Source organism: Panthera onca, chromosome Y (genome assembly GCF_046562875.1).
Source record: "Panthera onca isolate mPanOnc1 chromosome Y, mPanOnc1 haplotype 2, whole genome shotgun sequence".
NCBI lineage: Eukaryota > Metazoa > Chordata > Mammalia > Carnivora > Felidae > Panthera > Panthera onca.
The window spans coordinates 28,858,949-28,991,874 of NC_138358.1; the positions used below are offsets into that span (position 1 = coordinate 28,858,949).

The window sequence follows — 132,926 nt, forward strand, 5'->3', positions numbered from 1 at the left end:
ATTCCATTATATTATATTATATTATATTATATTATATTATATTATATTATATTTGGATTAGTCAAATCACTCATTCAGTCCAAAGTTTCTTTCTTTCTCTTTAACTTTTTTTGAAACCCTAGGTTATATTATACTATAATATATTATACTATATAGTATATATGTATTATATAATACTATATATTATCATATATAATAATATATATAATATAGTATGTATTATAGTATAGTATACTCCATTATATTATACTATATTATGTTATACTATGCTATACTGTACTATACTAAACTATATTATACTATTCTATACTCTGTGATATTATACTATATTATGTTATACTATATATACTATTTGAAATATAACACATTGTATTATATTATACTATTCTATATTGCATTGTACTATATTATATTATACTGTTATATTATACTATACTATATTGAATTGTATTGTATTATATTATACTATATTATATTATATTATACTCCGTTATGTTATACTATATTATGTTATACTATGCTATACTGTACTATACTAAACTATATTATACTATTCTATACTCTGTGATATTATACTATATTATGTTATACTATATATACTATTTGAAATATAACACACTGTATTATATTATACTATTCTATATTGCATTGTACTATATTATATTATACTGTTATATTATACTATACTATATTGAATTGTATTGTATTATATTATACTATATTATATTATATTATACTCTGTTATGTTATACTATATTATGTTATACTATGCTATACTGTACTATACTAAACTATATTATACTATTCTATACTCTGTGATATTATACTATATTATGTTATACTATATATACTATTTGAAATATAACACATTGTATTATATTATACTATTCTATATTGCATTGTACTATATTATATTATACTGTTATATTATACTATACTATATTGAATTGTATTGTATTATATTATACTATATTATATTATATTATACTCCGTTATGTTATACTATATTATGTTATACTATACTATACAATGTTATATTATACTATACTATATTATAGTATATTGTATTGTATATTATACTACACTATTATATAATATTTTATTATAACATAATAAATGTAATGTAAATTATATGTTTTATATATAGTAATATTACAATATCTTATATATAAATTATATGTAATTATAAAATACATGTTTATAACATTTATACACTTGCATATATAAAATTTATATATTTATATATAAATTATTATTTAAAATAAATTATACATATTATGTATAATATCTACAATAAATGTTTACATTTTATATATGAACTTATACATATTTATATATAAAATATAATATAATATATTATATTATTTTGTAGATATTATATAATATATTATTTTGTAAACATTTATTATTACTGTATTATATTTATTTATTACTTATTATTTATTTATTCTATGTGTTCTCAAAAGTGGATGTCACAACCGGACCTCAAAATACATGGACTTTGAAAAGCCTAAGCATCGGGTTCACATTTTTATTTTCCTACGAATTAGATGTCTGAAACATGAAACGTTGTCTTTGGGGGCAAAATGGATTTTCATGACAAAAACATGTAACTTAAATCATCATTCAATTTTTTTTTAATTTTTTAATGTTTATTTTATTTTTGAGAGAGATAGTGTGAGTGGTGGAGGGGCAGAGAGAGAGGGAGACACAGAATTCGAAGCAGGCTCCGGGCTCCGAGCTGCCAGCACAGAGCCCGACCCGGGGCTCGAACTCACAAACCCGGAGATCATGACCTGAGCTGAAGTTGGATGCTTAACCGACTGAGCCACCAGGCGCCCCATAATTTGTTTTTTTTTTTAATGAAAAAAAATTTCTCTTAAGTATGGGACCTGACACAGAGCTCAACCTCATGACCCTGATCACAATCTGAGCTGAGATCAAGGGTCACAATCTGAGCTGAGATCAAGGGTCACGACCTGAGCTGAGATCAAGTGTCAATCTCCTTAGCACATTGAGTCACCCAGGTGCCCGATGTTATTGCTTAATCGTAAGCGAGTATGAACTGATCTGTGCTGGCAAGATGCTGAACCAAATCACAGATCCTCCAAGGACCCAGCCCATACCCCCGAGCCCGCTTCGAGCAGAGACTTTGCTTCTTGAAAAACCTTAGGAAGCAGTCAGCAGTGTTAGAAATTTAATTTTAAGGGCGCCTGGGTGGCTCAGCCAGTTAAGCGTCCAGCTTCAGCTCAGGTCATGGTCTCCGGGTTTCATGAGTTTGAGCCCCACATGGGCTCTGCACTGACAGCAAGGAGCCCCTTGGGATTGTCTCTCTCTCCCCCTCTCCACCCCTCCCCTGCTTGCGCTGTCTCTGTTTCCCTCAAAATAAATAAACTAATTAAAAAAAAAACTTTTTCATAAAATAGAAATCATTTGTAACTCTTTTGTCTGGTAGAGAAGTATGATATAATAACCACCAGAAGAATTTCAAGCTAAAAACAGTAAAATGGTGTGGAGGTGCTATACTGGTAAACGGAAAAAAAGATTTCACAGAGAAGAAGCCGTTTAGACTTTCTGACTAGTGAATAGAAGCTTTTTCCTATTTGTACCTTTTTTTAAGAAAACACGGGCAAGATTGGATCTCGAATGAACAGTGACTGGTTGCGGAGGAAAGGATTAAAACGTGAGTATAACAGTGTTATCTTTAAACATCAGTATTCATAGAGCACTAGGATGGCCACTGACCTCTCCCGCGGGCACAGGGATAAAGCCGACAAAAGACCTGGGAAGACCCACACTGGCTTTGCCCCTGTGGCTTTAGAACATCCGTGTCGGTTCAGGGAAATCCTTACACGCCGTGAAACTCATTGTCCCCGGGTGGAAATGGAGGTCACGTGGCGCATTCAAAAACACCCTAATCTGTGCTACACGAGCTGAGCCGTCATGGTGGACCACTTCCCTCCAGATTTGGGGAACCCAGTCTCCTCTGTTCCCAGAAACCAGAAAGCTGGCCAAAGCCCTCAAAGCTCCCATTTACAGCCCCAAAGTTCTTTCTAGTCCTTGAGAATTAGTGTTCCGTCACTTGCTTTGCATATGCGCATATGAACCTACAAGAACAGAACACTGCCCCCCTCCTCCCAAAAAAGGCTCTTTTTGTGTCATTTTGTCATGGAAAAATACGCTCAAGAAAAAGCACAACTTCCAAGTGTGGCTTGATGGCGTTTCTGCTAGGTGAAAGGAACAGTGACACCACCCTCCAGTGCATCTAAATTGTGAAATATATCATATTGGCTTTTCCATTTCTCTTCCAATATTTGTAGGATTTCGAGTTTCGCTTCTTCTTTGACCCTCATATTGGAGGATCCTCTTTGACCTCCTTTCTGTCTCTGTCTCTTGGTGGGCAATCTACTTAGGAGTTTCAAGATGAAATGTGTTTCTCAGAGGGACAAACACCACTCTGTGGTGAAAACGAGGACAGAAATAGATCCGAGGAAAACAAAGAACTATGTGCATTTCAGTGTCGTAAAGAGGAGCTTGTTCAGAGGTATTTGTTACATGGTCAAGGATGAGTGGCAAAACCTAAGGTATTTAGACTGAATTAAATGCACGTTAAAGATGCATCGGTTTTATTTTTTTTCTAATTGATTTATTGGGGGGGGCACATAAGCGGGAGAGCGGCAGAGAGAGAGGGAAAGAGGGAATCCCAAGCAGGCTCCACACTGTCAGTACACAGCCTGTTCAGGGTCTCAAACCCAGGAACCATGAAATGATGACCTGAGCCGAAATCAAGAGTGAGACGCTTAACTGACTCAGCCACCCAGGTGCCCCTACACAGGTTTTATTTTTAAAACTTATGGGTCAAGGGCGCCTGGGTGGCTCAGTTGGTTGAGCGACTGACTTCGGCTCAGGTCACGATCTCACTGTTTGTGAGTTTGAGCCCCGCGTTGGGCTCTGTGCTGACAGGTCACAGCCTGAAGCCTGCTTTGGATTCTGTGTCTCCGTCTCTCTCTGTCCCTCCCCTGCTCATGCTCTGTCTCTGTCTCAGAAATATTAAAAAAAAAATAATAAAAAAAATTTTAAAAAAGTTATGGGTCAATTCATAAATATTTTAGAAGGAACAGTTTTAAATTATCAACATTATTGTGTAATAATTTACACAATATAAAATGGATGCAGGTTAATTAAATGTCAAGACCAATGACATGTGACAAGGAAAAAAATGTTGTTAATGTTAATGTTAATGGATTTTGCTTTCTGCAACGTTACATTACATTGCCGTTTTCTACAGTTTCACATAAATAGAAGATACTATACTACTGTACATACTCTTTTGGTGCTTTATTCCTTAATTCGAGGATACTGCGCTTGAAATTCATCTATGGGAGTTATACATCTGTGTTCTCTTCTTGTTCACTGTTGAGTACTATTCCATCCTAGGCAATTTGTTTATCTGTTCTTCTATCAATGAAAGATAGGATTTCTGTTACTCTCTCAATGGAATGGAAGTAGTTAATGGCTGTTACAAATACAATGTTTACCAGAAAGCCTAATGACCAAAGTTCAGAAGATAGAAAAAAAAACTCTGATAAAAATATGGAAAGGACTCAGTTCCATAAGAAGACAAACAAATCGATGCTGACGACATGAACACAGCATCCAACAAAGCTTGGGTCAGAAGATGTGTAATTCTACTCCTGTCTTTCACCACAATCTGTTCCCATCTGGCTAGTTAAAAGTGTTGCCCCACGCATGTTGAGGATCCCAACCCATGTGTTAAACTGTCTCCCGCTCTAGACTATCACACACACAAGCTGTGAGGAATCCAGTAATTTGGAAACTTTGGGACATAGAGTTTACAACTCTATGCTGTTCCTTAGATGTCAGACAAGCCTCACTGTCACTGATGTGACCGTGATGTGCAAGCATGATACCCATTTTATACATGAGTGGTTGTGTTTACAAGAAAGTTCAGACAACGTAGTCGTTGATTCATCTTTATTTTTCGTTTTGAAAATTATTTCATTTAGGATTTTCCTACGGTCGTAAGAGCACATCATGTAGATCTATCCTGTTGAGTTTTTACCTGCACTAAATAATACTGTTAACTACAGACACGATGTTACAGAATTTATTTATCTTGAAAACCTGAATGTTTATACGTGTTGAACAGCACCTCCCTATGCGTTTCTCCCCAAGCCTCTGGCAACTTCCATTATACTTCCGTGTTTCTACAAGTCTGACTAATTTAGATGCCTCATGGAGGCGGAACATTGCAGCCTTTGAATCTACCCTGTATTTAACCACTGAATGTGTGTCTGGCCCCAGAAAATCACCACGGGGCTACAGAAGAAAAAGATACCTTCCTAATTACTGGGGACATGGAGATAATTCTATGATAAAGAAACAATTATGTATTCTTCCCTAAAACACAGTGATGATTCTAAGTAACTCTGTGAGTCCAAGAGGTAAAATCCCATACTCGATGAATGCGAAATTCCTGTGGTCACTTTAATGGTAATAGTAGTTGTGTGAGATTTACATCATAAATCAATTCATGATGCCTATTATTAACCTTTAGTGAGGAGGGATGATTACCTAAATTTTTTGGTGAGATTACAAGGATGCCAGCAGGTGACTGTCCTCAGAGATGGGATGAGTTTGGCCTTGGGGCTCAGTTTACTCAGTAAGGTTTGTGAACTCACTTCTCTTAAGCAAGAAATAATACTCTTGTTCCACTTGTGCAAATATCCTTAGGAGAAAGAACCTATGTACTCTTATTAGCTCATAGACACTTAAAATATCCAGGATTCACCCATGAAACTGAGTCACAAAAGCATAATCGTGTCCCTGAAGATGGTTGAACTGAATTATTGCAATGTCTGATCCCCAAAACCATTGACTCAAAACCATTGCTCTGACTTCTACGTCAAGAACGCATGAACTAGCTCCTGACAGACCTGTCTTCCCAGAGATCACAGCTATAATCTCTATTCTAAATGCAAAAAAAACCACACCAAAACCCAACACATTAAGTAGTGAAGGATCTGGAGAGTGAACACAACAAGGCAGGTTCAGGATGAGAGTCAACATGTGGAAGGAGGGACCATCAAAAGGTGAGGTTTCCCAGGTTTCAAAACTTCTAATCTGAGAGTACCAGGGGCAGCTAAAGCTCGGGTAGGATTGGAGGGTAGAGCCCAAAATATCCAAAATGCATGTAAAGGAAGGTGAACATGACAGAAAGAAAAGAAAGGGCTTGAATGGGATCTCCGTAAACACTGCATATGAGTGCTGCCCAGATCTGTGTCTGATGTCAGAACCACACACATCCAGAGCAAACACAAAATGCCCAGTTAAAGAGAAAACATGGGGAAAAGACTGGCAGCTGAGCCGTTACCTAGTAGCCCGAGCTCTTGATTTGAGTCCAAACACGTTAATTCCCTGAGAAAACAAAAACATCAACACTCTTTCGATGAATATAAGAGACACCAGAATCCTCACTTTACCACTCACAATGTCCAAGATAGAATCCCGAATCACTCAGTCTACCTACAGTCAGGAGGACGTGAGCCACTCCCAAGAATAAAAGAAACAAAAATATCAACAGAAATCAACCCCAAGTTGGTTAAAACCATCTTGGTTTTTTGTTTTTTTTTTTTAATTTTTTTTTAATGTTTTTTATTCATTTTTGAGACAGAGAGAGACAGAGCGTGAGCAGGGGAGGGGCAGAGAGAGAGGGAGACACAGAATCTGAAGCAGGTTCTAGGCTCTGGGCTGTCAGCACAGAGCCCAACGCGGGGCTCGAACTCACAAACTGCGAGATCATGACCTGAGCCGAAGTCAGACGTTCAACCGACTGAGCCACCCAGGTGCCCCAAAACCATCTTGGTTTTAAAGATGGATGGTTTAAAGATGGTTGGTTTAAAACCATCCATCTTGGTTTTAAAGTCCTTGGTTTTAAAGGCCTTAAAGCAACTGTTATCTTTATGCCTAATGACGTAACGAAAAATACGTTCATAACAAAAACAAGGTTGGTAAGTCTAAATGTAATGAACTAAATGTAAACTCTAGAATCAAGCTATACAACTTCTATACTGAAAATGCCTAAAAACTAAATAGAGCACAAGGGGGAGACAGTCAATAATTTGAAAACATATCAGCAGAAATTATCCAATTTTCAGATCAGAAAGAAAAAACTGTAAAGGAAGTCTTACAGAACAATCTCAAAAAAGTCTAATTTGGAGTCACCAGAGAGAAGGAGAGAGAAAAAGGTGGAAGCATTATTTGAATAAATTAGAAAATACTCAAAATGTTTTGAAAGACAAACAATTTACAGATTCAGGAAGCTCAGGAGAACTGACATAGGATAAATATGAAGAAAAACATGTCTAGGCACATCATAAACAAAATGCTAAAAGCCAAATGTAGAAGGAAAATCTTGAAAGCAGCCTGAGAAAAATGATACATGAGATCCAAAGGAACATCAATTCAAATGACTGTCACATGCTTGTGAAAAAAAGGAGACATGGGGATTGATGTATTTAAAGGGCTAAAATAAAATAAAAATCAACAGATAAATCTGGAACCTGTGAAAATACCTGTCAAAAATCAAAATGAAATAACAGTTTTAGATGGACCTTAAGGAAAAAGTTAAAGCTAAGAGAACCCAACATCTAAAGACCTACACTACAAAAAAAAAAATACTAAAAAAATATCTTTAGTATGAAGGGTAATGATGCCTAATGAAAACACAAGTCCCCAGAAAGAGACAAAGAACATGAGAAATAGTCAATATTGAGCTAAGCAAAGAAGACTACTTTTTTCTCTTGATTTCTTTAAAATATACGTTGGGTTTAAAGCAAATAATTACACTACTGGGGGCTACATCATACACATAGTTGTAATACAACACCCAGAGCATAAAGAATGATGGAGTGCTGGCAAATAGATATATGGAGTAGCAAAGTTTCTCCATTTTATGGGAAGTGATGAGATTAACTCTCATTAGACCATAAGCTCAACACATATATTAGAATTTCTAGATCCTTCACTAAAAAATGCAAAAGAGGAATATAAGAAAGACCAAAGATAAAAGAATATTCTAATTTTTTAATGTTTCTTTATTTTTGAGAGAGAGAGAGAGAGCAGGGGAGGGGCAGAGAGAGAGGAAGACACAGATTCCGAAGCAGGCTCCAGGCTTTGAGCTGTCAGCACAGCTCACCGAGCTCAAACTCACGAACTGTGAGATCATGACCTGAGCCAAAGTTGGATGCTCAACCAACTGAGCCACCCAGGCACCTCAAAAGAATATTCTAAAAGAAAATAAAATAATCGAGTAACCCAAAAAAGACAGAAGTGTAGCAACAGATGGCACAAACAGAATTGGAAGATGCAAACCCAAGCATATCAATAATTACACTAAATGTTAATGGACAAAACATTCCAATTAATACCAGAGATTATCAAAATGGATTTAAAAAAAAAGCAAGACCCAATTATATGATGTCTAAAAGAGAGGCACTTTATTTTCTTAATTAATTTTTTTTATTTGGGATTAGTTGACACACAATGAGAAGCACTTTATTTTTAGTTTTTAATTTTTTTAATGTTTATTTTATTTTTTGAGAGAGAGAGAGAGAGAGAGAGAGAGAGACAGAGACAGAGCATGAGCAGGGGAGGGGCAGAGAGAGAGGGAGACACAGAATCTGAAGCAGGCTCCGGGCTCCGAGCTGTCAGCACAGAGCCCGACATGGTGCTCAAACTCACACACCGTGAGATCATGACCTGAGCTGAAGTAAGACACCTAACTGACTGAGGCACCCAGGCGCCCCGAGAAGCACTTTAAATATAAAGCCACACATTGGTTAAACTGATGAGGAAAAGTACATCACTTAAATACTAAACAATTTTTAATGTAATTAAGTTTTAACATTAAAGCTATGTTTATTTCAGCTTAACTGGACTTCAAGATACAGAGCATTACCAGATGTGAGGAGGTAATTTGCCTATTGATCAAAGATTTGATTAATCAGGAAAACAATTGTTTTTAAAGGCTTCTAGTACCAGAGAGCTTCAAAATACAGGAAAACCGAGTTAAATAAAGGGATAAAAAAATCCAAAATATTGGCTGTTGGTGTTTTAAAACTTTCAGCATCATTTTCAAATAATAGTTTGAGGAGATTATTCTGTTCTCTTATAGCTTCCCTTGGGGCCATTAGCAAATCTAGTTTTGTTTGAATACTTTGTATTTTACAGGAAATCTGATTGATTTACAGATCTTTTCTTGGTCCTTTGTAATCTGCAGTTTTCTCATGATTCTTCAAGGTGTGAATTTATTTTTGTTTATCCTGTTTAGAATTGTTCTCTGCATGTGATGCCTGAATACCTTTCATCAATTAAAAACTTTTCCATCCATTTTTTTTTTCCATTTTACATATGGCCTCTTCTCTACTCTTCCTATTCTGTACTTTAGGGAACATGATGAATTGCAATTGACAACAATTACAACATTCATAACAATAACACCGATTTAGTGCTCACTGTACAGAAGGTGATTTCAGGTGAATTAATGCATGCGATGTTCACAGCCACTCCATGCGATAGACACTGGTTTCCCCCCAATTCACACAGGAACACACCAAGACACAACACATCCTCTGTAATCAAAAGTTGCCAGGAATCAGAACCAACACCTGTAGGCGGGCATTTATTTTGTAAGCGGGAAGAGAAGAAGAAAAGACCGGAAGTCAAGAATTGAAAAGTAGTGTGGGACCACTTCCACTATCATGAACACCATCTGCTTCAGGCTGAAACGAAATGACTGATTGCAAAAATAAGTCATCTGGACTTAAGATCCCCAAGTAGAAGTTTCTACCACAACTACGTAAAAAGGATGCCATCCGTCCTACCATTTCTCACCATCTCCTAAGCGCCACGGATCCATAAGAATCTGCAGAAGGTTTCCTAGCTCTACCTTTCTGCTTGAACAATGACACAATTATATAAAGATATGACACAAGTTCTCTACTCCGGGGGCGCTGGTGTCCAGATCCATTTTTGCTTCGTCGAGCTCCCGGATGTGACTTGAAGAAAGAACTGAAGTCTGAGGGTTAAAAAAAATGGCGGAGGGCATAATTATTCATCCCACAAGGAAGGGAGGAATCAGCTGAGAGCTGCTTCCATGAAGTCTGTAACAGTGTGTTGGTGGTTGGTAACAAGTGGCCCCTTGCTGCTCACCAAGCCGTAGAGAGGATGTCATCTTCTTTGTCACAGCCACAAAAAGGGAAAGTCCCACAGCAGGGCTGCAGCCACGGTTTCCAAATGGTGTTGAACACAGAGAACTGCTGTGGGACAGGTGTGAGAGTCCGGCGATGCTCTTTTATGGCCGCCTCGATTTTCTTGACCACTGAGCCAAATAAGGCTTCATTGTCAGGGCTAAGAGGCCGGGCCTCAGAAGGGTCTCTTGAGATGTCAAAGAGCAGTGGAGGATCATGGTAGGTGACCTCTCCAGAACATGAACATATTCCACTTCCATAGCAGGCATCAGCTCCGTCCGGGGAGAATTTGGGAGTCACGTAATGGACCTTCCACACCGTTGCACCTGGAAAACAGAGTTCCGTTGAAAGTGCCATAGTTGTTATCATTTTAGGACTCGTTCCATGGAAACCTATTTCTCAAATGCTTTCGCCAACAATCAATCATCCTGTGCACAGAGTTACTTAGCAATTGTAGCATTTCCTCAACTGTGAGAACAACACATAACTTTGCTGCAAGTTTGAAAACTTTTTACCTTATCACAAGGGCATGTGGAAATAACAGTTATTACCTGGATGGCTGCTATAATTCCAGAAGTTGTGAGTCTGATCACTACTTTGCTCTGACTTGCCATAGGCAAAATGGAGTTTCCTTTTCTTTTGTCTTGTCTTGTCTTGTCTTGTCTTGTCTTGTCTTTCCTTTCCTCTTGTCTTGTCTTGTCTTTTCTTTTCTTTTATTCTTGTCTTTTTTTACTTAAAAAATTTGTTTAACATTTATTCAGTTTTGAGAGTGAGAGAGACAGAGCGTGAGCAGGGGAGGAGCAGAGAGAGAGGGAGACACAGAATCTGAAGCAGGATCCAGTATCTGAGCTATCAGCACAGAACCTGATGCAGGGCTCGAAATCATGGACCACGAGATCATGACCTGAGCAGAAGTTGGATGCTTAATTGACTGAACAACCCAGGTACCTCTCTTTTCTTGTCTTGTCTTGTCTTGTCTTGTCTTGTCTTGTCTTGTGTTGTCTGGTCTTGTCTTTCCTCTTGTCTTGTCTTTTCTTTTATTCTTGTCTTTTTTTATTTAAAAAATTTGTTTAACATTTATTCAGTTTTGAGAGTGAGAGAGACAGAGCGTGAGCAGGGGAGGAGCAGAGAGAGAGGGAGACACAGAATCCGAAGCAGGATCCAGTATCTGAGCTATCAGCACAGAGCCTGATGCGGGGCTTGAACTCATGGACCACAAGATCATGACCTGAGAGGAAGTTGGATGCTTAATTGACTGAACAACCCAGGTACCTCTCTTTTCTTTTCTTTTCTTTTCTTTTCTTTTCTTTTCTTTTCTTTTCTTTTCTTTTCTCTTTTCTTATCTTTTCTTTTCTCTTCTCTTCTCTTTTCTTTTCTTTTCTCTTTTCTCTTCTTTTCTCTTTTCTTTCCTTTTCTTTTCTTTTCTTTTCTTTCTCCTCTTTTTATTTGAGAAAGAGCGAGAACATGAGTGGGGGGAGGGGTAGAGGGAGAGAGGAAATCTCAAACAGGCTCCATGCTCAGTGCAGAGCCTGATGTGGGGCTCGATCCCACAACCCAGAGATCATGACCTGTGCCAAAATCAAGAGCTGGACTCTCAACCAACTGTTCTGAAATTGACAAAGGTCATCTGGCAAAGTCAATCATTCCTTGTTCTATTCCTTCTCCATCTGTCTGTCTTTCTTTCTTTTATCTTTCATTCTTTCCTTTCTTTCTTCCTGTATCAGTGGTTGGCAGTTCTATTTCCAGAGATCGATTTTAGACAGAAAACATCATAAGCATTTCTCAGCGTCCAGTCAATGAAACTTTCATAGAAGTCTGTGAGTGAGGTTTTACAGAAAAGATATGCTTTCCTAATCAATCACCTGACTTTACCCTTCCCCCAGATGGTGTTGAACATTGTACCACCTCTGTGCTTCCAACTTCTGAAATCTTGATTATGAAAATATAAGTAAAATTCTATTTGTTTAACCCTCCATCATTAAGTTTAGGAAGTTTTGCTGTTGGCGGGGAGGGGCTGTTTTTCTTTCGTTACTCACCATTGAACGTGTCCCTAAGTATAGAGAAGCTAGAAGAGAGAGGTTTTTGTCAGTTTGTTCTTGTTTTATGTGTGCGATTAGTCCACACTGACATGAAGAATGGATCACACCACAAGTGATGGGTCTCGTGGGAGAAAATTTTTATCTTTTCTGCAGATTAAGTTAATTCCCATCACGTAAGGATTCTGGAACTTTATCCAACTGCCTTTGATAGAGCTTTTCCTACAGATGTAAGGAAATGAGTATCTTTTGTTAATTTACATTTGTTTTCATGAATCATCTAGCATGAATGTAAGGCAGAGACAGTTCATTGGAGGGGGACAGGACAGTCGTGTGGCTTACACTGCAGAGCTTACTCCTTGTTGCTAATTACTTCACTGTCCTTAGTTGTGAGCATTCATATTCTCTCTCTGTCTCTGGCATATTCGTGCACATGAGTTTACATACACCTGTAAAATCCTACCGCAGTACAATGGCCGCTTATAATTAACTTCCCCAAGGAAAAAGAACCTCAAACAGCTGGGTGCTGTTTGTACATGGTACAACTTCCCCCAAGAGGGAAAGGAAACGGGGCTGTGTTCTTATTGTGTCCCCACACTCCTGCCATCTCCATACTTACAGTCCTTCTGATGCCACCTGGCTGTGTGCAGGTAGACCCCACAGTAGTGGAAGAGGAACTCATGGTCCGAGTGGGATACCCTGCCTTCCAGCAAGGGCATTAGATTCCGGCCATCAATCACTCTTTGGAGAGAAGGAGAAATGCAGAATGCGGTGAGAGGGGCACGGTTTCATCACACATCTTAAGACAAGAGGAAGAGAAGGGGAAGGGGAAGGGGGAGGACAAGGAGAAGAAGGAGAAGGAGAGGAAGGGAAGGAGGAGGGGGAGGACAAAGATGAAGAGAAAGACGAAGAAGAAGAAGGAGAAGGTGGAGGAGGAGAAGAAGGAGATGGAGAAGAAGAAGAAGAAGAAGAAGAAGAAGAAGAAGAAGAAAGGACTTTAAGCTTCACTACACATCTTCACCCATTATATACCAGTAACAACAACAACCACAAAAGAAAAAGGAGGAAATGTCACACAGTTTCCAAGACAGTGGGAGAGGTGAGTGGCTGGAGATACTATTCTTATACTTGGGAGACAGTAGGAATGAGCATCATGGATCAGAAAATTGAGCTCCTGACACTCATTTGATTCAAGAGCATCCCCCCCTCAGATGAGCAGATACCAGTCCCCACACACGGAATTAAACCACTAGAGCATGGACCACGTCTCTTCATCTTAAAGCCCATAGATAAGTACAGCCTCATTCATACGTTGACACAAATGCACTTGTATTCAGTCATTCACCTAATAAATATCTGCTTAATGGTCTGGACGATGTGGTGGATATAAAAGTGAATGAGAGTCCACCCCACCCATGAGGACAGCCAAGCCTGTGTCTGCATACGTGTAGGAGAGACAAAGTAGAACGTGTCCTAATCGGGAAACATCCATCCACCCACCACCCACTAAGGGGAGAAAGATGTCTGCCCATCTTAACGGAATATTGAAAATTAAGTGATATACCACACATGCACATAGAACATTTTCTAACACATCCAAGTGCCTGTCAAATATATCTGCCAAGGTTAGGCGCAAATACCGTTTCCATACCTGTCCTGGGGCAATATCCCTCCACCTACATAAGACAGTGTCGGATAAATGTCCATTAGGCTTGTTGGTTCGTCAATCACTTTCCCAGCCTCCAGGACCGTCGGCCACCGGAATATTCCTGGGACACGAATGCCCCCCTCCCATCCGCCCATTCCTTTGCCACCTAAAACCAAAGATGAAAGCCAAGGGTGAATTCAAGTCAATCATATTTCTCCACTCAGTTGGAAATTACGTCTAGATGGAATGTTTTCTGTCACTTGCCAAGTTCTTGTTTCCAAGCAGTTGAAACTCCACTTGTGAAGCAAGTGCTGTCCTAATACAGTGCTATTATTTTGTGATGACAATGATTGCCATGGAGTTTCAATACGATGAGAAAAGAGAACATTCTGTAAGCTTTAAAAGAAAAAAAAATGAGGTTCTCTGGGCTGGGTGAAAGGAAATTCTTCCAAAGTAGAACAAACATGAAACATTCATGGAACACCTTTTCCATGTATGTTACTCTGATGGTACAAATTACAAAGAAAACACAAGACAGTGTCTCTCTATGTAGAAGTGGGGAAAACATTAAATGGGAAAACATTTAGGGTCCAAGATACTGGTCTTGTCAGTGTTCAAAGCCCCCACCCCCACCCCCAGTCTACAGCACCATTCTTTATGGAAAACTTAACCAGCTCTCTGAACTGAATTTATGTTTGTTTTATATATGGATAAACAATGAACAAAAAAAGCAAACATAAACCCACCTTGACACATACATGGTCGTATTTAATGGCCGGCAACTGTGTAAGGCAGCTACAACAAAATTAATTGTCTGCCCAAGACACCCAAATTTGTGTGCCAAATGGACTCAGCCCCTCCTGGTGAGCCGGACACTGGTTCCGAAGGTAAAACTGCTCGACAACAATTCAGCCATGTCTCTTTCAGAGGTATCAGAAGGTACTTTTCAGAGTGATGGTCTTGTGCACACACAACCCCCCCCCCCCCACACACACACACACACAAGCAATGTGAATATAATTTAATAGTGACATCTCACTTGATGGCACATATAGAGTGACTTACTTTTACTACATAACTTTTTCCCTAGGATTGTCACCAATTTAGTCTATGCTAATTAACAGTATGCCTACAGCAAGTTAACATGACCTGCCAGAAAAGGTGGATACTTTTAGGAGGTCACTTGTTGTCAGTTACAATGTATAATGTATCTGTCCTATCTATCTTCTATCTAATATCTATCAATCAACCGACTGATCAATCTATTGATCTGTCAATGTATCATCTACCCATATATCTTGTCTATCTATCTATCTATCTATCTATCTATCTATCCATGCATCCAACCATCAATCCATCCAACCATCCATCCATCCATCCAACATCTATCTATCTATCTATCTATCTATCTATCTACCCATGCATCCAATCATCCATCCATCCATCCATCCATCCATCCATCATATCTGTCTGTCTGTCTATCCATCCATTCATCCATCCATCTATCCATCCATCCATCCATCCATCCATCGATCCAACATCTATCTATCCATGCATACAACCATCCATCCAACCAACCATCTATCTATCTATCTATCTATCTATCCAACCATCAATCCATCCAACCATCCATTCATCCATCCATCCATCCATCCATCCATCCATCCATCCATCATATCTGTCTGTCTGTCTATCCATCCATTCATCCATCCATCTATCCATCCATCCATCTATCCATCCATCCATCGATCCAACATCTATGTATCCATCCATCCATCCATCAATCCAACATCTATCTATCCATCCATCCATCCATCCATCCATCCATGTATCTCTCCATATATCTATCTATCAATCATCTACCTATCTATCCTAAATTGTTTCATAAAGTACAAGGAAATCCTAAAGCTATGATTTTTGTAATGATGACAACTTGGACACGCTTTCACTTTGTTTTGATTGGGGTTCGGAGTGGTAGGAGAGGAGTAGCAAACACCAAGACTCTTCTTTTTGTTGGCCCCGCTTTGCAGATCTGTAAGGGCAGGCTCAGGAGAGCTACTGAATAACCCAGCATGGCACACATCAAAGACAGGCAAAAGAACTCCCTCAATGAGGAGGAAGGCCCCCGTGCTAGATCATTAATTCCTTTCCTCTTTGTTTCACAGTGTTTGAAGCCTACTGATAACATGATCAATTTTATCTCATTAAGACCTGAATTTAGGTACTCAAGTGAGTATTATTCTAGAGTAAGTCATTCTCAGCTAGAGAGGACTTTGGCCCTGGGGGACACTGGGTAATGTCTGGAGACGTGTTTGGTTGTCACTATTTTGCTGGGGAGATGAGTGTTAAGGGTCCCTGGCATGTGCTGGGTGGGAACTAGAGACACTATTGAATGCCCTACAGGGTCCAGGACGCCCCATCCACAGTCATCAAGCTCCAAATGCCTAGACCGCAAGCCTGAGAGACCAGCTTTCGATGGTCACAGAGGCCCTGTGCATTTCCACTCAAGAGGCTTTCGTTACTTCAGGCACTTCTGTCTTAAATTCCCAGAAATAGCCCCCAAACTTGCATCTTTTCCCATCTAGTTTCACATGAGAGTGTAACTCACACAAAGATCTCCAAACCGAGTTCGCAAATGAACACGCATGCATGCAAAGTTAAGTAGACGCTACTCGGGCATTAAACTAAAACATGCGGATTCTCCGCACATCACCTTTGTAGACGCCGTTGGAGCCGCCCAGCTGGGCCCCGCCTTCCTGCACCTCCAGGCGACCCCCGTTGTCCGACGTGAAGTACACCAGCGTGTGATTGGACAGGCGCTCCCGGTCCAGGGCCTCCAGGATCCTACCTGGTGCAGGTGCGGACAGGAAGCTCTCAACTTTCAGTGTGACCACGGTCATCTCCATGAGGTGCTTATTATCAGGCACTTGTTAGCGTAACAGTGTAACTAAGGGTTATTTTATTGTATAGGTTGTAATAATATATAATAAATCACTGTTATATACTCTAGTACATGGGTAGTATATGTAAGGATACTAAGAGTGGATACATAAATATATGCTATATAGCATAGAATATATATGCTAAGTAGCATATAACACAAAATTGGGCTTTATATATTTATAATTACTTATTACATATACTTGACATTATATGTAATATGTTATATATGTATATAAATATATATTCCATATAAATATATAATAAATAGTAAATTTATAATAGGAATAAGTTATTATATAATAATAACTTATTATATGTATTATATATATTATAATATATATATTATATAATAACTTATAATATAATAATAAATATATTTAATAAATATAAAAGATGCTTCAAATATCATAATATTTTAAATTATAATAAATTGTAATCCACAATATATACTATACGATAAACATATTATCTGTATGTAAATATATGAAAATACAATTTATCTATTATAATCCTATATGCTTTTTATATTATAAAGTTCATACAATGGTATATAATATATATGTAAATATGAGGAAATATGTATAACTATAAAAGTTATGATTTAAAATATATTAAAATGTTATATTAAGCATATAATATTTTATATAATGATATAGTATATTAGTAACATATACAATGTATATAATATATAATGTACATAACATATATATTAAAATATTGTATAATGTTTTATAACTATATATTATATGATAGTATTATATATTAGTTATTTATGTAATATTGATGGATAATGTTTTCTGTACTGTGCAATTTTATATACATTTAATATATCATTTAGTACACAATAAATGATTTTATATAACATATATTAAGTATAATATATGATATATCAAATAAAACATGTAATATAAGAAGTATGCTATATAATACCTTAAGAAATATATGTAATATATAATCTACAGGAAAATGTATTTATTTTAGAAATTATGTAATGATATGCACACACATTATATTCTATAAATACGTTACGTATACACATAGAGTGTATGAGAACATATGAATACTATCATCGCTCAAGGATCAAACAGCCAAGACAAAAGTTTTAATAGGCAGTAAATATGAAGTCTGGCAGTTAGAAGAGCCTTACAATCACTAATACAAAAGAGATAACAGATGAAACACTGACATTTGCAGGAATAAATAAGCAAAGTCGTACCCTTGTGCCAGAGAGCAGCACTGTCCCCCCACCCCCCACCGGGATGTACTGTCCCCACCGCTCTCTGAAGGTGGCACCCGACCCGCAGGTCCTAAGCCTCCGACAATAATTAACATCTTCCCAGACTCAGCAAACATTGTGTGTTAAGTGTGGACACTCTCTTAAGAAGACAAACGAGTGTTTGAAACAAACAGATGGAAAGCCACACTCCACACGATGTTGACTTAATTTGTGATCCCAGCTGGACATCAGCCCTGGGCTTCTGTAGGTCACACCGCGGTCCTGCCGTCCAGCAGGAGCCCCTTCCCCGGCCACACTCCTGTTCTACTCAAACATGTAAAGACAACGTGGCTAACTGCAAAGAAAACTCCTTGAAGCATAAACTCGTTAAACTTTCTGTTTCGTTGTTGAAAAGCGGTTTGTTTCTGAAGCCACATGGGCCTTTTTTTTTATAGAAACCTTGTAGCTAGAAATCAATATATTTGAAAGCCCTGATTTTGTTTATTGTTTTTAATTTTTTTTTAACGTTTATTTATTTTTGAGACAGAGAGAGACAGAGCATGAACGGGGGAGGGTCACAGAGAGGGAGACACAGAATCTGAAACAGGCTCCGGGCTCTGAGCTGTCAGCACAGAGCCCGACGCGGGGCTTGAACTCACGGACCGCGAGATCGTGACCTGAGCCGAAGTCGGACACTTAACCGACTGAGCCACCCAGGCAACCCTGAAAGCCCTGCAGCTGGCTCTCGTGTTTAGCATCAAAGTAAATGACACCGATGCGAATGCTGCTATTTTTTTGGAACTGTATCCATGTAAGCCTATGTGTATGCAAGGTGTAAAACGTAGAGATGTCTGTGTCCATATGTATGTGCAAATAGCAACAGCATAATCATAAATATAAGAGAAGATATGAGGAAAGACTGCAAAAATACACTGTCTGAAATATTTTTTTAAGGTCAAGTTTGCTTGAACACAGAGTCTAAAATGTTCCCGAACCCTGGACATTTTCGGACATTCACTCTCTATGTCACTCTGTAACATTGTTATGGCTTCTTGAGAAAGTTAATAACTTACGAAATGATCTTAAGTTGTATCATCATATTGCCAACTAGACACACACACACACACACACACACACACACACACACAAGACGCCTCTCTGGTTTTTGACCTGCCTCTGTTTTTGGTGCGCTTTTCAAAAGCTTTGAAGGGAGGGGTGCTTGGGTGGCTCCCTCGGTGAAGCATCCAACTTCGGCTCAGGTCATGATCTCACCGTGCATGGGTTTGAGCCCCACATAGGGGTCTGACAGCTCAGAGCCTGGAGCCTGCTTCCCATTCTGTGTCTCCCTCTCTCTCGGCCCCTCCCCCGCTCACACTCCCTCCGTCTCTCTCAAAAATAAACATTAAAAAAAAAAATCTGTTTTAATCCCTGAAGGGAAAAATACAGCAATGTATTTGGCAGGTGTCCTGCAGGGAAATGCTTACTCGGCATTTCTCCCACATACATCGGATGAGCCCCGGAACTAAATGCAATTAATAACGTTTACAAGGAACCTGTAACGCGGAGTTAACATAGACAGCAGAAGAAACTTAATTATCTGTTAGTGGCAAACTCTGCCCCTTCGGGTAAAACTGGTCTTGGACTTAAGATAGAAGTGCCTTGTTTGCAAAGGAGATTATCCTGAAGGATAAAACACTTCAAGGAAATAAATCACAATGTTGCAATGACACTAAGTTATCAGCCTACAGCTTGGCTTTACTTGTAGCAACTTTCAATAAGTTTCAGTGTTTGTGTACATCTGCCAGGAAATTTAAAATATATATATATTGTATTATGCACAGAGACATATATAAATCATGTATCCATACATATATGCACATTAATATTTGACTTGCATGGATAGATTTATATTAACATAATGATACACTGTTGATTCATAGATATTAAATACATCAAATGTATTAATATTGATAGATATTAAATAGATATTAAATAAATAGATATTCATAAATAATGACTATTAAATAGATATTAGATATTGAACACTTAAGTTAATTGCATAGTTGATTTAATATTCATAGGTACTAAATAAATAGATATTAATAGATATTAATAAATTAATAGATATTAATATTAATAAATATCGATAGAAATTAATATTAATAAATATTAATAGATATTAAATCAATAGATATTAAATAGATATTAATCTTAACAGCTATTAAAGAGTAACAGATATTAATAGATATTAAATAAATATTAATGGATATATTATATATTAATAGATATATATTATATATTTAATAGATATTAAATATATAATTTAATATTAATAGATATGAAATAGATATTAAATACATTAAGTATAAAATTAATAGATATTAAATATAAATTGAATAGATACTAAATTAATGAATACTAAGTTAAATCAATATTAAGTTAAATAGATATGAAATAGGTATTAAATATAAATAGATATGGAATAAATATTAAATAGAAATTAATATTAAATGTTAATAGATATTAAATGAATATATACATATTCTATATGTAAGACTAACATTTTTGTATTTAAGGAACTTTGAATATATTTTAAAACACATTTCAAACTCTGTGAATATCAGTGTAGGCAGTCTGCACAGAATAGATTTCAAGCTTCAAGGAGAGGGGGAGAAAATTGTACTGTGTTTCAAAAGTACAATACCCTAGGGGCGCCAGCGTGGCTCAGGTGGTTAAGCATCCAACTTTGGCTCAGATCATGATCTCAAGGTTCATGAGTTCGGGCCCCGTGTCAGGCTCTGTGCTGACAGCTCAGAGCCTGGAGCCTGCTTCCGATTCTGGCTCTCCCTCTCTCTCTCCGCCCTTCCCCTGCTCACACCCTGTCTCTCTCTGTGTCTCAAAAATAAAATAAATACATAAATAAATGCAAAAAAAAAATCAAAATACCCTCCTTGTCATTCATTCCATTTGTCTTATTCTGTGTATTGATCGTATAGCTTTGAATGGAATGGCTTGGGTTTCGAATTCCCTCCTACATTTCTAAGCACTTCTCGTAAAACGAACCAGTAAGAATTAGTTTATAACTAATAAGAATAACAGGTTATAAATAACGGGGAAGGACAGTATCCTTTAGTAACTTTACTAATTTCGTCTCTGTTTTCAAGACAGAAAACCTCATATTCGTCATCGTGACCGCTTTCTTGGGGGAATACTCACTGATTCTGCTGCACCTACGGCCAGATTTGAATTCGGTTCACGGGAGCAAACACTTCTCGGCGGCCCCAAGACATGCAAGGGCCCGCCCGTTCCCAGAAACCCCGTCTTCGTCAATACTCACCCACCATCCAGTCCATTTCTTCGACGTTGTCTCCATAGAGCCCGTATTTACTGTGCCCCACAAACTTCTCTTTGGTGATCAGTGGGGTGTGCACGTGCAGAAAGGACATGAAGAGGAGGAAGGGGCCGCGTTTATACCTAACGGGTGGAACATTAACTGAGTTATCGGCACGGACAAAGGCGTTTGCTTCACTTGGCTATGACGCTGCACAGGTGGAAAGGTCTTGCAACAGTGGATACAGGTTGTGCAAGTGAGTATTCTGACAGTTCTTCACTCCCTCCTCGTCCTCCTCCTCTTTCTCCCCAGTTGCTGTCTGGAACATAGGCGTGATGGCTGGAGCTTTGGCATTAACTTTGAGCCATGAGGCTGCTGGCACAGAATCACAGGTCGCAAGAGAGGATGCCAGTCCATGTTGTTTATTGTGTTCTGCATTTTAACGTCACATGTAGCCATTTCAAATTGCCCCTTCACATACTCTTACAAGCGGGCATTATACAGGGTGAAGTGCATAGACACGGGGTGCGTTCTCCCCAGTACAGCCCTGGGGCTGAGTGAAAGCTGGGCTGAGTGACTACGTTCTGACCGCTGTGTTACGGCAAAGAACGAACGTGGGGGTCATGCAGGCATAGGAGTGAAGGAGGCTCCGTTGTCAGGGGTTAATCTCGTCTCCCATCTAGACTCCCATTCCCCATCTAGGAGGGAGCTTGTACTGAACATATAAAACCTGAGACGACGTATCTAGAAATTGAATCACGGCCCCATCTTTCACGGACAGGGAGGCATTTCCAGGCTGTTTCTGAGAAGAAGCAAATTCAGAAGCCGTCCCAAAGCTCGAATCCATTTAGACACCAATCCGTATCGAAGCAGTTTTGCATGAACAAGAGCGAGCGAAATATAGCTCTTGGCCATTTCGGTGTTTGAACTTGGCAGGAAATTTAACTCTCAATTTTATTATTATTATTTTTTTAATTTTTAAAGTTTAGTTTCAGAGAGAGAGAGAGAGAGCAGGGGAGGAGCAGAGAGAGAGAGAGAGAGAGAGAGAGAGAGAATCCCAAGCAGGCTCTGTGCTCTCAGTACAGAACCAGATGTGGGGCACAAACCCATCGACTGTGAGATCATGACCTGAGCCAAAGGCGGGGGGGCTCCCGCGACTGAGCCGCCCGGGCGCCCCTCAATCTTATTCTAAGGAGAGAGTCTGGTCCGTTGCAAACGTCACAGACACACATGCGCACACGCACAGGCCCGCGTCCCCAAGACAAAGCCAACGTCTCTGCCGTGCAAACCAGAGCCCCAAGCAGGAAGTCCGGCCGGCAGGGGCCCCGTACCTGTCGATAAAGGCGAGGGCCTCCTTGAGCAGGAGGGAGGTTACCCGCCCCTCGCGCAAGGGCTGCTGGACGATGTCATGATTTCTCATCAGGATACAGTTCCACCGTCTCGTGAACCCGTAGCTGGAGTACCAGGCCAGGAAGAAGAGGAAGGCCAGCAGGCCCAGGGCCAGGAGGACCTTCCAGGGCACGGGGAACCAGCGGGCGTATTTGGGGACGAGCAGCAGGACGGGCACGAGGCCGAGGACCGCCGTGGACATCCACAGCTTTATACGCAGCCAGCGGTGCAGCTCGGGGGTCCTGGACGCCTGGCAGTCACTGAGCAACCCAAAGGGCAGCCCGTAGAAGTAGTCGAAGCCGTGGTTGAGCGGGTGGTAACAGTGGTCGTTCCGAGAGGCGCAGCTCAGGCCCTGGTGCCATTTGCCTGCAGGGGACACACCGCGTCACCGGGGCGCCAGGAACACCCGTCCGTCTGCAGAACGCATGGGTTCCCGTATTTCTCACCAACTCCGCAGCGGTCCCTACCACCCGCCCCTTGCGCACGAAAACAGGGCCACAGAAAACCGTCCCCGTGCTGCAGGGACGGGAGTCCCTGCTGGGGGCAGAGGCAATAATTAGTGGGCAGAGCACAGCCACCTTCTCCATCAGACCCTTCCCAGGGGTCTGGAAGGAGCTGGAAAGCCAGATCGCATGTGCTGGGTGTTTTCTGCCCTCCTCCGAGCTGCTCGTTGTAGGGTTGCCCCCAGATGCTGTTATCTGACTCCTTTGTTCCATGCCCCCGAAAGGGAACCAGAATTCTACACAAAGATCTGGTCCAAGAGCCCTGAGTAAGGATCATAAGGGAGCCACGAGGAAAAGGACTCAGGTGATGGTCCCCGTTCCTTTTATTGAGCACCTACTACATGGCTCACATATGCTCATTCATTTACGCACGTGATTATACTTAACCCACTCCAGACCCCTTACTGCCAGGGAGACATTCACCCTCGTATTAACAGGCCTCAGGTCATGTTAATTAAAAACGACAGAGCTGAATGGGAACTCAGGTTTGGCCGTGCCCTAGAATATTCCTGAAAGATCGCGTACAAGATCTCCATCCACATGGTGCCCATTGGGGTTCATTGAGGGATGGTTGCGCTACAGGTCACATACGGGGGAACCAGGGTCATTCTTTTTTTTTATTTGACTGCTTCAAGTGAGGGCAGCCGAGATCCTCGAAGAAGCCTGAAGAGACTGGGTACAGGGAGCAGGCGGCATCTTGTTGGCTCATCTCTTGGTGGGGGAAAAATGCACTGGATGGAAATTCCACGGAAAAAAAACTAGGTGGGATGCTCTCACAGCGTCATGGGTCTCCCCAAAAGGGCGTAAGATATCAAACAACCCGTATAAACACATTTCCTAGCCCCAATTTCTTGTCTTTACCTTACTTTGTTGTAAGAGTACAGTATATACTTTGTTGTAAGAGTACAGTATACACTTTGTTGTAAGAGTACAATATACACTTTGTTGTAAGAGTACAGTATATACTTTGTTGTAAGAGTACAATATACACTTTGTTGTAAGAGTACAATATACATTATCTACAACTTGCAAATATCTTCTCTTTAGCTTACTCTGTTGTAAGAACACAATATATACTATATATAACTTACAAATATGTGTTCATCAATTGCTTGTGTTATCGGTAAGGCTTCCGGTCAATAGCAACCTATTAGTAGTTACGTTTGGTGCGGGGGGTTGGCGGGGGGGTAGTTAGAAGCTGTATGTGGATTATCAGCTGTGAGGGGGGTTGGTGCCCGTAAGAGCCTCATCGTTCAAAGGTCAAACGTAGTAACTTGGTCAACATTCGTGCTTTTGGTTGAACAGGACATATTTAAAAATGCACTCACTCGGGCGCCTGGGTGGCCCAGTGGGCTAAGCATCGGACTCCTGCCTTCGGCTCAGGTCATGATCTCACAGTTTGTGAGTTCGAGCCCTGTGTTGCACCCGGTGCGGACAGCGTGGAACCTGCTTGGGAATCTCTCTCTCTTTGTGTGTTCCTCCCCCCCCCCCCCCCCCGCAACTCTCTCTCTCTCTCAAAATAAATAAATAACCTTTCAAATAAAAAAATAAATAAGAGTGCACTCACTTCCCGGCTACTAATGATGTCATAAAACTAGCATCTCCCCCCCAACACACACACAGAATATCCCATCTTAGGGATAGGAATCTACAAGCTGTCGTTCCTGCCGCTGACTCCCCCAATCCCCTGCTCTGGACTCGGGAAAGGTCCTGAGTAATCGTGCATCCGACTCCTTCCCCGCGTGTCTCCTGCCACCCAGAAGGCAGCTGGCGTGCACCCAGAGGACGTCCCCCGGGAGGGCTGAGCCCCACTGCCAGGGGACGTGCGTCCCCACGTGTCCACAGCCCGTACCTATTAGTCCCGTGCGATAGCCCCGATGTTGTAGCAGCTTGGCGAACGTGGTTTCGTTGGTGGGCAGACCGCCCGAGCCTCCAAGCCAGGTAAGGACGCGGTTCAGGTTGAAGGGAGACGCCATCCCTAAACTCATACAAGCAGAGAGCAGCTGACGTACACAGGCCGCGTGGTGACACGAGAAACCCCAGGGCTCGTAGTCCTTTCCTTCAAGCGTCTCCCCAACGCTGTTCTTTCCCCAAGTGTACGTGCTTTCTTTGCGTCTACTTAGCTAACCCTCACATTTCTCACATGCACCTGCTCTCTTGTCATCAGGATCCCCAGCTCCAGAAAGCATGCCCGGTCACAATGGAATCTCATATTAACCGTGCAGGACTGTTCAGTACAGACACGTGCCCCGAACATTGCACGGGGCGTATCCGTGCTGAAAATTTATTCACGGATTGTTCGAGGTTCAAATGTAACTGTGCATGTGACTCTGGTGACGTCTCTCTCTGACCCTCCTGCTCTCTCTCTCTTTCAAAATCAATAAATAAACTTTAAAAAAAAGGCTTTAAAAAAAAACGAGAGCCTTGATTTCTGCCAATCTGAGTGGTGAAAACATCTCATGAAGGTCCCCACTATTACTCTTATGAAGACGGGTGGACACTACATCCCTTTGTTCAAAATCTCGGTCTTGGCTTTATTTTCAGCCTGGCACCTTCCCTAAACTATTTTGCTGAAAGTTAGGGGTAAGAAACATTGGGAACTTCTCCATCATAAAAGGTGGGCTATGTTCTTGCTGAGTCCAAAACTTGGACAAGGAGCTGGGACACTGCTCGCCAAACCCGGCCACTGGATGCGCACAGTGGGGCAGCCTGGGAGGCACTTGTCAAGACACTCGGCTGTGTAAACTCTGCAGGTATAAAAACATGACCCCCATTTGCACTGAGATTCTTAATCCCATAAATGACCGATCTCGAGAATCCTTACGAGGAGGAACGAACAATAAATAAGAAGGAAGCACGAGAGAAAGACAAGACTGTTGAGTTCCTGCACCTGATCTGACGGGGTACCGGCCGGTCAGGAAGGCAGTCCTACTCGGGGTGCACACGGACGCAGCCGCCAGGTGCTGGGTGAGCCGCACGCCCTCACTCGCCAGGCGGTCGATATTCGGTGTGCTGCGGGCAGACAGACAGACGGATGATTCAGCACCTGTGTTTCGCATTCTCAGCAAAGCACGGGACATTCGAAGCCATCCACTCTGGCGTGAGTCCCACTGACTCTGTTCCCACCAAAACTTATAAAACACACACTCTTTAACCTTCTATCCATCCACCTGCTGGGACGCATCGATGCCCAGAAGGGACACGAAAACAGAGTTTACAAGAATATGTCTCCAGGCACAAGTGCGCGTACAATTTAACTATTACCTCCCAGGGCGCATTGGCCTGTCCATGCAAAACTTAGCCCGTTTGGTTATATTATATTCCCAAAATGAAGGGGTAACTTGGATCACATTAAATTTTACTGTAATTCTTCTAGGAAAAGGTGACTTAAAAAAAATAACCGAATTGTGACATTTTGGATGGTCCCTTGTTGCCCGCTTTGGTCGTCTGATGTTTTAAGGTCTCCAAAATCTTTCGGGAGAACAGTAGACTATAGGCTCTCCCATGACGAAAGCACGTCCCCAGTCTTGATGACGTACTACTGACACAACCGCACAGCGGTGTGATCGGGGAGGGTCTCAGATACGCCCAAAGAGCCTCAGCGTCGGTGTTGGGGATGGTCTGTGTGTACCTCCCAGTACTTTGTGTGGAGAGAGTCATCGCCTGGTTGACAGTCACAAGAATCCCGGACAGTATCTGCCGTCGTAACCACGACTGGAGGAGGTGACTAGAGAACAGTGCTCGTGTGGCCCCAAATTGCCCTTAAGAAGACCGAAACCATGCTTAAAATACAGGACTGGTCCATGACCCACGTTGCAAGGACAAATAATATCAACGCGTGCTGTTGACGGCCACACGGGATGTGCTGTCTGTTATGGTGGCCCTGGGACGGGATGCGGTATCCGTTATACCGCGGTCATATGTGGTAAGGACAGTCATGGGTGATAGGACTCCACGGATGTGAACTTTCCAGAAGAAACAGAAAGCAGATGGGCAACTAGCAGTCGAGGGACCAGGGCGTCACCATCTGGGGACGGGCGGCCTCCTTACCTCACTGTGTTATTGCCGTAGCAACAGACATCTCCCACCCCAAGGTCATCCGCCATCAGGAGCACAATATTGGGCCTCGAATTCCTCGTCATCAACGCTGAGCTCAGGCCCCCAAACAGGCACCAGAGGTGAACGGACAGCCAGCAGGTCCTGGAGGCGTTTGGGGACGTGACAAACAGAGGACTGTCAACCACGTCTGCCCATCGGGCAACTGAAACTATGAAACACCGTGATTCCTCACCCATTCCAACTACATCAAGGACCTGAGTGGGCTTGCTCAGAGGCCACAAGTTTTGTGTTTTAAAGTCATGTGGGTTTTTTTTTAAACATTTATTTATTTTTGAGACAGAGAGAGAGACACAGGGTGAGTGGGGGAGGGACAGAGAGAGAGGGAGACACAGAATCCGAAGCAGGCTCCAGGCTCCGAGCAGTCAGCACAGAGCCCCACGCGGGGCTCGAACTCACGAACCGCGAGATCGTGACCTGGGCCGAAGTCGGACGCTCAACTACAGAGCCACCCAAGCATCCTAAGACTCATGTTTTGTGTTAACATACTCCCACGTTCAAATTAGTTTTATATGTCTGGTGATATTTAAATTCTTATCATGTTACACAGGGTTTTGTGATAGGAAACCCTCAAAGAAGACCAACAGTGCAGGGGCAGGGGGGTGGCTCCGTCTGTTGGGATCCCAGGGTCACGATCCCAGGGTCACAGGATCGAGCCCCACGTTGTGCTCAGTGCTGACAGTATGGAGCCTGCTTCAGATTCTCTCTCTGCCCCTCTCCCCCACACTCACTCATGCTCTCTCTCTCTCTCTCAAAATAAATAAACAAAACTTAAAAAAAAAAGACTTAATAGCGATTAACCATGAGTGCAAGGCCTAATAGTTTGATTGATTTAAATAAAAACTCAAAATGGAAAATCAGAGGCTAGCCACCAGCTAGTCAAGCCTTTTGCTTTTTTTTCTCAACGTTGACCTGTCCTTTTTAAAATATTAAAATATATATTTAAAATAGCATCGGGAATCCTTTTGATACCCGAAAGGGGAAATGTAGCCTACTTCTATATCCTACTGAGCGTTAGGCTGTAGAATCACCCATTTGTCACTGCTGAATGGTACCCTATGGGCAGAAAAGCACAAACAGCCTTTGACCAAAATCCCCACAAGCTGAGATGAGGACCATTCTCCGGTGCAAGAAGCTGGTTCCCCAACCCCGGAGTTTCCATCTGACCCATTTTACCTTCTGTTAGTTCCACCTCAAAAAAGAATATCTTAAATCCACTGGCCTCCATCCATTTTCAGAGCAATCATGGCACGCCAATCATGGTGTCTCTCACTCAGATATCCGAAGACTCTCCTGAATGGCCTGCCTGGCCCTTCCCGGTTTTGCCACTTGGGCTGCACCAAAATGCAGCCAAGCACAGCGACCCTATCAATATACAAAGCTGGTTGCTATGCTCCCTAGAGAATTCCAACGGCCTCCCATTGCGCCATGATTGACAAGCCTCAGCAAATGGTGCTCTGCTACTCTGTCATGGCTTCCTCTCTCTGCCCACCCCCCACCCCTCACTCCTCCATGGACGTCCTTAAAATCCCTACAACAATCTGTGACTTTGGCCCTTCTACAACCCCCAGCTCCGTGCTGTCATCCTTAAGGTAGGCATTCCTCAGAAAAGCCACCCTGTAGGATGCCGTCAACCCATAGCCCCTGGCACACCCCTCATGACCCTCATCACGTGTCAAGCAGATGAAGCAGAGCTAACATCAGCCAGGGTGAACAACACTGGGACATCGAACCCTTCTGTCTGGATACAAAGGACAGTGACAGTTGGCGAGGTCGCATACTTACCACTTATGGAATGGCCACATCATGGCTGCAACAGCGATATCTCTCTCATGGGCAGACGAGTCCACCCGTGAACGCGATCACCCCCTCGATTCTTTATACCTAATTGCAAACAAGTCGCGTTTGACCAGAGAGAATGTGAGAAACACCATGCGTGACCCAGTCATTCCTGGACACTTGTCATGGCAGACTCCCGACAAACGATGATCTGGCCACAAAAACCCTTCATTCCAGAGTCAGTAGAACAAATAAGTCATCAACCCACTGACTGACATTTTTCAGGGCACCTCAGGGGCTCAGTCGGTTGAGTGTCCAGCTTCAGCTCAGCTCGTGATCTCACCATTTGTGAGTTTGAGCCCCGTGTAGGGTTCACTGCGGTTAGCACAGAGCCTGCTTCCGATCCTCTGTCTCCCTCTCTCTTTGCCCCTCTCCCCACTCGCACTCTCTCAAAAATAAATACACATTTTTTTTAAAAAAAAGGAAAGAACATTTTTCTGCCCAAGGTGCCTAATCAATGCCTACCTTAAAAAGCACAGTGATCAACACCGTGAACCCGTGGCCGCATTGGCCAAACTCATTGAGGTCAAGAAGGCACGTTTAGCCGCTGTAATTATGATGATTTTATAAGAGTCCAAAGACTGGAAGAGTCCTGTGTCCCCCCCCCCGCCAAAGACCCTCAGATGGCTCCAGGTGGGTGAGGTTTTGTAGGCTGATGGGCCACCCCCAAGGAAAATGATATATAATCATGGTTAATGACCCCACCATAGAGTTTACAGGGTTTCCTCATCCCCAAGGCATTTCCACACACATGTTCCCATTGGCTCCTTAAAATATTTCACCCTGCTTGCCTTGAAGGGTTAATGACACTTTTGTTTTATGGGAGAAGGAGCTGCGGTGAGAGAGTTTTGAACACTTTCACGAAGGCCAGTGAATTGGAGAGGTCCCATTTGGATGGTCTCTGCCTCTCCATCGCGCGCGCGCGTGTGTGTGTGTGTGTGTGTGTGTGTGTGTGTGCAGTTCTCACCTTCTCATCTTAGACCTCCAGTGGCGATCTCAAGTGACACAGTTCTAGAAGCTGACTCTCCTGGGGCATTTGGTGAGGCTCACACCCCACCTTTCAGCCGTGGCCCGTTTTCTGTGACCCATGGTACCCAATCAATACCTTACTGAGAGAGAGGTTATCAGGTACTGATAAGGATGAACCTTCGGGTGGGGCTTTATATGGGAATAGGGTCTTTGCAGATGGGAGTAAGGGAAGGATCTGAGATGAGCTCATCCTGGAGCAGGGTGGTCCTAAATCCAAGGGCAGGTGTCCTTGTAAGAGACAAGAGGAGACAGACACAGAAGAGAAGCCATGTGAAGGCTGAGGCAGAGACGGGAGGGAGGCGGCCACAAGTCCAGGGACGCCTGGAGCCCCAGAAGCTGGAAGAGGCAGGAAGGACCCTCCCCTGGAGCCTCTGGAGGAAGCACAGCCCTGCCTGGATCTCAGTGATCCTTCCCTGCCTGGGTCTCAGCAGCCCTGCCCTTAGTTTGTGACCATTTGTTACACCAGCCCGAGGAGAGAAATAGAAGTAATTGTAGGGGAGTGGGGGGGGGGGGGACCAGAAAACTTCCCTGTGCCAAGATACACCATCAGCAAAGCAAAACTGGCATGTTCAGAGAAGGAGAAAACACTTGCAATATTTTCTATAAATAGATCAGACAAGGGATAAAGGTACCGTAAAAATCAGACATAGGTTGTCCACAGGCAACTCACAGCACACAGACACGATTAACGAGCACATCGCTGTAGGCTTAGCCTCTTTGGCGACCGGAACAGGTACGTTTTAAGCATCACCAGGCCGTATAGCTATCAAACCTCCAGTAATTTCTCCAGGGTCAACAGCGGGCACTTGTGCTGCCAGTGGAAGCTTCTGTGGGGGTACGTGGCCATTAAATAGTAGATTAAAAAAATATTGTGATTTCTAACTCTGGACAAATGCTCGGCCAGCGCGCAACACGCAGGAGTGAGGGTGTTCAGGGCAACACTGCTTTTATTTATTTATTTATTTATTTTTAATTTTTTTAACGTTTGTTTATTTTTGAGACAGAGAGAGACAGAGCATGAATGGGGGAGGGGCAGAGAGAGAGAGGGAGACACAGAATCGGAAGCAGGCTCCAGGCTCTGAGCCATCAGCACAGAGCCTGACGCAGGGCTCGAACTCACGCGAGATCACGCGAGATCACGCGAGATCGTGACCTTAGCCGAAGTCAGACGCTCAACCGACTGAGCCACCCAGGCGCCCCCTAAGATTTTATTTTAATGTGTATTTGTTTTTGAGGGAAACAGAGACCGAGCACGAGCAGGGGAGGGGCAGAGAGAGAGGGAGAGCGAGACACAGAATCCGAAACAGGCTCCAGGCTCTGAGCTGTCAGCCCAGAGCCCCACGGGGGGCTCGAACTCACGCGAGATCACGCGAGATCACGCGAGATCACGCGAGATCACGCGAGATCACGCGAGATCACGCGAGATCACGTGAGATCGTGACCTGAGCGGAAGTCGGACGCTTAACCTGAGCCACCCAAGCGCCCCATCACACTGCTTTCAAATATGCCATGCTGAAGCCGGCTGAAATCGTGCTGCGGTGACATCGCTAATCAACCCGCCATACACTCTTAGTGCGGAATTCTGTGCTCTTTTCCTTAAAATAGAGAGGATGTACACGTCGATCCTTTAGGGTTTTTTGATGGTAAAGCTGGAGCATCCTGCGAGGCATTCGTCAACCCCAGCTGACATCAAAACACTAATTACTTTGACGGGACCTTTCATCCAGGGGCACACAGATGCCACCTGGGTGTCATGGCCTCACGCTTTGGAGGACGGGGATAATCATATGATTTGTGCCACTCTTCCGCGGATACAGTGGGCTCCAGGAGTGGGGCTGTAGCTTAGGGTCAACCAATAAAGTCAACTGCAGCCTAATTAAAACACTCTCTCTAATTAAGACCCACTAGCCAAGACCTTCCAGGCATCGGAGCCAGTCCTTTCTTTGCCCTGTGCTCAGAGCCAAGCCCTGCAGCGGAGAGAGTCGAGGCAGGCGACGCAGAGATGCATAAAGAAGTCCCCACGGATCACGATCTCTCAGTGTCAGCACTGAGAGCATCATCGGGGGCTGGGTGGCTCTCGCGTGGAGGGGAGGAGCGGTGTCTCTGGTCTCCACCGGCCACCTGCTATGAGAACCCCCACTCCACACATGACGACTGAAGTTACTCCCAGACATCGCCCAGTGTCCCCCAGGGGCATGACTCGGTCCTGTCTCCGTGGCAGGCTGCACTGAAGCAGCCTGATCGGAGATCATTCTCGGATGGTATCGAAAGCTATTGATTCATCCTGCAAGAGGCCGATTTTCTCATCCAGAGCTGTGGATTGAGACTAGACCATCTGTGATTCTCTTCTATGTTTTCCCTAGTTTATATATGAGACTGAAAACTGAAGTCGACGGTTTTGTGAGGGCTTTGTTTTACTGAGTCCTTCTGGAAAGAATTGAACACGTGGAGTATGGCTTTATCACCTTGGGTCTCCTCACGCATCCGAGAGACTTCTAAAAACATTCGCATCAATCCCCAAACTTCCTCCAACCTGCCTGATCTTCAGTGACTCTGGCAACGTCATTATGATAAAATATAACAAGGAATACGCAACAGTAAGAAAAAAATTTAAATATGTCTGTTATTTTTTCCCCACTAACAATTCATACAAAAAAACCATGTTTTTCACAGGATGAGAAAAACTCATTACTTGCTTTCAGCTAAGAAAAATTCCACTAATAAAACATTCAATGACACCATTATGAAGTAAATTCAGAGACCAGAAGCCTGGTTTCTAAATTGGCAAAACTCTTATGGTATGGGTCCACCTGTGGTTTTCAATATTTTAGTGTTTGTTCATTCACTGCAATGGTACATTATCCCATTCAAGGAGGATAACAGATAGTTGAAAGAGAGAAAGAAAGAAACAAGGAAAGAAAGAAACAAGGAAAGAAGAGAAAGAAAGAAAGAAAGAAAGAAAGAAAGAAAGAAAGAGAAAGAAAAAAGAGGGAAGGAGGAAGGAAGGGAGAGAGTGAAGGAGGGAAGGAGTGAAGGAAGGAAGGAGAAAGAAAGAAAGAAAGAAAGAAAGAAAGAAAGAAAGAAAGAAAAGGGAGGAAGGAAGGAAGGAAGGAAGGAAGAGATTGGGAAGGAGGGGGGAGGGGGTAAGAAACAAAAGGAAAGAAAGAAAGAAAGAAAGAAAGAAAGAAAGAAAGAAAGAAAGAGCAAAATTTAAAGTTTACAAACTTACTCGTAGAGATTTTACCATTTTACTACCAAGCAAAGGTCACCCACCTCCAAGACCTCTGATTACACTCCCTACTTGTCTTCCTGGAAACACCATAAATACTCTTAAACACTTAACATCCACTCCAGAAAATACAATTTTATACAGATATCCCCTCACAGGTGAGTGGGTAAATCAATTCTGGGATATCTAGAATCCTATAGAATACCATCCGGCCACCATAAGGAGCAAACTGTCAATAACACAGGCAACACCAGGGAGGGATCTCCAAGTGATTAGGCTGAGTAAAAAAAAAAGCCACAAAAAAGAATATATAATATTTCACACTCCCGGTTATATAAAATCCTAGAAAACATAAAAAACAGAGAGAGAGAGACAGAGAGAGATGATTTAATACAACTAACACTCAACCCTTCATGCTCAACCTTGTTGACCGTTAAAAATTTCAGCACACCAAACTGGAATTAGTTTAACTTAACATCTTTTACATTAATTATATGAACTTAACATATTTTACTTACTTGAAACAAGGGGTTTCTCCAATTCCTACATTTGTGGACACAGGTCCTGTGCATCCAGCCTCCTGCCACGGTTCCAAGAGACTGCGCTCGTTATTATAATCAAACGTTTATTAAGTACCAAGGTTGTGCCCTGCTCAAGTCTGTCAATTATCTTTATATTTAAATATAACCTACCTGGCAGCTGTTACATACTTATTTACCAAAGGAATATTTCATCTCAGCTTTCAACTGCCACCAAATACTCATGTATAATTAAGGAGACTTAATTAAGTAGAATACGTTTTCTGCCAGGATAATTTAAAAAACCAAAATCTCCACCAAGGATTCCAGTTAGACTTTCAAAATAGCGACGAGAGGGTAGATGTACAAGAATTTCACCATCTTCAGTTCTGACGCCAACTTTCAAGAGTAGCTTCTGTCTTGTGGTCTACATGTGTCTTACAAACACTGCATCATGTGTGGCCGCAACTCGCACCTCTGAGGAAGGTGAGGGTCATTAGCTGTGTTGATACCTGGAGACATAATGGCACTGAGACAGCATGCAATATTCAGTTAGACACTCCAAGAACAATAGATGATAGAAGAAATGCTTCGAGGGAAGATAGAGATAGGTAGATACAGGGATGAATAGATACATAGATATACAGATGGATGGATGGATAGATAGATAGATAGATAGATGATAGATAATAGATGCATGGATAGGTAGGTGATAGATAATAGATGAAGAGATACATGGATAGATAGATACATAGATGGGACAGATGATAGATAGATAGATAGATAGATAGATAGATAGATAGATATTAGATGGATTTATAGGTGGATGGATAGGGGATAGATAATAGATGGATAGATACATGCATAGATAGATACACAAGTAGATACATAGATAGATACATACACTGGATGGATGCATGATAGATAGATAGATAGGGACAGAAACAGACATAATAGATAGATATAGATGATGGATGGATAGATGGATGGATAGATACATAGATAGACAGATAATAGATAGATATAGATGATGGATGGATGGATGATTAATAGATGATAGATAGATAGATAGATACATAGACACATAGATACACGGATATAGATATGATGGATGGATGGATGAATGGATGGATGGATGAATGGAGATAGATAGATAGATATGATGGAAGGATAGATGGATAGATGTATGGATGGCAGGATATATGGATGGATGGATACATAGATAATGATTGATGGATAGATAAATGATAGATGGATAGATAGAGATTACATAGATAGAAAGTAGATAGACACATAGATAGATAGATAGATAGATAGATAGATAGATAATAGATGGATGGATGGATATATAGATGATTGATGGACAGATAGATAGATGATGGATGGATAGATAGATAGGTACAATTGCTTCTATCGCAAGATTTTTTTTCTCATTTGATTGTACCCTGTTTTACAGTCTTATTATGTCTGTGAAAATGGGGTACGGGAGCCAGACAAGCAGTGATGTTCACGCGAGCATTACCGTGGGCAAGACAGGCACATCATCCCTGGGAAGGGATCTTCAGCCAGAGCTCCTTAATTTCTGGAGACACAACCAAGGAGCCAGCGTTGCAAGGAGGTCATACTTCAAAGACATTCCAGTCCTGGGATCCTGCACGCCGTCCCCTCCCCCTCTCCCCCGCAGCGCCCTCTCTGCCCACAGACCTTCTCCCAGGGCAGCGCGTCTCGCCTGTAACCGACGCCTGGGCCGTTGGGGAAGAGAACACAATACAGCTCACTCCAGTTCCCTGCAGCATCAATGCAAATACAACGGAGGAAGCCCGAGGGCCCGGAGGGCAGGGGGTACAGTCCCCATCAGAAGGGATCCTGGTAGGAATTTGGGAACACTCTGTGACCACACAGTGACACGTCACCTCAGAGCCCCAAAAGACTCCAGACCAAAAACACGCAAGGATCCCGTTCCGGGGCGTGCACTGGAAAAAGTAGCCAAGGGGAGAAACGGGGAGAGGCTGTAAGTCCGGGTTGACAGCTTCAGTGTGCGACCTGCCCAGCAGGACTGTGACAGGGCAGCGGAAGGTCAGTAGCGCCAGGAAGCCTTCTGCAAAGTGCTGGATCCCTGGGGGGTCCTCAGCAAGAGCCATCTTGGTCCCAGGCCACATTCAGCAACGTCTGCAGGCGTTTGGGGCGGTCACAACCTGGGCAGCGGGAGGTGTTACTGGCCTCTGGTCTTACCCCTCAACGGGGAGCGAGGTGGGGTGCACCACAGGTCACGTGGAAATTCCAAGATGTGTCTCCTCTTAGTCGGGTTAAAAAAACTAAAGTAAAGCAAACAGTCCACAAAACACAAGGAGTCCCGCTGCCCTCCTCCATCACCCGCATCCCCGGGGGGCGGAACCTTGTTCCTGTCCTTTGTTAAGTTCACAAAGAATGTTGGATGCCTGGAGCCATTAAGACTGCTGTTATCTGCCAGGAGGGAGCCCCCAGTGGAAAGTCTGCAAGGCTCAGGCCCCCGGGTGGGGTGGGGGTGGGGGTGAACACACACAAGGGGCTTTGAGGGGGGACGTGTTGATGGGACGGCATGCCTGGGAATGCGCAGCAAGGTCTGGTTCAGGAAAGCCTTTGAAAGGAAGTCTTTGGTGTGACGGCTGTGCCTCCGGCAGGAGGAAGCCGGCTCCCCGGTGAGTAGAAAAGAACAGACACAAACAAGAGCAATGGCCTCAAACCCCAGAGCAGCTCCCCGGCGCGGGCATCCGCCTCGGCGGCTGCGAGGTTCCTGGCCTGTGATGCTGCTGGCCCGCAAGGCACACCTATTTTCTGTTCCCCCTTTTCCTTGCGGAGGCAGACGCAGGCTGCAGGGGAAGGGGCGCGGGCTGCGAGCAGCTGGGGAGAGGCATTTTCAAGGCAACCGGTTGGCCGCTTTGGAGGGAGACCCAGCACAGAGCCCTGAGCTGTGGACAGAGGTCAGGAGGTTGCCACCCGCTGGGGAACGAATGAGTCACCGGCCCCCGCGGGAGCCTTGTGCGCTGCCCCCCTGGCGCCTGGCGTGTTCTAATGAGTAACAGAAGGTCTCCTGTACCAACAGGCCGCTGGCCACGGCCCGGCCACTCTCTGCACAACCGAACTTGCTTCTCCTCCACGTCCTTGCTGTGGCTTTGAACGGACTGAGACGCTGTGCACATGCGTGCGGCCGGCCGGCCGGCCGAGGAGGCCTGGGCACTGGCGGCCACCTCAGGACAGTCCCGCAGGACCAGCCGTGCCCCCTGCTGCACCGCCAGCCGATCCCTGAGGTCCAGGCGGCCCGGCCCCCAACGGAGCACAGCCAGCCAGGTAACTGGGAAGCCCACAGAAGCGTGAAAGTATCACTGACTGGTCCCCCCCACCCCATCTCTCTCTCTCTCTCTCTCTCTCTCTCTCTCTCTCTCTCTCTCAGACACACACACACACACCGCTGGGGTGATTGCAAAAAGGAACCAGATTGAAAGGAACCAGAAAAATCATGCAGAGGTGGGGAAGCATGGAGACGGGATTGTGAACGGGTCTCAGAGCCTGTGGACTCGACGTGGCTGGGATCCCGGAGACCGGAAAGCGAGCTGGTTTCGGGAGCAGGTCCAGGCAGAGCCGGGAAGGCAGGCTTGCTGTCTGGGGTCTGGAGGACAGCCGGGAAGCCGCGTGCAATTTCTTCCCACCCGGGGAAGACACTGCATTGAAGGGTTTTTCTTTCTCTGTGTCCTTATCTTTTAAAAAAAAAAATTGAGAGGGGCTCTTAGGTGGCTCAGTCGGTTGAGCGTCCGACTTTGGCTCAGGTCATGATCTCACCATCTCCGAGTTCGAGCCCCATGTTGGGCTCTGTGATGACACCTCGGAGCCTGGAGCCTGCTTCCGATCCTGTGTCTCCCTCTCGGCCCCTCCCCCACTCACACTCTGTGTCCTTCTCTCTTTCAAAAACAAATAAACATTAAAAACAAACGAATAAATGAAAAGACCGGGCATCTACGGTTCGTGGGGCGAACAAAGCTGACCGGATCTGTAAACGTTGTTTCAGTGGAAGTCCGTGACACCCAGTCACGTTCCAAAGGCAGAGTGGGGGTAGCAGCCACGTGGGCAGAAAAGCCCCAAGTATTTATCGTCCTGCCCATGACAGATGCACGGTGCACATTCTTAACACAGCGTTCAGCTTCCTTAAAGCCTTTCTGACAGAGAAGACCATTCTTACGAGTTTTCGGTAGCTGTTTTAAGGTTTTCTGGACACGATCCGAGCGAATCAAAGTTTCCCGTTCGATAGGTAGGTACTATCTTACGTGTTGAACATCGTTATTACATACGTCCTTGTTTCTTACAGGAAATACGAGCGGAAAGAGAACATGTTACGTCTGGAGCACGCTTGGTAAGGTAGAAACACGTGCAGTCGCCAGTCTTCTGTTTGCGTCTCTACCTTTCTTGACGCCCCCTCGCTCAGGACGCACTGATGGAGCGCTCTGGCACACCTAGTAATTGGGGTTTATATCGCTGTCCCACAGTCTGCAATCTGGGGGCCACTCGAAGGAATTCTATTCCACTTTTCCCAAACCGCGTCGTCTGGTTTTCCGGGATGCCCACACCGCAAATCTTCTTTGGAGACTCAGATCCCATGTTGATTTCATGGCCCCGGGGATTGGCACACGCTTGTCCCTCTGTATATGCACCTACCCACAGAGACTTCCAGAAACAGGAGGGCCCCCACAGAGGCCCCGGTTATGGTAGCGATAGTGGTAGGAAAGGCACCACCCCCCCTGCCCCGTGCCAGTCTTTGGTAGTTCCACATTCATGCTAGAATATACTGCGACTTTTCATAGACTCAGAATCACCAGATGGCATTGGTGAGCTTTTGCCCTGACTTGGGCCCTGACTCAGTGGCCCAGTTCCCACCAACGGGCCGCAGAGACCCAAGTTCAACACAGTTTACTTGTTTAAAGAAAAACGAGGAAGAGGCAAAGGCAGAGAGTTGTAGCTGTTCTGGGGACCTGATCCAAGCCACAAAAAAGGACTTTCCTCAGTCATGGTATGAGTCCTAATAACAGACCCCAGGGCTTCCAAAGACAAAATGTTTACCCTTCAGATAAAATCATCAAGGGCCACCTGGGTGGCTCAGTCAGTTGAGCGTCCGACTCTCGATCTCAGCTCAGGTCTTGATCTCACCGTTCAGGAGTTCAAGCCCCACCTCAGGCTGTGTGTGGACAGTGCAGAACCTGCTTGGGATTCCGTCTCTCCCTCTCTCTCTCTTCCTCTCCATAATGCTCTCTCTATCAAAATAAATATACAAATGTAAAAAAATAAAAAATAAAAAACCATCCCTCTCTCTCTCTTCCTCTCCATAATGCTCTATCAAAATACATATACAAATGTAAAAAAATAAAAAATAAAAAACCATCCCTCTCTCTCTCTTCCTCTCCATAATGCTCTCTCTATCAAAATAAATATACAAATGTAAAAAAATAAAAAATAAAAAACCATCCCTCTCTCTCTCTTCCTCTCCATAATGCTCTCTCTATCAAAATAAATATACAAATGTAAAAAAATAAAAAATAAAAAACCATCCCTCTCTCTCTCTTCCTCTCCATAATGCTCTCTCTATCAAAATAAATATACAAATTTAAAAAAATAAAAAATAAAAAACCATCCCTCTCTCTCTCTCTTCCTCTCCATAATGCTCTATCAAAATAAATATATAAATTTAAAAAAAAATAAAAAAACCATCCAGAAGGTGAATTGTTTTCAACTTTAAAACAAAACTCAAATACCTGAGAAATGTAGTCAAACCCTTCCACAGCACGATGCAATATCCAAGTCCCCTAGTGACGCCCCTACAAACGTCACTATTTAACTGGAAAGCAGCGTTAAGCTTTCGTTGGTGCCTTGTCTTGCAGGACCTGGCTAGCTGTGACAGTCGGCGCACTTCTGGGTGTGACGCCCTCCGCCAGCAGGGATCTATCTGGTTCGCGTCCAAACATCCTTCTTCTGATGGCAGACGATTTCGGCATTGGCGACATTGGCTGCTATGGCAACGACACCATCAGGCAAGGATCTGAGAACGGGTCCTCTGGCGTCTCGATGAAAACCCCACTGACAGGGGGTCAAACCTTTGACGTGTGCAGTCCGGACCTTGACCGGATTCCGCACACGTCCGTGCCACGCCCCCTCGCCCCTCGTTCTGCCCTCACCAGCGCTAACCCCAGCTCAGATGCCTCCTACGTGTGACTCCTCATTTCACTTTGAAACGTGGTTTCTATCAGCACAGTCCATGAGGGACAGTGTCCAAAGATTCATTGGTGTTGCGTCTAAGTCAAACACCAGGGCTTCCTCACCCTCCACTTCCGTCCATCAAGTCAAGCCTACCCAACCATGCATGACTTTTCCCGTGCTCCCCTCTGGAAAGCCCTGCTTCGGTCACACAAATCCATGCCCCCGTCACCCCAACATACCTCACCACACTCACCTGTCATCGCTAGCCCGTCTCACGTAGAATGACCTCACTCCATCACCTGGGTCACATTCTAACTGCCCTTGGGCACTGAACTCAGCCAACACCAGGAAGTGTCATCTGAATCCCACCCTCGAGTCCCAACGACAGCGTGCGGCTGCCATGAGGTCGAATTTTCAGGTCCTCTCATGGTTCACGTGACGTCCAAAGTTCTGGCCACTGCCTTTTGGCCACTCCCAAGAACATCTTGCTGTGCTAAATGGTGACGGGCTGATTTTTCTGTGAAATATGTAGCAGTTCTTGTAGACAAAAAACTCGTGTGTGTCTTTGTTCAGCAACAAAACTGTTCGTGTTTCTTCTGCAGGACTCCAAATATTGACCGCCTCGCACGAGATGGTGTGATGCTCACCCAGCACCTCGCGGCCGCGTCAGTGTGTACCCCAAGCAGGGCTGCTTTCTTAACGGGCAGATACCCTCTCCGATCAGGTCTGTTCTCCCTCATGTCTCACCATGGCTCTGGAGAAGAGCGTGTTCCCTGTAACTCCTCTAACGCAGGTATTAAAGCATGGGTCCACTGGTATCGTGGGGAGAGAATAATCTGATATCGCCATAGTTTTACCATCAGATATAGAGCCCCACTGATAATGACGTGACTCAGATGGGGTGTTTCGGTAGGGAATAGACAAAAAGTTGGAAGTCTGTGTGATGTTCTTGGACGCTAAGGACGAAGAAGGTCCATATCAAGGGTTTTCCCCTTTGGTTAAAGCCAACTGATTGTACACGTCAACCGTATCTTGAAAGGCCTTCGCAGCACCATCTGAAGTAACGGGCTGGTGTTTGAATAACGACACTGGCCTGGCCATGTGACATATCAAATGAACTGTCACAGACCCTCCTGTATATGGGTCTCTGGCACCCTCTCATGTCCCAGGGAAGAAGGAATCCTGGCCAACTTAAGCTGAAACACCCCACCTGTCTTTGTTATGGCCGAGAACTACGTATGTTCCCCTAGTCTCCTGCGGAGTCAGATGCATTCTCAAAGGTTTGGAAAATCTCAGACAGAATTCTCCAGGTCCCCAAAAGGTGATCAGTGGGAACTATGTTCACTCTTTGAACCAGGTGGATCTTCCCTAGTAAGACTGAGCTGCATTGGTGAAAATGGTCTAGGGGGCATAGAGCACCTTCTAAGTCAGTGGTTTTCAACTGTATACTTCAGAATTTCAGAAAAATGTTTAACCTACCTTTTGGAACACTCGTGTCCATGCCTTGGGTATGTCAGGGCTGGTAGGAATTATAGCCGTGGCTCCCTACCTTGCTGGCACATTTGAATCATCTAGGGCGTCTTGCAACCCACCCCAAATTCTACCCCCAACCAACTGAAATCAAGCTCTCTGGATTGACGACCAGGTTTCAGAATAGTTTGAAGCTGCTCAGATGATTCCAAAGTGTAGACAAGTTTGAGAACCCCTGGGTTATATCAAGAGTTTGGTGAAATTACAAAACCAATTTTAACTCCCCTTCCTGTGTCCTTTCATCCTCTTTGTGTGTATAACCTGCACACAGCAGCACAGTTAAGTGTTTTCGCTAATTGTTCAATTAATTTTTCACTGCCTGTTTTACATGCAAAATTAACCATAATGGCAAATGTCGATGTGTGATGGTAACACTTCTTTGAAAATGATTCCTCAAAGGTATGGTTTCCAGTAATGGTTATCGTGTTCTTCAGTGGACGGGAGTATCTGGAGGGCTCCCGACCAATGAGACAACGTTTGCAAAAATATTAAAGGACAGAGGCTATGCCACTGGGCTAATAGGTATGTGCAGTTTTTAAAGTATTAATCACATTACTTTTATATGAAGAGGATATTCAACCATAAAGCTTGCAAATTACGTGGTCATGACACACTGGGATCGTCCACCGGACAGAAAGCTCCCTCCGTGCATGCAGGAATGACCTTAATACCTGCAGGTTGCTTCGTGCAAAGTACATGCTCAAGAAATGTCCGCTTAATGAAACATCTAGCATGTCATACTATTTGCTGATGCACTGTCACAAAAAAATTAGAAAACTCTTTTCTAATGTCACCAAATGACCAACAATTTCCCCCTAAATTCCGCTTAGAAATGTGCCTCTTAGTACATTCCCTCTCTGCTTCCATAAATACCATGCTTACTTTTCTGTATGTCAACAAACCATGTCATGTGTAAGTACAATCAGGGACAGCAGTTTCTTGAGAGGGGACCAAGCTGTCACTATCGTTATCATCTTATACTGATAATTTTTATTAACAGTGCCATTTATTGATCAAAAAAAAGCAAGACCACCTGATACGCTGACCATCAAATCTGATAGGCTCTTTGTTGTTTTGGGGACAGAAGTCTACCCACATGGAACATTCCTTGGAAAATTGATGAGGTTTTCTGGATGGGAGGCACCACTTGGGGTGGTGGGAAGATACACAGGCCTCTTTGTCAATACCCTAGTAGTGACAGTAGAGAATCTAAACACCTGTCATTGGTTGAACTTGACAGTTGTGTTCTGTAGAAGCTAATGTCCACCATGACCCTGACCATCATTTCAGTGCTTTAACAAAGAGAGGGACAACCCCAAAGTCAAGAAATCTTTTCCCCACTGACTACAGCAGATTGCATTTTCTTTTTTTTTTTTTTTTTAACATTTATTTATTTTTGAGACAGAGAGAGACAGAGCATGAACGGGGGAGGGTCAGAGAGAGGGAGACACAGAATCTGAAACAGGCTCCAGGCTCTGAGCTGGCAGCACAGAGCCCGACGCGGGGCTCGAACTCCCGGACCGCGAGATCGTGACCTGAGCCGAAGTCGAATGCTTAACCGACTGAGCCAACCAGGCGCCCCCAGATTGCATTTTCTAGAGCAATCTGAGCATCCTGTGCCTTCCTTATTGACCTACCAGAGACCTTTGCAAATTCAGCCACAGTAGATTGAATAATGCTCACCAGAGATCATGTCCTACATGCTGGAGCCTGAAAATATTACTTTCTATGGAAAAAGGGTCTTTGCAGATGTGATTAAGTTGAGGATCTTGATATCACCTCACACCTGTCAGAACGGCTAACATTAACAACTCAGGCGACAACAGGTGTTGGCGAGGATGCGGAGAGAGAGGATCTCTTGCATTGTTGGTGGGAATGCAGCTGGTGCAGCCCCTCTGGAAAACAGTATGGAGGTTCCTCAAAAAACTAAAAATAGAACCACCCTACGACCCAGCAATTGCACCACTAGGCATTTATCCAAGGGATACAGGTGTATCCTAGTTTCGAAGGGGCACAGGCATCCCCATGGTTATAGCAGCGCTGTCAACAATAGCCAAAGTATGGAAAGAGCCCAAATGGCCATCGATGGATGAATGGAGAAAGATATGTAGTATATTTATACAATAGAGTATTACTCAGCAATCAGAAAGAATGAAATCTTGCCATTTGCAACTACCTGGATGGAACTAAAGCGAAATTAGTCAGAGAAAGAAATATCATATGACTTCACTCATATGAGGACTTTAAGAGACAAAATAGATGAACATAAAGGAAGGGAAACAAAAATAATATAAAAACAGGGAGGGGGACAAAACAGAAGAGGCTCTTAAATATGGAGAACAAACAGAGGGTTACTGAAGGGGGTGTGGGAGGGGGGATGGGCTAAAAATGGGGAAGGGGCACTAAGGAATCTACTCCTGAAATCACTGTTGTGCCATATGCTAACTAACTTGGATGTAAATTTAAAAAATAAATGAAATAAACATCACAGTTATGTTCACAAATGAAAAAATAAAATAAATAATAAAATAAAATAAAATAAAATAAGGATCTTGAGAAGACAAATTGTTCTAGATGACCCACGTGGGTCTTATGTGCAAGGACAAGGGTCCTTTAGAGAGAGATGTAGAGAGATATATGACACAGAAGGGGAGAAGGCAGTATGGCCAGAGGCAGAGATGGAAGGGATATGACCACAAGTCAAGGAACACTTGGAGCCTCCAGAAGACATAGAGGCAGGAAAGATGCTCCTGTGGAGCCTACAGGTGGAGCACAACCCTGTCACCCCTTGATTTCGGGCTTCTGGCCTCAGAACTACGACGGCACAAATTCCCGTTGTTTTAAGCAACCACGTTTATGGTAATTCGTCACAGCAGCCTAGGGAACAATACGGCCCCTAACGCTGCCACATGAGGTCCGGGTCCAGGTTGTGCTTCAAATCACAGTGAGCACTACTCACACCCGTCTGCTGTCCTGCCCTTTTTCCGCTCCCAGCAGAGTGCCTGGAATGTGGCGAGCACACGATACCCACTAACCAATGACCCAACTATTTTGCCTTTCAGGGAAATGGCACCTGGGTCTCAACTGTGAATCTTCCAACGATCACTGCCACCACCCTCTCAACCACGGATTCGACCATTTCTACGGAATGCCGTTTTCCATGATGGGAGACTGCATCCGCTGGGAGCTGTCAGAGAAGCGTGCAGGTATGGAGCGGAAACTCAACGTCTGCTTCCAAATCATGGCCTTGGCTGCCCTCACGCTCACCGCTGGGAAACTCACCCACCTGACGTCAGGCTCATGGACTCCAGTCATCTGGTCAACCATGGCTGCCATGTTACTCTTCACGACCTCGTATTTCCTGGGAGCCCTGATTGTTCACGCAGACTGCTTTCTGATGAGAAACCACACCATCACTGAGCAACCCATGCACTTTCCAAGGACGACGTCTCTTATTCTCAAAGAGGTCTCGTCCTTCATCCAAAGGTGAGCATCCAAGGAAGGGTTGGCTTCATCCTAGGGCTCTGGTCCATGGTGAAAATGCATTTTGAAAAGTCTTTTTCTATAATGAGGATAAGACCAGTGAAATCACCGTAGCCCAGAAAGACGTTTTTGGTAAACTGTGTCATAGATGATGTTCAGTTGAGCCCCACTTGAGTCAGTCCCATTGCGTAAGCACCCGCTGATCACCACCGGCCGTATTTAACTAACAAAACAAACTGAAACACCCGTAGATTTACAATAAATTCTAAATATTTTTAAAGCTCTATCATCAGAACTACATTGTCCTCTTGGTAACTCTATGCTAAATGTGAGTTTGAGTAACAAGGAACTTACTATGTCAGAGCCCAGAGGGACTTGATGAAAAGCTATGCCAAACAGAGGTGGTTTCTATGCTCCCCAAGGGTGTTCCAGTAAAGTGGGGGCAGGGGGACCCCTGGTGAACCCCAGTTCACTTGGTGGTGATGAGGTTGTGATCATGTTCCAGAACATTCTTTTCATGGAAGTGCCTAACGTGAGTCTGAAATGATGTTGACAGTACAGTTGACCTTGAACAATGTGGGGGTTTTGAGACCCCCACACCATGTGCTGAGGAAAATCACGAATAACTTTGACTCTCCCAAAACGTAACTGTTAATAGCCTATTGTTGACTGGAAGTTTTACTGATCACATGAAGAGTCGATCAACACATTGTTTGTGTGCTATATGTATTCTATGCTGTGTTCTTACAATAAAGTGAGCTAGGGAAGCCCAGGTGGCTCTGTCTGTAGAGCATGGGACTCTTGATCATGGGGTTGTGAGTTTGAGCCCCACGTTGTATATAGAGATTACTTAACAATAAAACTTAAAAAAAAAGAAAGCCACATATGCAATATCACTTTATCCTATACACTAAGGATTGAGGTGGGAACCTATACCGACATAATTGAATGAAATAAATAACTGAATTAAGTAAACTCCAGCCACCTGGAATTGTCTTACCTTCAGATCCAGAGGCACATACACCTATAAACTGCTAAAAACCAGGAAAAAAAATACGTGTCATATCTGTGCCATTTTTTAAGTTTCTTCATTTCTTTTTGAGAGAGAGAGAACCAGCAAGGGAGGGGAAGAGAGAAAGCAAGAGAGAGGATCCAAAGTGGGCTCTGAGCTGTCAGCACAGAGCCCGATGTGGGACTCAAAGTCAGAAACCGTGAGATCATGACCTGAGCCAGAGTCAGACGCTCAACCAACTGAGCCCGCCAGGCGCCCCTCAACAGACTTTAGAAGGGTGACGCCATCACATTAAACACTAGCAGGTAGACTTCTTTAAGGATATGATGATCTAGATCCCTATTTTGCGTCTTCTAGGGCCTCGGTCTCTGCTTTACGTAAAAGTAAACCCAGTCGTGTTATTTATTCTCAGAAACAAGCAAACACCTTTCCTCCTCTTTGTGTCCTTTCTACACGTGCACACCCCTCTGATCACCACCGAGAAGTTCCGCGGGAAGAGTGTCCACGGGCTGTACGGGGATAACACGGAAGAGATGGACTGGATGCTGGGTAAGTAAGTGCCTTTTCCCCGTGCAGACTGGATGGTTGCTTCTCCGGAAACAGCAGCAGGAAAGGAGATGAATGCAGACTACAGACGGAAGAGGCAGTGTGAACAGTGCGATCTCATTGCACAAGAAGGCTGCGAGCGATTGTAGCCTTTTCATCTCTCTGATGGCTTTGTTTCTTCTCGTCACACTGTCTTAGGTGGGTTGATGTTGGATTTTCCCCCAGGAGAACAGAGCTTAAAATCCCCATGGGGTAGGATTGTCTTGCCCTGTTCTCCCAGTGCATCCCCTGCGTTTGGAATGATGCCCGGAATGACAGAAAGGGCACATTTGTCCCATGAGTACATGGACACACACACACACACACACACACACTTCCCTGCTCCTCACACGAGGATTCGGGTCCCCTCGGGCTGACGCGCCGGTGGACGGAGAGGGCCAAGAGATGCAGAATGATGGGAATCAGATTTTAGGAGAAAACGTACTTTAAGCAATTCGCCGAAAACATCACCTTGGAGGAAAATGTATGACTTGAATGAACTGTTGGAGAAAATAGTGACGGTTGTGAGACCTGTAGGCAAAGATTGATGTCACATCGCGTCCCCCCGTGGGACTTTGTGATGCCATTTTCTTCAGGGCGAACTCATTCACCATTACCACTATGGTCCTTGTGTGGAAAAGATGAAAAATGACTGGAAAATCCAGAGTCGGATGGCCAACCAACTGAGCCACCCAAGCACCCTGGATATTGAGTGTTGAAAATGGAATTCACCATGTCACGGTTGGGGGAAAATCTGCTAAATGAATGCATGTGCAGGTGTATGTACTCGAACACTTACTGAGTGATAGAATCTGAAATTCTACAGTACAGAGCTAAGAACCCCCTAAGTCCATCAAGATAAGGAACCCAAGGTACATTTAAGGAATCTTTTCTATAGCCTTAGTGCCTCTGTGTTCCAATTTCAAACACAACCAAACCACAGTATGATCATTTAAAAAAAAAAAATTTAAACATTTATTTATTTTTGAGATGGAGAGAGACAGAGCATGAACGGGGGGAGGGCCAGAGAAATAGAGGGAGACACAGAATCTGAAGCAGTCTCCAGGCTCCAAGCTGTCAGCACAGAGCCCGATGAGGGGCTCAAACTCACAAACCATGAGATCATGACCTGAGCCGAAGTTGGTCACTCAATGGACTGAGCCACCCAGGCGCCCCTAAAAAATTTTTTTTAACGTTTATTTATTTTTGAGAGAGAGAGAGAGAGAGAGAGAGAGAGAGAGCGCACAAGCAGGGGAGGGGCAGAGAGAGAGGGAGACACAGAATCTGAAACAGGTTCCAGGCTCTGAACCATCAGCACAGAGCCCGATGTGGGGCTCGAACTCACGGACCGCGAGATCATGACCTGAGCCGAAGTCGGCCACTTAACTGACTGAGCCACCCAGGCACCCCGGTAAGATCATTTTTTAAGTGAAAATAATTGTCCTCACGTAGAGAGGCGGAGGACAAGGGATTTTTAGGACAGAGAAACTATTTTGTCAGTTACTATAATGCCACATACATGGCATTATGCACTTTATCAAAAGCTTTAGAATGTACAACACCAAGAGTGAACCATGGTTTAAACTGGAGACTTCAGTTAATAATCGTTTATCAGGGGAGCCTGGATGGCCCAGTCAGTTAAGCATCTGACTCTTGATCTCAGTTCACACCATCATCTCACATTTGGTTGAGTCTGAGCCCCTTGTCGGGCTCTGTGCTGATAGCGTGGAGCCTGCTTGGGATTCTCTCTCTCTCCCTCTCTCTGCCCCTCCCCTGCACGTGGTCAATCAGGCACTCTTTCTCTCTCTCCCAAAATAAATAAACTTAAAAAAACAAAACAGTTTATCAGTATCCCTCATTGATATGACTCAACTTCTCTATAAAACCCAAAGCCATTCTAAAAATAAAATCTATCCATCAAAGGAGGGGGGTTCAATAGAGCCACAAATTTAAATATCTTTGTCCAAAACAAAGCAACTGAACACAAAGAGACGGCTGAACAATGAGTGAAAAAAAGAAAAAAAGAAACAAAAATAGCGACATGGTTCATTTAAAGCTACGTGATTACACTCCCTCCAACCAATTAAAATGCAGAGATCATCAGACTGTATGAAAAAGCAAGACTCAACCCAAAAGAGATACTGGTTAAATATAAAGAAACAGATGATAAGGTAGAAAAGCCAATAATGGGATCTCTTTGGGACCATAGTCAACCTCCATGACACCCCGTGCTCATGACAAAGCAAGTTGGAAGTTCTGTCTATTGTTAGGAAGAAATAAGATTTCCTGTTGAGGTAACTGTGAGAAACTTTGAGCCACACTGGTAAACTATTCTCCATTAATGGACATATATCTCCAATGCCATTGTCAGCCTGCTTCTTAGACCCTCTTGGTCTCTTTCCTTTTTTCCTTCTCTCCCGTGTGTGTGTGTGTGTGTGTGTGTGTGTGTGTGTGTTTAGTTTTTTTTTAAAGTTTATTCATTTTTTGAGAGACAGAGACACAGAGCTTGAGCGGGGGAGGGGCGGAGAAATAGAGGGAGACACAGAATCCGAAGCAGGCTCCAGGTTCCAAGCTGTCAGCACAGAGCCGGACGTAGGGCTCGAACCCATGAACCGTGAGAACATGACCTGAGCTGAAGTTGGATGCTTAAGCGACTGAGCCACCCAGGTGTCCCCTGTTTTTCATTTTTCGTTTTTGTTTAATGGAAGCATGGTTGACTCCATAATCTTCTTTTGCCTCCTTTTTAAATTTTTGCTATTTTTCTTCCTATGCAATATATTCTGTGTAGCTTGCCTGAAGCATGTTGGAAACAGAATGGGGTGCATCCGAGGGTGTATATGAACCTTGGGTCGGTGATGCTCAGGATAGCATGACTACACTGGCGTTCGCTCCCATTCATGTGCTAACACTAAAGGCTTATTCTCATGGAGAGCTCCAAAATACTCCACCACGCACGGAAGACTTTGGTTTAAGACGGCCTTCCCGTTTGACTGGCTCACATGCCGTCTATTCTTTGCAGGGAAGATCCTTGATACTTTGGACACGGAAGGCTTGACCAACAGCACCCTGGTTTATTTTACGTCGGATCATGGGGGATCTTTAGAGTCTCGACTCCGAAACAACCAGTATGGCGGCTCGAATGGAATCTATAAAGGTAGGGAGAGTCCCAGATCCTTGTGTCTGGTCTTTATCTCCACCCTACAGTTCCCCACCCTTCCCTTGGAATGGGGCCATGCATGTCAAGAGAGTCACCAGAGACTCTGCCTTTCTATTCAGGGTAGAAAGTATAATTTGTCATACTGAAACTTGATTTTTTTTTTTTCTTTTGCACAACGCTGTGGTTTCGGTAGAATCACAGAATTATGAAAACATCACCACCGCTCAATCGCAAAACACAGTCAATTCCTCAGAAAGAAACTCAGTACCCATGTGCAGTCATTCCCGGGTCCTCCCTGTGCCCAGCCCCTGGCAACCACCAACTCTTTCTCTGTTTGCCTCTTCTAACCAGTTCATGTAAATGAATCGTGCAGTACGTGGTCCTTGACAACTGGCTTCTTTCAGCGAGCACGATGCCTCTCCCAGGTCCGCCCACATCGGGGCACGTGTCAGTGCCGTGTTCCTTTTTATGGCTAAGCTTCCACTGTGTGGAGGGGCCACAGTTTGATTACCCATTGATTGAGGGAGGGACTCAGGAATTAGGCAATGCATCCAAGGAGGGTGGGTACCCGTGGTGGCCACATCATATGCAAACTAGAATGCTATCAACCACAGACATATCATTATCAGATGTACCCCAAGGATTGTAAAACACACTGCCCAAAAAATACGGCCCGATCACATTCTTTTCTGTTCGTGTTTACACACAGGTGGCAAAGGGATGGGGGGCTGGGAAGGCGGCATCCGCGTCCCGGGGATCTTCCGGTGGCCTGGGGTGCTGCCGGTCGGCCGAGTGATTCACGAGCCCACCAGCCTGATGGATGTTTTCCCCACCGTGGTCCAGCTGGGGGGCGGTGAGGTGCCCCAGGACAGGTACCTAACAGCCCAAGGAAACTCAAGCAGCTCAGTTTTGCATGCAGACAAACGTGTATGTGAAATGTCATTGTCACTTCTGCATTGCGTGACATGCCCGTGATATCAGTTTCTGGGAAAACACTCCAGGCCCCCCGTTATGAGCTATTAGGATCAGCTGTCCGCTTCATTTGATACACAGAATGTTTATTTCCCTTCTCCTGATTCATAAGTGGAGCCATGTTATTATGGTGGCCATTGAAAAAATCTAACAATTCATCGTGGGAAATTACTTTTCATGTAGTGTGGTAGAGATTTTGTACAGATTCCAATTGTTTTGTCTTAAAAATTATAGAGACTTTTTGGGGAAATAGAAAATAATATTATTTCATAATCTAATTAATTATGTATATAATCATAATGATGCAAAAATATAAGAAATATATGATTCTCATACAATTATAAATTGATATATATCATGTCGATCTATCTATATGTAGATCTATTGATATGTAGATTTAGATATGATTTAGATACATTTTCCATATTTTATGCATATTCATGTAAATACATGTATATTTAGACATTTTTCTGAACAGACAAAAAATTTAATGCCTTCATGGTATTTTCTTTCAACCATCCCCTTATAATTTTTAGCCTCGCTTTAAAAAAAATACTGTCTTATCATGTTATTGTCTGTCATGATTACCTCCTTATTAAGAATCCCCTAGAAGGTGAATTCCTGAGTCAAAGCGTATGGCCGTTTACAGATAAATCTCTTCGTGTATTTTGTCAAAATTTTCCTTAGGAACCACAACCAGACATATGCAAGATGTCTACTTTAAAACATAACAGAGCTAAGATAAATGTAAATTTTGTACAGGTAATTTATATAAAATTACTCATATGTGTGTATACAAATATACATATATGTGTGTATTATAATTTCCACCATTTTATCCCTGGAGAGGTTGAGTATTTCATACCTTTAGTCAACATTCTTCTGTTTTTTCTTGCATTGAATATCATATCTCTGGTTGGTTTTTTTTTTTTTTTCTAACTGGGTGCTAATCTTTAAATTAATTTCTAATTTATCATTTGCTTTAAAAATAAAAATTTGACATGTATTTATGTGTATATATGTGTGTGTATATATACACACAAAACCAATGTTATATATTATATGTGTGTGTATATATGGATATATATAAGGATACACACATGTACAAAACCAATACTATATATTATATATATGTGTGTATGTATATAAGAATATATATAAAGATATATATATGTTTATGTGTATATAAACACGATGAAGAACATTAATGAAACTAGAGAAAAAGATCCCCTTTCCATGGGCATCTGTCAAAACCTATCCTCAGTATCGGTGATTTACATATGACCCTCAAGATTCTGAAAAGTAATCAAGACAATTAAGAAAAATCAAGAAGGATCGCTGCAGTTGTCCATAAAGTCATTTGATTACCTTCAAGTATGGGGAAAGTTAATGGCCCGATACATCCACTCAACTTTACCGCTTTAGGAGTGGTGGGCAAGTCCCAAAGAAACACAGACCGGTTTCCCACCCTGAAGCAGTGGACCCCGTCACTAGGACATCAAATGCTCAGGGCCATCCCTGCAAATCACAAGTAGTGGGTTTCAGCTGTCTCCTACAAAGTGTGGAGAAAATGGAACCAGAGTCCCTAGAAGACCTCAGTCCTGAGTGGGATGGAGTCACACCTTGGAAACCGGAGAAGACAAGGAAGGGAAGAGGGAGGAAAACCCAACAGGTGGGGCTAGGGGAGGGAACACAAAAGCAGGACAAGCGGCAGGCAAGGAAATGGTACTCAGTCTTGATGAATGCACCGTAGGCCGCAATGGCTTAGAACCCAGCACAGTATAAAACCAAAGAGACAGGTCACAGAACCTTCGGCTTACGTTTGCATTCCTAACAAGGTCGGTCTGGTAATAGCTGGATCCTTGGGGATACTTTAGCCAAAGGTGATGTTGGCAGACAAAGAATGGAGGCACCTGTCCCAGTGCTTCCCTAAACTTGCTAAGGCTCGAGCATGCCTTCCGTGCATCCTTGCTGCACCCCTGAGTCCCTGTGCTCCTCGTCTGCAGGGTGATTGATGGCCGGGACATGCTGCCCTTGCTGCTGGGGACAGCACAGCACTCGGATCACGAATTCCTGCTGCATTACTGCGAGAATTTTCTGCACGCAGCCCGCTGGCACCAACGTGACGGTGAGTTCTCTGGAACACGGAGTCATGTCTTGGCTTGTACTCCCATGGCTCTGCTTCACACGAGCCCTTATTATCCCTCTCTTGACAGTGTTTTCCCCTCACAGCTTCCGGATGCAAGCGGTCAGTCACCTTATCACCATAGTACCATTGTTTAGGGGATTTCATTTGGCCTTCCAGAACACAGGTGTTCTAGTCTGCCTCTCATCTTTGAAACCTGTGCTCTTAACCTACATTGGTCTCCACCTGTCCCAACCACCTTATCTCAACGACATGATTTCATCCTCGTAAGAATCACAAGTTTATGATATAAGCAGCAACATGCATACCAAATAATTTTTGCATTTCAAAACTTCCTGGGCTATTTTGGCCCAACTGGCCTTTTAAAAGAAGTCTAAAATCATTTGCAAGGGCTTTTTTTTACTGTTTATTTTTTTTACAAATATTTATTTTTGAGAGAGAGTGCAAGCGGGGAAGCGGACAGAGGATCCAAAGTGGGCTCTGCATTAACAGCAGCAAACCCGGTGTGGGGCTCGAACTCACGAACCATGAGATCATGACCTGAGCTGAAGTTGGATGCTCAACCAGCTGAGCCACTCAGGATCCACTGCAAGATTTTTTTTTTTAATCCGATGGGACTATGATTTGGCTCTGCATCCCATGTATAAACTGACTCTGAGAGAAGGTTGGTTATCTTTACAATATCAGATTTTCCTGACTGAGTCACATTATGCCCCTCTACTTAGTCTTTTTGTTTAAAAAATATTGATTTCATCAAGCACATTGTTCCCATCCCTACTAATTTCATTGTATTTTAATTGCCTCCATATTTCTATGCATCTGATCTCCATCATCACTTAAGTGGCATTGCTAAAGGTTTTCCATTGTTAGAAATTTTTTGTTTAATTCAGCTCTTGCATTTACTGTAGAACTGTTAGTTTTGAATTTTACACACAATTGATTTCTGCTGCCACCTTTGTCTTCTGGTAACAGGGTTTCATTCATTTGAGTTACTTTTCTTCATTTCTATTTCCCTTCTATTACTCTTCTGTGCCTTGACATTTTCTCCTCTCTTTTGGATTTGCCCTATGGATTGATTGGATTTGTGACTTTATGATTGCATAGGTTTTGTGTTTCTTTTCTTCCTCCACTGTTTGGGAAGGACTGTATCCTTCTTGTGATTTAACTGTTATCTTTCCATTCCTCAAAACCATCCTCTAGAAGTCTCCAGCCATTGGAATCAAGGGTGAAGGAATACCTCTTGGGGTCTCCCTTATTTGAGGAAGTTACCATAGATTTTTTTTTTTTTTTTTTTTTTTTTTTTTAGTGTTTAGTGTTTTAGTGTTTAGCATTTTTTGGAGAGAGAGACAGAGTGTGAGCGGAGGAGGGACAGAGAGACAAGAAGAAACATAATCTGAAACAGGCTCTAGGCTCCAAGCTGTCAGTCCAGAGCCCGACACGGGGCTCCAACTCGTGAACTGTGAGTTTGTGACCTGAGCCAAAGTTGGACGCCTAACTGACTGAGCCACCCAGGTGCCCCCTATAACATACACAGTTTTCAAATATTTATTTATTTTTGAGAGAGAGAGAGAGAGTGAGCAGGAGTAGGGCAGAGAGAGAGGGGGGCAGGATCTGAAGAGGGCTCTGCAGTGACAGCAGCAAACCCAATGACGGGTTCAAATCCATGACCGTGAGATCATGAGCGCTGAAGTCAGACACTTAACTGATTAAACCACCCAGGTGCCCCTAGACTGTTTTCTTTAAACGTCCCTCCCTTTTCATCCATTATTTTCCATATTATTGTAATCTACGTCCAGGCTCAAGTTTGTTCTTTTACATTGTGGCTGCCCGTTAATGACCTCTCATCTCACAGTAACTGGGCGAATATCTCAATGTTTTTTCAAGGTCAGTAGACAGTGGGTGATTCTGGGAAGCCAGTGAGGGAGGGTGCTGTTGAAGAGGCTTGAACGTTGGGAATACGCCCCCTGTCTACTGCCCCCGCCCTGGGTTATACATGGCTTCTCCAGACTCGCTGTCGGGATACACGCATGGGGGCCTCCCTCCCAGAGCAGCAGGAAGCCGGGAGGACAGGCTGTGCAGCTGGCACAACCCAACTCTGGGCAGGAGGCCAGTGCAGCGACCTCCCCGGTCCCTCCTTCTATTCTTTCAAAATCCCTTCCTGAGGCAGAACTAGGATGGGTGCCCTCCCAGAGAGGAAGGTTGGTTGCTATAGCTTGCCCCCTCCTTTCTTCCTCCCTCCCTCCCTCCCTCCCTCCCTCCTTTCCTTTCCCTAGCTGCCCAGCACCCTGGAGCAAGCTTCATGAGAGCAGCTAGTGCCCTTGTAAGCCTCTGAGCATCCTGCCTGGAACTACCTACCACACAAGGAACTCACTCCTTTGTAGCTTTATTGAGTTGCCCAGTCTGCCCCTCCATTCATTGCATCAGACACTTGGGCTTCTCCCAACACCCGTCCTCTGTCTCCACCTCAACTCATCCTCCTTCTCCAGGTCAACCCTCTGAGATTCGTGTCCTTCCCTCAGGAGGAAGACTGTGGAAAGTCCACTACATGACCCCAGTGTTCCACCCACATGGAGCTGGCGCCTGCTACGGGAGAGGGGTCTGCCCGTGCTTCGGGGACCAAGTGGCCCATCACGACCCACCTCTGCTCTTCGACCTGTCCAGAGACCCCTCCGAGGCGCACGCCCTCACGCCGGACACGGAGCCCGCCTTTTACCAGGTGATGGACACGATCTCACGCGCCGTGGAGGAGCATCGCCGGACGCTCAGGCCAGTCCCAATGCAGCTGGACGCGCTGGGAAACATCTGGAAACCCTGGCTGCAGCCGTGCTGTGGCCCGTTTCCCCTCTGCTGGTGTGATCGGGAAAACGGCCAAGCATAAGCGCCTCCAGGGAGAACCAGGTCCCCCTTCCAGATCCCTGCAGGTCTTTGCTGGTGGAATTAAACCTCCCCTAGCGGGTTAAGTTATCCATTTGTGAGGGCAGACTAGTTTTGCGTCTCAAAACAGGAAGTTATAAGGAAGAGGCAGCCGGGTGCAGTCACCAGTAGGTAGAAGGAGCCATGGGGGGTTGGGGGGGTGTTCAGACCACCCACAACGAAGTGGGGAGGAGCAGAGCCCCCCACCCCCACCCCAGGGACTTTCACCCACAGACCTCAGTGTCACCCAGAGGAGGCCACTCTGGCCCCATCAAGAGCTCCGGATCCCAGCGGAAGGGAGGTCCGTGCCAAACAGATTTTCAGGCAAAGAGCAGGTGCGCACCCAATATAATCAACGACCCCGAAAACGTGGGAGTCGGGCCAGTTCAAAGGGCACAGGCGGATCATTATTCTTGGTGAACAAATGCCCCAGTGATTTAGGGACACCCAGAGTTTGGGGGCTGTGCTGAGAATTGCACGTCGTTCGGCTCCGTGTCGGAAGGTCACTGCGCGATGAGCAACCTCCCTTGCTGGCTGGCTTTGCACCGCACCTGCCCAGGACGGGACACCGGCAGGACGGGGCCTTTACTCCAGACTCCGTGCGCAACTACCTGTCGGTGCACACACACAGACACCTAGTCCCCGCCTGTGACCCTCCCCTGAGCCCAGCATCTGCGAGGAACCACGGAGGACGCAGCTTAAACCACAGAAATGTATTCTTTCAAAGCTCTGCAGGCCGGAAGCCCCCCAGCAAGGCGCGGGCAGTAGGGCAAACTAGGCCCACTCCCAAGCTAGCGGGGAACGTTCATTCCCAATTCCTATCGGCCCCAAATGCAGAACTGAGCTGGAAGGATAACACGGGAACTAAGTAGCCCCGCTCACATTCTCCACACCCCCCCCCCCCCCAAACTTGGACACAGAGTAGGAGTCTGCGTCCAGGACCCTGGCATTCACAGCCTGCCTGCCTGCCTGCCCGCACGCCGTCAGTCCCCAGACCTTTCCGGAACTCGCTGGAAAGCGGGGGTCGCTGGCCGAGGCCTGCCGGAGGCTCCCCGTGCCCAGGCCCAGCCAGGAGGAACCATCCCCTCCCCTCCTGCACCCCAGTCTCCGGGGAGTGTCCGCCCGGAGGCGGCCGGGACCCCGGAAAACCTGTTTCCGAGATCAATTCCCGGAGGCCCCCGGGCGCCTGCGGATCAAGCGGGTTGGGGCGGGGCGCGGCCCTGCTCCCCGGAGGGCTCAGCTGCCGGGGCGGGTCCCCGCAGGGGCAGGCTGGGGACAAGGTCCTGCGCGCCCGGCCCGCGCGCGGCCATGGGACCCGGGGCTCGGAGGGGACGCGCCGCGCCCGCTGCCAGGTGCGCGGGGCCCGGGGACGCGGCCACTCGGGGCGGAGATGGGGGCGCTGGGGGAGGGGGTGCACCTGGGCGAGCGCGAGTCCGGGGCCGGGCGGGCGGGCCGGACGGGGGTGCGCCTCCAAAACGCAGCTGGAGGCCCCTCCCGCCGGCTGTCGGCTGCTGGACCCGAGAGCCAGCCTTATTGGGGGGTCGGGGGGAGGCCACAGGACGCCGGGAGGGGAGGGGAGGGGAGGGAGGGGCCTCGAGAGGCTAGGGAACACCCAGAGGGTCCTCACAGGCCACGCCCCGACAGAGCGCGGCCGGCCGTGCCCCCACCCCCACTGCCTGGGACACCCCCCTGGGCCCCGAGTACCCCCCTTCCCCCCCAAAGCCCTCTTCTAACCCCGGAGCGCGGCCGTGTCCCCCAGCCCCACTGCCTGGGACACCCCCCTGGGCCCCGAGTACCCCCCTTCTCCCCCAAAGCCCTCCCCTACCCCCGGAGCGCGGCCATGTCCCCAAACGGCAGAGACAGGTCCCACCCACCCCCCTTGGGTCTCTTACCCCCCCAACAGACGGGCGGCGTCCCCACCGAGCACAGCCCCTTGGCACCCCAGGCCACGGCCCATCCCCCACCCTGTTCCGTTCCCGCCCCCCGCCCCAGCACGGCGGCACCCTCCCCCCTCGGACACACGTCCGGTCCAAACCCCAGTCCCCGCCCCGCTCAGGGCGCCGCTTCCTCCCTCCTGCTCGGTCCCGCCCCGTCCCCAGCCCTCGCGCAGGCGTCTGTCCCCACCCCCAACGCGACACAGGCCCAGTCCTCGCTGGTCCCCAGCCCGCGCGCTACCGTGTGTCCCCCCCACGCCGCCCTCTAAGACGCGCCGGGCCCGCCCCTTCCCTGCTCCGCCTGCGACCGGTCGCGCTCCCTCTGCCCCCTTGTTCCCTCCCCGGACTGCGGGCGCACCGGAGCGCAATGAAGGGACCAGACAGCCCTGGGGGCCCTGCCGGGGACCCGGCGCACGCTCCAGCTGCCAGCCAGGAGCCAGGAATGGGGATCAGGGCGCCCCCGGCCCCCAGGCGCCCCCCTCGGTTCTGGGGCGGGCAGGGTCCGGGATCCGCGTCGGGGACGCTCCAGGTCCCTTCCACGCGGGGTCAGCGGTGCGCCCCGGCCTCCCCGGCGCCATGCGTTTCAAGTCCGTGTTGTAACTACTGGGTCCCATCATCTCCCTGTCGCGCCTGGGGTGCTTGTAATCCCACATTCTGCCTTTTGAAATGTAAGTTGCCCCGGCTGCCTAGACCCTCTCCCTCCTGCGGGGTCGTTTGTGGGACGCCTGGCGCACCCGGGCCCGCTTGGCACCCTGAAAGGCTGGAAGGCGAGGCCCTGAACGCAAGTCCTTTAGAAAGAACCTCACAGAAGTGGCCTCATTACCAAGGGGTGGGCAGGACGGGCCTGGGTTAATTCACGGGAAGAAACCTCACTCGGGCAGACCCTAACTTTCACAACCAGACCCCAGCGAGTTCAAGTGTTCTGGGGGGGGAGTTACAAAGCAAGGACGAAAGGAACCCAGGGCCCAGATGCAGGCCCTTGGGATGAATCCTAATTTGGTGGAGATGCTCGAGCCTCCCCAGCAGCCTGCTTTGAAATGTGACTCCCCTAACCCTCCCAGTCCCAACCCCTAATTTTCCCCTTTTGTTTCTGTCTCCAGGGACTCTTGGTGGGTTCTACTCCGTCTCAGTTTGCTTCTGAGGACTTCGGGGTTCCAAGCAGCAAATGCCTCTAAACCCAACATTCTACTGATAATGGCAGATGATCTTGGCATTGGGGATCTTGGTTGCTATGGAAACAATACCCTGAGGTACCCAGTCCAGCTGTTGTGTTTGCCTGTGTGGTGGGGGGTGTATTTGGCCAAATGATGCATTCAACATCTGCCTATAGTGGTGATTCCTTAGAGCATCAGATCTGAACACTGAAAAATTGCTTTTACACAGGGAAGCAGGATCCCAAACTTTTCAAACAACACAGCACTCGGGTGAGTGGGTGTATTCCTGTCCTAGGGCTGCCTCCTTCCTAAAGGAGGAACTTTAGACAACAGGACTGTATTCTCTCTCCATCCGGGAGACCAGACTGCTGAGATCCAGGCAGGACAGGGCTGTGGAGACCCAGGCAAGGCAGGACCGCTGAGATCCAGGCAGGGCAGGGCTGCTGAGATCCAGGAGGGGCAGGGCACTGAGACCCAGGCAGGGCAGGGCCACTGAGATCCAGGCAGGGCAGGGCTGCTGAGATCCAGGCAGGGCAGGGCCGCTGAGATCCAGGAGGGGCAGGGCACTAAGACCCAGGCAGGGCAGGGCCACTGAGACCCAGGCAGGGCAGGGCCACTGAGATCCAGGAGGGGCAGGGCCGCTGAGATCCAGGCAGGGAAGGGCCACTGAGATCCAGGCAGGGAAGGGTCGCTGAGATCCAGGCAGGGCAGGGCCGCTGAGATCCAGGAGGGGAAGGGCCACTGAGATCCAGGTAGGGCAGGGCCACTGAGATCCAGGCAGGGCAGGGACACTGAGATCCAGGCAGGGCAGGGCTGCTGACATCCAGGAAGGGCAGGACCACTGAGACCCAGGAGGGTCAGGACCACTGAGATCCACCCAGGGAAGGGTCGCTGAGATCCAGGCAGGGCAGGGCCGCTGAGATCCAGGAGGGGCAGGGCTGCTGAGATCCAGGGGGGGCAGGGCCGCTGAGATCCAGGCAGGGAAGGGCCACTGAGATCCAGGCAGGGAAGGGCCACTGAGATCCAGGCAGGGAAGGGCCACTGAGATCCAGGCAGGGCAGGGCCCCTGAGATCCAGGGGGGCAGGACCACACTCTCTCTCAAGGCTTCAGGGGAGGGTCCTTCCTGCCTCTTCCAGCTTCTGGGGCTCCAGGCATCCCTGGGCTCGTGGCCGCGTCCCTCCCGTCTCTGCCTCCACCTTCACGTGGCTTCTCCTCTGTGTCTGTGTCTCTCTTCTGACTCTTACAAGGACACCTGTCATTGGATTCAGGGCCCACCCTCATCCAGGATGAGCTCATCTCAGATCCTTAACTAGTTACATCTCTCAAGTCCCCACTCCAGGGTAAATTCCTATTCACAAATAAACACTGGGGATTAAGACTGGGCCGATCTGCCCCGGGGCTGTGGTTCATCCACCGCAGGGAGCTTAGTGCGTATTCAGGGTGTGCGTGCTCCCAAGGGCACGTTTGCCTGCTTGGCTCCGTGCAGAAGGACAAAAGGGAAGAAAGCATCTTACTCCTTCCGTGAGCATTTCCTTGAGGACGACCGCCACCCGCAGATTCACACACGTCCGCCTTGCAGTAGGTGCCCACCTTAGGGCTGACCTACACAGACCGGGGCCACCCTCTTTCCGAGCCGCCTGTCCAGCACCAGGAGAAAACCCTGTGTTCATGCTTCTTCTTTCCCACGCGGAGCCCGCGCAGGGCGGACGATTCAGCCACCGAACGTGGACAATTCATTGGCTTCCGGATCTTCAGAGATGGGCATCCATTGGCACGAACCAGTTTAGGACAGTTTCATGTCCCCAGGGAACCCTTTGCTTTCTCTTAACCATCGCCCCCCCCCTCCCGTGATGGACTGAATCGTGGCCCCCGGGATTCATACGATGCATCCCTACCCCTCGGGACCTTCTGTGGCCTGCGGGTTTGGGGCTCAGAAAACCGCCATGAAGAAATTGGTCGGTTCAGTCCGTTAAGCATCCGACTCTTGATTGTGGCTCAGGTGGTCATCTCCCAGTTGGTGAGTTCGAGTCTTGCGTTGGGCTCCTCCATTGCTTATGCACTCTCTCTCTCTCAAAATGAATAAACTTAAAAATATATTTAAAAAAAAAGAAACTAATTAACAAAAGTACCCAGACCCTGGGATTCGCCCACAAAGATGTTCTCTTGCAGACATGGGGGCCGTGCCCCTCCAGGTCCGTCTGTACGAAATGTGGGCTCGAACTCACGGACTGTGAGATCATGACCTGAGCTGACATCAAGAGTTGGGCCTCCAACCTCTTACACAAAAGTTAAGTCTTCTAGGGGCGCCGGCGTGGCTGAACCGATGGAGCCACCCCGGCGCCCCTAGAAGACTTAACTTTTGTGTAAGAACCACACGATGTAGAGAAACTGTCATTGGGTTCACGGCGACGTGGTTCCATTCCTTCACTACATCGTTCAGTGATTTGCGATGAAATCCCTCCAACCCATCTGGCACAAGGCCATTCTCCCTCCGGTAGTAAATCAGCCCCATATCATTCTTTCCAGCCGCCTCGGCATTCGGTGCGCGTGTCTAAATACGCTAGAAGATGCTCGCGTTCTAAATCAGGGGTCAGCCACACAGCGCTCCGGTACCTTGTGTGGGCCACACCGGATCTGTGTTTCACACCCTCCCTTCTTCCCTTTTCATTTTTTCCAACTTGTGACACATCTTAAAAAGTTCTTAGCTCCACGGGGACCCCTAAGAACAGAGCTAGGGCCAGATTTGGCCATAGTGGGCTGACCTTTGTTCCAAACCATGAAACTCCGAAGTATCTCTGAATAACGGAGCAGACCTTGAGGACCCCGTAGAGAGGTGCGTCCAGACTCACTTCTGCCTGTTCGAAACACCGGTTCTCCCTCACTGCGTACAGGACACTCAATGGTGGCAGCGCAATATCCCAGACACTTGGCCTCGTGAGAAAGGGACGTTGAGAACCCACGAGGTGTGTAATGAGTGTGTAGGCACTGAGGGGGCACAGGAGGTCAGGACAGAAAAGGGAGTCCCAGGACTGGCTCTGTGACCCTAACCCGGCTTCGGAATACCTAGTTAAAAGAAAAAGGATGTGTAAAAAATGAAAGGCGTTTGAGAGTAATACTGTAAGACTGTATTTGGCAATCAACTTTTATATACATATATACACACACATATATATAAGCATTTTTCCTGTTTTAAGGTTATCTTTTAACAAGTGAAGGAATGACATTCTGCAGGAGATTTCCATGCTGAGGTTGAAACCCGTAGTGTTTTACATTCTGTTCCACAACATAAAGACATGTGTAAGAGATAAATACTTGATAGAAAAGAGATAGACAGACAAATGATTGATGGATGGAAGGAAGGTTGGATGGATGGATGGATGGATGGAAAATTGGTGGATGGATGGATGGAGAGACTGAATAGCTGGCTGGCTGGATGGGATGGATGGATGGATGGATGGACGGACTGAATGGCTGGCTGGCTGGCTGGCTGGATGTGATGGATAGATGGATGGATAGATGGATGGATGGACAGATGGCTGGCTGGATGGATGGAGGGATGGATGGGTGGGTGGATACATGGATGGATGGATGGATGGAAGGAAAGGTGGATGGAGGGAGGGAGAGATGTTATGGGATTCTGGAGTGATGGTGGGGTCCAGAGCCAATGGCTAACAAAGAATTCTTGAGACATCTTTGGTGCAAAAATGTGATTTTATTAAAGCACAGGACAGGACCCACAGAAAGAGCTGTACTGGGGTTGTGAAGAGTGACTGGTTATATACTATGGAGTTGGGGGAGGTAAAAGCAAAGGGAGGCCTCCAGAAGGACTTTGATATGCTAAAGAGGACTCCTAAGATAGCTGAGACCTTGCTATGTCAAGTTAAGGTGGTTTTTCCTCTAGTAAGGCGTTAACATTGGGAGGTAGGGGTTTCCTGGAGAAATGTTCTACTCTGTACTTACCTCAAGTATCTGTCAATGGGCTGTAGGTTATAAGGAAATGTCATTATATCTACCATTTCCTTCTTGCCTTTGTTCCCTACATCATGATGGAGGGGAGGGTGATATTGGGACTCCAGGAAACAGTCTATAGGGTTCTGGAGATGAGGCTATTGATAGGGTTGCCTTTTTCTTGTAATGTACTAAGACATTTTTAAACTGATCAAGACTCCTGTCTTGCATGACTGTGATCTCGATCAGTTAACCATTTGTTTTCTTTCCGTTACTTTGTTTTTGAGCATCAAGGGGTGTCTGAGGAACGTCACACATGTCCCACCCGGGCAGGGAGCTGTGTGCCGAGTCTCAGTTCGCCTTATGCTCCCTCATCAGGTGGATAGAAGGATGAATGGATGGATGGATGGATGGGTGGATGGATGGAAAATTGGTGGATGGATGGATAGATGGATGGAAAGATGGATGAAGGATGGATAGATAAATGATACATAAATTTGTAGATAATAGATACATAGTTGGACTTTGGGATATCAAACTGGAGAGAACTTTTTGCCAACTGTGAAAAATAGGTCAATGCTAACAAAATTATATTTAATTGGTAGAATCCTATAAGCCCTTTGCAAATCATGTTCATAGCTGAGCCAAAAAAAAAAAAAAAAAAAAAGAAAGAAAAGTAAATTTCTAGAATTGGGTTATTGAAAACAACCAACATGAGTACAGAATGGGTGCTTTTTAACAACAACAGTTATATCTCAGTTGGTTGCAATTAAAATATGAGTCAAAAGCAGCCAGAACTATCTTGAATGACATTGACACAGCTGTTCTTTGGAAACAGAGGCTTGGCAGGGCCCCAGCAGTTGCCCTGAGGAGCAGGTGTCTGAGCTTCCCCTGTGGTTTCTGGGAAGGCAGGGAGGGCCTGGAAGTCACAGCTGATGGAGCTCAGGTATCAGCTTACACACAAGAGGGTGAGGGGCACTCCTTGCCTTCGAACAGGAACAAAGCCATCAGGAAAAAGGCTGCCACGGTCACAAAGTGGATGGGTGGTTGTAAACGATCAGATAATCCGTGACTCATACAAGATGTGACCCCCGATATCTAAGATGCTTGAGTCACAATGCCCCGTACGGCACACTCTGGATTTTTTTTTTTAAGTCAAACAGATTTGGCATTAAGCCCTCCTTTGGCACTTTCTAGCTCCATGACCAAGGGTGAGGGGTTCAACCTGCAAACTTTGCTTGTCTCCACGCAAACGGGGAGATCGCTCCATTGGCCGAGAAATCGCCAGGGCTAAAGATAACACAGGGTGTCCAAAAATGCAGCTTTTCACTGTAATGACCCCCAAAATCATCATGTGATTATATTACTATACCAGCTCAGAAGTTTACACCTTAACAACGAACATCTTTTGAAAACGATCCTCCTGCCCTTACCTTTATGTTTCACTGGCTTTGAGGGTTTTGACGAATACATTTAATTTTTCATGTTTTTTTTTTCAGACAACATGTACCATGTTCAATCAAAGGGACCGAAACAAAAGCAAAAGTAAAACTAAAAATGTGTTCTTCAAAAGGTGAAACACCATTCGAGTTAGAAAGAAAGGTATTTAGTTAGTGCAGCATTCAGAGAATGGTCACGGTGGTGGTCTTGATTCGTCTCATGTTCTTGAAGCTGAAAACCCACACTAGGACTTTGGGATGCCCACCAACTCAGAGAGGTCCTTCAGTTGACCTCTTGTTCCTTCACAGCTCATCTTGTTTCTATCCTCTGTCCATACAACCTATGGACACAGACCCTCTGGGACACCTGGAACCCCCCACTAGCCAGCAGTCAGTGTCACAGGGCTTGGGGTGTGCCTTATGTACAAGAAAATAGCGCCCATTAGTGCCATGACTCAGCCCGGGGCTGCCCATTCCCCCTCAACAAAGCCACAGTCACTTCAGCCTGATCCTCCTGTAGCGTTGGGTGAACAGGGAACTTTAGAGGCTCTTCTCCCCTGTAGATAATGGTTGTGGACCACACTCGACTCCCAGAATCCTCCACCAATAATCTTCATCTCAGCTAGGAAGTCCTCCACCCATGCCTCCAATACTGTCCAAAGGTCCCTTTCACCTTGAGGTCATTGGCTTTTGGACCACTTGCCCATAAGGAAGTTTTAGGTATTGGCTTTTGCAGATTCTGTTCCAGCCAGTGGACCTTGGTCTTCATGTCGTCCTCTCTCTCTCTAATCCACTTGCTCTCTGCTATTTATAACCCATCTGCGCAAAAACTTGGTGGTCTAGGCAGGAAAGGGGCACTTTGTCCCCATTCGATTGGGAAGACCATTTCCTGTATGTGGAACAGAGCATGCTCACAGAGCAGCAATGGGTATCAGGGGAAGCTTGTTCCTGACCCCCAAGACCCTCTGGTGACACAGTGGGCTCAGATGTTGGATATACAGGCAGTGGGTTGGGCTCCAGCTGAGGACCCCAGGACAAGGGCCCCGCATCTTTTATAGCAAGCAGTACTCAGTGCATGTGCTCATGCTGGTTGTTTTGGGGGTGGGTCCATCTGCCTCTGCAAGACACCATATGCAACTACTTCTAAAACCTATAGAAATGCACTCTGCCAGTACCTTCCAGTGCATGGATCCCCATAAGCTGAATGCATGCCCCCGTCCTGACAGTGATTGTCTGTGTGGTTTGCTCAGGACACCCAATATTGACCGGCTTGCAGAGGAAGGCGTGAGGCTCACCCAGCACTTGGCAGCCGCCCCCCTGTGCACCCCGAGCAGATCTTCCTTCCTCACGGGGAGACACTCCTTCAGATCAGGTCGGTGTTGTTGGGACAATCGAGAAAGGGGTATGTCTACCTACCGCCACTCATTTCTCATCTTCAATATTATTAGCGATGCTTGAGATCCAGGGGAAATGGTGCAAATATAATCTGCAGAGGCATCACCTTGTAATTACATGAAGAATACTGTGTTTTATATAGTCATGCAATGATTGGGTCGACTGGGAATTCAAAGGCTGAAACTCTCCAAGGGTAGTTGACTATGTTTGACATTGTGTTTAGTTGTCTAAATATTTGAGTCAATCTTGACGTGCAGTCATGATTTCAGACAGGCTCTGGGTGAGTGTATAGGAGGCTGAATGAGGGTCCCCAAAGATCCCACATCGTAATTCCCAGAAGTGATGAATGTTCCTTTATATGGCAAAGGGGACTTTGGAGATAGGATTAAATCAAGGATCTTGAGATGGGAAAGCTATCTTAGATTATCCAGGTGTCCAGTGTCATGACAAAGGTCCTTATAAGGGGGATGCAAGAGGGTCAGGGTCAGAAAAGGACAAGGAAGAGGTTGGTGTGATGAACTTCAAGGATGTAGGAAGGGGCCCTGATTTGATTCTCAGTGTCTGCTTAAGCTAAATGCATGCGTACCCTGTGACCCAGCAGTTCCTGAGTATGTGCCCAATATGGACACACAGGCATGTTCTACAAAAGATGGAATGAGAACGTTCACAGCAGCACTGTTTGTAAGATGCAAACACGGAGACAGTTCATCAGCAGAAGAGTGGGTTAATAACCTGGTATATTCACGTATTGGAATATTGTTGTATTGGGCTGTTTGAGATGCCACATGGAACGCCACAGGTGTGGCAGCCTAAACAAAAGAGATGAATTTTCTCTCCAGTCCTGGAGGCTGGGAGTCCAAAAAGCAGGTGGGGCTGAGGCTGGTTCCTCCTGAGGCCTCTCTTCTCAGCGTGCAGACACCATGTTCTCCCTGTGTCCTCATGTGGTCGTCCCTCTGTGCGTGTCTGTGTTCTCATCTTCTTTTCTTAAAAGGACACCAGTCCTATGGGATCAGGGCCCACTCTACTGACTTCATTTTACCTCTTTAAAACCTTATCTTCAAACATAGTCACATTCTGTGTGATTAGGGGTCGGGTCTCCACATGCTAGAAGCTAGTAGCACCCACTTTCCCCACCAAATTGTGACAACCAAAAATACCTTCAGGCATTGCCAAGTATTCTCTGGGGGGCAGAATTGTCTTTGGTTGGAAACACTGACATAGATCATGGAAAGATGATAGATAGATAGATAGATAGATAGATAGATAGATAGATATGATGTATGGATGGGTGGATGGATGGATGGATGGATGGATAGATAGAATATATGTTGGGTGATGGATAGATAAATATGATGGATGGATGGATAGATAGATAGATAGATAGATATAGACAGATAGATATGATGGATAGATAGAAAAATAGAAACATAGATATGATGGATAGATAGATAGATAGATAGATAGATAGATAGATAGATAGATATGATGAATGGATAGATATAATGAATGGATAGATAGATAGATAGATAGATAGATAGATAGATAGATAGATATGATGAATGGATAGATGGATAGATAGATAGATAGAGAGAGTGAAATAAGGATGGATGGATGGATGGATAGACAGATCAGATGGATAGATAGGATAGGTAGATAGGCAAGATAGATGGATAGATAGGATGGATGGATGATAGATAGATAGATAGATATGATGGATGGATGGATAGAGAGATATGATGGATGGATGATAGATAATAGATAGATAGATAGATAGATAGATAGATAGATAGATAAGTGTGATGGATGGATAGATAGATAGATAGATAGATAGATAGGATGGATAGATAGATATGATGAATGGACAGATGATAGATAGATAGATAGATAGATAGATATGATGGATGGATAGATAGATAGATATGATGGATGGATGATAGATACTAGATAGATAGATAGATAGATAGATAGATAGATAAGTGTGATGGATAGATAGATAGATAGATAGATAGAAATAGGGATGGATGGATAGATAGATAAGATGGATAGATAGATATGATAGGTAGATACGTAAGATAGGATGGATGGATGGATGATAGATAATAGATACATACATTGATAGATAGATGATGGATGGATAGATAGATAGATAGATAAGTATGATGGGTAAATAGATATGATGAATGGACAGATGATAGATAGATAGATAGATAGATAGATAGATAGATAGATAATAGATTGATAGATGGAGAGTAAGGTAGATAGATGATACAGATAGACAGACAGATGGACAAATGGATGGATGAGTAGATAGATGGATTGATAGATGACAGAAACAGAAACAGATGAATGGATGGATGGAAGGATGGGTGAATAGATGATAGATAGATAGATAGATAGATAGATAGATAGATATGATGGATGGATAAGTGATGGATAGATACACAGATAGATGATAGATGGATGGATGGATGGATGGATGGATAAGTGATGGATATGGATGGATGGATAAATGATGGATATGGATGGATGGATAAGTGATGGATAGATACACAGATGATAGATGGATGGATAGGTAGGTAGATAGATAGATAGATAGATAGATAGATAGATAGATATGATGGATGGATAGAGAGATATGATGGATGGATGATAGATAATAGATAGATAGATAGATAGATAGATAGATAGATAGATATGATGGATGGATAGAGAGATAGATAGATATGATGGATGGATAGAGAGATATGATGGATGGATGATAGATAATAGATAGATAGATAGATAGATAGATAGATATGATGGATGGATGGATAGATAGATAGATAGATATGATGGATGGATAGAGAGATATGATGGATGGATGGATAGATAGATAGATATGATGGATGGATAGATAGATAGATAGATAGATAGATAGATAGATATGATGGATGGATAGAGAGACATGATGGATGGATGATAGATAGATAGATAGATAGATAGATAGATAGATGATAGATAGATATGATGGATGGATAGATGGATCAATAAATGGTGGATAGATACACAGATAGATGATAGATGGATAGATAGATAAACTGAATCTCTCATGGTAAGGCAGGGTTTCTCAATCTCAGGACTGCTGACTTTGGGGCAAGATAATTCTCTGTGGTGGGGGCGTCCTGGGCACCGTAGGGTATTCCACCCACCAGATGCCAGTATCACCCCTCCCACAATTGTGACACCCAGGCCAAGGCCAGGAACGGCGACGAGTCCACTGGTGTGGGCCAGGCTTCTCCCCAGGTGAGAAGCCCTGCTGTAGTCAAGGGAGAGTGAGCACTTGCTGTCTGCTCTGTTCCACAGGCATGGAAGCCCATGATGGGTACCGCGCCCTCCAGTGGAACGGGGGATCGGGTGGACTCCCCGAGAATGAAACCACGTTTGCAAGAATCCTGCAGCAACAAGGTTATGCGACCGGCCTTATAGGTACTCATATCGTTAGTGAACAGGAAGACCAACCATCAAGAGAACCTGTTTCCCTACAAGGCGGAAAAAAAAAAGTTGTGTGTCAGAACCAAAATGGGGGGCTGGACCCTTCTGATCTCTCTTGGGTTTGTCACACTGTTGGAACTTCTGTTATTGACAGGCAGTTTTTCACTCAATCTCTTGGGAGGTGGCCCTCTTTCCTCCATCCCCAGCTTCTACATTCGGGGCTGTTCTCATAGGCACCTGCTTCCCGGCACCCATGACTTTTCTGGTCTCCATGTAGCAATCTGGGGGCGACACAGACATTCAGAACATAGCATATCACATCTTCGGGGACATTTTCAAGGACTCGTTGCACATCCACACTATCACCTTTCTCTTTTCACTCCCAAGAAATGGAGCAAAACTTCTTAGCGACCCAAATTGACTAGAACTTTCCATTAGCAACTCACCACCACTGGATCAGTGTCCCTGACCCCAGAACTGGAAAAGTAGATTTATTTTGTGTTGACTAGAATTGCAGACCTGTGTACCGGTTCCTTCTGTGCCTCTTCTGGTGCACACGTGCCATCTATATTTAGAGAAGGCTGTTCTTGACAGCATGAGAGGTGGAGACCCTCCTGGACACTCTTCGTCTCCACCACCCTCACCCTGTTCGAACTTTTTTGCTGCCTTAAATGAAAGCAGGGGAATAAAGGAAGATACCCAGGCTTGGAGTTAGAACCCATTCCTATAGGTTCTGAAGACACTTTGTGAGTCGCGGGAGGGAGCAACAGGGCAAGGACCCGGTGTACCCTGTGCACTTGGAAATTATGGCAAATAGTACTTTGGAGCCTTTTCTATCCTGTTTTGTAGCTAAATTTAAGGTGGTTGAAGGTCTGGAGTAAATGAAATAGAAAGTGCCTATAGACGGGCGCTTGGGTGGCTCAGTCGGCTAAGCGTCTGACTTCAGCTTAGGTCATGATCTCGCGGTTTGTGAGTTTGAGCCCCACGTCAGGCTCTGTGCTGACAGCTCAGAGCCTGGAGCCTACTTTGGATTGTCTCCCTCTCTCTCTGCCCCTCCCCCGCTCATGCTCTGTTTCCCTCTGTCTCTCAAAATGAATAAATGTTAAACTTTTTTTTTAAAAGTGCCCATAGAGAACCCAATTCTTGCATATCCTGCTGGAATTTGATATACGGGCTTACTCACGTTCCATCTCAATGATATTGTTGTCAAAAGTTCTTGCCTTTGGGAAAAAATCAATTATAAGCATTTCTTGCTTACTAGTTGGTGGAGTGAGATGGTTACTTCTACTCGGTCTCGAGATTTTGCAAGAACCAACTCCTGTTATCAAGTGGCTGTCTTCTAAGTAAGAAATAGCAGTAAATGATATTATGTGAGTTATTTAATAGGATAGTCTAGGGTGACAAACTTATAATTCCACACAGTCCAGAAAATCTTAAACCTTTAATCTCTTGATAACCGTCATGAGAATTTGTAATGTTCATTACTGTTTGTAAAGTGTAACGCACCCATTTAAAAATACCCCAATATCGAATGAGTTCATTTCTTCCCTTTCTATTTTGAATTTCTATTGTGTGCCTTTCTTTAAAAAAAAATTTTTTTAATGTTTATTTTTGAGAAAGAGAGAGAGACAGAGACAGAGCACGAGTAGGGGAGGGTCAGAGAGAGAGGGAGACATAGAATCCGAAGCTGGTTCCGGGCTCCGAGCTGTCAGCACAGAGCCCAACGTGGGGCTCAAACCCATGAACCATGAGATCGTGACCTGAGCCAAAGTCGGACACTTAACCGACTGAGCCACCCAGGCGTTCCTATTATGTTGCTTTTCTCGTTCAAGTTTTGCTGGTTGCATACCATCTTTTTTCATCAGAACATCCAAATTATTGAGAAGGTGATTCGTATCAGACAGAGCACCTTATTTGTATGTTCTTCTCTAAGGCCCTGCTCTCATTTTCAGGGAAATGGCACCAGGGTGTAAATTGTGAATCCCGTACTGACCACTGCCACCACCCACTGAACCACGGATTTGACTATTTCTATGGCATGCCTTTCACGCTTGTGAATGACTGTGACCCAGGCAGGCCCCCGGAAGTGGACGCCAGCACGAGAGCGAGGCTGTGGTTTTACACCCAGGTGGCGGCATTGGGAGTGCTGACCGTTGCTCTTGGCAAGATTTGCGGGTTAATCTCCGTGCCCTGGAAAGCCGTCCTGGGTGCGGCCAGCCTCGTCTTCCTCTTTTTTGTCTCCTGGTATGCCAGCTTCGGGTTTGTGCGTCGTTGGAACTGTATCCTGATGAGAAACCATGACGTCACAGAGCAGCCCATGGTTTTGGAAAGAACTGCGCATCTCATGCTACAGGAGGCAGTTTCCTATATTGAAAGGTAATAAAACCATCACCTTTGATTTTATTGTTTTACGTTTATTTATTTATTTTGAGAGAAGGAGGGAGAGAAAGAGAGAATACCAAGCAGGGTCCGCACTGTCAGCCCAGAGTCCGACGTGGGGCTCGAACCCATTAACCATGAGATCATGACCCGAGCTGAAATCAAGAGTCAGACGCTTGGGGCGCCTGGGTGGCGCAGTCGGTTAAGCGTCCGACTTCAGCCAGGTCACGATCTCGCGGTCCGTGAGTTCGAGCCCCGCGTCGGGCTCTGGGCTGATGGCTCGGAGCCTGGAGCCTGTTTCCGATTCTGTGTCTCCCTCTCTCTGCCCCTCCCCCGTTCATGCTCTGTCTCTCTCTGTCCCAAAAATAAATAAAAAACGTTGAAAAAAAAAATAATTAAAAAAAAAAGAGTCAGACGCTTAACCGACTGAGCCACCCAGGAGCACCAAAAACACCACATTTGAAAGAAGAGGTGACTTCTCAGAGCACCTGAGTCTTTTTATCATCTTTGGGATTTCCTCAACCAGCCTCAACGGGGAGATGGTTTTCAGGGGCTCAGGTGGATCGAATAATGTCGAAATAGGTGCCATCGTGTCTGAAGGGTGTTTCTCTGCTTTCAGAAATAAGCACGGGCCATTTCTCCTCTTTGTGTCCTTGCTACATGTGCACATCCCCCTGGTCACCACAAAACAGTTTCTCGGGAAAAGCCAGCACGGCTTATATGGCGACAACGTTGAGGAGATGGATTGGCTGGTAGGTAAGTCAACGCACACCTGAGCCTCATTCACTCTTGGAGTCACTGCTCCAGTTTGGAAAACACATGGGCCATCTCACTGTTAACCCGGTTGCAATAAAGAATAACGGGGCACCTGGGTGGCTCAGTAGTTAAGCATCTGACTTCATCTCAGGTCATGATCTCATGGTTTGTGAGTTCAAGCTCTGCATTGGGCTCTGTGCTGATAGCTCAGAGCCTGGAGCCCGCTTCGGATTCTGTGTCTCCCTCTCCCTCTGCCCCTCCCCCACTCACACTCTGTCTCTCTCCATCTCTCAAAAATGAATGAACATCAAAAAAGAATTTGTAAAAAGAATAATGAAAAAGGCAAAGAAGAGAGAGAAACGTCCCCATATCATTCACGTGCTCCTTCAGCACTTCTGATTCCTCAGTCTGCTTCTGCACAAAATCATCCTTCCATGAAGTGTGTTATTTAAAGCCATCGTGAGACATTACCGAAAGTGAAGCAAGAACACTGTTGTTCAGGACAACAGACCAACACAGCTTTCCTCCTGTGGCCTCGAGAAAGTCCGGACAGATCCAGTGAGACTGTAGATTCTATTTGTTTTCACCTTGGAGTGTAGCCGATACACGGTGTATCACACTTAGTGTCAACTGTATAGAGATTCTCAGAAAGACGTAGACATCTAAATCCTTGCAGGCTCTAAGGGATGTCCTGGGAGAAACATAGTGATGTGGTACACCAAGTTAAGAGGCAAACAACCCCAAAATGGGAGGGTGGATTACATAATGTTTTAAAACTCTGCATTTCCACTGTTACGCATGCCAATGTTCTCTAAAATCTTCATTTTCAGTGCTTTAGATGCGCGTTCGGTCTCCATGGATAAAATGTGCACACGGCTTGTACGTGGCTCTGCACTCCTGAGCCTTGGGCTCCCTGTGTCAACACCCACAGATAGATGCTCACAGGTCTGGCTTCCTTGTGTCCCAACAGGGGACTCCCATCAAACCTTTTCTCACCACGTTGCCACCCCCATGCACTCATCATGGACACGTGTATGCGTGCCAACCATGCGTGTTCAGAACACTCTATGACTTTGGGTGTTTATTATGTTCTCTGCATTGGTGATACCTTTGTAAGCAAGATTCTGAATCCTGTGGCATCAGAATAATCTCATAGGCATTGACCCTTTCTGACAACGTGCATTATGATGGTCTATGGTGACTGCAGAATCCACTTTGGGGGGCTTTCTAGCAAGAATGGGGAAATTTGGGTTGAATTCACTGATGATGGATTACTGGCTCTGTCCTGAAATGTTCCATTTTTCCTAAAGGTGAAATCCTTCAGGCCATTGAAGAAAACGGTCTGAAAAACACGACATTCGCGTATTTTACCTCTGATCACGGAGGACATTTGGAGGCAAGAGATGAACGCGGCCAGCTGGGGGGATGGAATGGAATATTCAGAGGTGAGACCAGTGGAGATCGGGGCTGAAAAGGCAGATACGTGGTCCACCAAATGACTCCCAGCGGTGGAGACTGGAGAACAAGCAGAAGGGGGAAAGAGTGTGTACTCACTTTCTTTCTTTCTTTCTTTCTTTCTTTCTTTCTTTCTTTTTCTCTCTTTCATTGTATTTTTATTTTTTTATTTTTTTATTTTAGAGAAAGTGAGAGAAAGAGTGTGAGTAGGGGAGGGGCAGAGGGAGAGAGAATCCTAAGCAGGCTCCACTCTCAATGCACAGAGCCCAACACAGGGCTCAATCCCACAACCCTGGGATCATGACCTGAGCCAAAGTCAAGATTCAGATGCTCAACCAACTGAGCCCCCCGGGCACCCCAAGAGTGTGTGCTTTCAAAGGGGGATTTCTTGAGTAGCAGCTATTCACCAAATTTTACCAGACGCCAAGAGAGAGAGAAAAAGACACCTGACCTTCCCATGAAGAGTTTACATTTTAGTAGAAGTGCGAGATATACAAATAAATGATTAAGACAAAACAAATGCCATCCTAAATAAAAGACAGTACAGTAACTATAACCCTAATTATATGCATCCTTGTATTTGACTATATTATGCGATACTTAGCCCATCATAACTTTTTTTAAAGTCTGACACAATCGCTCCACGTGATTCATGGATTCCATATTTATGAATTCTCCTGCTTGCTAAAATTTATCTGTAGCCCCCAAATCAATACTTATGATGAATTTGTGGTCATTGAAAGAGCAATGAAAATACTGGTCACCTGGCACACACAGTCCCAGTTAAGGTTGGATGAGGCGACCGTGTGCCTATATTTCGTCTCTCAGACTATGAACACAGGTCTCTTTCGTGGCCACGTTTTTGCGGTTTTGTTTGCTTTTTGTTGGCGACTTTGCTGCTTCAAATGGCTCCCAACCATAGTGCTGAAGGCTGTGCCCTGTGTCCGAGGGCAAGAAGCCTGTGATGTGCCTCATGGAGAAAATCAGTGTGTTAGATCCGCTTGGTCGAGACATGCGTTCTAATGCTGTTGGCTGTGACATCAATGTCAATGAATCACAGTATCTATTCAGTAAGGTGTGTTTAAGCCAAACGCACAGAAATATACCAACTGACTGATGAAAATATAGAGACCAGAGTCTCCCTGGAACCGAGCCCTGTATTACTCCTGGGAGCTGGGGTTTCGTATTTGCTCATGGGGTGTTTTTGACGTCTCTGTAGAACACCACTCCGGGGGATAATGAGGGTTGACTTTATAGGTTCCTATCCCTTGGAAGTGGATTTTTCTTCTGATCGACCGTATACATGTCCAAGATGTAGCAGGTTCATTTACAGTAGATTCTCACTGTTCCCGGTAGTATGTTCTACAAACCGCCGAAACCTTGAATTCCGACTGTGGGACCGGGAACAGAATACCCGCCAACCCAGCATACAGAACCGGGACCAGATACACAGGAGTGAAGCCGCTGATTTTCAGTCACTCGTCACACAGCGACAGAAAATGAAAGGAAACACATTATAATCTGAACTGTGGCAAAGAAGCCTTTATTTAGTGAGATTCTGAACGCATCCTTCCCTTCGTAAAACTCTCCTTCTGTAACATAAGATTGCTTTAACTCCCCTATGCAGAGTTCCTAGGCAACGTAAGCATGTTCTCTAATGCTCCGTAGTTGCGCGTGTTTCCCCAAGAGCCAAGCTGGGTCCCAGCTCATTGCCAGGCACGCCAGAAATGAGGAAGAACCAGGCAAGGGGTAAAGGAACAGGTGGATGGTGTGGTGAGCAGGTGGGAAAGGAGGAGAGGTGGGGGAGGGACGGTGGTCCCAGACCCAGTTCCCAGTCCTTCCGGAAGGAAAAAGGATGGAATAAGATAGGGGTCACCAGCCGTACACGGTGTGAAACTCCAGGGCCATTATGCCCCTGATGCCATGCATCGCACACCCCGTTTTTTCTGGCGGTCACAAAGACACCCTGAATCAAAAGGAGAGAGTGCACAGACTCCACGTGCCTGTGGGGGAGTGAGGAGGTTCTGGAATTATTGCCACAACCATTTATGGGGAACGCAGCCTGCCGCGGAGTGCGTTGATGGGCGTAGGTGTCCAGGGAAACACTAGGTGTGCCCAGGTGTGTGTGTGGATGAGACCGTCTCCTGGACCACCCTAATGGCACTTCCTTACAGGTGGCAAAGGGATGGGGGGCTGGGAAGGCGGCATCCGCGTCCCGGGGATCTTCCGGTGGCCTGGGGTGCTGCCAGCTGGCCGAGTGATCCACGAGCCCACCAGTCTGATGGATGTCTTCCCCACCGTGGTCGAGCTGGGGGGCGGCCACGTGCCCCAGGACAGGTACACGTACAATGAGACCCTCTGTTCCCCAGTTCCTGACAGCTACCCTTGCACTATTTCACACGTGGGGGAGAAAAACGACCACAACGTGAGAACATTTAAAAGGTTCTCACGTCCTCAAAGGTAGGGGTCAGCCTAACAACACAAAATAACCATACTCGCGAAAACATGATTAAATACACTATTGGGTCCATTGACCGGTTTTGCCGAGTGGGTAGAATTTGATAACTGTAACAATCGGGAGATTAAAGCAGTAGAAGTCAGTCCGTTGGAAAACATCCCCCTATGGTTTAGGCAGTCTTGCCCATAGGCGGATGAGGCTGTGACCTCGATATCTGCACATTACCAAAGGCTCACGCTAATACAGGGTAAAAACAAAAAAGTAAATCTTTTCACAATGATTTGATTTTAAGACGACAAATAAATACTTCTGAATAAAAGGGCAAAACCAATACAATATGTGCAGGTATGTGTCTGTGGGTTTATCAAGTAAGACCTTGATTTTAAGGAATTGGCTCAGGCAACTGTGGAGGCTGTTCAACTGAAATCCTCATGTCGGGCCAGCAGGCTGGAAGTGCAGCCAGATTTTCCGTGTCATAGTCTTGAGGCGGAATTTCATCTTCTCTGGGAAACCTCAGGCTTTGCTCTTGGCAAGATTCTGAACGCATCCTTCCCTTCTTGAAACTCTCCTTCAACTGATTGGGTGGGGCCCACCCTCATTATCAAGGATGCTCTGCATTGCTCTAAGTCCACTGACTGTGGATGTTAACCGTATCTAAAAAAATGCTTTCATGGTAACCCTTAGGCTGGTGTCTCACCAAATCCCTGGGCGCCATAACCCAGCCAAGTAGACACAGAAGATGGAACCATCACAACTAGGGTACAATTAAAATAAAAGGGAAAATAACTCCATTTTTACATTCAGTTCAGATTAAGGACTTTTTTTGTTGTTAATATTTATTTTTGAGAGAGAGAGACAGAGACAGAGTGTGAGTGCAGGAGGGGCAGAAAGAGAGGGAGACAAAGAATCTGAAGCAGGCTCCAGGCTCTGAGCTGTCAGCACAGAGCCTGACGCGGATCTCGAACTCATGAACCGCAAGATCATGACCTGAGCCGAAGTCAGTCGCTTAACTGGCTGAGCCACCCAGGTGCTCCCAGATTAAGGACTTTTTAAAAATATAAGTTGTTTGTAAGGAAGACACTTCAGGTCATGTGGCCGTTACTGGCTTCCCTACCCAGCTCCTATAGACATGTGACAACATGTCTTGGAATCTGTTAATGATTTTAAATCATAACATAATATGTTATGTTATGATTCTGCTGCATTAACACTCAAATCAGGGGCCTGGGCAGTCTAGCCAGAATTTAAGATGACTTTGTGTGGAAGAAGTGACCCCACGACTTAGTGACTTTGTGTCTAAAAACAGTATGCATCCCGCTCAGCAACCTGCCATCTGCACGATACTGGGGAGATGGCTCGTCTCCCTTGCCCTCAGCGGGGGCCCCCTCCAAGCTTGGCGTTTCATTTGCAGGTGCAACACTGCACGAACAACCTTGGTCTGATTCCTTCCTGTGTCTCTTCACTGAATCAGGGTGATCGATGGCCGTAGCCTGGTGCCCTTGTTGCAAGGGACTGCCGAGCACTCAGCACACAAATTCCTGTTTCATTACTGCGGGAAGTATCTGCACGCAGCACGCTGGCACGAGAAAGACAGTGAGTACACACCCTTCTCCTGTGGCAGGAGGGGGCTTGCATTAGTCAGGGTTCCCCTGAGAGACAGAACCAAGAGTGTGTGGGATGAATGGACAGACGGATGGACTGTGGATGGATGGATGGATGGATGGATGGAAGGGTAGACAGGTGATAGACAGATGATGGGTAGATGGGTAGATGACAGGTAAGTGATGGATGGATGATAGGACACATTGACTAATAGCTAATGAGATAGATGGATGATAGGTAGATAGATGGATGGATGATAGAAATAGAAGATAAAGACAGATGTGGATGGATGGATGGATGGATGGATGGATGGGAGGAGGGTGGATGGAGGGTGGACAGATGGGTGGAAGGGTAGACAGGTGATAGACAGATGATGGATAGATGGATAGATGACAGATAAATGATGGGTGGATGATAGAAATAGAAGATAAAGACAGATATGGATGGATTGTAGATGGATGGACAGATGGATGGATGGATGGATGGAGGGTGGATGGGTGGATGGACAGATGGATGGATGGTAGATGGATGCACAGACAGATGGATGGACAGATAGATGAATGGACAGATGGACGGACAGATGGATGGACGGATACGTGGGTGGATATAGAGTAGATGGATGAATGGATGGACAGATGGATGAATGGATAGATGGATGGATGGATGGATGGATGGATGGTTCGGTGGATGGATGAACAGATGGATGGATGGATGGATGGATGGATGGATGGTGGATGAACAGATGGATAGATGGATGGATGGATGGATGGATAGATGGTGGATGGGTGGGTGGACAGATGGATGGAAGGGTAGACAGGTGATAGACGGATGATGGATAGATGGATAGATGACAGATAAATGATAGATGGATGATAGAAACAGAAGATAAAGACAGATATGGATGGATGGTAGATGGATTGACAGACAGATGAGTGGATGGATGGGTGGGTGGGTGGATGCATGGATGGATGGGTAGGTAGGTAGGTAGATGGATAGAAGGATGGATGGAAAGATTGATGGGTGAAGGTTGGATGAATGAAAAGGTGGGTAGGGGGGTGGGTGGATGGATCGATGGATGGATGGACAGATAGATAGGTGGGTGGATGGATGAATGGATGGATGGTAGGTGGGTGGGTGGGTGGATGGTTAGATGGATGGATGGATGGATGGATGAATATAGGGGAATGATGGATGGAGGGATGGATGATGGATGGATGGGTGGATGGATAGGGAGGTAGATGGATGGATGGATGGGTGGATGGATGATGGATGGATGGGTAGATAGGTGGATGGATCGATGTATGGATGGATGGATGGACAGATAGGTGGGTGGATGGATGGATGGATGGATGGATGGGTGGATGGATGGATGGACGGACAGATAGATATGATGGATGGATGGATGGATGGATGGACAGATGGATGAATGGATAGATGGATGGATGGATGGATGGATGGATGGATGGATGGATGGATGGTTCGGTGGATGGATGAACAGATGGATGGATGGATGGATGGATGGATGGTGGATGGGTGGGTGGACAGATGGATGGAAGGGTAGACAGGTGATAGACGGATGATGGATAGATGGATAGATGACAGATAAATGATAGATGGATGATAGAAACAGAAGATAAAGACAGATATGGATGGGTGGTAGAAGGATTGACAGACAGATGAGTGGATGGATGGAGAGATGGATGGATGGATGGAGGGTAGATGGGTGGATTGACAGATGGATGGATGGTAGATGGATGCACAGACGGATGGATGGATGGATGAATGGACAGATGGATGGACAGATGGATGGATGGATAGACGGATGGATGGATGGATGCACAGATGGATGAGTGGATGGACGGAGGGATGGATGGATGGGTGGACAGATGGATACATGGATGGGTGGATGGATGTATGGGTGGACAGACAGGTGCATGGATGGAGATATGGATGGATGGATTTGTAGACAAATGATAGAGGATGGATGCATGATTAGATGACAGATTGTGGACGGATGACAGGATAGATTGATTAAGAGCTAGTGACATAGATATGATAGGTAGTAGATGGATGGATGGATGGAGGGTGGATGGATGGATGGATGAATGGATGGAAACAGGGAGAGATTTTAAAGAATTGTCTCATGCAGCCATGGGGAGCGGCAGGTCTGAAATCTTCAGGGGCGGCCAGCAGCCTGGAGAGCATGCATGCTGCCATCTTGACCCCAGAGGCTGGAAATTGAGGCAGAATTTCTGCTCTGGAGGCAGAATTCCTTCCTCTTTAGGGGCCCTTTGTCTGCTCGCTCCTATGTCCTTCAACTGATTGGGTGAGGCCCACCCACAGTATGGAGGGTAGTGTACTAATGGAACTGTTCATCTCCTCTAAAAAAAAACAACCCAAGAAAGTCCCCGCCGCACTGACACGTAGGCTAGTGTTTGACCACGTGTCTGGGTGCCGTAGGCTGGCCGCGATGACACGTGAAATTCACCCCAGGTGCTGTGGTTAGTTGCGCCTCACCCCTGACTGTTCTGCCATGTTGTTGTCACGGTTCTCTCAGTGTGTCGCTGAGCACTCTGGGATGAGTCCCTTGGCCTGGGTGTGCCTGGAGCACACCATGCACACACGTGTGCACCCACACACACGCGCACACACACACGAGGACGTGACGTCTTTTCAAACTTGCAAGAGCACCCGCTGCTTATTCTCTCCTCTCCATTTGAACGGGACGTGGAAGACGTCCCCAGGGCTGGCTCTTGGCTCTGCTGGCTCGTCCTGCCCTGACCGCCTCCCTGTTTGCCTTTAGGCGGAAGACTCTGGAAGGCTCACTATATGACACCGCGATTCCACCCCAAGGGGGCGGGGGCCTGCCACGGCCAAGGCGTGTGCCCCTGCTCCGGGGACGGCGTGACCCAGCACAGCCCGCCTCTGCTCTTCGACCTGTCCAGGGACCCTTCGGAGACGCGGCCCCTGCCCCCTGGCTCGGAGCCCCGGTACCACGCGGTGCTGGCGCGGGTGCAGGAGGCGTTGGAACAGCACAGGAAGACCCTGAGTCCTGTGCCCCCCCAGTTTTCCCTGGGCAACATCGTCTGGAAGCCCTGGCTGCAGCCGTGCTGCGGAACCTTCCCCTTATGCGCGTGCACGCAGGACGGAGACCCCAGCGAGGCGTGACCTCACCCTCGGCCACGGTGCCCGTCATCCAACACAGGTTGGCGACGGGGTGCAGAGAAAGGAGCGCTCGTGCACCGTTGCTGGGAATGCAGACCGGTGCAGCCACCCTGGACAACAGGAAGGCGGTTCTTCAAAGAGTTAAAAGCATACATGCCCTACAGTCTAGCGATCGCGGTGTTGCAGCCACACGACTCCTGAAACAGAACGCTACGGGCACCAGTGACAGTCACAACAAAGTTTATTACAATGAGAGGCAAGGCTGACCCGATCGGGACCAATGCTCTTGATAAGAGTGCAGCCCCGAACAGCCGGGGTGCAGAGTTTTTAAAGCCGATCACATCGTTTTATCACTATCTGGGAACAGAACAGAGAAACGGTTCCCAGATGAGTCAGAAACAGTTATCGAATGAGGTGATTATTTTAGACTTTCTGCCGCTAAGTTGCAACCAGCGGATCTCCTTGACCTTGTCTCTGATGCTCTTTTTTTGAGCTTTTGTTTCCTTCATTGGTAAAGCCTGATTCACAAGAGTATGAAGTATGATTTACAAAAGAGCGTAAGACTGGCTCCCAGGGTCTGGGGGAGGCGGGGAGGGGGGTGGTCGGAGGGCATGAGCTTCCAGTTGTAAGAGGTCTACGTTGTGCCCGCCTCACGGTCCACGTAGATTATAGCTCCTAATACAGTGGTATATACTTGAACTCTGCAGAGAGCAGATGTCTGGTGTCCTCACCGCGCACACAGGGGGCGATCACGACTGCGGGTGGCAGCCGGGCTCATGAACGAGACTGGGGCGCTCATTTCACGATGGACACGTGCATTGAATCGTCACGCTGTCCTCCGTCAATACATGCAATTTGATGTGTCACTTCTACCCCAAGAAAGCTGGGAAATAAATGCTTCAATTTTTTTTAATGTTTATTTATTTGTGAGAGAGAGAGAGAGAGAGACCGAGCATGAGCAGGGGAGGGGCAGAGAGGGGGAGACACAGAATCGGAAGCAGGCTCCCGGCTCTGAGCTGTTAGTACAGAGCCCGACACGGGGGTTGAACTCACAAACTGTGAGATCATGACCTGAGCCGAAGTCAGACGCTCAACCGGCTGAGCCCCCCCAGGCGCCCTTGGACGATAAATGTTCACAACCTCCCCAAAAGGCCAGCACTTGGCCGGGGGACCCAGAAGGGGCACAGCGAAAAGCAGAGCTCGGTTTCCCTTTCTCGAGGAGGATGTCGTGGGCAGGGAGTGCATGTCCACTTTCTCATCTGCGAAACAAGACAATCCCAGTGGACACCCAATCATGCCCCCCCCCCCCACCCCAGTCCTAATCGTTTTCCAAAGCTCGGGGGTTATCAAAGCACCAGTGTCCGATTTCTGTAGCCATTAATCGTACAGCCTATTTGGGATTGCGTTGCCTCCGGGGACAGCCTTTCAATATGGGAGATAAAAGTATGTTGCCTACTCTTCTCAGAGATTATTTTGGGGCTGCTAGTAACACACCCTGGGAATAAATGTCATAAACGAGAGAGGGGAGCAACCCAGGGCCGGCAGGCTCACACCTAGTCTCTAACCGTCCTAGCCTCTACCTCAGGGCCTCAATATAGCTGCCGCAGCTCCGGGCAGCACATCGACATTCTCAGCTGCAGGAGGAAGGGTATTCCTCCTGCAGCTGAGTCAGCCCTTGTGAAGGAGATTCTGCAGAATTCCTAACCCCAGCTTCCACCTCCCCATCCACAGAAGGGGTGCTTGTGCGGCTCAGTGGTTGGGAATCTGGATTTCGGCTCAGGTCATGAGCTCACACGTGGTGAGTTCGAGCCCCGTGTTGGGCTCTGTGCTGACTGTGGAGCCTGCTTGGGATACTATGCTTCTTGTCTCCCTCTCTCTCTGCCCCTACCCTGCTCTCTCTGTCTCTCCCTCTCTGTCTCAAATAAACTTAAAAAGTAGCTTAAAAAGAAGGAACAACTCTGGGAACTGAGAAATTGGGCTTTCAAGTGGGCGCTTACTTGCCCCGGGGAAATTCAGGGTTAATCTCGTCAGCCTATCGGGTGGCCCATCTTTACGGACGTGACCAGGGTGTTCGAAACATCATTTCATTGCCCAATTACTGATTCAGCAAATGTAGAGTTTCCAGGTGGCTTCTGAACATCTGAAATTTCTGCAAGAACCCCCCACCCCACCCCCCGCCCCGGGCTTTTCTTTTCTTTTCTTTTTTTTTCCATCCTTTATGACTTTCTCGTCGGCTTCTAGTGAGTCAGAGCACAAAACATCAGTCACTGCAGATCTGCGTTATCTTACTGGATGCAAAACCAAGTCAGATAAGAGAAGTCAAGTCAGTGCAGCAGGGAGAGGGGCGGGAGGGACGCGGGAAAGAACCCCTGGGGAAGGGAGCCGCCCACCGACCCTCAGCCCCAGGACGGAGATCCGCGGGATGCCCTCCGGTGGGGGTTGGGGCCCTGGAGACACAGAACAGGCCCCGTCTTAATCTCCAAGGTTCCTGTCTGTTGACTTACAGTGAAACCTTGGCCACTGGCCTAACCAGTTAGACCGGCTGTGGATTAAGTCAGTGCCCCGGAGGCCAGACACACCTCTCCCTCGAATGTTTGCTCCCACACGCCCAGCTGCTCAGTCTGCAGACACAGCAAATGAGGCTCTTTGCACAGGCTGTTGCTGAACCCCCAGGGCTGGCCGTCCCTCCCCCTCACCTTTATGCAAGCTCTGCCTGTAAAAAAACAGCCAATGGGGCGTCCACACATTTAGACACTTTATCTCTCAATGGACTCACAAATCCGCCAGAGACCCACATGTGAAAGAGAAATCTGCCAAACCTTCAGGAAAAAAAAAAAAAAAACCCTCAAGGGAAGATCTTTATCATCTTCCCTTAGAAGAGACGTTTTAGATAAGACACCTAAAGCCTGAGCGTTTAGCAGAATTCAAAGCCCGTGTGCTTCAAAGAGATGAACAAATGAAGACATAAGCCACTGGTGGGAGGGAAGCATTTCCAAATGAATACAACTCCGTAATAATAGAACCATAAAATGTAAACACACACACACACACACACACACACACACACACAGCCAACCCTCCTTCTAAGTACCAAAATACTTGTGATGGTATAGGTCACATCACATCTCTTGGGGTCTCAGCGTATACAATTGTGTAGTCCCGACATTACATAGCACAGATTCGGGCACTGGCTTTATTCAGGTATACATTGTATTATACCTCTTACGTGGATGTTTTGTAGAAGTCTCCGAATGTTTTTGAACTTCTCATTTATTGAATAAGCACATGTCACAGTGCCTGCCATACAGAGAACTCAATAACCAGGAAGGAAGGAAGGGAGGGAGGGAGGGAGGGAGGGAGGGAGGGAGGAAGGAAGGAAGGAAGGAAGGATGAATGGGTAGGTGGGTGGGTGGATAAGGGGATGGATGGATGGATGGATGGATGGATGGGTAGGTGGGTAGATGGATGGATGGGTGGGTGGATGGATGGATGGATGGATGGATAGATGGATGGATGGATGGGTGGGTGGATGGATCGATGGGCAGATGGATGGATGGATGGATGGATGGATGGATGGATGAATGGGTAGGTGGGTAGATGGATGGATGGGTGGGTGGATGGATGGATGGATGGATGGATGGATGGATGGATGCGTAGGTGGGTAGATGGATGGATGGGTGGGTGGATGGATGGATGGATGGATGCGTAGGTGGGTAGATGGATGGATGGGTGGGTGGATGGATGGATGGATGAATGGATGGATGGGTAGGTGGGTAGATGGATGGATGGGTGGGTGGATGGATGGATGGATGGATAGATGGATGGATGGATGGGTGGGTGGATGGATCGATGGGCAGATGGATGGATGGATGGATGGATCGATGGGCAGATGGATGGATGGATGGATGGATGGATGGATGGATGGATGGATAGGTGGGTAGATGGATGGATGGGTGGGTGGATGGATGGATGGATGGGTGGATGGATCGATGGGCAGATGAGTGGATGGATGGATGGATGGATGGATGGATGGATGGATTGGTAGGTGAATGGGTGGGTGGATGCATGGGTCTGTGGATGGACGGATGGATAAATTGAATAAATTAATGAATATGTGACATTGAGAAGCAATGCTAGGAAAATGGGCAGCTTCCATAGAGAGACCTTAGGGAATTTCACACACTGAGAAGTAAATAGTTATATGCATTTTACCGCTACTAGCAATTCTGAAAAAAAAAAACAAACAAAAAAAACAAAAAACCAAAATTGGTGATTTAAATTGGTACAACACAAAGGCAACCACATCCCTTCCCGCTGTTACATATAAAATATGATTCTGCTGCTCACAACACGCGCACACACACACCAGAAGGGACACCATATTGCTGTTTTAAATTTTTAATTGAAATGCGTGAGCAGACCAGAATGCGTAACAGAAGTCTTCGTCGAGCGTGTGTCTTAAGCCAATGCACCACTGTCCAGAAACAGGAGTTCTCTTCCCCACAGAGGCTACGCCAGACTCAAATATTCATCACCTGGGCTCCTCCTGAAGTGTGTCAGACTTGGGCTCCTGTTCTCTGTAACCCAACACCACAGCACAGAGCACCAGTCTTTCCCCAGAATAACTGTCCCGTGTTACTCTGACTGCTGAGTACCGTCCCAACCCAGTCCCTCTAAGGCTATATCCCAATGGCTATCTTCAATTAGACCCGGGGGCATCCTGTGTGTGATGTCGGCCAAGACTGCCTCCCAGAGCTGAAGGAAGCAAACCCTCCGTCACTCACATCGTGCAAAAGCTGTCACCACAACTGATGTCACGGACGTGCCCAGATTCCCCTAGCCAAGGGCTCACCTGCTTGACAGGATGGAAACTCTGGTCAAACACACCCACCGGGTTATGACATAACTAACCATCACCACGTGGTTCAAACTGGTCTACCAGACCCTTCGATGCTCCACAGTACGTGCAAGACAAACCATTCTAACTTTTAAAACGTCACATTTACCTCTCTTTAGCTCAGCGATGCCCGTCGTTCATTATGATCGTGGCGGCCACAAGCAGCGACCCTGTGAGCTGTTCCAACACGCGGCATGAATTCACAAAATTAGGACACTTCTGAAGATGAGGATTTCTCCTGGAAGAAACTTCCAGTCTCAAAAAAACTGACAACTGTCCCCAAAACAGCGGTGTTCAAATGGTTTGGGAACGTGCTGACCTGACCCGTTATTCAGGCTGAGGTAGTGATATCCGGCAACGAGCAGTCACGCGGGACACACCACAAATGGATCTGCCTCTAAACAAGGAAAAGAACCTCTGGAGATTCTCTTAGCGTGAGCAAGGTGTCGCCAGAACCACCTGGACTAAACCCTTGGTTCTTCCAAACTGAGACGACGCTCCCCTGCCGCAAGCCAGCTAGAATCTTCCTTCCGCATCGTCTCCAGCGTCTCCCAAATTGGGCGTCAGTCAATGGCACGTGGCGGTCCAGTTGGGTTTTGCAGAAGAGAAACAGCTGTAGTGTTTCTCAGACGCGCTCTGCAAAGTCTACGTGAGACTCACCCTCAAGATGTCTGAACGTCTACCTAATCCTCAAGGAAAGGACTTTCCACCCTCGAGGGTTCCTGAACGGGTATACCGGTGTCATTAGCTTCGGGGCAGAAGGCAACGCGCAGTGACGTCTAACGCTACGTGGGATAGATACGGTAGCACCTGCCCAAGGCGGCATCTCGGAGCTCCTCGGGGCAAGACCAGGGAGCACGGATAAGGGTCTACCAGAAGTTTCTTGCTGCTCCCATCTGCTGAAAGTGGGGGGCAGCCAAGAGGGCGTGGAGAGCTTGGGTCGGCGGGGGTGGCGGGGAGGGCGGGGAGGGCTTCAAGCTGGGTTTTGGATGGTCTACGTTATTTTTTTGAGGCACTCAGGCTGGTCGGCCCTAAACAGAGGCACATAGTTGAACACCTGTTCCCTCTGAAGGGCCGGAAGGAGACGTCCACGCAACGGGACCATGCAACAGCACCGTCTATAACCACACAAGGAGCAACACAACCGGTCAGGTTACTGCAGAAACCGGTCCAGCTTCTCCTGGATGCGGGCGAACGCGTCCTTCCCCATGTAATCGATGCGTCCCTCCTCCCAGTGTCTCCTTTCCTCCTCGGGACTCGGGGCCTTGACCTTCTCTTCGATGGAAATCTCGAAAACGGAGACGGCCAGGTCAACCTGGGGAAGACAAAGAGACAGGAGGCGGTCTTTGGAGCCATCAGCGGCACAACATGCCATCCGCTTCAGCGACGGGTTCTACGAATGAATCTCCGCTCTCTGGGACCAAATACGTGCTGCGTTTCACACCATACTCTTAGAAGAAGATGGTTTTGCTGGCCACGTTTTGTGAAGTCTTATAAAGTATCACTGTACTTGGGTTCACTTTTTCGTAAGAGGTGTTTCAATTTCTAGCCACTGAACCTTTTGAGACACACACCTGTACTGATTTAAGGCTTCTACCCGCCCCAAACCTCAATGTTTTGAATCACTTGTATATAATCAAACTACGTGAAATCAAGAGGATGTTCACCATATGTGAATAAAGCCTATAGTAGTTTGGACGGCCTGGCAAAGCCATCGAAATAATAATCCCAGTGGTTTTCTGCTCGCAAACGGTAGGGTTTCTACCTTCTTAAAGCAAAAAACTGAGACAACATATAGATACACACGTGTGCAAACACATACGCACACACCCCTTTTGTGTGGCACTCAAATGGGTCAACAAAACTAGCAAATATGTTTGCTTTGAAAATTTCTTACCAAGAATTAGAAAAGATGTCTACAAATATGCATGTGGTAATAATACACACACACACACACACACACACACACACACACACACAGACGCTAAACGTGACTCGGGTATTCACCAGACACTATGTGTCAACGGGATGATATTAGATGCCAGATGGCTAAGTTAGAATTTAGATGCCACTGGGGGGGCCTGGGTGGTTCGGTCTGTTAAGTGTCCAACTGTTGATCTCAGCTCAAGTCATGATCTCATCGGTCGTGAGTTTGAGCTCCCAAGTCAGGCTCTAGGCTGACAGCGCAGAGGCTGCTTGGGATTCTCTCCCCGCCCCTCTCCTGCTTGCACTGTCTCTGTCTCTCTCAAAATAAATAAATATTTTATTAAAAAAGGGGATGTCGATGTCAGTGGGCTATGGTACTCTGTACTCCATTTGCAACCGTGTTTTTAAAGAGTTTGTACGGAAAACGTTCTGTTTTCTGCCCTTGTCCCCGTGTGTCGTGTTCAGGCCATCCTACTGGTCAAGGAAACAGCAAGAGTGGGAAAGAAAAAAAAAGGTCTTTTCCAGAATACCTTCTTTTCTCTGTGAGCCCTTGGATTTGGTCCCGGCGCATCTCTGGGAACTAAAGCTTTCTGGAAATAACAGGACCCATAGCACACATGTCACACTATGCCAGCACAAAACGGTGTGCTGACTGCATCACCCGTGATAACCAGAGAAGGTGCGTATCTGAGAAAACCAGAAAGTCCCCTGATTCTGTGACACACGGAAGGATACAAGATACTGAGCATCGTCCGAGAAAGTGAATGCGCCCCAGTGAAGCCAGGCACTAATCACGGACTCTTGCAGAACACTCCTAGGTCTAATTTCCACCCCCATTCCCTGCTCAGAGAAGGCAGTGGACTCACCTACGGTCCCAAACCCACCACCCGGCTGAGCTGTTACATAAGGTCCTCCGAGCAGCGCTCCCGAACCACGTTCCCCTCTAAACACTATTCGTCTGAGTCACAGAGCTTCAAAGCCGTACTCCCGGAGCTGAATAGGCTCACATTCCACATCCTGCCCAGCAGAACTGAAGAGACGCCATCAACAACCACTCTAGAATGCGGTTGAAAGTAGTGTATTTGGCATTTACTACCTTCACATAGAGCGAGACAGGGCGTTCACGTTTTCTCCAGCGCTAACGGCTAGTACAGGCTTTGTGCCAACTGTCCTCTGTATTATATGGTCAGCCAGAATCCAAATATTGCTATAAACTAGATATCTTTGTTCCCCCAAATTCCTACCAACCCCCAATAGGAGGGTATGAAGACGCGGGGCCTTTGGGAGGTGGTCAGGTCATAAGGGTGGAGTCCCCATGAATGCGACGAGTGTCCTTATAAAGGGGACCCCAGAGGGCTCCCTCGTCCCTTCCGCTGTGTTAACTACTCCTTAAAGACCAAAAGGTGTCATTCAATGGCTGTTAGAAAAAAAAAAAATTAGCAATTGCTTTCACTATACGCACAGAAAGAAGAAAATTTAAGAACAGAACGTTCTGGAAGAGGAAGGAAAGCAGTACATGGGCCATTTGGATCAGAAGGCTCACCCCCAGAATTTTCTGCTTTTATCTGCTTCCTTCGAGACAATGCCTCCCTCAGCATTCATTTCCACGCTCGCCATACAGAAAAACAGCAAAGCCCCCGATGGGTCAGTGAACTTTTGCAGAACGGCGTTTAAAAGAGAGAAAGGCCATCGTGATTAAGGACGGAAAAGAAAGTGACCACAAGCAACCCAGGCAAGTGCTGCAAAGGACAAGGACGCGGATCAAAAGCACCAAAGAGGCTGGGGGAGTCTTATTGCAAGAAAGTCAGGCTGGAAATTGATGTAGCGGTTGGTGCGTGAATACGGCTGGCCTCAGACATGGCGGACGGCATCCACCAGGAGTGCCGGACAAGACAATTAGGGTACCACCTCCAGAGCATCCTGAGGACTGGGGTCCCCGGTGACATCCACAGGGGGCTCCTGGCTCGGTTCCACGGCTTCCACAGACGGGCCACTTTCTGCTTTATCCGCAGGCCGCTAGAAACACAACCAGGCCATCGTTAGTCTGCGGACGGCTTCAGGACAACTACAGCCTTAACCACGAGGACAGAGAACTCTTTGCCAGGGGAAAATAAAATCAAAGGCACACGTTGTGCTAAATGGCCTCTTCTGCAAAGTCTAGAAACGTGGGCTCCACCACTCCCACCTTCTCCCCTGACACCCACCGTTTCTCGCACAACACAAGATGCTGCAAGTTCTTATGGGATGTGCCAAAGCTAATTTTTCACACAGGGATTCAATTATAGTTCACCCCCGAGCAACACGGGGCTAGGGGCATTGACCCGCACACAGTCGAAAATCCACGTATACCTGTGGACTCCCCCAAAAGGTAACTACAACTAGTTAACCAGTGACCGAAAACCTTACCAATAATATAAAAAGTCGAGTAACACGTTTGTTTTTTTTTTGCATGTTCTATGTATTATATACTGTATTCTTACAAAATGTAAGCTGGAGAAAAGCAAATGTGATTAAGACAATCCTCCAGGAAGAGAAAATACATTTATGGTACCGTACTGCATTTACTGAAAAAATCCGTGTACAAGTGGACCTACGCAGTTCAACCCCGTGTCATCCAAGGGTTGACGACAGGTTATACCAAATGCCCACAGGAGCATTTTACTAAGCTCGCCTCTCGGGCAGCACAGCAGCCTCTGGGTTCAATCTTCTGATGATGCAAGCAAATGACAGCCCAGATTCACGAGGGCAAATTTAGAAAAAAACAGGGGTAGGACTCCTCATCCTTCAATACTGATATTAAACATGGGTCCAAAATCGTACCAAATTTTTTTATTTAAAAAAAGTATATATATGGGAGAATATATGTCATGGTGATGTTACACCTTTGTCGTTTCTAATGCTTCCTAAAGGAAAATGGAGTGACCAAATGGCCGACAGGAAACAGAAAGATGGAGGAGAAAAAAAAAAAATCTGAACAGATGACCAGGTCCTTTATAGACTAGTCACCACACAACGTATTTGAGGTGCGGTAAACCATTCAGAAAGGTCATGGGACGAAGAAGAAAAGCATGGGGAATCTTTGGTATCGACAGACACAGACACATTGAGAAAACAACACTAGGAGACACAGATGTGCGTAAGGAGTATAAATGAGGTGTACCGAGGTGGTCTGGGTCTCTGTGGAGTCTGCACATTGGGGGGAGGGTGGTGATAATGGGTCACACCTCACTCCAGCGGAAGTCTCAAGTTCAGGCCACCCTATCGTCTGTTATAAAGAAAGAAAGAAAAGCAAATTAGGTCAGCCCTCCTGCAGGTATCTGGAAACACCCAATCTCTTTTTTTCTGCATCCATGATACAAGGGCAGCCCGTTAAGGAAGACGTGTGGGACAGACGCTGCCGGGCTCACCGATGCCTGTGTCTACTCCTCAGTCTCGGGCTCACTCGTCCCAGCCTCCTTGCCCCTACATGGAGCCACCTCTCCACTCCCAGGTCAGGTGAAGCCTACTTCAACTGGGGTTCCACCAGAAAACAAACCCCGACCGAAAGTGATTTGAGTGACTATTTTCTCACTTCTTCCAAGGATGGTGTGCAGCCAAGATCATTCCAGGTGCACGAGAGACAGCATAACGCATTGTGTTCAATGGCTGGCTACGACAGGAGATCCTAATTGTCCCTCAGGGAGTCACGGCAGAGAAGGGATGTCCTAGAAGACGCTGGACCGGAATAAGAGGAGGATCCTGGACCCCTCGATGACTGCATGGAGCCACACATATCTTTGTCACCACAGTTGACTAGGACATGGGCACGGATTTTTCCTCATTTGGGGATGTTTGTTACACGGCAAGCCTGACCAATTCACAATCGGGAAGCAAGCTTGCACCCACAGGCTGGGGGCCATAAATGCTCTGAAGTCTTCTGCAAGACTAAGCTAATCAGTCAGCCACAGCGACTAGAGAACGCCGAGTATGTGCCCAACGCTCTGTGCAAAAACACTGCGAAAATCATGCAGGTGGACTGGGCTGAGCTTGTAAGATGGATATTATAAATACACCTGTTACTTTATTTCCCCTTGAGGCAACCAAGACGCTGTCGAGAAGAATCTGGGCAGACATTTTAGCAGTGTCATGAGGCTGAGGACCCCATAAGTGATGAGGCATCCAAAAGGGACCCTCTGAACGCCACAGGCTTTCACATGGGACCACACTAAAAGGAGGGCCAGAAACAGCGACTCTTACAAACACAGAAGCCCGATTTCACACCAGCTCAACCCCTCATAGGGTGTGGGCACACCACCTGTATGAAGACTTCCTGCCAGGAAAGATGAAACAGAACAAAACACAATGCTCTCTGGATGAGGATAATATGATTCAGAGCTTCCAATGACCCCAGCAATTTTTCCATGTACAATGAATGTCTTGAAGGCTATTCAAAATCAACTAGCATAGAGCAAAACAAGATCAAATGAATGAAAAGCAAGAGGGAACAAAATCAAACCACAAGAACATGGGGCGCCTGGGTGGCTCAGTCGGTTGAGCGTCCGACTTCAGCTCAGGTCATGATCTCGCAGTCCGTGAGTTCGAGCCCCACGTTGGGCTCTGGGCTGATGGCTCAGAGCCTGGAGCCTGCTTCTGATTCTGTGTCTCCCTCTCTCTCTGCCCCTCCCCCGTTCATGCTCTGTTTCTCTTTGTCTCAAAAATAAATAAACGTTAAAAAAAATTAAAAAAAAACACAAGAACATGAAATCCACATATATGACTTATCAGACACGAACTATAATCAATAATCAAGTCTAAAAAATACTTTAAATGAAATAAAGGGGGAAATTAGAGAATTTCAAAGGAGTCCAGAAACTGTCCTATTAAATATTTTCTGTTTACTGGAATTAAAAACACAGTAACTGGGGCGCTTGGGTGGCTCGGTCTGTTAAGTATGCAGCTTCAGCTCAGGTCATGATCTCATGGGTCATGGTTCAAGCCCCGCGTCAGGCTGTGCACTGACCGCGTGGAGCCTGCTTGGGATTCTCTTTCTCCCCCTCTCTTTCTGCAGCCCCCCCCCCTCTCAAAATAAGTAAACTTAAAACAAGCTCACAGTAATTGCAGTTAGGTGTCCAGGATATGGGTTTAACAACTGATTAAACACAGCTAAAGAAAAGATCGGTTAACTGGAGAACAGGCCAGTAGAGTGAAGCATGGAAAGCCAGATGGGAGGGAAGTGTAGAGAAGTGAGTCACAGATACAAGAAACATCATAAAAAGTCATACTAAAGATCTAATTACAATAACAAGAGAGTAGGTGAGTGGGGAGAAGGAAGGAGAGAAAGAGGGAGAACAGAGAAAGACAGAATGCTCAGAAGGAACACAGGGTCAAGGAGTGCTACAAACTCCAAGGAGGACAAACACAAAGAATAAACAACCCAGAGCCATCGTGAGGAAACAGATAACCAAAGCCCAAGAGACAAATCTTACAAGCAGCCAGAGCAAAGAGACAAATTGCCCTCAAGTGCAGAAACAGGATCCTGGAAGACGGACTTGCTAAGAGATCACGGAGGTCAGAAGACTAAGAAACAACATTTTTAGGGTGCCCTTGTGAAACTACCTGCCAGGGGAGAATTCCACATCCAGTAAAATACGGCCTAAAATGAAGGTACATAGTACATGTATGAATGACAATTTAAGAAATTATTATACAGTTTTTCACTTGCAGATGATGTGATTTTGCATGTCGACTGACCAAAAGAATCGAGGCAGAATCTGTTCGTGTGTAAAAATTTAGCAAGGTAGCTGGATTTCAAAACTCAAACATATTTCTATACACCCACATCAAGTAGTAAGAAAATTAGTTTTTACAATGATACCATTTATAGTAGCCTCAAAACACACCAAAAACGAGGAATAAGTCTAGTAAAATGTATCCAAGATCCCTACCAAACAATTTAACATATTGACATAAAATAAAGAAGATCTACCTAGAAATATACTATGTCCACAGAATGGAGGGCTCAACATTTTGGAGATATCAGTCCTTCTAAAACTGATCTGTAGGTTCAGTGCAATCACAGCTGAAATTCCAGAAGACTTTTTTGTTTGTTTTCCAAGACACTGTAAAGCTGATCCTAATATTCACAGGCAAATTTAGAAGAGGCAGGGAAAGAAGAAAAAAGTTGAGGTACTTGTATGACCAGTAATAAGACTTATTTTAAAGCCATGGAGGCGCCTGGGTGGCTTGGTTGGTTAAGCGTCCGACTTTGGCTCAGGTCATGATCTCATGGTCCGTGAGTTCCAGCATCATGTCGGGCTCTGTGCTGACTGCTCAGAGCCTGGAGCCTGTTTCAGATTCTGTGTCTCCCTCTCTCTCTGACCCTCCCCTGTTCATGCTCTGTCTCTGTCTCAAAAATAAATAAACGTTAAAACAAAAATTAAAGCCATGGTCATCACAGCAGTATATTACTAGTGCAAGGAAGGAAAAGATAACACAAAAGAATATAGAATCTGAAAACCGATCCATCCACAAATGGGCACAGGAATGATGGCAAAGGCAACATGACAAAGCAGTGGGGAAATAACAGCTTTGTTGTTAACCTGTGCTGAGTTCATTCTAGATCCACGTGTAATAGTAATGAATGCTGACCCCAAGCCCATTCCTTACCCAACATCCATTGCAGGTGGATTATATACTTACATATAAAAAGAAGACACAATACAAATTCTGTAAGACATGCAACGTCTTCATCACCTTAGTTTTGGGACAGATTTTCCTGAACGGTGAATAAAACAGACTCTACATAAAGGAAATACTAAAACCTGGGTAAACTAGGAATTTCTGGGCATCAAAGGATGCCATTTGGGGACTGAAAAGGTAACAGAGTAGGAGAAAGTATTTACCGTACTACTGGAAAAGAGCTTGTATCTGGAATATATACACATTGTTAAGACTAACTTTAAAACAGGAGACCCTGGAGGAAAAAAAATGTTCAAAATATTTGAACAAGCATTGCCAAAAGCGTCACAGCTTGATAAGCATCTAAAAATTGGCTCATGTTAATTCAGCCTCATCTGACACATGCACACTAAAACCACAAGGAGACGCCCCACGTGCTCACTGGCCCTCTGGAAGGTTGCTGACGAGGTGAAGCCACCAGGACTCCCACTAGGGGTGCCGCCACTTGCCAAATCCTTGGCAGAATCTACTAACGCAAAAGGGTACATAAAAGTCTACCCTTTGATCTAACGACCCCGCCCCTAAGTATCACCTCACCAAAAAAGCGTGTGCAAGGGCAACGCCAGGCACGCACAACGTTGTCCCCAGCAGCGTTATCTGTATCGCCCCAAACGGTAGTATCCATCAACGCTAGAATCAATATATCGTGTCCTCCTACAATTTGACACCATGCAACCCACAGAATAAATGAACTACTGACTCACTCTGCAAGATGGAAGGATCTCATAAATATGTCGCGTGAAGGAGACCAGACTAGAAAGAACATACTGTAGGATCCCATTTATAAGGAGCTCAAGAGCACTCACAAGTAAGTGGTAATGGTGGGCCAAGGTCAGGGTAGCATTTTCTAGTGACCGGGAGGGTGAAAGGGGTCTTTTGGGGTGAATTTTCAGGTCCGGATTGTGGCTATTTAGAATTTTTTTCACTCTGAAAATGCATCAAGGTATATACTTATCACGTGTCATTTTTTACACATATGTTATCCCTCAGCTTGAAGGGAGGGAGGGAGGGAGGGAGGGTGGGAGGGAGGAGGATGTTCTACAAACAATAAAAACAACTGATAACTTCAAAAAAATAAACGGCATTCCTTGTCTTTTCACTCACTACATTTCCCCACCCAAGATACTGGAGGACAAAACCATGACTGAGAAAATAATAAATGGCAAGTATATTTGCCTAATACATCAATGTACATGGGAAGAAAATTAGACCTTCGGCTGTAACTTTTGGAAACGGATACCGAGTTGTCAGTACTGGTTGCCATATTTACAAAGGCTCCTGTCTTCCATCGGGATCCCAAGGTCAGGACCCAGCTCTTGTACATTTATAGGAATTTATGAAAATAGTTTTTTGTTTTTCGACTGGGTTCCAGCTCCCCAGATCAAAGACCCAGAGTCAACAATTCAATACATGGCCGGTAGGTGGCAGTGATGCTGTGTAATGAATTCCAAAATAAAGCACTTTGGATACAGCGAAGGCACGCGTTCCTTTGGTGTTTTTTCTTTCAAGTTCTTCTTTTAAGTTCTAGTTGGTTAACATAGAGCATAATACTGGTTTCAGGACTGGAAGTTACCGATGCGTCCCGTCCTTTTAAAAGTGTGAGGACTGGGGACGCCTGGGTGGCTCAGTCGGTTGAGCATCCGACTTCAGCTCAGGTCACGATCTCGCAGTCTGTGAGTTCGAGCCCCGCGTCGGGCTCTGTGCTGACAGCTCAGAGCCTGGAGCCTGTTTCAGATTCTATGTCTCCCTCTCTCTGACCCTCCCCCGTTCATGCTCTGTCTCTCCCTGTCTCAAAAATAAATAAAAACGTTAAAAAAATTTTTTAAAAAAACGTGTGAGGACTTCATCGCTTGTAGAGACACAAGGTCATCATCAGAGAATCGAGCCACTGGGATCCTCAGAGGTGACCCCTCCCTGGCCATAATGACACATTTCAGCAGACAAGTCGGATGTCTTCCCTTCCTGCCTCTGCACGTCTGGAGGCTCCCTTCTGCCTGAGCACTTGAATGCGAACCCAAGTTCTACCTCCAGGTGGATGGTTCTAGACTCCTTCCTCGGCAATCTGCACACACTGGTTACTCATGGCAGGCACCCGCCGTTTGGAGATGTCTGGGAAGCCTGGGGCGCAGAGGCATGGAGGTGCAACAAACTGTAGAGTGCCTTCCACAAAAATGTCCGCTAAACTTTAGACATCGCTTTTTCGCCGAGGCGCCTGGGGGTGGCTCGGTCGGAGAGGCGTCCAACTTCAACTCAGGTCACGATCTCATGGTTCGTGGGTTCGAGCCCCTCATCGGGCTCTGTGCTGACGGCTCGGAGCCCGGAGCCCACTTCGGATTCTGTGTCTCCCTCTCTCTGTGCCCCTCCCCCACTCATGCTCTGTCTCTCTCTCTCTCAAAAATAAATACACACTAAAAAAAATTACACATTGCTTCTTCACACTGAGAAACAGCTCCCCCAAAGCCGTGTGCAGCACAGAAAATTTAAGGGGAATAAAAGTGCCTTCCAACGTGAAGACTTAAATCCAGAAATCTTTCAACACCGGATATTATCGCAATGTATTCACTTGGAGATACGGGGTCTAGGAACACCGGTGTCCTTTGGGATTACCCATAATCCTTTGGGATTAGGTCCCCCACAAGTATCTCCGGGCTGATCGAGGTGTGGGCAGCCTGGAGCTCCTTCCAGCGGCTCCCACACAGAGTCTGTTTCCTGGCTTTCTCCTGCTTCCAGAGACACCGGAGGCCTTGGCTTGTGGCCACGCTCCTCCAAAGCCAGCGGAGCTCACGTCTTCTGTCTCTGCCTTGCTCAGAATCATCTGATCACGAGGTCCTCATCCGGATAAGGTAGCATTTTCAGGTTCCCAGAGTCAGGACGTGCCCGTGTTGGTCGGGGAGAATCATTTGATGTACCCACGGGTGCAATGATGCACGTGAACGCGGGAGCCCCCCCACATAAAACTGCAATGATCCACGTGAATGCAGAAAGCCCCTCCCACGTAAAACTGTGCAATGATGCACGTATAATTGCGCAATGATCTACATGAACGCAGGAGCTCCCGCCCCCCACGCCAAAGCCAGAGCCTTGGAAGCAGGCTCTCAGCTCTGTGTCCTTGGGGAACCAGCGTCTGACTCTCCCATCACAGCCGTGTGGACGTCGAGTACTCACGTCCTCCGAACGGCATCCCTTGGGGGAAGGCGGGATGTCCTCTGTGACCACAGTCTCCTCCGAAGGGCCCTCAGCTGGCCAAGGCTGGCTGGACCCTGCTGATTCTGCACACGGCTCCCCGACGCCAGTCTGCAGAAAGATGAACACAGTAGCTAAGTCCTCCTCCTATGTTTCCAACTCTGCAGCTGCCCTGGGGACCCCAAGACTCATACCATGCCCTGTGAGGCCAAGTGCTCCCCAACTCGGTAAACATAGCCTTGCCCAAGGAATGCACACAGACCTGGGAAACCAGGACCCCAATGTTTTGAGTCAGCTGTGCAGACAGCCAACTGCTCTGGAAACAAACCCCAGCACCCCCACACACCCTGGCCGACAGAGAGCCCCTCGGGCCATAGGGGCTGCTGGCCACGAGACACCTGCAAAGGTCAGCTGTGATCAAACAGGTGACAGGTGGTTCTCAAGCAAGCTGTCCCATTCTCGTGAAAACCACCTGTGTCCTCACTGTTCTGGATGCCGTATTTCCCACAAGCACCTGACTCCACGTCTTATTTTCCTTCCCCCACAACCTGACGCCTGGCTCACCGCCCGGCGGGAGCACGGTGGCAACCTGAACGCAGATAAACTTGTATGCGCTCATGTGACACGACCCGAGACCCCGAGTCCTCAGAAAGAGAAGAACCACTTGGTTCCACCAGACAGAACCCGCAGCAAAGACTGAACGACGGGTTCTTTGTGATTTCCCATCAACGCAATAAACGACCCGGTAAGCAACGATCAGGTAAGAAAGTTCTCTGAGACCGAATTCCAAAAACTCTTTTGCGAGGCACCTGCCGTTCCCCTAGTCGGCGGACTGCACACACATCGTTACGTAGTGCGTTAAGAGTCACCGTGACATTAAAAAAAAAAACAGATCAGCGCCAATCTACAGTTTCAGAAATACTCTTCACCCACGCGTCGCAACACGTGCTTCAAGTGATGATGTAAATTGGAAAGTGTGTCCTCGCAAGACATGGTAATCAATCCCCCGCGGCCACTCATCCCCCAGTGGCTCTTTCCCTGACGCAGGCAGCTAATTGGAATGATTTATGCACGAATCCTGTAAATCTCAGCAACACTCTGGCTCATTAAACATTCACGATTCTGAGCCGAAGGCGGGGTGGGGGGGACAACAACCACACAGGGTGTCTGTCTGTTCAGCATCCTTTATGAAATACAGCATGTGGGAACAGAAGCCTGAGCTTCTAGAAAGTACACCGGGCATTTGGGTCACGCACAGCATCTACCCGTGCCCAACGCCTGTTTCCAGAGGGCGTCACCCGCTTACGGCGTGTCCCGGAGCCACGTGCTCTCCCGCATCCCGGAAGCTCTCGTAAAGAGGCAGGACGCTGTGCTGGTAGACTGTCCACCACAGGTTGAGGAAGGACGTCTGGTGCTGGGTCCCCAACCCGGAGCCGTCCTCCAGCACCGAGCCCGTCTGCGGATTGTACTTATAGTTCCATGGCTTTGTGGGCCCCAGAAAGTGCACGACCTTTGCACTCGAGCCGAATCTGAGGAGGAAACACACAGCATTCCACTTTCCACTTGGAAGTGACCACACACACACACACACACACACACACACACACGGAAAGCATCACGCGGCCATGAGACACGTCAAAGACAGCAGCAAGTAAACACCTGTCTCAACCCTACTAATTGGACCCACACTCAGGTTTCCTTAAAGATAACGGTTTCAACACTCCACATTTGCAGTATCTGGTTTTCTACATACCAAGGAACATAATCATAACCCACTGGGGTATTCCCCCCAAAGCAGAAGAATCAGTCGAGAACCTTATAAACATGGATACTGGGGGATGTAGCCCAAAGCATCAGCTCCTTAAACCAGTAGGGATCAAAACCAAAATCACTTTTATAACGGATGGCACAGGATCCAGATGAAAAAAGTGACTTCTCTCCTCTCAAGATTGTGGATTTTCTCCTCTCAACCTTTTTTTTATTTAAAAAAAAAATTTTTTTTTAATTTTTTTTTAACGTTTATTTATTTTTGAGACAGAGAGACAGAGCATGAACGGGGGAGGGTCAGAGAGAGGGAGACACAGAATCTGAAACAGGCTCCAGGCTCTGAGCGGTCAGCACAGAGCCTGACGTGGGGCTTGAACTCATGGACCGTGAGATCATGACCCGAGCCGAAGTCGGACGCTTAACCGACCGAGCCACCCAGGCGCCCCATAAAAAAAATTTTTTTGATGTCTATTTATTTTTGAGAGAGAGAGACACAGAGCACGAGTGGGGGAGGGGCAGAGAGAGAGGGAGACACAGAATCCGAAGCAGGCTCCAGGCTCTGAGCTGTCAGCACAGAGCCCGACATGGGGCTCGAACTCGGAAACGGTGAGATCATGACCTGAGTCGGAGTTGGACGCTTAACGGACTGAGCCACCCAGGCGCCCCATCTCCTCTCAACATTTTAAAACATTTTTTTCCATATCCGTCTTCCCATGAAATTTTAATACTATATTTGCACTGTAATGCGTGTTCCGTATGCACATCTCTGGTTTATACATTAAAAAGAATAGGATGTTTGCACTCCCCAAGGACCAATTTCTGCCCCTTGAAGGCAGTCTGGCCCCTGTTAAAAATGCACACTCTAGAATTATTCTGTCCCTACAATTCTGCTCAGATTTTCCACTTTTCTTTATAACAGCATCACCCAGAGCAGCAAATCTCAAACATTTTCGTCCCAGGACTTTTTGAAATTCTTAAAGTGCACGGAGGACCACAAGCCTAGATTTGTTCACGTGGATTCTATCTGTACGTATTTATTGCAATGGAAATTAAAACTGAGGAATCTGAAAACAGATTTAATCAATTCATTAGAAATCAATCACCCCCTGAGATGTTGATGTTCATTTCGTACTTTTTTCATGAAAAATAACTGTATTTTCATGGACCATCCCAAGAGGAAACAGCCAGCTTCTTATATCTGTGTGCATTCAGGACACTGTTTTTGGTTTTTTTGTTTTTCAGTGCATTTTTTATTACATCATAGAGTGTAAAACTCTTATACACTCATGAAAAAGTGAGAAGAAAAGAAAAAAATAACATCTTAGAATTATTTTTTTAATTTTATTTTTATGTATCTTAGAATTATTTTTCGAGTCATTTTGACTTTGCAGACATTAAAAAGAACCCCTTGGGGGTTCCTCGGACCACACTCTGAGAACCACTACCATTAAAACTCCCTGCCTTGACTTCCTATAATTTATAATTACAAAAGGCAAATGGAGGGACAATCTAATATTTTTAAATTTTTTTTTAATGTTTATTCATTTTTGACAGACAGAGAGAGGCAAAGCATGAATTGGGGAGGGGCAGAGAGAGAAGGAGACACAGAATCCGAAGCAGGCTCCAGGCTCCCAGCTGTCAGCACAGAGCCCGACGCGGGGCTCGAACTCACGGACCGCGAGATCATGACATGAGCCAAAGTCGGACGCTCAACTGACTGAGCCACCCAGGCGCCCCAGGATCCGATTTTTTTTAACCCAAATGCCAAAAGCTGATAAAGATTCTAGAGACAGGGTTGCCAGAAAGCAGCTGCTCTAGAAGGATCTAGAACACAGAGAACTTACCGTTTGAAGGCAGGGCTGTAGGTGTATGCCGTGTTACTGCTCAAGTTGTAGATGAACGGTAAGTGCTTGTGGATGTCTGCTGTGGACCAGCTACTGAAGAAACTGTTCAGTAAGCCTTGATCTGCCCCTAGATGACGGAACAGCGCTCGGAGAGAATTCAAGACTCGCTTGAAGGGCTTAATATACACACCCACCCGCGAGGTCCCATTACGTGTCTCCTCTCTGCCCACTACAACACGACCGTTCGTCTCAAAAGGGAGTGGTCGCCCACACCGTTAATCTTAACACCGCATATTGTCTCCAAAATTCTCCACCCATAACCTAGACCATTGATAATAAACTCACACGTTGTCTCCAGAATTCTCCATCTTGCCCACAATGAACCCCATCTGGTAGCAACTCTCCATCAGTCTCGTGTTTTCTTTTACGTGACAACAGTCGTAGCACGCTCCCCCTCTATTAAAGCCTGTTCCAGCCAAATATCGGCTTCTCGTTGGGTCACTTTATTCTACTCCAGGGGCTGGCCAACCAAGGCTTACCTCCTGTATGATCAGGATTGGGGACCCATCCTTCCTACTCACTGCGGATGTTTTCAATGCTTTTCTACGTTGCGTATTTTCTGACTGACTTCACTAATTCCTAACACGCTGCCTGGCCCTATTCTTCCACACCCGTCTTTAACTCACTTCGATTTGCCATTCACATATCTGGGGGAAGGTGAGCATGAGGCAGGGATATGGCTCCTGGGAAGAGCCCCGTTCTCTTCCACCCACGTCCGGCTTCCCTCGCTTACCGTCAAAGCTGCCGTGGTCCACGGCATGTCGCAGCAAGAGGCCGTGCGTCTCGAGAGACGGTTGGAAGACAAAGACGCCGCTGTTGAAGCAGTCCGGCCACCCGGGATCCGGGGCTGCGGAAAACTCCGCCCTGTCAAACAGCTCATCGATATTGGACAGCACCTGGCAAAGCACAGCATGGGAAACCGTGTGGCCACACGTCTCTTACCTCTGGGATGCGGGTGAAAACGCCACAGACACTTAAGGACGGGCAGACTATGTCCAGCGACTGGAAAGCCGTGCATGTTTTTTGACCGACTCTTCTGTTAGGCTTACAACAGACACAGGAGAGCGTTATGAGTAAGACTGCTCTCCGGCTCATTTCAGGCGCCTGAAGTAACACCATCTCTGAGACGACATTATTTTCTCAAGGTTTTTAAAATCCTGCGTAGAGCTTGCCCACCTGAATATCCTCTTTAATCCAGCAAAGGTGGCCAACGAAACTCTGCAAACCCGTGAACGGAGAGGTTTCCAAGTCAACGTGATGTTGCCTTCCAGAGCTTAACTATTAATTCCAGATTAATCCCTCCAACACCCATTGCCTTTCTAAATTGTGCTCTGCTTGGAAAAAGAAAACATTACTCCCATGCTGCTACGGGTCTTATTTTCCTTGGCACCTCCCCGTCTTCCCATAGAGATGCTTTTGCCCCACCAAGACGACCTACAATGGACTGGCGACATCCCAACTCCCTCTCACGCTTTAGCTTTCCAATGGCTGGTTTTGAAGGCAGCCAACATAGGCTCCCACCCTTCGGGTCACTACCCTAAATGACAAAGGGAGGGAGCCGCAGCCTCAGAAGCCAGCTGTTCCAGTCCCATTGGGACTATGCATTTCAATACACAATCAAGGCAAAATACTTTTTTCTAATTATTCGATTTCGTGTAGATGAAACGATGTGATTAGAAATCCCTCCTAGGGAAGGAGCGTGGCTTCAAGTCCCTTAGTGTCCCGAACGGGGACTACGGCAGTGCAAGTGCTGTTTTATATCTGGTTCCGATGCACTGAATGTCAATGCTGGTGACAGAGATGGAGGTGGGGACCCAGCAGTAAGAACCAGCAGGCTACTTAAAAGGGGTCTTTGAGGGGTTCCTCGCTGTCCCCCCCCCCGTACTCACCAGAGTATCTGCATCCAGGAAGACGCACTTGCTGTAATGGGTGAGGGTCCAACAGTGAAGCTTGGTGAGGGTGACCCCAAGCTCAGGCCTCTTCAGAAAGGCCAGGTGGATGTAGTCTGCACTGTCCATCAGGTTCACCTCGATCACCTCATCAAACACCTTCGACAGGATAACCCTGGAAAAGAGCCACACCAAATACTAGGAGAGCAAGGGAATATTCAACACAGGAGATGCTATCCCTTCAAGATGACACCCCTTTGCTACTCACAAAATGGAGCACGGATCCAAAACCCCAAGCAATCTTTGTGTTCAGGCTTTATTTTTGCCATGGAGTTTTGTACACTTCCCACTCATGCTTAAGCCTTACGCAAACTTAAAAAGTTTGACAACTATACAAAATTGTCTTAGAGTGATTCTGGTCATCCCTTAAGAAGGCAATTCTCTTAGAAAAATGTGTGTGCTGTGGGAATGAATGCTGAGCAGATACAGACCATCTCTATCAGTTTTTGTTTTATGATCATTTTTTATTTTTTTCATTTTATGTATTTACTTTTTGCTTGTATTTTATGTATTCAAAACCTACATTGTTAGTTGCATACAAGTTCAACACTCAAATGTTGAAAGACATTTTGTCAAAATGAAATTTCCCTCTATTCCATTAACTTATTTTTTTGCTTACGTTCTACTCCATCATAGACCAGAATGTTTGGGGATGCAAAGAATTAAGGAAGAGCTAGAAAAAGGATGGTGGAAGGTCAAAAGGATACAGGGAGCCAATCAGGAGAGTTACCCATGCCCAAGCTGGAAGCACTTTGAACAGGAAAACAAATAAGAAACCCAAAGTATAAAATGAATCTTCATGGGTCAATATTAGTATTAATATTAGTATCAAAAATACATTAATATCATAATATTAGTATTAATATGCTAATTAATAGATAAGTAAATGGGAAAGAAGGACTAGCAGAAGAATTCCAAATAATAAATGTATTAGGAATGAGGGAAACAGAAAATCACCATTGGGGGTGGCTGGGTGGTTCAGGTAAGCATCCTACTCTTTTTTTTTATTAAAAAAAATTTTTTTTAACGTTTATTTATTTTTGAGACAGAGAGAGACAGAGCATGAACGGGGGAGGGTCAGAGAGAGGGAGACACAGAATCTGAAACAGGCTCCAGGCTCAGAGCTGTCAGCACAGAGCCCGACACGGGGCTCGAACCCACAGACCGCGAGATCATGACCTGAGCCGAAGTCGGCGGCTTAACCGAGTGAGCCACCCAGGCGCCCCCATCCTACTCTTGATGTTGGCTCACAGATGGTGAGATCGAGCCCCGCATCAAGGTCTGTGCTGACAGCGTGGAACCGGCTTCAGCCTCTCTCTCTCTCTCCCTTTCTTTCTGGCCTCTCCCTTACTTGTATGCATACCCTCTCTCCCTCTCTCTCACAATAAATAAAATAACATTTGTAAACAAGAAAAGAAAAGAAAATCACCATTAGGCTAACACTGCAGTAATAATTGCTGTTGACAAGGTTCTCCGATGGATGCTAAAATCAATGTGTGAAGGTTTTGAGAAGCAGCAGCATGTTTTCATAGTCTGAATGTATCTCCCCAAGATATTTATCAATTACAAAGACAAAAATCATAACCCCACAGACAGAACCTTACCCATGTGACCAAGGTTAATATCACCCTAACAGGACACAGCCACATCACATACTCCTTGATAGGATGCCCTAAAAGAGGTACATCACTCCTGCAGACTTCTTTTTTTTGCCAAAAATGCATAACCTCTACTAACGAGAAAATATTGGACAAACCCAAGCTGAAAGGAATTCTATAACATAACTGACCAGTACTATTTGAAAATGTCAAGATCATGACACGTAAGGAAAGAAAAAGAAAATGTGATAGATGGGAAGTCACAAGGGCAGACGTGATAATTAATGCAGGGTCCTGGATGAGAACAGAATCATCTAATATCAAGCACATCCTTTCTTTTCCACATTTTGTGTTGCTATTGAAGGTGCCTCCTGTACACATCCAGGATATGGCTGGATTTTATGTTTATTTTCCCCTGGCGGTAGTCTCTCTCCCTTAAAAGGGGTTTTTAACCCATTCACCTTTAGTATCATCATTGACATATTCTTACTGAGTCCTGCAGTTTTATTCTTTCCCTTTTTTTTTACATTTATCATACTTTCTTCTTTGTAATCCTTTCCCGCCTTCCACTGCATGGATTAGATTTTTTTTCCATTCCATGCATTTTTCCATTAATGCTTGGGAAGCATACATACCCTTTATAGTCTTCTGGTGGTTATAGTCTTCCTCAGACTGTCAACACACATATTTGAACTTATATTTTCTGGGGCACCCTGGTGGCTCAGTTGGTCGAGCATCCAACTTCAGCTCAGGTCATGATCTCATGGTTCATGAGTTTGAGCCCCACGTTAGACTCTATGCTGACAGCTCAGAGCCTGGAGCCTGCTTCAGATTCTGCGTCTCCCCCTCTCTGCCCCTCCCCAGCTCGTGCACGGTCTCTCTCTCTCTCTCAAAAATAAAACATTTAAAATTCTTTTAAAAATATATTTTCTACCAAACGTGAAGATAGTCGGCATCTGTATGTTCACCCCAGAAGAGGCAAGAACATCACCTGATGTTCACTTCTGTCCCTCCCCACTGCACTCCACAATCACCTTGTTGTGGAGTGTAAATCCCAGACTATTTTCGTAATTATGCACAATGCATTTACAATTTAATCCGAGTTCTACTTAGTTATTTGTTTAGCAATGCTTCTTATATTACAAGTTCCTGCCTGGATTCATAGTTCATTCTGGTTGAGTACATCCTGAAGTCATTATGTTCCCAAAAGGTCTTTGAGCAGTAGAATTATTAAGCTTTTACGTATTTGGAACATCTTTATTTTGCTTTCGAACTGCATTAATGTGGCCGAACTGAGAAATCCCATTCCACAAGTACTTTGTGCTCCAGAGAATGTGAGACATCCACTGTCTCAACCTGACGGATGCTCAAGTGCACTTAGCGCCTTTCTCCGCTCTTTGTTGGGTTCATTCATGTGCTCAACGCTCACGGGGCATTCGCAACCTAAAATCCTTTCTCAAAGCGGAAATAGGAGATGAGTTCCTCCCTACAATCCGTTCTTTTTCTCTTTTTGAAATTTCCATTATTAGGCAGGTGTTGGCATTTCCCAGTCGATCCGTTGTATCCCATACCAGCTTTTACGCTCGTGCCTTACTTTTTTTTGTGTGCTTCACTGAACAGTATTGAAAGTACCTACGTGTCTGAAAGAGTACTATTTCAACGCCAAGTTCCCCTTGCTTTTAACCCAGTTATTTATGGAATTTATGGCATCCTCAGGGTTGTGTAAAGATCTGGGAGCCAGGAGGGTGGAGGGCAAAAAAAGCATCACTCAGCGTTGCTACAAATAGATGGTGGTGTCACGTCTTTGAATTCTTTTGTTCAGTTCTGCTTGTTTTCTCAGAATAAATCCCTGGTCTTGGAGTTGAGTGTCACGAATACAATTAGTTTGAAGCTCCGAGCATGTGCTCCTGGGTTTGTTTCTGTGCAGAAAGATGACTCCACTCTGCACTTGGACCCTACAGCGGACAAAAGCAGAGTGGTGGTCCCCATGCTCACACCCTTGGTCACTTGCGGTCACCTGTCACTGTCTGTCTTCTACTGGACCACAGGGCACCGTTCCTCAGCTCTCCCGACGCCTGCAAACCGTGTCATGATTCTCCAACACTGGACCTTCCCAGGGTTAGTGAACATTTCTGAATATTTTACAGCTCGTCTTCGGTGGACCAGAGACTGCCAGAAAGTCAGTGTGGACAGCTTGTACCGACCCCGAGGAGACGGGAACTGAGGAGGGAATCACATGGGAGTCATGGGAATGCTTTGGGCTCTTGGAGGACTGTTCTCTCTAAAAAAATATGACTGTCCCCAATCACCGGGGCAACTGATGGGACAGTAGGCAACCAGGAAGTACCCCACGTTTTCCATCTTAATCCCAACCAAGACTACCTCTCTGGGTACAAATATCCTCCAAAGATATAGTGATGCTTCCCACCCTCCACCCCTGTTATGTCCACCTGTCCGTCTGTGCGTCCTGTTTGTAAGACTTCCTTGAACATGATACAGACAACAAGCCTCGTCCCCACCGCAGATCTCCTTAATGTGCCCCTTAGTTTATTTATTTGATCTTTCACGTTTACACATGGTATTTCTGACCAACAGAGGTCTGGCTCTCAGCCTCTGATTTAATTTAGAATGGTTTTCCCAGCTTTCGGATGAATGGCCCATCCATCATATCAGTGTCTGGAGACACGTGTCTTTCTGACAACCGCAGGGAGGGTCGTGGGTGGTGACTCTACCGGCATATCCCGAATGGAGACCAGAGATGCTGGTCAGCACCCAACAATGCACAAGACACCCCACAACAGACAGACATCCAGCCCCAAATGGCAGTAGTGCCCGAGCCAAGGCACCCTGATCTACCGACTTCTAAGATTTGTGTACACTTTAAAAAATGTTACACTTCCTCATCTGGATTTTATCCTGGTACACGTTTAACTTTATATTAAAAGGACTGGATCACTGCCTTTCTCTGTAAATCAAGTTGGGGTCTCAAGCTTAGGACAGTTTGTTAAAATAAATGAACACGTTCATTTTCCCCCCTAGGTTCTGAGATAGTTCCTATCACATGGAAATGAATTTCTTGTGGCCAACGTAACAGAACGTCCTTGATCAAGTGCCCAGTCTCAGGACCTTCTAACTGATAAGTCTCTGTTCCCCACCCCCAGGTACTGGGTAGCAATGTTTTCTATGCCTTCTAGCATTCTTTTTTAAGATTCCGTTTTTTTTTTTAAGTTTATTTATTTATTTTGAAAAAGACAGAGAGAGCGCCAACCAGGGAGGGGCAGAGAGAGAGAGAGAGAGAGAGAGAGAGGAAGCAGAATCCCAAGCAGAGAATTTCTGATTTAAAATGTCTGAGGGTAATGCTGTTTTTTAAATGTGTTTTGCTCTTAATGTCTACGTTTGTCACATTACAGTCAAAGGACATAACATCCAATTCCTGCGCCAAGTAACACATTAAATGCCTCCTTGTGCCGTGAGTATAAAATCAATTTTTCTAAGTGGTCCGTGGCAGATGAGAAAAAGGACCATTGTTTATAGAACGCGTAACGTTTAAGAGATACCTTATGCTTTATTCATTAGATCAACTTACATGTCTGCTTTGTGAGTTAAAAACCAGCAAAACGCTATGAAAAGACTCTCCCTCTACGGTTCTTTCCGTTTGCCTGTGTATCAGATAGGTTTTATTTTTACGTGCTTTGTATAGGGATCGTTGGTGCACGGTCTTGAGCGGTATTATGTAACGTGTGAATTCTCCACTTGATTAGATAGCGTCTCTTGTCTGGATCCTGACACTCGGAAAAACCCTCTGATCGCCTCTGCTTTTCCTTCCTTGTACGTGTGATCCAATCCATCTGTCCATCCTTTATCAAATAAATATATCAGATAGAGGAGGAGGGGTGGGGGTTGGGGAACAGGTGACAAGGACGAAGGAGGGCACCTGTTGCGATGAGCCCCAGATCCTGTATGGACATGTTTAACAACTATATTAGACACCTGAAACTAAATAAGAGTACACATGAACTATCCAGGGGTTTAAATAAAACCTGATAACTAGGGGCACCTGGGTGGCTCAGTTAAGTGTCCGACTCTCTTTATCGCCCCAGGTCATGATCTCACGGTTCACGGGTTCGAGGCCCGCGTCAGGCTCTGTGCTGACAGCTCAGAGCCTGAAGCCTGCTTCCGATTGTGTCTCCCTCTCTCTCCACCCCTCCCCTGCTCATACTCTGTCTCTCTCTGTCTCTCAATAATAAATAAACGTCACTCAGAGCCTGACTCCCGTCTCCAGCCCCTGCCTCCAGGAAGGCGTCCTCTGACCTCACCCCACGGCCCCCACAGCCAAGGATAAAAATGCAAGATGCTAACGCCATGTCGCAATGACCATCTCCTCCAAACTGCAGACATCCAGACCGTGCCTCCGGGAGCCCTGAATTCACACAAGTCTGTTCTTACAACAGTCACCTTCAAGACAATTCTCTTTAGTAGGAAGATGAAGAAAAAAGAGAATTCTCTTTATTAGAAGTAAATGTAGAAAAGGAAAAACGGGCAGTCATGGGATCTGCTCCTGGAGTCATGACCGGGGTCACCCGGAAAGCACCCAGAAGGAACGCGGGGTTGCCCACGCAAACGAGCACCATTCGTGACCGTGTGGTGACACCCCTACGCGCGTCTGCACAGACGGGAGCCTCCCCACGCTCAGGTGCGAATGCACAACCCGCTCTACAGAACCAGGATGTCTGAGGAGCTCATGTGTCTGCATTCGCGAGCATGCGCCCATGGCCGTGAAGGCGTCGTGATCAATCTGAGCTTGGAATCGTCCTCGACCTCCCGTGGCAAACCTTGCGTGGCGATCTCAAGGTCCCGGACTATGGAACGCCTCAATTCAGATCGCTGCAGGGGCGCCCCCTGTTCCCAGGACACATGTCAGAGGCCCGTCGAGGCAGGAACCTGCACCTGCTTCCTTGTCCCTTCCTCCTGCACCTGCTTCCTTGTCCCCGCCTCCTGCACCTGCTTCCTTGTCCCCGCCTCCTGCACCTGCGTCCTTGTCCCTGCCTGTACACACACTGTGCCCGCTGACCATGGGCCAAGTGGGGGTCCTGTTTCTACTGGGCTGGTGCTGTGTGCCCGCAATGCCCCCACCCCACCACCCCCGCTCTCCTTCATGGGACCCTCAACCCCACCCTCGCGTACCGCCGACCTCCCGACCGCTCCCAGTGTCTCGTCCCGGGGAGCAGGTGGCAGGCACAGCGTGGATGTGCAGGCTGGGATCCCAGCTTGGTACGCCCGCCCGAGGGGTGCTGCTAACAGGGGGCCAGAGAGGGGCACCGACAGCAGCCAACCCATCAGGCACCGTGAGGCTTCTCGATCAGCCGTCCCTCGCGTGGCTCGCCTGGTTGTGACATCCCTGGGCCTGCTGGCCAACCCTCCCCAGCCTCTCTCTCCCAGAGTCACCACGAGAAACCCAGAGCTCTCCTCCGTACCCAGACACGCACTCACCACCACGACAGACAGACGCCCGGAAATCTGCGTGCAACACGGGGACACGTACGCACTCATCGGGAAGCAGAGCCCCGTTCCGCCCTCCCAAGGCTCCTGCAGAACCGCCTGAGGATCCCCCGACTCCCGAACTGACATCTCTATCTTCCTTTGGGGGACCTGCCTACGTGGATCACAACTGGCGCGTACCAGAGTCACACGCCCCCCGTGACGGCCCGTGCTCCGGACCCCCCGCACCTCCCTGAGCATCGGCGGCCTCGCGTCCCTGCACGGCAGCAGGAAGCGGCCGAGCGCGTGAGAATCTCCCCGTCTTACCTGAGCAGGCTGGACACCTGTGAGGTGATGAGAACCACCAGCTTCCGGGTCGCCCGCTGCGTCCTCAGCGACTGTCCCAGCACCAGAGCGCCCTGGCAGTACGTGTCATTGGTGGCCAGCGTCACAAACGCCTGGTCCAACACTGTGGACGTGGACAAAAACACCAGAGTGACGTCCCGAGGCGTCTCCCCAGGTGGCCGGGTTCGAGGTCAGCCCTGTCTCTGCCTCTGAATCATCGCAAACTGCTCGATATTTCTCAAACGTTCCCTGGGAACACTTTCCTTACATCCTTCCTTTTTTTTATGTTTTCCTTTATTTTTTTTTAATAGCCTGTACATCCCACGTGGCCCTTGAACTCACGCCCCCGAGATCAAGAGTCACACGCTTCCCAGTCGGGCTCCCTGACGTCCCTTTTCATTGCAAAACACACACAGGGGCGTCTGGGGGGCTCAGTCGTTGAGCGTCCGACTTTAGCTCAGGTCACGATCTCACGGTTCGTGAGTTCGAGCCCCGCGTGGGGCTCTGTGCTGACAGCTCAGAGCCTGGAGCCTGCTTCCCATTCTGTGTTTCTCTCTCTCTCTCTCTCTGCCCCTCTCCTGCTCACACACACTCTCTGTTTCTGAAAAATAAGTAAATATTAAAAACAAAACTAAAAAAAAAAATCACACAGACACCCATGGAGTGTAAGGAGACCCCACCCGTGAAGCACAGCCCAGCAGAATATGATTACAAGGTACTGATGCTCCAAATATCTGATCCTGAGCCCAAGCATATGGAAACGAGTCAGCCACCGTCCGATGATCTGAGCTACATTCTAGATGCCCGTGAGACTCGCCACAAAAAAGCTACGCCTGGTTTCCCACCGCGTGGACAGGACAGGAGGAAACGGTAACAGCAGATCCCGTTGAGGGCCATTTGCAATCCAAGTGCATAGTCTCTCCCGGTGTTCGTGTCTCCTGGGACTTCCAGACTTAGTTCCTGGTCCGCCCAGAGCGCGTTGCCAGGAGAGACACAACAGCGTAAAGAAATCCTGGGCAGGCTCCGTGCTGTCTGCAGAAATTAAAATTCGCAGCACGCAGCGTGGGGCCCGAACACACAGACCTCGGTTCTCGAAGGCCAGAGAGCCGAGCGGAGCCCTCCCCTCCCCTCCCCTCCCAGCAGGGCTGGCGGCTCCCAAAGGAGGGCCTGAAGGACTCACATTCACAGTAAATATAATGTGACAAAGGCAAGCTTCTGAGCGAGGCCTGTTTCTTGGGGCGCCTCCCTGACCTTTACATGCCATAGGGCTACATTCCAAGGTGCATTTGTCACAACAGGATCCCGTCTGCACGTGGCTGCTGCTGCTGCGTTAAGAGGAGTGGGCGAATGGTCTCCTCTGTGGCTTGAGTCTTACCCCACATTTGAGAACTCAACTTTCTAGGCACGAAATACCCATCTACCTACCTGTTATCTATCTGTCCATCCATCATTATCTATCTATCTGTCTATCTATCTATCCATCCATCCATCCATCCATAAATCCATCCATCTATCCACCCATCCATCATATCTATCTATCTATCTTATCTATCTATCTATCTATCTATCTATCATCTATCTATATCTATCCACCCATCCATCCCTCTAACCATCCATCTATTTCTGTGTCTGTCTGTCTATCTATCTATCTGTCCATCCATCCATCATATCTATCTATCTATCTATCTATCTATCCATCCATCCATCAATAAATCCATCCATCTATCCACCCATCATATCTATCTATCTATCTATCTATCTATCTATCTATCTATCATCTATCTATATTTATCCACCCATCCATCCCTCTAACTATCCATCTATTTCTGTGTCTATCTATCTGTCCATCCATCCATCATATCTATCTATCTATCTATCCATCCATCATACCTATGTATCTATCCATCCAACTATCATCTATCTATCTATCTATCTATCTATGTAATCCATCCATCATATCTATCTATCTATCCATCATATCTATCTATCCATCTATTTATCCATCCATCCATTCATCCATCCATCCATCAATAAATCCATCCATCTATCCATCCATCGATCCATCATATCTATCTATCCATCTATATCTATCTATCCATCAATCCGTTCTATCTGTTATCTATTTATCTATCTATCATCTATCTATCTATATCGCCAACATATCAATCAGCTACCATCTATCTATATATCCATCATCTATCATTTACTTACCACATATTATGCACCACCTGTCATCTGTCAACCATTTATTACAATCACCTATCTATCCATTCATCCATCCATCATATCTGTTTGTCTGTCTGTTATCTATCCGCCCATCCATCCATCCATCCATCCATCCATCCATCATCTAGTTATCTCTTTTCCTATCAATCTAGTTTGTTTTGGTTTTGTTTTGTTTTGTTTTTTACACAACTGGCTTTGAATGCTGTTCAGTCTGCAGGGACAGGGATAGTACTCACAGAAATATGGACAACAAAAAACAATGTCGTGGGAAAAGCAAGGAGGGTAGTTTTGCCACGAGGTGCTGGAAGGCCGAGGAGACACCCCTGCGATGCCTGAGACATGGGAACAAAGACTGGGGTCCCCCAGAGACCTCACGGTGACAAGAGAGAGCCCCGGACCAGAACGGATGACCCTGTGACAGGATGGCCATGCAGACAAGAGGCAAGTGTTGCTCAACTGGCCCGAGATAAGGTCCTGGGTGGAACAGAACACGAAAGAGTCCAAAAACTGGTAACGGCACACACTGGTTTTGCAGCGTTTTGTAGGGACATAAATGTACCTGATGTAATCGATGGGTGTTATGAGCTGAATTACGTCACCCCGCCAAATTCACACAAAATCTTCCCCCCGGGACCTCAGAATATGGATATATCTGGAGATGGGGTCTTTGAAGAGGAGATTAAGGTAAAATGAGCTCAGTAGGGTGGGCGTGATCCCACAGGACTGAGGTCCTTATAAGAGGAGTTTAGGATACAGAAAGGCACAGAGGGACGACCATATGAGGACACGGGGACAAGACGGTCTACACACGAAAAAGAGAGGCCACAGGAAGAACCAGTCTCAGCCCCGCCCGGATCTGACTCCCAGCCTCCAGGACCAGGAGAAAAGACACGTATGTTATCTGAGACACGTCATCGAGAGTATTTGTCACAGGAGTCCGGTAATGGCACACCCAGCCCGGGGGAAACGCAGCAGAGAAATCACCCAGCGACCCTTCCTCACAGAAAAAGAAAATCCCCAACGAAGCTTGCTCGGATAGCACCCAAAAAAAGAACATCAAATTCTGGCCGAGCGGAAGGTAACAGCACGACCCGACAAAGACCCAACTAGGTTACTCTTACTCATTGATCTTTTCGATGATCAGGAGCCCGGCTGCCCTGTACCTAAGGCAACCGTCAGGCCCAGAACAATTAATTAGATTTCCAACCATCTCACGTTTCAGAACGACCGGGATTGGACACATCAGCGGCTTCCTCGTGAGGCACGGGGTCTCCGGGAACCCCAAATGACGCTCTGCGGACAGGTAGTTCGTTCGCTGATTTCCTACAGAAGTCACAGCCGGGGCTGGAACCACTGAGCGGGTTGGACACAAGGACCCGGGCCTGATTCTGCTCAGGACGGACGGCTTCGTGATCCCGCTAACGGGAGTGCGCAAAATCACTCACAGGGAGGACCCCCATCAGAGGAAGCAACGCAGACCAATGGGTCTCCACCTTGACAAGGATGAGAATTCACCCACCCACACAGTCCTGCTTTTAAGCACCGACCAAGTTTCCATAAGGCATCAGCCAATGCGGGTTTAAGAAAAAAAAAACAAAACAGATATTCCTGCAAAAGCGAGTTCAGCCGGACGAACGTGGCAGCTGAGAGTTTCCCAATGGGTCTGGAAGAAACCCGTTTATTTTTACCCGTGTCTCTTCCTGGCCTGTCCTCCACTTGACCTGTCTTCCATCCGCCCCCCTCCGAAATAACACAGCCGGCTGGCTCCCTCCTCCGCCCCGTCCGCTTTTACTCAAAGCTGGTTTCTGTTCCCCCCGCCCCCACCCAAGGAAAATGTGGAATCCACAGTTGGGGTCTTGGAGCACGTTGCAGGGCTGACCGGGATGTGTCCCAACGCCTCTCGCTGAATGCTGCCATTATCCACAGGCCCCAGCGGCTTCGGGAAGGTGGTTTCCCCTGTGCAGGAACGCAGGCCTCTCCCTGCAACACAGGACCTGTTTTCCTCCTCCTGGGAACAGACTCTTAACAGCGGGAACCACAGGGAACCATGGTCCTGCGTCCCCGCTCAACAAGTCTCCTTTCTAAGGCCAGAGAAGAGGAAAACACAGATTTACCAACCTCTGAATAAAAAGTAACGTGGTTTTTTTTTTTTCTTTTTCTAATGGGCTCGTGCATGGTCACGTCTGGTCTGGTGCAAGACGGGAGGTGGCTTTGTGCCAGCAGGAGGACAGGCATCTTTCTCGGGGGCGAACGTCACACGCTAATCACCTAATTGTGTGGCTCCCTGAAGTGTCCACGTTTGACATCCACAAAACCCAAGGCCACGTGCAAAGGGCTGGATCTGAGCCTTCCGGGTCAGGCCCAGCCTTAAGTCCCAGGTGTGCGCCCACCCTAAGCTTGCTGCCGTGCGAGGAGATGATCCGGAACCTGCTATCTGTCGCCCGGTTGCTGAGAACGCCCCCTGCCCATGCTATAAATGGCCCCTCCCCGCTGGTGAGACTCACCCCAACTCCGCCCACCTGGCAGCCCCAGGCTCTGCGAAAGCTTGGAAACACTCGGGTGGCACTGGGGAGGCGAGGGGCTTGGGGAGACTGTGGGGGCACAGCGGGGGTCTCTCCAGATCAGATGGATCTCACAGGTGCCAGAAGGAACAGAGAGGCTAAACGCAAAGTCTTCTCCGACTCACCCGGCATGGTTCCGCGCTCGTCGCCTGGCGCACAGTGGGGCTGACCGTCTGGGCTCTCCTCGGCGCGCGGGTGGACTCCGCCGGCTGGAGCAGGGCCTAGCAGAGGCGGCGGCGTCGTCGTCGTCGTCTCCAGGGGACCCGCGCGGAGCTCCAGGCCTGCAGGCGACAGCTGCACTCCAGATACCCACAGCTGCAGCCCCAGCCCGGCGCGCCCCGACCCTGGGCCCTGCTGAACCCGAGCCCCCTCCACGACCCCCGTACCCTGCACGTCCTCGTCCGTGCTCGTGGGCAGCCTCTGTCCTCCAGCCAAGCTCCCCTCGACCCTGTTTCCCCGACCCGGAGTCACCTGCGACCCCTCTGCGCCCCGGGGCACCCTCAGGCTTGCTCTGGCCCTAGCCCGTCCGCCCGGGTGGCAGAAGCGTCCCCGCCGTGCCCGGCACTCCCTCCAGCCTCCGCCCTCCAGCCTCCACCGTGCCCCCCGCTCCCTCCGGGGGGCCCCTAGACCCCTCGAAGCTCCCGAGTCACCTGCGGCCCCGCCGCGCCCCGCCCCTCCTACTAGCGCCCGGAGGCCTCGGCCCCACCCTGGCCCCGCGCCCCTGTCGCCTCCTTCCCTGCGGGTCCCCCCACAGCGTGCGCCACCCCGCCCCTCGTCCCTCGGCTCCCCCGCAGCGTCCCCCGCCCGGTCCCCGCCACGCCCCAGCAGCCTCCACGCCCCCGCACGTCCCGAGCTCACCAGCAACCCGGAGACACCCTCCCCGGACTCCTGCCCAGGACCCAGCAACCCCGCGCCCCCCACACCTCCTGCGCACTCCGGCAGCCCAGCGCCCCCTCCCCAGATCCCGCCCAGCCCCCTCAGTCCCGCCCCCCCATGCCTTCTGCGCGCCCCCCACACCTCCTGCGCACTCCGGCAGCCCGGCGCCCCCTCCCCAGATCCCTGCCCAGCCCCCGCAGCCGCGCGCCCCCCAATACCTTCTGCGCGCCCCCCACACCTCCTGCGCACTCCGGCAGCCCAGCGCCCCCTCCCCAGATCCCGCCCAGCCCCCTCAGTCCCGCCCCCCCATGCCTTCTGCGCGCCCCCCACACCTCCTGCGCTCCGGCAGCCTCTGGCCGGGCAGGCGCTGAGAGGCCCCGCGGCCCGCGCCCCGCGATTGGCCGCTAGCCGGAAGCCAGGCCCCACCCCCGCTCGGCCGCAGGGGCACAGGTCCCCACCTCCGCCGCAGACCCCGCCCCCCCCGCCCCCCCCCCCCCCGCCCCGGGCCAGCGCCAGACTGAGCCGCGACAGCCCTCCGTCCCGCCCCTGCCCCCACCCCACCCCACCCCACCCCCAAGCCCCCTCCTTGCCAAATCCTGGAGCCCCAGGTTTGGAGGTTTGCACATTTAACCTTCAACCAGCCCGCCCCAAAGTAAATGTTTGCAGTGGCCTGGCCGGCCTGGGCTCAAGGCCAGCGAGCTGCCCTGCGGAGGCCACGCTGGAGACCTACCCGCAGGGACCGCGACGCTGGATCTTAACCGAATTCGGGGCGAGCGCAGGGAAGAGCGAAGCGGGCGCGCGCAGGAAGGCGGGAGAGGACCACAAGATTAATGAAGTCTTGGCGCCTCAGCGCTTGAATCCGTGCGCGCCTGGGCCAGGGCACCTGTGAGTGTGCGCGCGAGTGGGCGCGCGTGCGCACGCAGGGGTGTGCCTGTGACCCCGCAAAGCACCAGAGGGTGGGTCTAAGACTTGGATATGTAAGTGACCGGCCTCAGGCATGGATGCAACAGTGAGCGAGCCTATCGGCCGGTGAGTGAGTGAGCGAAGGGAATAACTGAACACACGCTTCAGTCAAAGGAGGAGGGAATCCATGAATGAGTATAGGAGTGCGTGCAGTGCATGCATGAGTGAGCTCCTGCGCCGTCGCTGGGGAAAAGGCTACCCATATCCACGCATGAGTGAGTTCCTGCACCCTCGCTGGGGGAGGGGTGCCCGTATCCACGCATGAGTGAGTTCCTGCACCATCCATGGGGGCGGGGTGCCCATATCCACGCATGAGTGAGTTCCTGCACCGTCGCTGGGGGCGGGGTGCCCGTATCCACGCATGAGTGAGTTCCTGCACCGTGGCTGGGGGCGGGGTGCCCGTATCCACGCATGAGTGAGTTCCTGCACCGTCGCTGGGGGAGGGGTGCCCGTATCCACGCATGAGTGAGTTCCTGCACCGTCACTGGGGGAGGGGTGCCCCTATCCACGCATGAGTGAGCTCCTGCACCATAGCTGGGGGAGGGGTGCCCGTATCCATGAAGGCGTGAGTTCCTGCACCATCACTGGGTGGATGGGGAAAGGGGAACATGGGTACCCAGAAATGCTGCCCTGAAGAGACGAACGTCTTGGACGCACAACTTGAAGGGTCAGCAGACGAACGCAGGGTAGGAGTTAGCGTTAGGACAGGAGACACGTGAGCCATGGAGAGTCGCAGAGGGAGGGAAATGGCAGCCAGATGGGCCAAGAACTCCTGAGACCAGACAGCTCGTGACTGGGGCCATGGGAGAGCGTTAAGGACCAGTGGTCAGAGAGAGCAGGCAGTTCCTTCTGGAACTCTTCATTCTCTGTGGCCTTCCTGGATCCAATGAGCTGTCATTGTCCTTCTGGCTCTGGGGTCCAGGGGGCATATATCTGCAGGGGCAGTTGACATGCCTGTTGTTCAGGGACAGAACTGGGCTTCCCGCTTTGCGAAGTCACCTGGGGTAAGGGAGGAGGACAGAAGAGTCACAGAGGAGGTCACCTCCCCACAACAGGACTTTGGTGGATTTCATGATTCCCCATTGTGATAAGTGGCCCACTAGTGACTGCATGGGGAACAGGGGCTTTGCATCCTTAAAAGCCACAGGCCTCAGGGGGCTTGGAAAAGAAGGACCTTGGGCGTAATAATGGCAGAGACGGAGAAGGGAAGGGACCCAGGTTCCAGCAGCCCGTGTCCACAGAGGCAGCAGCTTGATGGGTAACCATCCGCCTCAGGGCACAGGTGCTGGTGGGGTTATTCACCCCAGGGCCCAGAGGGGCCCAGAGCTGTTAAGACCTTGCAAGCCGGTGAGGGGAAGTGGGCAACGCCATCTGGAACACTCGGGGGCAGCGCCACGCCTCATCATGCTCACGGTCTCCAGAATGCACACCTGGTGAGCCACGAAGGTATCGTGGGTCTGACGCCACTGGAGAGGGGCTTATGGAGCTCCCTGCCCCCACCACGGGCTGTGTGCACCTGCTTGACCACTTCTGGGGTCTGGAAAGGTATCTGCAGGGCTCACTGAGCCTCTAGAAGGTTCTCTGAAATCTCCGCAGCCTCCAGACTAGCAGTGGGAAGAGGAGAAACGTTCTCAGGAAGGTGGACAGCATGGGGAAGAGTTCCCGTGTGAGTCCTGCTCGGCCCCCCACACCCCCCTCGCTTCCAGGGGCAGGGGGACGCTCCCTGGCCTCTGTGGTGGTCTTGCTTCTGGCTCCATTATTTCCCGAGTGTCCCCACACATCCGAGCCACGGGGTCATTCTGTTGGGCCTCATTCTGGCCTGTCAGTGAGCAAAGTGTGGAGTGCTGTGTGCAAAGGCCCTCCTATGAGGCATGGGGTCCTGGGACGGGACTCCAACAGTAAGAGATCCATTTGCAAATGTCCCAGACGGGTCCTGCCTCCTTTACTACATGGGGCAGTGAGGTTCCCAAATTGTCCCCTTTCTGTGGGTTGGAAGCTGTCTACCAGCAGGGTTTCCCCCCCGGCACCGGTGACGTGTGGGGCAGGGCATGCTCTGATGTGCGGCATCTTGGGCACTGTAGGGTGTGCAGAAGCTTCTCTGGTCTCCACCCATAAGTGCCAGTGGCACTTCCCTCCCCTCCCTCAGTTGTGATCACCACAAACAACTGCACACATGGCCAACAGTCCCCTGAGGGGCAGAATCAGCACTAGGTAGTTAGCCATAGGGAGGGAGGAGGGGAGGGAGGGATGCATGGATGGATAGATAATAGATATGATGGATGGATGGATGGATCGATAGATAGACAATAGATAGGTACATACATATATATATATATGATGGATAGATGGATAGATACATACATAGAAGAGATGAATGGATAAATGGATTGATGGATTGACAGATGGATGAATAAGATTGATTGATTCATTCATTCATTGATTGGATGGATGGATGGATGGATGGACGGATGGATCGATGGATGGATGAGTGGGTGGGTGGGTGGATGGATGGATGGATGCATGGATGAATGGATTGATTGATAGATAATAGATAGATGGATACATACATACATATGATGGATGGATAGATAGATAGATAGATAGATAGATAGATAGATAACAGTTGTATAGATAGATGATGGATGATGCATGGATGAATGGATTGATCAATAGAGAATAGATAGGTACATACATACATATGATGGATGGATGGATAGATAGATACATACATAGATACATAGAAGAGATGGATGGATAAATGGATGGATGGATGTATGGATAAGATTGACTGATTCATTCATTCATTGATATGATGCATGGATGATTGGACAGATGGATGGATGTATGCATGGATGGATGGATGGATACATAGATAGATAGATAATATATATGATGGATGGATGGATGCATGGATGAATGGATTGATCGATAGATGATAGATACATACATACATACAGACAGACAGACAGACAGACATACGTTGGATGGATAGATAGAGAATAGTTGGATAGATGACAGATGGATGGATGGGTGGACGGATCGATGCATTGATCGATAAATAATGGATAGATACATACATACATGCATACATACATATGATGGATGGATAGATACATAGGTAGATATGATGGATGGTTGGATATTTAGATGGGTAGACGAATGGAGTCTCTTGTCCCGAGGCAGGGTTTCTTGCCATCAGCACTGCTGACGTCTGGGGCTGGATGTCTCTTTGACACGGGGCGTCCTGGGCACCGTGTTGCCCAGCGTCCCTCCCTGGTCTCCACCCACCATCTGCCAGGAGCCCCCTCACCCAGTTGTAAGAACTGAAAATGTCTCCAGACGTTGCCCCGAGGCCTCCGGGAACAAAATCACGCCTGGCTGAGAATGTCCGTCCTGCGGCAAGAGAGCCTTCTGGGTGGACGCCAGCTTGGGGCCGCACCAAGCAGAGCCGGCTGCCAGGCCCTGAAACCCGGGCGTCCCCGCCCCCGCGTCAGGCCACATCATGTGGGCGTTAGTCCCAGGGGTGCGTGCGCGCGGAACGAAGGCTCAGTGGGCACCGTGGGGGTCTGCGTGCGCAGTGGAGTCTGACCTGGCGCCTATCCTGAGTGTCCCCCCTGCGGCCCAGGCACATCCCCGTCCAAGCGGAGCACAAGCCTCTAGCTTTCCATTCACACGCACGTCACGGACCTCCGGGCCACTTACCAGGGGCCTCTGTGGCTTCTCCACGTGCCCAGCGTGCGCTGGGGTGGGGCGTCTTGCGCACAGCAGGGTCCACCCTGCGTCCTGGCCTCCACCCCCACAGGCCAGGGGCACCCGCCCACCGGCCTCCCAAGCCAGAGGCAGGAGCTAAGGGCGGGGGAGGGGGGGCCCGGGGGGGCCCTCTCCCTGGGAGCCTGAGGGGCAGGGAGGTCCGGCTGGAGCTCGCAGATGGCTTCTTGTCCTCCCTGCGCCAACCTTTCCCTGTGCTGAGTCGCAGATAAGCGCTCCCAAAGGGAAGCTGGAATTCTGCTGTGTCAGCCAGCTCTCAGAGGACCAGAAACGGGGCCAGGGGCTGGGTGGGCTTCACCCCGCCCCCAAGCCATCCACCAAACGGGAGCCCTGGCTCTGCCCCCACCAGACAGCAAGAGCAGCCCCTCCCCCCTGGCACCCCCCACCCCCACCCAGGGAACATCTCAGGAATGCACACCCTCAGCGCTTCCCCCGGCCCAGAACCCTGAGGAAGAGAAAACTGAGTCTGGGGGCCAGGGGGTGCTGTGTGCGCACAAGCCCTCCAGATGCATCATCTAGGAGGGGGTCTGCTCTGCTTGCAGGGAGAGGCTGGGAGGGGGCTCCAGGAGGCGGTCACCCTGATCCCTGGGGGAGGTGGGAGGTGGGAGGGGGCTACGGGACTGGGTCTGTTCTGACCCTTGGGAGAGGTGGGGAGGGGGCTCCAGGACGGGGCCTTTTCTGACCCCTGGGGAAGGTGGATGGGGGGCTCCAGGACGGGGTCAGCTCTGATCTGTGGGGGAGGTGGGGAGGGGGCTCCAGGAAGGGGTCAGTCTGACCACTGGGGGAGGTGGGCGGGGGCTCCAGGACGGGGTGAGCTCTGATCCCTGGGGGAGGTGGGAGGGGGCTCCAGGACAGGGTCTGTTCTGACGCTTGAGGGAGGTGGGAGGGGGCTCCGGACGGGGTCAGTCTGACCACTGGGGGAGGTGGGGGGGGGGTGCTTCAGGACGGGGTGAGCTCTGATCCCTGGGGGAGCTGGGAGGGGGCTCCGGGACGGGGTCAGTCTGACCTCTGGGGGAGGTGGGCGGGGGCTCCAGGAGGGGGTGAGCTCTGATCCCTGGGGGAGGTGGGAGGGGGCTCCGGGACAGGGTCTGTTCTGACCCCCGGGGGAGGTGGGAGGGGGCTCCGGGACAGGGTCTGTTCTGACCCTTGAGGGAGGTGGGGGGGGGGGCTTCAGGACGGGGTGAGCTCTGATCCCTGGGGCAGGTGGGAGGGGGCTCCGGGACAGGGTCTGTTCTGACCCCTGGGGAAGGTGGGGAGGGGGCCGCTGGACCCTGGGGACAGGAGAGGGTGGGCCAGGATGAAAGGCAGCGGGAAACGGCCAATCACTCGAGAGGTTTAGGAGAAGGTTCAGGAACCCCAGCAGCCGTCCTGTATCCTGAGACCCAGTACCCCCTGCCCCACTCCCCTGCCTGCCCCGTGGGACCCTTGCAGTCCTGAATTTGGGCCTGGAAACCAGGACAAAAGGCAGTGACCCCAGGGGAGCTGCCGGGCTCCTGGCCAGAGGGTGGGTCCATTTTTAACCCCCCAGCGGAAGGTGTGGTGTCCTCTGCTTTCCTGTGATAAGGCGGTTGCTGCGGGTTGCTGACTGCACAAGGGAGTCTGTATTCTCCCCAACGGAGCCCTGGGGAGAAAATGGAACTTTTTTTTTTTTAAGTTAATTTATTTATGTATCTTGAGAGAGAAGCAGAGCCGGTGAGCAGGGGAGGGGCAGAGAGAGAGGGACAGAGAGTCCCAGGCATCAGATCCCAATCCAGGCGGGGCTCCTATCCCCAACCTGGAGACCCTGACCTGAGCTGAGGTCAAGACTCTGAAGCTTAACCGCTTAACTGACCGAGCCACCCAGGCGCCCCGAGAATGTGACTTTCGTCCTACACCAGAAAAAGTATTGCAGACGTGAAGGACCTTACTTTTTTCTTCTTCTGGTTTCCTTTTGTATTAATCACTATGTGTCGGGATAGATTTCTAACCCAGAAGCTACAAAAACAAAAACAAAAACCCGCCAACCAGTGTGATTGTGCAACGCGCTTTTGAGACAAAGGCCAAATGAATTAACTTGAAAAACAAGCAAAAGGATGAGAAAAAATATGCCTATTACACGATGATTGCAATTGCAAATTAAACGACTGTAATTGTATATCCGTATTGTAGGACACGGTCATATCTAAAGAACTATAATTGCAAGCCGGTGGATACAAAAAGAAATAATAATCAAAGGACTTATATCTACTGGTTGACTTTCAACCTCCATCCCTGCCCCGAGTCAAAAGCATAAAGGGATAAAAGATAAAACCGGAATGCAGATAAGAAATGGGTCTTAATTAGGGCTCCAGAGATTGGTGGGAGGCAGGCTGTGACAACTGGAGCTACAGCAGCCATATTGTGCCATGAGTAAAACTGGCTAATGGGCTGCAAAAGCTGAGGTCACCAAACAGACAACTGGGCCACGGGAGGAAATTATTGAACCCTCAAGTTATCCCACCCCAGAGGCTCAAACCTCACTAGGTCTTCTTATGTGATAATATCTTTATGGTTTTATCCATTTCGAGATGGCTTTGTGTGGCTTCCACAGAAAAGCATCCAAATTCATACAATCTAGCAGAAGTTCTCAAGCCTTCTGGTCACAAGACTCCTTGATACTCTTACATTTTGAAATAATCTGTCATTGCCCGCTTTCCTACTGAAATAGAATACACATAGGTCCTGGCGTTCACTGTTCCCCATCACAACGTCATTTATTTTATGAATTCTAAATGGCTACCCGTTGACCAACGGATTCACCACTGGCTGGATGAAATAATCTATCATTGCCCATTTTCTAAATGGAAAATGTGTATGTGTAAAAATACATAAAACAGAGCAGGACTTAACTGAATTCATTAATAAAAGAAACGATGATGGGCCTTTGTGGTGGCAAAAAACGTCATTTTAAAAGAATCTTGGTCGGGGGTGCCTCGGTGGCTCATTCAGTTGGGCGTCTGACTTCAGCTCAGGACATGATCACACAGTTCATGAGTTTGAGCCCCGCGTTGGGCTCTGTGCTGACAGCTCGGAGCCTGGAACCTGCTTCTGATCCTGTGTCTCCCTCTCTCTGCCCCTCCCCCGTTCATGGTCTGTCTGTCTCTCTCTCTCCCTCTCTCTCAAAAATAAATAAATATTTAAAAAATTAAAAAAAAGATTCTCGGGGGGGTGCATGAATCATACATACCATTGTCTCTCTTTTGTGACTCCTTCTGAATTTTTATTGTTAAATTTAGCAAACACAAATAACCAACACGTCCTCTTTTATTGATGATTTCCTGACATGGTTGTGCACGTTGTTTTAAAAGGTTTTTAAGACTGTAGACCTAGGAAGAATATACAGAAAAAAATGAAATTTCTGAAGCTCTAAGACCTAGCTCTCCTTAAATATATTTTTACAAGCCATATACATATATATTAAAAATATATAAATATAAAATATATTCTATACATTATATTATATATCCCATATCTGTATATCTATATTATATTACTATATTATATATATTATATAAATAGGAGATATCTATATCTTATATATCCCATGTGTGTATATCTTATATATGTAAGATATATATAATGTCATATAAAATCTATATATCACATATTGTAATATAGATAATTGTATATTATATATGATATATATGATTACATATTATATATGATATGTATCAATATATATTATAAATCGCCTATATATCTGTCTATATTATATGTTTAATACATAATAATTATAATATATGTTTATATATGTTTATAACATAAACATATATAAACATAATATATAATTATATATTATATATGATATATATGATTACATATTATATATATGTATCAATAATATATTATAAATCACATATATATCTGTCTATATTATGTTTATTATGTAATAATTATAATATAATATGTGTTTATATATGTTTATAATATAAACATATATAAACATAATACATATAATTATATATGATATATATGATTACATATTATATATGATATGTATCAATAATATATACTATAAATCACATATATATGTCTATATTATGTTTATTATGTAATAATTATATGTTTATATGATGTGTTTATAATCTATAGATTATATATACCGTATATTTTCCTATACTAATTTATTAACAAATATAATAATGTATATGTATAATGCATATATAATTATATATACATAAAATATGTATCTTTTTCTCTTCACCAAAGCTCATTAGAATCACAAGACAACACAGGAGCCATCATCCGCTAACCTACCTTATCTCCACGTGGAATTCTGCACCCCAACTTTTGTCCTCAGCCCCAAGGTCTCATTTGCGAGGGAACTTGATCGCATGGCATAAAGTCAGTGGCTCTGCACTGCACAACGTCCCTTCCACTCTGAACAAAGCCCTGAACTCTCTAAGGAGTCTGCAAGTGCATAATGTAAAACATAACCCTCTGGGGAGCCTGGGGACAGCAGCATTTGGTGTCTCGAAAAGCAATTATCACCTGCACCCAAATGCCTGACACAGCTGCAGAATCTCTCGCCTCACAGCCCGCAGGGAAGCTGTCCGCACCGTGGTTCGCAGCAGAGAGGCCAAGGAGATGAGGAAGATGTTACTTTTGCACAGTGCTCTTAGCAGGTGTATTTTGGGCACGTCCAGAAGTCCGATGCAGGCACAACAAGGCACCTGTATGCAAGGACCATCCCGTCAGAATTCCAGAAGAGAAGTCCTTCAAAGTGTCGGGAAGGAAAAATTCCTCCTCTACCCTTCAAGGCGTTCCAGCTGGTTCAGGAACTAAATCAACGTGAGACAGACTAACCAGAGGAGGAAAAAAACCAAAAACCAAAAACCAAAAAACTTCGAAGTTTTGTTACGTGTGCACAGAGGCCAATGAAATTGATACCCAAAGAAATGACCAACGCAGGCAGTTTTTATACGTTTTAGGTGAAGATGATACATTTGTGAGAGATGGACAAGATAAAAAACAAACAAACACACACACCCAGATTTCAGGGGCTGTACTGGTAAGGAATTCTGAACAGAATTTGGGCCGAGGCAGATCAGAAAAAGGAAGGTTTGCATACACAGCTTTTTCAGCTTTAAAGCCCCAGTTTCTGGTGATAAGGGTGTCTTGTTACTTGTTAGTAAGGGAAGGTATTTTTCATACAGGAAACTTGTTTCTTGCTTTCAAGGGGACAGATGAGGGTCTGAGTGAACTTGCACTGGCCATGAATTAACTGACTTCTATTTAAATAATAGGTTTTGTTTCTTAAATTTGACATATGCGTGAAATCATATGGTATTTCTTTCTTTCTCTGACTTATTTCTCTTAGCATAATACACTCTAGATCCATTCACGTGGTTGCAAATGGCAAGATTTCATCTTTTTTTATGGCTGAATTATATTCCATTGTACGTATACATATATATCTCTAGACATACACAGATATACATATATCTAGATAGATAGATATAGTAATAAAACTTTCCAAATCGAGGGTCCCATCACTAGTTTATGAACAAAAAGAAGTAAATAATATTTTTTTTGAAACAAAGCTAAAGCCAGGTTACTTATTTGTTTCAAGTAATTTGTTTGGCCATGTTTCTGACATTCTGACAAACAAACAAAAAATTCAAGGCCCGTGTGAAAGTGAATTAACATGTCCTGGAAAAGTTGATGGGTTCAGAGCAAGAATTAGCTTTCAGAGTCCCACGTTACACGGCTCGAGGACAGAATAAGGATCCTGAAGAACTGTCCCAATGAGCAGAGCCCCCTTGGTGCAGGTTGGGGACCATGTGTCATCACTGCTTTGCAATACCGGATCGGAGCAAGTTTGACGGGCTCTGAAATCCACCCACCCTCCGTATCACATTCCAACATGACATTTCTCAGCCATCAAAAAGAAAGATCGGTGAGCTTTAAGGACAACCGTCTCACACAAGGCAGCAAGAACAGACAGTCTGGGTGCAAGTCCCCATCTTCAGGGACACATAAATCTGATAAGACACCCAAGGATGCAAAGAAAAAGGAAGTAAACTCAATGAGCAAACAAACACAATGTCAATAAACACTTGCTCAAGATAGAGGTCATGGTGGTAGGGACGGGAGGTAGGGGTGTCCCTGGGATTGGGGACAAATGCACGAGTCCAGGCAGAGCCCTGGTGATGCATCATGAGGAAGAAATTTTAAGAAAATGATTAATGTGCTCTCATCAATGCTCAAATTCTCTGGAACAAAAAGCAACCCAAGGTACAGTGAATAGTCTGATGGAGGATAAAATACCAGTGCACATGCAGATCCTGTTTACAAGTCTCCACAACTAGCAAGCTTCATGTAGCCAGAAAAAAAAAAGGCAATTTGAAAGTCAGATTCTGTAATGTCAGCCCAATCATAAAGCTATTACTGAACCACATCTATCTATCTATCTATCTATCCGTCCATCCACCCATCTATCTATCCAACCATCCATCATATGTATCTGTATATCTATTTACCTATCTACCCATCTTTCTATCCATCCATCATATCTATCTATCTATCTACCTATCTATCCATCATATCTATTTATCCATCCATCATATCTATCTATCTATCTATCTGTCTATCTATCTATCTATCCATCCATTCACCCATCCATCATATCTATCTATTTATCTATCTATCCATCCATCCATGCATCCATCCCCATCCGTTATATCTATCTGTCTATCTATCTATCTATCTACCTACCTACCTACCTACTTACCTATCTATCCATCCATCATATCTATCTATCTATCTATCTATCTATCTATCTATCTATCCATCCACTTATCCATCCATCCACCTATCTATCCAACCATCCATCATGTGTATCTATCTATCTATTTACCTATCTACCCATCTTTGTATCCATCCATCATATCTATCTATCTATCTATCTATCCATCCACCCATCTTATCTATAGATATATGCATCATATCCATTTATCTGTCTATCCATCCATCATATCTATCTACCTATGTATCACCTATCTATCTATCCATCATCTATCTATCTATCCATCCTATCGATCCATCAAATATATATACATATTTATAGATACATATTTTTTTATATCTTATATAGTATACATTGTATATATATTTATCTTATATAGTATGTGTTTTATATTTATATTTTATAGTATTTATATACATAAGTATATTAATATATAGTTATATACATGAATAGAAAAATATATTTTAAAAATAATATATTTTATATTTATATTTTATAGCACTTATATACTTAAGTGTATTCATATATATGTATACATATATAAATATATATTTTATAAATAATATGTTATATATAATGATACATAAATTTATATGCACAAATATGTTGTGTATATATATTATATAATGCCTATATGTCATTACAAACTTGTATTGAATTATCACCATGATTACATTTATAGTGAACTTATGTGGAAAGAAGAGGGGAATCTTCCAGAGTCCCTGAAAACATCATCTGTGCGTGTCCAGTGGTGGACGCCTGCAGACTCCAAGCGAACACGCTTGTGGAGAGAGATCAGAGCTCGCCCGGGTGTGTTGTACAATTGTCCTACCACATGGTGCCCGTGTAAGGTGTGCACGGTGGCACGGGACACACTCCCACGTTGCCGCGTCTGTTTTGTGGCGAGGACGCCGAAGACGCGCGGGGTCCACAACTGGAAGCTTGTACCCTTTTATTAGTGGGGTCTGAGGGTCAGGACCACAGGAGAAGGGTCCCTCCGTGGAGACACCCCGGTCCTGGCACAGCAGCCGCGCCCCCAAATACACCCCAGATCTCTTCATTGCAGAAGGGGATCATCTGCAGGCACATAGAACTCTCCTGCAGCCTTAGAAATAGAGGTGGCACGCCATTGGCCAGAGCTGTCACATGACTATCGTAGCGTGCAAAGGGTTCTGGGAATTGTAGTTCGCCTGGGAAGCCTGGAGCCTGGCTAGGGCGCCGTTGATTCAGAAGAGGCACAAAGCAGGCTTGGTGGGGACAGCCTCTATTCTCGAACACTCTGTGTGTTTCATTAGTGTCCGCAGATTTGATTTCACGGTCTCATCTTCTAATCTGACTCTAAGAAATATCCTATATATTTCATTGAACCTCATTCTATTTATAATAAGAAAAAAAGGTTATTTGTATTTTTTTTTTTTTTCACACATCTGCACCTGCAGACCTCACTCCCTACCGGGCACGGCTGGGACTGCTTGTGACACCTCAGCTCCTACACCCCCAGCATCCGGGCGAGGCACAGCCCCGTTATTACACCCACCCTTCAGGTGCAGTTCCTGCAGCCCAGAGAGGTCGCGCAGGCTGCCTGCAAGGTGCACAGGAAGTCACACATGTGGATGCAACATGTCGTGACCTGTGCGTGAGTTTCTCAGGGCCGCCACAACAGAGTCCCACACACCCAGCAGCTGAAACAACAACACACGTTGATGCTCTCGCTCAGCTCTGGAGGCAAGAAGTCTGAGATCCAGGCGGGGCAGGGCCGCGCTCCCTGTGAACACTGTACGGGAGGGGCTGTTGCAGACTCCCCAGCTTCCGGTTCCCCTCTTTTCCTTTTTTTTTTTTTTTTAAGTTTTTAAATTTATTTTTAATTTTTTAAATTAATTTATATATTTTTTATTTTTTTAATCTATTTTTATTTTTTTATTATTTAATTTATTTTATTATTATTAAGAGACAGAGAGACACAGAGCGTGAGCAGGGGAGGGGGTGGAGAGAGGGGAGACACAGAATGTGAAGCAGGCTCCAGGCTCCGCGAGCTGTCAGCACAGAGCCCAACCCACGGACGGCGAGATCACGTCCTGAGCGGAAGTTGGATGCTTAACCGACTGAGCCACCCAGGCGCCCCATAATCCATCTTATTCCAAATGGTGCCAACCTCAACATTTCTGGGGGGAGGGGTGAAGGAAGGCCACCCAGTCCTCAGATACCTGCCAGGTCCCCCGGGATGGAGCGGAGACCATCTCAGACAGAACACACACCCAATGGACACATCACCAGGCCCAGGACGGGATTTACTTGCCTTACGATTTTTATTTTCCAGTGCTGTTTCATCAACGTCGGTGGGAAACAAAGAAGACAGCCATCAACCTGGGGTTGATTCTTTTCTCCTTTTACATTTACTTTATTTATTTTTTTTTTTTTACATTTCTTTTACACGATAAAAATGTACTTATGGCAGTTACAGGAAACCGATGGATGTTCTGTCGTCACGAATGCTTCCATTCCGTCCAGGAGTGTCTGTGACGGTGTGCATGTGTCTGTCTGTCCACACACACGCATACTTTTTATCAAGACTCAAAATAAACTCCTACCGAAACCCGCAGAAAAGAGTACAGAAAGAGTGTTGGGGCCACGAGGCTTTGTCCCTCGATGGGGACACTGGAGAAACGTCGGAGGACATTCCCATCCCGATAGCAACCAGACGGGAACCACGGCCATCTTGAAAGTGCTCCCATCACATATGAATCACATCACATCAGGAGCGTTAGCTGTAAATTCCCTTTTCTATTTGGGGAATTATTTCTAGGTCTTTCTGCATTCAAGTCCTCCCTGGAGACCTACCTCCCAGTCCATAACCATGAGCATGGTGCATACAACAATTTAGGACTTTCCTGGGCCCTCCTGATGAGTTCCAGATTGCAGTAACTGTCTTTATGTTCAGTGCTGATATTTAGGGCAAACTCCGAAAGTCCTATAAGCATTTACGTTAGTTGGATGAAACTCTCAATGAGCCAAAATCCTTCCTTTTCCCCAGCTTCCCCTAAAATGTCACTAAAATAGAAGCAAATACCTAGTATGCTTTTTAGATGCTTGAGGACTTAGAATTTTCTACTCCAGTAAAAAGGGGCGGAAAAAAGTAGAAACCAAGGAAAAGGATGCCATCGCCTTCAACACAGTTGCCTACAGACTATCACATGAAAAATAATTTGGGAAGACTCAACAGGCACAAATCATGACTGCCGGCCCCAATTTTTCTCCCTTCCCAAAATACCGAAATCATAAGATTTCGCAGGAAAAAAAGAGAAAAAGTCTGCACAGATTGCCCACGATGTCTTGCACATCGGGGAGTGTATGCACCAGCAAGTGGAAATGCCAGCCTTACTGTGTGCAAATAAGGGTTACATGGTCACGGCCAGCACTGAGCAGCGGGAATCCTGCTGTTCCAGCTGGAAGGGGGGGTGCTGGCTCCTTGAGGAAGACTTCCCATGGATCAGGTTTCTCCCCAGAGCCCGCTGGAAACCCTCGGAGGGTCCCCCGAAACCCCCAGAAGGAGACAGCACCCCACAGCCCGAGACCCCTTATGCCTTTGCACCCCCGTTGTACTTTGGGACAACGTGTGCATCCTGCACCGTGAGGTAGTTCTGGGGAACCCACCACAGCCTCGCAGTCTGGCCAAAGGAGTCATCGAACGTGCAGATCAGACCGTCTTCTTAGGACCCAAGGCTTGGCTAACTTATCTTTATAAACACCCCCCTCCCCCATCCGGCGGATCAGAAATTCTTTGTCAGGCGGTCGGTCCCCTCCAGACAGAGATGCTTTAGGGTGGCGATGACGTCCGCAATGGAAGGAGCTGTCACGGGAGCAATACTCGGGGACCTCGTCTACACTGAGCTTCTCTCAAAGCAACCGCAGGATCCTGAAGCCGTCACACATGTTCTGGTTCTGTGAGGGAAGACGGGGAACACAGTGTCACCGCCAAGGACAAGAAAACTCCTCTGTGGCTTGATTTTCAAGTATTACCACCCTTTTTATGCTTTCCGCTCTTGAGGGCTTTGAACACCCTCAACGAACAAGCCACTCTATCTTTTTGGTCACAGCTAATATTTTTTTAGGGATGTGGTTTTCTTAACCTTCAAAGTCTCTGATGCGGGTGCTTTCATTCCTTTCAGTTTACAAAATAAATGTGAATCGTGCTCAAACAACCCACTGTAAAGGCACGGGTGTCTGTCACCCTGTAAGTGGCAGCCCGACCCGATAACCGTGTCCCCACAAGCTGTGCTAGGCCAACTGTGGGGCTGTGGCACACATACAGTCCACGAGGTTGTGCACTGCACCACATCCCCCCTAGAAGGGGCCAGTTCACCACACCGTGTGCACCCTTGCTTGTCTGAGGTCCCTAGTGTGAACAGAAGGTTACGCGTCCGACTTGGGCTCAGGTCACGATCTCACGGTTCGTGGGTTCCAGCCCCGCGTCGGGCTCTGTGCTGATGGCCCAGAGCCTGGAGCCTGCTTGGGATTCTGTGTCTCCCTCTCTCTCTGCCCCTCGGCCACTTACACTCTGTCTCTGTCTCTCTTTCTCTCTCTCAAAAATAAATAAACATTTAAAAAAATGAAAAAAATAAAATAAAACCCAGTTCGGCTTTACAGTCTTGCTTCTCCAACGCCCACACCTTGTTCATGGACTCGGTCCCCCTCTCCCGCCCCCACCCCCGTCGGACTTTCTGGGGGGACCCGGGGACAGCGGAGACGCAGGCTGGCTGGTC

General features: G+C 47.0%; 4 protein-coding genes across 10 annotated transcripts; 2 read left to right on the plus strand and 2 right to left on the minus strand.

Annotated features, from left to right (window-relative positions):
- Positions 1 to 9,111: 9,111 nt before the first annotated feature.
- LOC145714961 (arylsulfatase H) lies at positions 9,112 to 27,526 on the minus strand. Its single transcript, XM_081794528.1, has 9 exons — positions 27,388 to 27,526; positions 26,228 to 26,349; positions 25,190 to 25,315; positions 22,777 to 23,200; positions 21,452 to 21,588; positions 16,669 to 16,803; positions 13,959 to 14,121; positions 12,927 to 13,048; positions 9,112 to 10,597 (listed from the first exon to the last, which is right to left on the minus strand). Exons 1-9 carry the CDS (start codon positions 27,477 to 27,479, stop codon positions 10,230 to 10,232), a joined length of 1,689 nt encoding a protein of 562 aa, XP_081650654.1. The 5' UTR covers positions 27,480 to 27,526; the 3' UTR covers positions 9,112 to 10,229.
- Positions 27,527 to 37,268: 9,742 nt separating this feature from the next.
- Positions 37,269 to 56,136, plus strand: LOC145714927 (arylsulfatase L-like). Its single transcript, XM_081794456.1, has 11 exons — positions 37,269 to 37,395; positions 38,408 to 38,452; positions 39,972 to 40,121; positions 40,890 to 41,011; positions 42,217 to 42,339; positions 44,880 to 45,303; positions 46,725 to 46,861; positions 49,917 to 50,051; positions 50,764 to 50,926; positions 53,033 to 53,154; positions 55,692 to 56,136. The coding sequence occupies exons 2-11, from the start codon at positions 38,430 to 38,432 to the stop codon at positions 56,048 to 56,050; spliced, it is 1,758 nt and encodes a 585-aa protein (XP_081650582.1). The 5' UTR covers positions 37,269 to 37,395; positions 38,408 to 38,429; the 3' UTR covers positions 56,051 to 56,136.
- A 1,117-nt stretch (positions 56,137 to 57,253) lies between these two features.
- On the plus strand, positions 57,254 to 82,150 carry LOC145714928 (arylsulfatase D-like). 4 transcript variants are annotated; one of them, XM_081794458.1, is made up of 10 exons: positions 57,254 to 57,437; positions 59,120 to 59,269; positions 65,812 to 65,933; positions 69,299 to 69,421; positions 71,380 to 71,803; positions 72,426 to 72,562; positions 73,873 to 74,007; positions 76,192 to 76,354; positions 77,947 to 78,068; positions 80,881 to 82,150. In XM_081794458.1, exons 1-10 carry the CDS (start codon positions 57,394 to 57,396, stop codon positions 81,243 to 81,245), a joined length of 1,785 nt encoding a protein of 594 aa, XP_081650584.1. In that variant the 5' UTR covers positions 57,254 to 57,393; the 3' UTR covers positions 81,246 to 82,150. The 4 variants fall into 4 exon arrangements, with proteins under 4 accessions (XP_081650584.1, XP_081650583.1, XP_081650586.1 ...); XM_081794457.1 differs by lacking the exon at positions 57,254 to 57,437 and adding an exon at positions 58,385 to 58,687; XM_081794459.1 differs by lacking the exons at positions 57,254 to 57,437; positions 59,120 to 59,269 and adding an exon at positions 64,532 to 64,724.
- Positions 82,151 to 85,624: 3,474 nt separating this feature from the next.
- LOC145714959 (glycogenin-2-like) lies at positions 85,625 to 117,695 on the minus strand. Of its 4 annotated transcripts, none has more exons than XM_081794525.1 (11): positions 117,400 to 117,695; positions 115,919 to 116,074; positions 110,989 to 111,130; positions 103,526 to 103,700; positions 102,370 to 102,532; positions 101,577 to 101,703; positions 99,272 to 99,494; positions 97,948 to 98,076; positions 91,226 to 91,330; positions 89,974 to 90,081; positions 85,625 to 87,454 (listed from the first exon to the last, which is right to left on the minus strand). In XM_081794525.1, the coding sequence occupies exons 2-11, from the start codon at positions 115,923 to 115,925 to the stop codon at positions 87,293 to 87,295; spliced, it is 1,341 nt and encodes a 446-aa protein (XP_081650651.1). In that variant the 5' UTR covers positions 115,926 to 116,074; positions 117,400 to 117,695; the 3' UTR covers positions 85,625 to 87,292. The 4 variants fall into 4 exon arrangements, with proteins under 4 accessions (XP_081650651.1, XP_081650650.1, XP_081650649.1 ...); XM_081794524.1 differs by lacking the exon at positions 117,400 to 117,695 and adding an exon at positions 116,982 to 117,089; XM_081794523.1 differs by lacking the exon at positions 117,400 to 117,695 and adding an exon at positions 116,791 to 116,870.
- Positions 117,696 to 132,926: the final 15,231 nt, after the last annotated feature.

Coding starts and splice junctions, on each gene's coding strand:
- LOC145714961 (XM_081794528.1), bottom strand. CDS start 27,479: ATGACGAGGAATTCGAGGCCCAATATTGTGCTCCTGATGGCGGATGAC. Junction 26,350..27,387: donor TACGGCAATAACACAGTGAG/GTAAGGAGGCCG, acceptor GTCTGCCCGCAG/CACACCGAATATCGACCGCC. Junction 23,201..25,189: donor CTATCGCACGGGACTAATAG/GTACGGGCTGTG, acceptor TGTCCCCTGCAG/GCAAATGGCACCAGGGCCTG.
- LOC145714927 (XM_081794456.1), top strand. CDS start 38,430: ATGTTACGTCTGGAGCACGCTTG. Junction 38,453..39,971: donor TTACGTCTGGAGCACGCTTG/GTAAGGTAGAAA, acceptor CTTGTCTTGCAG/GACCTGGCTAGCTGTGACAG. Junction 46,862..49,916: donor AGAGATGGACTGGATGCTGG/GTAAGTAAGTGC, acceptor TATTCTTTGCAG/GGAAGATCCTTGATACTTTG.
- LOC145714928 (XM_081794458.1), top strand. CDS start 57,394: ATGGGACCCGGGGCTCGGAGGGGACGCGCCGCGCCCGCTGCCAG. Junction 72,563..73,872: donor GGAGATGGATTGGCTGGTAG/GTAAGTCAACGC, acceptor TTTTTCCTAAAG/GTGAAATCCTTCAGGCCATT. Junction 74,008..76,191: donor ATGGAATGGAATATTCAGAG/GTGAGACCAGTG, acceptor ACTTCCTTACAG/GTGGCAAAGGGATGGGGGGC.
- LOC145714959 (XM_081794525.1), bottom strand. Junction 102,533..103,525: donor TCCTGGATGCAGATACTCTG/GTGAGTACGGGG, acceptor GTGCTTTGCCAG/GTGCTGTCCAATATCGATGA. Junction 98,077..99,271: donor ACGTGGCTCCGGGACACGCC/GTAAGCGGGTGA, acceptor ATCTTTCTGCAG/ACTGGCGTCGGGGAGCCGTG.